This window comes from Agelaius phoeniceus, chromosome 18 (assembly GCF_051311805.1).
Source record: "Agelaius phoeniceus isolate bAgePho1 chromosome 18, bAgePho1.hap1, whole genome shotgun sequence".
NCBI classification, from domain to species: Eukaryota; Metazoa; Chordata; class Aves; order Passeriformes; family Icteridae; genus Agelaius; species Agelaius phoeniceus.
In genome coordinates this window covers 1691857-1830826 of record NC_135282.1, presented here as the reverse complement: position 1 = coordinate 1830826, position 138970 = coordinate 1691857, and the positions used below count along the sequence as shown (strand labels likewise).

The window sequence follows — 138970 nt, the reverse complement described above, 5'->3', positions numbered from 1 at the left end:
CTCACGTAAGCCTTACAGAAAATGTCTGTCTCCTGCCTTGATAGCCATAACAAAAATGATTAATAATCTGCTGCAGACACTTATAATTGCCATAGCTTCCTCTTGTGAATTTAAATAGCTTTCTTGAATTACTGCCTTTGACATAATCAATAAAGCTGAGTTATTGCTTTATCAGCCAGGTCTCTGTGGCAGGGGAGGAGCAGAAACCTGGGGAGACAAAATCCCTCCAAAAATCCAAAGCCAGGGGGTTTGTCCCCAGCAGGGCTGGGCCACAGTGGCCCCAAAGCCCCTCCAGGTTTATTTATATCCCTTTAGACAGACCTGACAGCGAGCTGGAGGCAGAATGGGAACCCCTCACAGCCCAGCAGCAAACATTTAATGACTGCTGTAAACCCAACAACATGTTTAACTTCTCCCATTCCCTGTAAAAGGGCTCCTACTTAGCCTGAGAGGACTCTGAAGTTAAACACAGGGTTTCCTGACATGCCAGGGGGACACAGGGACAGTTTCCAGGCCAGGATTTCCATCCCCTTGGTGTGGAATAGGGTGTGAGTCTGTCCCAGGGTGACCCACGCCAGCAGCACAGGGAGGTGACTTTTCCCTGCCACCCAAATTCAACTTTTCACCACAGCTAGGTAAGGACAAATATTGTCTTTTCAAGTTCCAGATAAAACTCAGAAATTTATAGATTCCCCCCTCCCCTAAAGAAAAAAATTATTATTATTATTATTATTATTATTATTATTATTTCTAACAAGCAGAAAAAAAGCAAGAACGCTTTTTGAGCTCTCGGGAAATTGATTTGGCAAAACCCTGCTTTAATTCAATACCTGTCACAGACGTATTTTCTGAAAACTCTTTTGCTAGGATTTTTTCTCCTGAGAAGCCTCAGAGGAAAAGAAAGACAATAATTATCTGCTGCTGGGGAATGCAACAGGTGCATCTTTGATTGGGCTCGTGTGGTTGTTTCTAATTAATGGCCAATCACAGCCCAGCTGTGTTGGGACTCTGGTCAGTCACAAGATTTTATTATCATTCCTTTCCTTTCAAGCCTTCTGATGAAATTCTTCTATTCTTTTAGTATAGTTTTAGTATATAATTTTCTTTTAATATAATATATATTATAAATAATAAATTATTTACTATAAAATAATATAATAAATTAATATAATAAATTAATATAACATAATAAATTAATATAATGTAATGTAATATAATAAATTAATATAACGTAACCTAATATAGTATGTAAATAATATAATAATATTTATTATAAAATAATAAATCAGCCTCCTGAAACATGGAGTCAAGATTCTCATCTCTTCCTTCATCCTGGGACCCTCAAACACCACCACAAATACCCTTCCACAAGAGCTTCAAAGACTAAAGAGAAGCATTCCAAAGCCACCAGTTCAATCACTCTGGGGCAGAGCAGGCAGCCCCAAGGAGATGCTTCCCCCTGTCCCATCCCTGTCCCTGTCCCAGCCCTGCTCCTCCCCTGCCTGCAGAGGGGCTCAGGATGGGGGGAGCAGCCCCAACGCTGCTTTCTGCTGGGCAAGATCCATAAAAATGAGCTCAGAGTCACCTCCCTGAGGCCAGCAGTGCCTGGGGAGAAGTGGTCTCACAGAAGAGAGAGGTTTCTGTTTTTCAGGCCAAACTAAATGTTGGCTTTTCATTAATTGGGTGTTTTTTTAGAGCTCTTATCTCTTTCCTTGACTGGAGATGGAAACATCCATGCTGGTGAGAACCCAGTTTCAAATTTGGCTGCCCATCACACACAGATAATGCATTGACAAGATTTTCTTGGTCAGATAAAGGGATTTTGCTTGTTTTCAAATTCATGCCTTTGATAGATTCTTTGAAGTGCAAAATATTTCCTTTCAATAAACGCTGCACCATATTAACATTAAACTATTTTTTTCCCTCTATGAGAATTCCCTGCTAGGTCTGCCCAGAAAGCAAAAAAACACCCCCAAAATTAGGGGAAAAAAAAAAAATCCCCTGAGGTTAACAAGGACTTCCCATAACTCACAGTGAGGCTGTGCCCTAATGGAGATGGATGAGTCACAGGTGGGGCTGCTCTGAGAAAATCCCATTTTTCATCTTGATAGCACCTTTTAACAGGAGCTCTCCAAGTGCTTGAAAACCCTTTAGTGCTGCTTCCCAGGCTGGGGCATGGAGGGAAATTCCCCTGGAGGGGATGGATCAGGGCAAGCCTTGGGGTTTTGTTTTCCCTCTGGTGCCACAACAGGAGCTCACACCGTGCTCTAACATCAGCGTCCTGGACCTGCCTTGCCCTGCCCGTGAGTAAAGAAATCCCCAGGCTTTCCTGGGATACCAAAAAACCCACCAAAAAAAAAAAAAAAACAAAACCAAAACCACAAAAAAAACCCCAAACAAACAAAAAAACCCCAAACCAAACCAAAAAAAAAAAAAAAAAAAAAACCAAAAAATCCACAAACATCAACACCCACAAAACAAACCAAAAAAAGAGAAAACAAACAAAACCCCCCAAAACAAACAAAAAACCCCACAAACAACCCCTCCTCAAAAACAAACAAAAAACTCCAAAAAAACCAAACCAAAAAAACCCCCCAAAAAGTCAAACCAAAACAAAAAAAATCCAAACAAAAAGCCCCCACCAAGTAATAAAGCAAAACAAAAAAAAAGCAAAAAAACCCCCAAAAATAAAAAAAAATCCACAAAAAATCAATCAAACAAAACAAAACAAAAAAAAAACAAAACCCCCCAAAAATAAAAAAATTCTGCAAAAAATAAATCAAAACAAAAAAAACCCCAAACAAACAAAAAAAAACCAACCCCCAAAAAAACCCCAAAAAACAAACAAAAACCCCCAAAATATAAAAAAATCCTCAACCAAAAATACACACAAAAAAAATCCTAAACAAAACAAAACCAAAAGCCCCCACAACAAAATAAAAACACCTCACTACTGTTTTGCTTCATCTGTGCTCTCAGCACCGTGGAGGAGCCAGCACAACAAATATTTCCCACTGGATCATTTCTTTCTGAAGAGATAAATGAGCAAAATCTTGTTAAATTGAAGACCAGATACAAGCATAAAGTAGGATTTTCCTGTCTAGGAAAAAAAAGAAATGTTCCTTTTTCTTGACTAACCAAAGTGTGCAGCATCTTTTCTTGTCACCTTAATTCCCCAGTGGCTCCCAGCACACTCCTTGCACAGCAGGAGAGCACCCACCACATCTCTGGGGGAGAAAAGGGGATTAACACAGGTAATTAAACCCCAGTTTTAGTGGAAACCTTGCCTTAATTTAATCAGCAGCAGGGATGTGGCACCAGTGACACGTTAAGGTAATGTAGGGGCACAGCTCTGCTGGAAATTGGGGGGATTGAAACGAGGGGTGAGCAGTGGGATTGCTGGGGAGAGGCTCAGCAGCTGCCCGGGGGTTTGGGAGTGCCCATGGATGGAACACGAGGCTGAATTTAGGAGCATCAATTGGGGGAAAAGTGGATTTATTCTCTCACACAGGGGGGGTTAAGGAGTGGCACAAAAATGGGGCGTGAAAGGGACATCAAATGCCAGCTCCTGTGAGATTTGGGCTCCATCAGAGGCAGATGTCATAGAATTATTGAGTGGTTTGTGTTGGAAGGGACCTTAAAATTCTTTTTGTCTCACCCATCTATGGCAGGGACACCTCCCACTGTCCCAGGTGCTCCCAGCCCTGTCCAGCCTGGCCTGGGCACTGCCAGGGATCCAGGGCCTGCCCACCCTCTGAATAAGGAATTCCTTCTTAACATCTGATATAAATCTTCCCTCTTAGTTTAAAACCACTTCCCATTACCCAGCCATACAAAAAGCTGCTCTCCCTGTTCCCTTTTACACACAGAGAGGAGATGACCAGACTGCAGAGCTGCCAAACCCCAAACACAGCCTTGGTTTGGTGAGCACGACTGCAAGCAGCTCCTGCGTTCCCAACACAGCCTCAGAAAATCTCAGGAAATTAAGAAAAATAAAGATTCTCTTGCAGCAGCAGCAGGAGGACACGTTCCTGCACTGGCCCTGCAGCTCTGACACCTTCCCCAAGGGATAAAACAGAGATGAAGTTCCCATGCCCAGCCCAAATGATGGTGTGCTTCTGGGGACAGGGAGAAAAGCAACCTGGAGATGCCTGGCAAGGGGAGATGCTCTCAGAGCTGCTGTGCAGAGCTGGGCTGGACCCTGCTCCTGAACCCCCTCATCCAGGTAAGGCTCACCCTCACCCTGGGCACTCTTCCTACCCCCACACCATAACCTTGTGGGTTTTCCTTTCCACACTAAAATGATTTAAAAAGCAGAGGGGCCAGCTCCTGCTCTCCCCTGCACAAAGGAAATTCCTGTCTGTCTCTCTGGGGCTTTGCTTTATCCCTGCATCCGTGCTGGAGCTGCTCCCACCACCACTCTTTAATAGTTTTTGACTCTTACTTCCTCCAGCTCCTCATTCAGCTGCTTCAATCACCAAATTTCACCATTTCCTGAGAGCAGCAACAACAGCAAACAATCAAAAACTCCATTAATGCTGGAAAGAATCCTATGGAAGGGCTGCAGCTCTGGGACTCGGCTGTGGGACAGAGCAGAAGCAGCTCCTGCCTGGTGACTGCCACCTCCCAAGGGCTCATCTGCAATGGGGCAGCTCCTCCAGCAAATACCCACAGAACTATTGATTTATTTATATTTAAAGGAATCCACTTAAAGGCAGCATCTAGTAGAACCAAGAGATTTTTGACAAGAACCAGTTTCTGTTTCTTGGCTCTTGTGTGAAGCTTGTGGAGAAACTGAAGATGTTACCTGCTATATTAGGCATGATATGCAGCTTTAAGGGCCAAAACCCACATATCTGCCCTTCAGCTGCCTCACCCACCCATGCTCCCAGCTCTTAAATTATTTGCTCCCTTTAATGCTTTTATGTGAGCAGGTTTTCAGGCATGGCAGAAATCCACCACGAGCAAAGAGAAGGAGGCAGGGTGAACAGACACGTTTTCTAAACCCAGCAGAACCTTGCTTGCAGGTCAAGATAAACAGGCACCACACACAGAGAGAGCCAAGAGATGAATCCCTGGCTTCCCACAGCTTTGGGATCTGCCCTGCTGCAGGGGCATGACTGACACCCCAAATCCATGCCAATGCTGGGGAGCACACTAACCCGCAGATCTCTGCAGGAACAGCTCTCATGATACACCAAAAGCCAGCCACCCAAAACAAAGGCAATAAAAGCTTTTTGATTCCCACAGAAAAGAAAAATTCAGCATTTGGATGAGCCTCCCTCAGGCCACCCTGTCCCAGGAGGGAGGAGCAGCCCCTGCCAGGGCTTGCACCGATTAATGGGGAGTGGAAATACAAATTGTTGAAGCAGCAGCCGAGGGAACGCCGTCCATCTCCCCCAGCACCCGGGGCTCCAGGCTGACAAGAGCTTAATTGCAGCTGTGGGGAGAGAGGAGCCTGTGAGCTGAGCATCCCTGGGGCATCTTCCCCTGCTTGTTTAACAATCTGCACGTTCCCAGGCCCAGGGAACACCTCTGCATCCAGGGGAAGGAAAGGAGGAGCTCTCCCAGCTCCAGCAGGGCTCCCCCAAAGCCCCTGTGCCATGCAGAAGGGTTTTCCCACCCTGAGCATCTCTACTTTGCAGCACTTCCCTGTCACAGACATCTTTTATGAAAAATCCTCTCCTTAGGATTCTTCCTCCCGAGAAGCCGAGAGGCCTCAGGAACAAAAACAAACAATGGTTATCTGCTGCTGTGGAATGCAACAGGTGCATCTGGGATTGGGCTCATGTGGTTGTTTCTAATTAATGGCCAATCACAGTCCAGCTGGCTCAGACTTTCTGTCCGAGCCACAAGCCTTTGTTATCATTCTTTCTTTTTCTACTCTTAGCCAGCCTTCTGATGAAATCCTTTCTTCTATTCTTTTAGTATAGTTTTAATATAATGTATATCATAAAATAATAAATCAGCCTTCTGAAACATGGAGTCAGATCCTTGTCTCTTCCCTCATCCTGGGACCTCTGTGAACACTGTCACACTTCCCTGTGGTGTTTTTGGCAGGCATTGAGCCAAGAGCATCACTGCTGTGTCCCACCAGCAGTTTGGTACTTTGGGTCATCCCCCAAGAGCCCTGGAATGCTCCAGGCTGGGCTGGACAGGGCTTTGAACACCCTGGTCCAGCAGGTGCCATCCCTGCCCATGCCAGGGGGGTGGAACTCGATTTTTAGGGTCCATTCCAGTCCAGACTGTCTGGATCCCACCATCCCATCCCAGCCCTGCTCCCATCCCCGTGGGCATCCCTCCCTCCCAGCTGCACAGCCAAGGAGGGGAATTAAACCATGCAAGATGCATCAGTGATTTAACAGGGGGAAGGAAAGGGCTGCAGATAAACCTTAATGACAGAAATGTAACCTATAATTAACAGCTAACATGCAGGGAAGATGGCCCTCAGATGGAGCCCTTGCTAGCAAGGAGAAATGTGGTCATTTATATTCCATGTGGGTCCAGGAGCAGGCAAGGCAGCTCCCACCCACACTGCATGTGTAAATAAGGGCTCCTTCAAATGAGGGGAGGAATTTACAGCAAACAACACTCTGTGTGCTTGCTCAAGTATCTTATGTTTAAATAATAGGAGCTAAGTGATGCATTTCTGCCCAGGCACTAATCACTTCCAGGGGCCTGCAGCTCTGTTTGGGAAATTGCCTTCTTCAATCATTCAGGACCATCCATGGCTTCTCTGGACTCAGAGCTGCTCATTATTTGCCTCAGTGCTCTGCTTATTCCCACATGGATTTTTGGGGTAAAAAAAAAATCAGGATTGGGGGTTTAAGAGCCCCACAGATCTGGGCAGCTCTCAGCATTCCCTGCCACAGCACTGTCAGAGCCCAGGACATCCCTCTGGCTGCCCTGGAGGGCTCAGAGACCCTGGCACAGAGCCCATGACCCCTGTGCCTTTGATTTTGACCCATGGAAAAAATTACCAACCTTATATGAGGATTTACAAGCCACGGAAGTTTGAGTAGAATGATAGCTAGTTTGTCACAGGGTGAAAAGCAGAATTTTGGGGGTCCTTAGAATGGGGGATCAGGGTCACAAGATGGACAGATTTGGGCATGCCTTGTCCTTCTTTCTCCTCCTTCCTAGCCTCCATCTTCTGGGTGATGGTGGCACTTTTGGATTGGTTTAGGGTAGAAATAGACTGTCTAACATAGGTGATAGGTACTGGAAAATTGTAAATAAAAAGACACCACCACCCTGAGGATGGGCAGTGTGCCACTGGACAGACCTCAGCAGGCCAGGGAAAGAACGATAGAGATAACAGCAAATAAACAACTTGAAAAGCAGAAGAGAAGAATCCTGACTCCTTCTTGGGTTGCCAGGCTGGGAAATGAGACTCTGACACATCTCGGGGTCAGCCAGGAGCACAGAGACCCCCGAGAGAACTCTGGGAGGGAGGAGAGCCAGGAGACCCCAAAATGAACCAAACCAAGCCAGGAGACCCCAAAACAAACCAAACCAGCCCAGTGCCACCTGCTGCCACCCCTGCCAGCCTGGCACAGCCCCCAGCCCGGGCAGGAACAAAGAGCAGAGCAGTTTCCAGCAGGTGCAGCAGGGTCTGTGCCCTGCCAGCACCCCCAGGGCTGCCCCTGCCAACCCAAACATGATTTTAACTGCAAACCCCAGCCTGTAATCCGTGCCACGGCTGGAGACCAGCGGGGTTTTACAACCAAAGCTGGAAAATAAAAGCCCAACACTTGGTTTTAATGCAGCACAGCTCCACCCTAGCCAGGTGAGAGGGGAAGTCCTTCCCTGGGGATCACCTGGAGGTGGCAGGTCCTGGAGCCACCAGCCAGGGGGTGGAGAGGACACCAAACCCACACAAGCTGTTAAGGCTGTTGTGCTTTTCCAGCTGCTAAAATTTCAAGTAGGCATTAAATATCTTATTGAGACTATCAGCACATACAATTTGTGGTCATTAAATGCATTTCCTTTATGTTTCCCCGAGGCTAGAACAAACCTTATTTTCAGCTCATTTGCAAGAAAACCCTCTGAAGACTATAATTTACCTGCTACCAACACCATAAATCTTTAAAATTAGTTACTTAACTGTTTGCTAATGATCATGGATGTGTTCACTAATACAGCTACTTTTCAATTAGCTCTTGAGAAGAAATTTGAGCAGAGAGGAATGCTTGGATTTTTTAAATGTGGGTTAATGCTATCCCAAGATAACTGAGACTAAAGGTCTCATACTCCTTGCCACTCCAAACCCAGCAGTTTGGGGACAATGACCCCATCCAGGCTTGGGCAGAGCTGGATTCAGGCTCATTTCAGCACACACAGCTGCACCAGAGCAGCAAATAACCCCAGGAATTCAGGAAAAAGCAGGATACCCCACTCTGGGCAGGCAGATGGGAGTGCAAACAGCAGCTGGGGCCAGCAGCAGGAGGACATGGAAACAGCAGTGGGACCAACAGAGCTCCCCTGAGCTGTAATTTCCCTGCATCCCTCCCTTCCCTCATCCCCTCCAGAGCTGGCTCCACATTGTTAAGCTCCCCTCCTGCACAGGGCACCAGTTCTGCCTGAATTCCCACATTCATTCTTAATTACCTCATGAAGAAGTCAGATATATTGACTGCCACCTGTTCAATACATAATTCATGTGCCAGGAGAAGCAATTTCCCAAAGTTCACCTTGCTGGATCCTTGCAGGGGAAGGCAGGGCAGGTTTTTTCCTGGGTGTCAGCACTCGGATGCTGCTGGCAGAGATGGATCCCTGCACATGCCACAGGGGCAGTGGATTTCCAATCCCTGCTGCAAAACACGGGGGCTACAAATATCAGCACTGGGAGGCATTTTGCAAGGCAGACATTTTAATTTAAATCAATGAGTTATTGATTCATTTTTCATGCAGGAAGGAGAGCTCAGTGTGTATTTCTGCCACTCGATCTGTGCTTCTGATGACCTCAGGCATACAGTATAAACCTGATGTAAAATATTTCCTTTCCTAATAGGGAAGCTTTTATGGCCTTGGACCTGAGTGAGCAGAAAGTCATCTGGGAAAGGATGCCTGACTAGGAAACCATGGCAAGGAAAGTAATTAATGTTTAGCACATACTCTCAAATTAGCCTATCCCTGAATAGGAAGGAAATGAATCACGAGCTGAACTTTTATATAGCCTCAGGGTCTTCTCAGACACTTACAAAATTTCCTGGTGCACAGGAGCTGATAAGGGGCTCAGATCCCCACACCTACAGCCTTGGGAGGGAGCAGAATGCAGCCAGGAGGGAGAGACCTGTCTGCTTTTGGGAAGCTGCCCTATGCCCAGGGTCTGCTTTTGGGAATAGGGAAGCTGGATGGGGATTTTTTAGGGGAATATCTTCATTAGGAAGTTAAGCACCACAAGGAAAGCTGGCTTTCCTGTGACACTTGAGAGCACAATCCCTCTGCAATTAAAAAAATTACCATGATTTCATTGATCCTGGACACTTCCTGATGGGAACCAGCCCCACACCCACCAGAGGCAGTGTCTGTGTTCCAGGCAGGGTCCCCTGGCATGTCCAGCTGCACAGGGCAGGATGGGGAGCTGGCACCTTGCCCTGGCAATGCAGAGAGGGAGAGAGCTCTGCCTGCAACACTGTCTGCCTGCAGCAGGAGCACTGCAGGTTAAAACATCCCCTTTCCAGCCATTTTGCTCTCTTCTGAGATGATTCCCCAGCAATGGCTCTTTGGTCTCCACAAGCTCATGCTAAAGCCATCACCCAGCACTGGCACCCAGCTGAAATGTCACAGGGGTGAGGATGTCCAGCCAAGGAACAATTCACCACAGCCTCCAAAGACCTTGTCTGCCTGCCAGTGTTGTGAGGGCTCCCAGGATGAGGTGAGAGATGAGAATTTGACTCCAAGTTCTCAGAAGGCTTATATTATATATATTATATAATACATATTATAGAATAAATATTATATTTTATATATTGTATATATTATAATATATAGTATATAACATATATTTTATATATAATATATAATATACAATATATATTATATATTATATTGTTTTTATTATTTTTATTATTTTCATTATATTATATGAAAATTATATACTAAAACTATACTAAAGAAAGAGAAAGGAGACATCATAAGGCTTAAACAAGAGTGGTAATAAAAACTCATGACTGACCAGAGAGTCTGACACAGCTGGACTGGGATTGGAGATTAACTAAAAAACAATTCACATGGAACCAATCAAAGATGCACCTGCCACATTCCAAAGCAGCAAACACAGGGAGAAGTGATCAGATAATTATTGTTTACATTTCTTTTCTGAGACTTCTCAGGAGAAAAAATTCTGGTGAAGGGATTTTTCAGAAAATATCATGGTATCAGAATATCAGAAACCTGCACATGCACTGGGAAGAGCAGCAGGGCAGCCTGGCTGTGCAGTGAGCTCTGCAGGGAAGTGGTTTTCCACAGATTTCCAGGAGATACCAGCAGCTCCTGCCCTCTCTGTGTAATTGCATTCTTTGAAGTCTGGCTCATAAAGCAGCAACAACAAAAATCACTTTCATGTCTCCAATAAAGCAGAACTATAAAATCACGAGCCAGCTCGCAGGGAAAGCTGACCTGGGCGAGTCAGGAGCAGCAGGGATGGGGATGGGGGCTGAGCCCAGGACAGGCAGGACATGGAGAGAGCAGCAGCCAAAAGAGCCTGAGGGCAGGGCTGAGCTGGGCCAGCACCAACCCTGCCCTAGGGACGTGGCAGTGGCAATTTTTGCAACGCCCCTTTTGAGAAATACCTTGGTTTAGCCCCAAAAGAGGCACCCACATCCCACCTTTGGGGGTGTGCAGCTCAGCTGCCTCCTACCACAGCCCATGTGGTGCATCTGGGAGCACCAGGATCAGCCCTTCCTGCTGCACCAGAGGGGTCTGAACCAGCCCAGCAACCCTTCTGCCCTCTCTGTTCCAGCCTTTGGGGACAGGATTGCTTTCCCCCAGGTGTTGAGCATCACCTCAGCACCCCTCTGCAGGAGCAGGCTGCCACCACTGTGACAGAAATGCAGAAAATTCTCTATTCCTCAGCACAGCATCCCAGAACCAGCCCCCTCACACCACCCAGGACACTGCCTGTCCTTTATTCACCCCCAAATCCTTTTTCCACAGAGAGGAATAAGGTCTGGGGAAATATTTTCCCCAGCTGCCTGATGAGAGATATCAACAATGCAGTCCTGAAAGAATCCCTAATGCAAAATCTGTGCTCTTCCAGGGAGCTGCTGCTGCCAGGTGTTAATCAAGGCTTTTTGGGGAAGGAGACACCACATCAAGGGCAGTTTTCTCCCCAGAGCAGAGCAGCAAACAGACACCAGGAGGTTTTTGCAGGTGGAAAGGAAGAGCTCCCAAACATGATCTGGGTAATCATTTCTGGGATGTTTGTAGAGGAAACCCTTCTGGTAATATGAAATGATAAATTATGTGCCAATAAGTGGCTCAGCACCCAGGCAGCCCCAGCCAGGTGTTAATCAAGGCTTTTTGGGGAAGCACACATCACATCAAGGGCAGTTTTCCCCCCCAGCACCAGGGCAGAGCAGCAAACAGACACCAGGTGGTTTTTTGCTGGTGAAGCTCCCAAACATTACCCGGGCAATCATTTCTGGGATGTTTGCAGAAGAAACCCTTCTGGTAATAAGAAATGATAAATTAGGTGCCAATAAGTGTCTCAGCAGCGATCAGAAGGCATTTCAGAGACGAGCAGGAGATGGGGCCAGCCCTGACAGTGACAAATGGGAGTGCGGGCAGACGGAGCGCCCTTCCCGGGGAGGCGCTGGGGAAATGCCGAGTGTCAGCGTTTACAAATGAAACCTGCACTTCCAAACCTGCCAGGGGGGCAGCAGCACATCCCTCTGAGTCACTCGGAGGGTTCACAGCCGGCTCTCTCCGAAATTAGGCTGGCTCCGGGCTCATTTGCAGAGGAAAATGCAAGAGCCGCATTTGTCATGCACCAGTGTCCCCAGCTGGCAGCAGGGCTCTGCTTTTTAACCCTCTGATTTCCTCTTCCCACAGGGGATGCTTTGGGCAATGCTTTCTGACTCACGCCCTGACATGGAGGATTTCGGCTGCTAAAGGATATTAATAGATTTAGGGCTAAAAAAGACATTTCAAGGCCAAAGCTCAGAACACTGCTCCCACTGAAAGGCAGCCAGGGATCAGCCCCAGGTCCCATCCCTGGCAGAGAACAGGGGCACATCTCACTGTGGGAAACTTCAGCGTGGTGATTAGACAAGGGAAAGCAAGAAAAGGGAACCCAGGCTGTGCTGCTTGAGGATTGCAGGAAGCCCAAGGCTCTGAGCAGGGAACTGCAATGCTGAGCAAGGCCTGGCTTGGCTGCAGGAAGCAGAAAGGCCAAGGCCTGAGCCCAGCCTGGGCCAGCAGGGCCTGTCCCTCATCCCTCAGGCTGGCTCCAAACTGACTCCAATCACTGCTCAAGCCCTGGAGACTCGAAGACAATGGAAAGGAGACAAAGAGCTCCTGAGGGCTTTCTGTATTTTAATCGGCCCCACGGTGGACTTGGGGCTGGGTCCAGGAGCCTCAGGCACGGAGAGAAGGATGAAGAAGCTGCTCAAGGAGTCAGCAGCAAAACTCCAAGTGCCTTGGAGCATGGCTGGGCCCCAGTGAGGGCAGGGAGTGCCAAAGGCTGCTCCAAAGGCACCTGCCCTTGCCAGCAGAGCAGAAGGAGCCTTGGCAGAGGCAGAGCCACCTCGGCAGAGCACGGATCCCCCAGCAAACAATGGCCCTTTGTAGGGCTAAAACACACCAGATGGCCTGGGCTGGGAGCATCCAAGGCTGAGGATGCACCAAGATCTGCAGAGGAGGAGCAGGATGAGGAGCAGAGCAGCCCCAGGCTCAGGGAGAGCTCGGGGTGTGGAGCCACAAGGAGTCAGGGCTGAGAGATAACAGGGGTGACATCCCCTGCCTCACCCTGCAGGGAACTCTGCTCTGCCAACACATCCACAACCCCAAAAGTGCCCTCCAAAGAGGCCCAGGGGGAAAGCAGAGCCTGGAGGAGAGCTGGGTCACCAGGCTCCACAGGGAAACACACCTCTCACATCCCACAAAAATGAGATTGAGGAGGAGTAAAAACAGGAGAAAAAGCAGCCAAGGCTGATTCCTGGTGTGCTGTGAAGAAAACCCTCTCCCAGAGAAGTGTCCTGTGTGTGCTACCCCCTGCCATGGGTGCAGAAGGGGGAATTGTGCCAAAGCCAGCAGCCCAAAGGGAGGAAAGCAGTGAGTCAGAGGAAGGATTTTGCCTATAGATGGTAGAAACACAGCAGAAAGCTGTGAAGGGGGCAGAGGGGAGTGGAAAAGGCCACCAGCAGCAGCAGAGGAGGCGATGGAAGGAGCCAGGAAAGCTGAGCTGTAAATGCAGGACAGCCTGGAGAGCTCTGCATTGTGCAAGGCACTAAAATCCCAGAGCCCAGCCAAAGCTGCATTCTGCAGAGCTGCTGTCACCATCCAGAAACCACAGAGCAGCAGAGGGGGCACAGCAGGGTGCTGCAAAACCAACTATAACTCACAACCAACTGAATTCATGAATCAAGTGAGCCCAAAACCAAAGCCAGTGGTTCCTACAAGGGGAAAAAAACTAAAACTTTGTGCTCACAGCTGTTAAAACCCAGGGAGATGTGCCCTCAGGTTAGCAGGGCATGGCTGGGAGGGATGGAGCATCTTCTGAACACAAGTTTGGGCTGGAAAATGTGAAACTGCAGCATCAGCTCTGAAGATGAGCAGGGTGAACCCTCTGGGGACACCTGGCACTGGAAGGGAGGGGACAGGAGCAGGAGGAGAGAACCAGCCTCTCCAAGCACTGCAGCAGGACACAAACACACTGTTTCCAACCCAAAAACACCCCCAGAGCTGCACACAGGCACATGGCCAGGCCAGGGGGAGGTGCTGGCCAGGGTGGGGGGCACAGGAGGGTCCCCAGCAGTGGGGTCTGGGGCTATTTCCATTCCCTCACATCTGGCACCAGCTGAGCTCACCCAAAGCAGCCCCCAAGGAGTTTCACACTTCCCTCAGCTGCCAAAAACCACACACCAGCCTGCACCCTCCCAGCCCCAGCTGTTCAGCCCCCCAAGGACAGCAGCACCCCTTTTAACCAACCCCAAGTTGTTCTAAGCAGCAAAACCTCGGTTTCCTGTGAATTTGCACAATTTATCCTGGCAGCCCATCCTGCCCACAGCCCAGGGCAGGAGCACCGAGGCTCCCACACTGCCAGAGCTGCTGGATGGTCATGGGGCAGCACAATAAATCTGCAAACCCTGATTTCCTCCTGTGCCTCACTTCCCACCCCCCAAATCACACATGCTGTGGCTTTGGCCAAGCTGGACTGTCAGGATAGAAGGGGAAAAAAACATCTGGGGATTTATGTCTTGACCCAAAGCTATCCCTTTTGGAGGAGGCCTTCCATGCCAAGTCCTAACTAAAATAAATAAATAAATAAAAAGAAAATAATAAAATCACATTCATTAGTCAGCTCACTTGGCTGGCTCTGCAATAAGAATGTAATAAACTTTCCATATGTCTCTGATAAACTAGACAGCTTAAGTTATGAGCAGAAAAAGGCATCAATTTTTAAAATGTCAAAATTTGCCATGAGGCTGGGGCCAAGCACTTGTTCCTAACGAGATGGTGGAAAGAGTCAGCTCCAAGTTTAGAGACAAAAGAGCTGGGGGAGGCCAGGCCAGCTCAGTACTCCTGGCTCCTTTTAAAGCCCTTTTTTCCCCTGGTGCTGTCAGCTGGCTGTCCCTGCTCCCAGAGCAGGATGTGTCCCCCTCCCAGCACAGAGGGGAGGCTCTGCTGCCCTCCAGGACATCCCTGACAGCACAGAGGGTGCTCCAGGCACACACAGCCCTGGCTGTGAGCAGGCATGGATGAAGGAACTTTGCACGCCCGGTGTGGGGCTCTCCACTCTGCCCTGCAGGGATTTAATGCATTTACTGTGAGGGACAATGACCTGTCCTGGCTGGGCCACTGCCCTGAGCTCAGCTCTGATGGAACCCAGCACCAAACCAGCTGCTCTCCCCTGCACAAGGCTCTTGGGAAGCTCTGATGCTCCTGCTGGTTTGATACTCATTATTTCATCTGGTCTACCATTACTTAAAAAAAAAAAAATTCAATTGAAGAATTATATAAGTGTTGGAACACAGTTTTGATCCAGGAGGAGACAAGGGGGTACATTCAGTTTTGCTCTGTGATTCTTATACTCTGTAAGAGCAATCATGCAGAAAACCATTTCACAGACATTTTAAAACAGAAAAGCAGAATAGACAAAGCTTCAAAAGAGATGTTAAATAGGGGTTGTACCATATTAAACACAGGCTTCAAAAAGTGTGAGAGCACTGCTTTTCTGTATCTTGTCCCACCCCAGTGGGTCTCCAGCCTACTCCTGAATTTGGAACAGGCTGTCTATAAATATTTTAGAATGTTTACATTCCAAATTCCCTGCTTTATGGTCTCCTAATAAGTAGATTGATGTATTGATTCTCACACAGACATTCCCTGCCACATTGCTGATGCTGAGCCCTGTGAGGGATGGGGGCAAACCTTCAGTTTGTGCCCTGAGGGTCTGACCCCACCAAGGATGGCAGCACAAGGGATGCAGTGTCACAGACAGATTTTATGGAAAATCCTTTTACCAGGATTTTTTTCTCCTGAGAAGCTGAGAGGCCTCAGAGGAAAAGAAAAACAATAATTATCTGCTGCTGTGGAATGCAACAGGTGCATCTTTGATTGGGCTCATGTGGTTGTTTTTAATCAATGGCCAATCACAGTCCAGCTGTGTTGGGACTCTGGTCAGTCACAAGATTTTATTATCATTCCTTTCCTTTCCCTTGCAAGCCTTCTGATGAAATCCTTTCTTCTATTCTTTTAGAAGAATGATACTCTTGATATTCTCAGAATCTCCATCACTTCTGAGGTATTCTCTTACTTAACTGTATTTATCACTATAAAATAAACCTGAAGCTAACATGAAACATGGCAATACAACTCCACTGCCAATTCAGCCAGATGTAACTTTCAAGGGGAAAAAATCCCAGGGCTTGACTTTAAACCACATGATATATTAAAACTGTACTTTTAGTATAGTTTTAATATATAATTTTCTTTTAATATAATATATATCCCAAAATAATAAATCAGCCTTCTGACACATGGAGTCAGGATTCTCATCTCTCCCCTCATCCTGGGGACCCTCAAACACCACCACAATTGGTGACCCCGAGTGATGAACAATTCCCCAGTGCAGGGTGGCACTGGGGGGTTTTCCAGCCCTGGGACAGCAGGAGCAGGATGGCAGCAGGCTGGCACTGATCTATAAATATTTTCCAAGCTGTCCTGCTGGCAGGTGGGCACAGAGCTGGCCCCACGCGGGGTGAGCCTGAGCAAAGCCTGGACAGTGATGGGCTTTCAGCACTTTAATTACAGAGCAGGGGGTGAGAACAGCCTGCCTGATGTTCAGCAGGAAATGGAGCTGCACCAGCACAGCAGAAATACTCCTGCACAGCTCCCCCAGCAACTCCGGGAGAGTTTCCAAATTCCTGCACCATTAACATTTAAGGAATCATCTCTGAACCCTGGCAGTGAAACAGGGAGGAGAAACAAGACACTGTAAATGGATTTGTTCAGTGGAGGTCAGGCACCGAGGGGCTGCTCCACTCTGACAGCAAAGCTCTGCCCCAGAGCCCTTCAGCATTTCAGGTTTGCCACCTGCACTCCAGCATTTCAGGCTGGCCACCTATTCTGTTCCTCTTTGACACTCTCAGGCCTTGCCAGTAACTTATGGTTGTGCCCTCCCACTGCAGAGTGAAGGTGAGGGGGGACACACAGAGCCCCAGGTGAGAGCAGCTCCTGGCTGTGCCCACCCTGAGTGATGGGCAACCCACCAGGACAAGCTGGGGGGGGGAGCCACATCCCAAATTCCTGGGGGCCACAATCCCAAATTCCCCTGGGGGGGCCACAATCCCCAAATTCCCCTGGGGGGGCCACCAGGGCTGATGGAAGGAGCTGCAAGCAGCAGTGCCTGGTGTGGGTGGCACCAGCAGCCCTCACCCAGCACAGCACAAATTCAAAATCGGTGCCTGCCCCTCCCTGGCTCCCCCTGATGCTGCTCCAGCAGACACCTTGGTGCTGTGGGCAGGACAATAATGCTGTGATTTATTTCCCCACACACAGCAGCCTGACATCTTTATTGGTGCCTGCAGCAGGCACAGCTCTGCACACACAGACCTGACAGGGAATTGTGCTCCTGCAGTGCCCAGCACAAGGGGCTGGGGCTGCCCTGAGCATCCCTCACTGGGCAGGAATCATCTCCTGAATCCCTCCTGGCCATGCTGCAGGAGCTCCCTGTGCCCAAGGCTGGGTGCAGGGCAAGGCTTTCCCCTGGTTTTGTTCTCCAGTGCCCACATTTGAGCTTAGCCTGAGTGCAAGGAGACAGAAATTGTTCCTTTTCAAACAAACTCCCTGGCCTCAGAGTTTAACACCAGCCCAGAAAATGCAGAGTTTTTCCCTCCCCTCTTTTAGTTAACATGCCCAATGCTACACAAATATAATTATATTATAATGTGTATATATATAAAAATACATATTATGCATTATATATAAAATATATAGTAAATATATATTATAATGTATATAATTTATATATATATAAAATTATAATGTAGTTATAGTTACAGCTCCTGATTCATTGTCCTCAGTCCCAGATAGAGAACCAGTTCTGCCTCCACTACCCTCTTGCAAACACATGGATTTGGGGCTCTCAGTTGAAAAATCTAATTACAAATGTTTTTTTTTTCCTAAGCCTGCATCTATCCTGTACAAGCTGGGCAGCACAACCCAGTCACACTCCAAACGTTCCACCTCTTAAAAGAAAGAGAGTTTTCCATGGCCCTGCCCCTTCCTACAGGCAGCAAATGAGAGAAAACAGTAAAAACCTGACCAAGAAGTGCCCCAGTCCTGGCTGAGCTGCCCCAGCAGGATGCACCGGCCCTGCCCAGCCCCTCTGGGGTGGTCAGACACATCTGGGAGTCATTGGGGGGGACCCAGAGCTTCAAAAAGCAGGATCTGCACCCAAAAACCCACGTGCATGCCAGTCCTTGTCCTGAGCCTCAGTCCTCAGTGCAGAATGCTGCACTGGAACACTCACAGGACCAATAAATTGCAAATTGCTCATCTGGACACAGCCTTCTGCCACAGGGCTTGGAGCTCTGCAGTACTGCAAGGAGCCCATGGGTTAAGAGTATATAATTTTCAAGTTTACAGTAAGTTTAAGAGCATATAATGAGTCAAAATCACCTCCAATTAGTTCTTCTGGGACCACCCTGTGTGTGGGAGAGTTTTGCTGCAGCCTGATGACTCTGCCTCTGCTGCAAAAGGCATGGAATTGTCAGAGCATGCTGGCAGAGGGGACTGTCCCCTCTCAGGCGTCACAGACCTGGCCAGGCAGCAGCAGGAGGTGCCAGGGCAGCCTCAGAAAAACAGATTTGGCATTTGGAGGCAGCACAAAGCACTCGTGTTCCTCTGCAGCCCAAACGTTTGCTGCATGCGCAATTCTCTCCACTAACAAACCCAGGAGGGGGAAAAAAATAAATCCTGAAAGAGTTTATGTGCACCCTCCTGGGGCTTGGTTTCACATCTAATTGCCACTCACACACATTCAATTCCAAGTGTTGACCTCACAATTTCTCCCAGTGCAAACTGAGCACGGGAGGCAGAGGCTGCTCCTCTCCCCAGCCCAGACAGCAGCAACTCCTGGGTCACACAGGAATGGTTCTCCCAGCCCTTTTTGGTGCTGGGTCAGTCAGGAATGGTTCTCCCAGCCCTTTTTGCTCCTGGGTCAGTCAGGAATGGTTCTCCCAGCCCTTTTTGCTCCTGGGTCACACAGGAATGGTTCTCCCAGCCCTTTTTGCTGCTGGGTCACACAGGAATGGTTCTCCCAGCCCTTTTTGCTCCTGGGTCACACAGGAATGGTTCTCCCAGCCCTTTTTGCTCCTGGGTCACACAGGAATGGTTCTCCCAGCCCTTTTTGGTGCTGGGTCAGTCAGGAATGGTTCTCCCAGCCCTTTTTGCTCCTGGGTCACACAGGAATGGTTCTCCCAGCCCTTTTTGCTCCTGGGTCACACAGGAATGGTTCTCCCAGCCCTTTTTGGTGCTGGGTCAGTCAGGAATGGTTCTCCCAGCCCTTTTTGCTCCTGGGTCAGTCAGGAATGGTTCTCCCAGCCCTTTTTGGTGCTGAGTCACACAGGAATGGTTCTCCCAGCCCTTTTTGGTGCTGTGTCACACAGGAATGGTTCTCCCAGCCCTTTTTGGTGCTGTGTCAGTCAGGAATGGTTCTCCCAGCCCTTTTTGCTCCTGAGTCACACAGGAATGGTTCTCCCAGCCCTTTTTGGTGCTGGGTCACACAGGAATGGTTCTCCCAGCCCTTTTTGGGTGCCAGGGATGGGGCTGAGGCTGCCCCTGCTGCAGGAGCTGGATCCACTCCCCACATCTGTAAGGAGGGTGTGAGTATTTATACTCAGCATTATTTCAATAAATGGATAAAGCCAGCGAGCTGCTCAGCCCCACTGCTCAGAGGGGACCCCAAAACCCTTAAAGCAGTGTGAAACAGGGCAGGGAGCAGGAGCCCTGCACGGTAAATGAACAAGCAGCTCTCCCACAGCTGCAGCCAGGCAAGCACAGCCCCAAAACACCCCCAAAACACCCCCTGGCCAGGCAGGGCCAGCCCACACAGAGCCCTGATCACCTGTGCAGGGAAAATTCCCATTTCTGATGCACATCTAGCACTGCTGGATTTCCTGTTATCTGCTCCAACAAGGCAAACCCCCCTGGTCAGCCCAGCTGGCAGCAGAGCCCACAGCTCAGCCGCCCTGGCTCTCAGTGATGCTGATGCCCTGGCATCAATCACCAGGCACAGGAGCAATAACAGCCCTGGAATATTGTTGTTCCAGGATTGATGCCTCTTGCTGTGAAAACAAACGTCCCAGACTTGCCTCAACATTCATTTTTGATCAATGATTTGACTTCACCTTGACGCTCCTGCAGCAGCAGGAGACCATTACCCTGAGACAATGTTTTATTCCATTGACATTATCTCTTAATTATAATGTGAGGGATATCAGAGAGAGCAGGAGCCCACCAATCCCTCAGGCTGAGTTCCTGTAGTTTCTCCTGTCAGGATCTCTGGGGGAGGTTTATCCAATGATCTATCTGCCCAAGCCCAGCCTGCAAAGGGGACCCTGCCCCACCTCTGTTAAGAAAATCTGGTTTTATCCAGCAGCAAGAGATTGCAGCTCTGGTTTCTTCCTTTTTCCTTTCCTTTTTTTTTTTTTTTACATTTCCAGAAGCAAAGAGCTTTTCAGAAAGACAGAAAGGTCGCTTGCATATTTTAAACTGAGATTTTAAGCAAGATTCAAAAGGGATTTGGCATTTTACTGTACGTCACTTAACATTCAGATGCGATTTTTGGAAGGGATCACAAACCTTATGCTTCAGGCGTTCTGCCAGTTGCTAACTGCTGGCAGGAGAGTGACGAGGTGAGTTCTGTGCTCACCTGTGCTATTTTGGGGGTATTTTTCCCCCCCAGAGCCTGCGGAGCGCAGCCCATGCCCGGGGGCTGGGCTGTCAGCGAGTCTGATTGGCATTAATTGTTTGAGAGGCTTTGTTTTGCAAAAAAAAAAAAAAAAAAAACAAAAAACCTTTCCCAACGCAGTGAATAAACAAGAAGGAGGGGAACCAAAGCGCTGCCCTGAATCCCTGAAGCACAGCAAGCATCCCTGCTCCTGTCCCAAAGCCCTGCAGAGCGCAGGGAAATAAAATGAAATTTAAAAAAAAATAAAATCCCAGAAACAAACAAGAAACTCCTAAAAACAAACAAAAAAAAAACCAAACAAAAAACCCCCAAACAAATAAAAAACAAAACAAAAAAACCCTAAACAAGACCCCAAAAAACCCCAAAAAACAACAAAAAACACAAAACCCCCAAACCAAAACAACAAAAATAAAAAACCCCACCAAAAAAAAAAAACCACCAAAAAAAAACCCCACAAACAAAAAAAAAACCAAACAAAAAACCCCAAAAAACCTGACCCAGCAAAGAGCGTTTTTAGTATTTAAAGCCAGCCAAATTAATCAACTTGCAAGAGAAAATAGCTCGGCCTTTTTTTCGGGATGAGGTTTCTCCCCAACAGGAAAGGTGCAGGTGCCAGCTCTGGCTGCCACCGCACCTGCGGGGCTGGGAGGTGCCAGGAGGGCCAGGCCGCCAAAAAATCCACCAAAAAAAAAAAAATCCACAAAAAAAAAATCCACAAAAAAAAAATCCACCAAAAAAAAAAAAATCCACCAAAAAAAAAAAATCCACAAAAAAAAAAAATCCACCAAAAAAAAAATAAAATCCACCAAAAAAAAATAAAATCCACCAAAAAAAAAATAAAATCCACCAAAAAAAAAAAAATCCACCAAAAAATAAAATAAAATCCACCAAAAAATAAAATAAAATCCACCAAAAAATAAAATAAAATCCACCAAAAAATAAAATAAAATCCACCAAAAAATAAAATAAAATCCACCAAAAAATAAAATAAAATCCACCAAAAAATAAAATAAAATCCACAAAATGGGGCTCCCCCCAACATCTTCACTCCCACCCCCCAGCGCTGGAGCCCCGGGCAGAACAATTAGCGGCTCCAATTAGCGGTGCCCTAATGACAGGGCAGGGAGGGGACACCCCGGGCTGGCAGTGGGGACATCTCAGGGGCTCCGTGACGGGACAGAGCCCTGTCCCAGCCCGCAGCAGCTCTCCCAATCCAGCTGTGCCCTCCAGCAGCTGGAAAGCAAACCGTGGAGCTCTCCACAGGGAGCACGTGTTGATTTGTTTCACGATTTCCATTAATTAGCAGGTAAATGAGATCCCTGCACGCTCCTCGGGCACCTGGCCTCATCTGCCTGGGCTCTGACAGCTGCTGGAGCAGTGAGTGTGTCTGCAGCACACCATGCCTGGCAGAGCATCCCCTCCTCTCTGACCTCCCCAGCCAGCCCATTCCACCATCCTCCCCTGGAATTTGTCCTCAGCAGCTGAAAATCCATCCCAGGGCATCCCTGAGGCTTCAATTAGCAGGGGAAAAGACCTTGGAGGTTGGATGGGGTTTTGGGGCAAATGACAGCCAGAGGGCTGAATTTGGGATCTGGCTCAGGGCTGAGCTGCTGCACACAAGGAACCAAGCAGAGCAACCACTGGTGCTTCAGCTTCCCCCTGAAACCTCTCCTGGAAAGCCAATTAACAGCACCCAGTGCCCTCCCAGCTGCTCTTCATTTGTAATTAAAGTCAGGCCACAGCTGAGCACTAGCAGCCTTTGAGGGGAGGTGATGGGAAAAGGGGAATAATGTTTGATTAATGACGAGGGAGAGAGCCCAGCCTGGCTGCAGGAGGGACTGGTGGGATCACACAGGTTCCATGGCTTACAGCAGGGCTGGGGGGAGCCAGAGCTCCTGCTCTGTCCCAGGAAATTCCAGGGATGGGAAAGCAAACTGAGCAGGGCAGGAGATGCCAGAGGGCAGCCCCAGTTAATGAGGGAGGTTCTGGGGACACAAGCAGGGGTGACCTCAGACCAAGGCATGCACAGGCACCTGGAAAACACCAAACCCATCCCCAAAGTGCACCAAATCATCTCTTTCATCACGTACCTATTCAGCACCATAGCTTCAGTGAAATTATTGCACACTATTCTCTAGGACAAGGCACATCTCTCTCTCAGGACATTCATCTCCAGGAGAAAACATAATGCCTTAGAGATCCACATCCTGTTTTCACAAGCTCTGCTTCCCTCCTTGTGCAGGATTACAGCTTTACCATCCACATGGCTTTTCATGGCTGTAGAATTCCTGCTCAAGTTTTGCAGTTGTGTTTATAGCTGCCCTCCCAGAAAGAAATCGAGAAAGGAATTTCTCTCTCCAAAGAAAGTGAGACTTTTCCATGAATAAGAATCCCTCTTCCCCTCCTGACCCTGCAACTCCTGCATGAGAGATGACAGGAGTAAAGACTCAGATCTCAGCTTCCAGTGCCCCTGGAGGAGAGCATCCTGCTGCAGCCCCTCATGGGGCCAGGCACCCTCCCACCCCACACAGCCAGCTGCAGCTCTCAGTTAACCAGGATGATTTTTTTTGATTTTTTGGGAGCATCCCATTTTTTTTTGGACATCCTGCTCCAGCCCCACACGAACACACCCATGGGGCCAGCACACTCCCACCCCAAGGAGCAAACTGCAGCTCTGATTTAACCAGGATTATTTTTTTTTGGGGAGCAGAGGGAGGTTTTGGATCACAGGGAGGGGTGGGACATGGTGTCACCCCCCTCATTTACAGCCTGTGACATGCCCCAGTGATTTACAGGCACCAAGAGGGCCTGCAGCCCACTGGGCTCTCAAGGATTGCTTAACACAGGATGAAGGAGATCAAATGCAAATGGGTGCATGGTATGTGAGCCTCTCCAGCCAGCCAGGGCTGCTAAACCCTCTGCTTTCTTTCACAAGGCTTTGAAATGGGGAAATGTAGCTTCAGATAATTTATTTGCTAGGGGCACTGAGGAGGGCAGGGGAGTATTTATGAGCTGAAGAAAATCCCCAAGGTATGTCTGCAGGAGTGCTGCTCAGGTGGGGAGGGGGAATGTGATCCCTGCCCTCAGCCCTGGCTGCCAGGGACAGGGGTCACTGCTGCAGAGCCCCCAGCCCATTCCCTGTTCCCATCAGGGCATGGGAATGAACCCTGTGAGCACAGCATCACCAGGGAGGGGGGGAAACACCACCAGGAGCTGTCTGGCAGCTCTCTGCAGGCAGGCAGGGACTGTCCCTGGTCTCTGTTTGCTCACCCTCGTGTGTCTCAGGACATTCATCTCCAGGAGAAAACATAATGCCTTAGATACCCATAAAGTGTTTTCGCAAGCTCTGCTTCCTCCCTCCTTGTGCAGGATTACAGCTTTACCATCCACATGGTTTTTCATGGCTGCGGAATTCCTGCTCAACTTTTGCAGTTGTGTTTGTAGCTCTCCCTCCCAGTCTTTCCTCCAAAGAAATTGAGACTTTTCCATGAATAAGAATCCCTCTTCCCCTCTGTTTGGTCACCCTCAGGGCATCCCCCTGCACCCCCTCCAGCACATCAGGACCCAGAGCAGCCCTGCCATGAGGGGGGGACCGAGTTACCAACACAGCAACTGCTGATTGCTAAAGCAGAGCTCAAAAATCCCCGATCATTAATTATTTTTGTCACCACTGAAGGTGCTTTTCCTGCTCCTCGTGGCATCCAGAGCTCTGGAAGCACAGCACTCCCAAGGGAGACAGCTGAGAGAGGCTCAGTGCTAGAGCTGGGGACATGAATGCAGAGAAGAGCCCCGGGCTGGGAACCTGGGAAACACCAATTCCAGCCCCGGATGTTCCCATGGCTCTGCCCTGCTCGGGTTACTGCAGCCCTGGCCCCCAGCCAGAGAATTACTTGGAAAAGCAGAGGAAGTCTGCAGCAGGGGGAGAGGGTAATTCCTTGAAATGCTGTCTTTGGGGAGGGATCTGCAGTGGCTGGAAATTCCTTCCCTGGAAGCTCAGCTGCACAGCTCAGCTCTCTCCCCCTGATGGCCCCAGGCTGGCAGTGCCCTGTGCTCAGCCCTGGCAGTGGTGGCACTCTGTGACACACTGTGACCTCCATCCCCAGCTCCTGGGCACCAGGGGAACCCTCTGTGTGTGCTCAGGAGGCAATTTCCTGCAGGAACTGCTCTGGGAGCCAGAACAGATGGAGGAGACAAAGCAGCTGGGTCACCTCAGGAGATGGGGATTTTACAGTGCTGCAAACAGGGCCAGTGAGGCCAGAAATGCAGCTGGACACCCCCAGGAACACACAGGGGGATGGGAGGGATCGCCAGGCTGGGAACCAGGCAGGCAGCCCTTGGGGGGTGCCCGATGGAGATTGTGTCCTCCTGAGGAGAACCCTGTGGGGCAAAGCCCCTGAGCTGCTGTCAGCTGCTGGGGATGGCCCTTGGTCCTACAGAACCCAAAAAGCAGCTGGGGAAGGGCTGGGCACAGCTCTCAGACCTGGGTACAGCTCCCAGACCCTCCTCATCCCCAGACACCACACATCCCCACAGCAGCAGCTCAGACCATCAGCGCCAAACCTGAATGCAGTTTGTATCTGGGAAAATCAGGAACTTACAAAAGGAGGGAAATAATAAACTTTATAAAAGGAAATGTCTCTAAAATAGCGTTGTGTGCCTCTGTCCCAACCCCCAGGAACCGCAGGCTGAGGCATCAAACCTTGCTCCTCCAGGGACTGAGAGCACCATTTGGTATCAATTTTCCATCTGACTGCTCCTTTTTAGGAATTGTTTGTGGTGCTCCCAGGGAGCCCCCAAGCACAGGGAACGTGGATCTGAGCTGGCTGCACACCCCGAGCCCCACGGGCCTGGGGTCAGTGGGACCCCCCTGCTGCAATGGGGGCATTTCCACACCCCCATTGGCTGGGGAAGGGAAACAGGGGCTCCACGTGGTGCTGCACTCTGGATTTGGGACACAAACAGCCACGAGGAGGTGGCACTGGGGTGGCTTGGGAAGCCCTGTGCCCACAGCAGCAAGGATGGGGCACCCCAAAGGGATGGGCTGAGCCCCCCGCTCTCACTGCCAGGGCACCTCAGTAAAAACAACAGCACAAAGCAACAAGTCCAGGGGGTTTTGTTTCCCTTTTTGAAGGGCAGGAGAGTTTCTGGCAGCCCGGGGTGGAGGAACTTGTGCACAGCCAGGCTGATTCCCAGAAATGGCCCAGCCCTGACTCCGGTGACTGGCAAGGCAGTAAAATGAAGCTCCTGCGTCCTCAAGAGCAGGAGGAGGAAGGACATTCACTCACACTCCTTCAATGAGGCACTAAGCACCGTGACACGCAGCACACCCCTGAGAGCCCCTATCTGCTCTCTGCCACACAAACACACCCGGACTCAACCCATTCCCACCAGGGGAGGGGATGCCCGGAGCAGGGCTCACCCCGCGGTGATGCTGGGGTCACCCCAGGCTGTGCTGGCAGGGGAGGGACAGGGCAGGGACCCCTGGCACCTCCTGGGTGACAGCAGAGGCTACACAGAGCTGGCCAAGCACAGAGGGCACTGCAGCACCTCCAGCTCTGGGCCACGCTGGGAAGGAGCTTAAATATCAGCACAGAGCCCCTCAGAGAGCCTGGGAGCAGGGCCCAGGCTGCTGCACACAGGAGGGGATGGTTTGAGCTGGATCCTGCACCACAGAGCCCTGCCCAAGGGTTCCAGCACAGGAGCACAAACCCTGCAGTGCCCAGGCACAGCCCAGGCTCTGCTCCAAAACCACAGGAGCTGCTTCTCCTCCCTCCAGCAACTCTCTCCCATGCAGAGAGGTTCATCGTGGCCAAACACAGGAGAAACCAGGTGCCATAAGTCACTTCAACTCCTCCAGGCATCTCTTGTCTGGGTTTTGGGTCCTGCAGTCCCACAAAGCTGGATAGCCTACAGCATCCAGGAAGGAAAACACTTGTCCATCAAACACCACCAATAACTGCAACAGCTCCACGTTGCTGTTTGGTTGCTTTTTGAGGTTTTTTTAAAGCAAGAAGAGCCCAAACCCTGCCCCAAGAGACCCACATGCCCACAACCACCCCAGCACCAGCCCCACTCACCATCCTGCAGTGCTGGAGGACTCAGTCACTGCTGGAGGAGCCTGTGCAGGAGAGCAGAGCCAGAGCTCAGGAACAGCCCTGGCTGCCATGAGGAGCAGCAGGGCAAGCACACACCAGGGACTCACAGAACCCAAAACTGAGCCCTGGCTGCCCAGCAGGGTTTAACCCAGAACAGGTAACGATGAACACCTGGCAGTGATGGGCACAGGTCAAGGGGATAACACAGAGATTGTTCCTGCTGTAGATGGGGTACAGATGAAGGGGATAACACAGAGATTGTTCCTGGTGTAGGTGGGCACAGGTGAAGGGGATAACACAGAGATTACTGAAGCTCTGCCCTGTCCCCCCACCCCTGCCATCCTCTGAGGCTTCAGGAAAGGTGAGGTAGAGATGGGTACAGGGAATGGGAAATCCTCTATGCTGCGTTAATAAAAGCGCCCCAGTGTGGATGGAGGGGGCTGTGTTATCTCTTTCCTCTCTTCCAGAGGGGACAGTGGAGCCTCTGTCACACGGTGGGGGAAGTGACACCAAGCCCTGACAGCTCCCCCTCGGTGATGAAGTGCCTGGAGGATGGAGATGACTCGTTCATTTCCCATGGCTGTGCCAGGCCGGGTGAAAGGCGGCTCCCACAGTAAATCGAGATTGTTGTGATGATAACTGAGCCTGTGGGGGCCAATTAAAATCCTCGGGAGAGGGTGAATGACTCCAACCTAGCCTGGCCTGGCACAGGGAGGGTGCTGCACCAGGGGCAGCCCTGCACGCCCTGTACAGAGGGAATTGGCAAGGGACAGTGACTCAGAGCCAGGGACAGACTCGGCGTGTGAGAAGCATTTTAAAACGAGCTGGAGAATTCACAAGCAGCCAACAAGGTGACTGAAGTACAGGGGGAAAACAACTTGAGTGCTGTGTGCCCATGGACAGACACACGGCGGGGTTTGGGGCAGGGGATCAGTGCTGAGGATCTCTGACCGTGCCCGGGGTCCTCTGTCCCCCAGGATCAGACCCTCTGTGCCCCCTGTGTCCGAGTCCCCCTGTCCCCCAGGATCAGACCCCGTGTCCATGTCTCTCTGTCCCCCAAGATCAGACGCCGTGTCCCCCCATGTCCGGGTCCCCCTGACCCTAGGATCAGACCCTCTGTCTCCCAGAATCAGATCCCCTGTCCTCCCCTTGTTCAGGTCCCCCCTGTCCCCCAGGATCAGACCCTCTGTCCCCCCTGTTCCCGGGTCCTTCTGTCCCCCAGGATCAGAACTCCTGTCCCCCCCATTCCCGGGTCCCGCTGTCCCCCATGATCAGACCCTCTGTCCTCCTCTGTCCCCCAGGGTCAGACCCCTGTGTCCCTCTGTCCCCCCATCCCCCGTCCCCCTGTCCCCGCAGTGTCCGTGGCCCCACAGCGCCCTCCGGCGGCTCCCGGCGGTGCTGCAGCGCTCCCGAGCCGCGGCCGCAGCGCGCTCAGAGTGAGGAGCTCCGGTCCCGCTCCTGTCCCGCTCCTGTCCCGTAATCTTCTGCAGAACCCCCCAAAAGACACCCGCCAGGGCTGCTGCTCAGAGCGCTGTTCCTGTGCTTTATTCGTGTCTGGCTGCAATTCGCACCGTAATGCTGTCACAGCCTCTCACAGGAACCCACGCGTGGTTATTGCTGCTGCACCCTCTGATGTTCCCACTCCCGGCTCCTTTCCCCATGGATACACCCGGATTCAAGGCCAGAGCGAGCTCACAGCTGCAGTTTAAGGATCGCTCTCAGTGGGGATTTGTGACAGAGATAACCCAGCAGCAGTGGCCACGGGTTCCTCCCCACCAAAGTGTGGCCCAAGACCACCCAGCCCCAGGTGAGATCCAGCCCCAGGTCACCCAACACACCAGTTCAGAAATCTGCAATACTTTATTCAAACCCCACTTAAGGCCATTGTTACTTCCATGATTGCACATATTCCTGCTTCTCAAAAGCACAAATATCTTCATTAACACACCAGGACAGGGCCAAGCCTCCCCCTCCCCATGGCCAGCCAGGGTGACCAGTGCCCCCCAGTGCCCCCCAGTGCCTCCCAGTGCCCACGGCCAGAGGAGCTGATCCCAGATGGCTGAGCAGGCAGCAGGGACAGCTGCCAGGAGCTGAGTGACAGCTCAGATGTACCCCCAGCTCCTGCCAAGGCTCATCTCACACAGGCACCCAGAGCCAGGAGAGATGAAGCAGCAGGGCTGAGAGCTGGGATGGCTGTGGAGCACAAGGTCAGGGCACAGAGCTGGGGCTCTCAAAGGCACCACTGCTCCCCAACACGTGCAGAGGCTGCAGCAACCCCAGGCAGGCTCCAGGTACTGTGGGAAGAGACATCACTGGAGTGACAGCCCCCAGAAATTATTTGCAGCACAGTCCAGTGACATCAAGTGGCAATAAAACTGTGAGTGGCTCCAGGACAGCGTGCCCCATTTGGTGAGATGAACAGTGGCTTTTAAAAAGATCACTAAATCCCATCAGTGCTACCTATACAAACTTCATTTATTTTAAAGGCTGCCATTAAAGTGCCTTTTATCCCTAGCAGTAGGCAGTTTTAAATTGCAAATAACTTCTCAGATCAGTCAGCAATGATCTTCATTCCTTCATTCTACCGATCTTCATTCCTTCATTCCACCGGAGAGAAGGGCAGTGGCTCAGGCTGGCCCTTGAGGACAAAAGGGTTCTTGAACACTGTGTTGAGGTTTCTGGATGAGCAGGAATGGTGAGCAGCAGGACCATCCCACGCTTTTGCTGTGCTGTGCTGTGCAGGATCTCTGCTGAGCTGTCCAGAACTTCACCTTCCAGAGGGCTCTGGGGATCTGATGTGGTGTCACTTGCAGCATGGCTGTGTCACAGAGGGAGCTGTCCCAGTGGGAGCTACCCCCATGGGATTCATGTCCCAGTGGGAGCTGTTCCCATGGGATCCATGTCCCTGTGGGGAGCTGTCCCAGTGGGACGTGTGTCCCAGTGGGATCCATGTCCCCATGGGAAGGTGTCCCACCAGGAGCTGTCCCAGCAGGAGCTATCTCAGGCTGGCTCAGGCCTGGGCTCTGTGCTGGCCAGGGCTGTCCCAGCAGGAGGGTGTCCCAGGCTGGTTCAGCTCCATGCTGCCCAGGGCTGTCCTGGTTCATGCCTGGGCTCCGTGCTGCCCAGGGCTGTCGCTGTCCCAGCAGGAAGGTGTCCCAGTGGGAGCTGTCCCAGCAGGAAGGTGTCCCAGTGGGAGCTGTCCCCATGGGAGCTGTCCCAGCAGGAGCTGTCCCAGCAGGAGGAGGTCCCAGTGGGAGCTGTCCCAGCAGGAAGGTGTCCCAGTGGGAGCTGTCCCAGGCTGGTTCATGCCTGGGCTCCGTGCTGCCCGGGGCTGTCGCTGTCCTGCAGCAGTGGGGTGGTCTCAGAGGAGGGGGTGGCTCTGCTCGGCCTGACGGGGGCTCGGGGGCTCTTCTGGGCAACTCCTCTCTGCAGGGGAGGGACAGAGGTCACAGCCTGGCCACACACAGCAGTGCCACACATCCCCACCCAGGCCATGCACACCCCAAGCCTCTTGCAGCGGCCAAGGACCCGTTTCTTCCACTGAACGTTTTTGTGCCTCCTTTCTGTCCCTCTCACCTCAGCAAAACCAGATTATTTCCATTCCTGCCCACCTGTACCACCACCCGAGCACCCAGCCTGAAGAGCTGTGTGGAGGAGCTGTGGGACAGTCATCCAGGATGGAAGGGACAGGGACATTCTGCTGAGGGACACAAGAGCCTGGAGAGCCCAGGCAGGAGCTGCAGCACACACAGGCACCGCTCCTTCCTGGGATAACGCAGGTGCAGCCTCTGGGGAAGTGGGAAGGTGGTGCCTTCCGGCACCAGGATGGCTCCTCCTCACCCAAACACACCTACAGAACAGGTTCACCACCCTCAGAGCTGAGCAGGAGCCAGATACACCCTCCAACAGACCACGTGGGCCCTGACCCTAAATCCCATGGGCCCTGACCCTAATTAATGCAAGAACCTCAGGAGGAGGCAGCAGGTGACAGGACTGGGTCACTTCCTGCTGCTGGGGACAGGGACACCAACCTGGCCCTCACCCAGAGCCTTTTGCTGGCTGGGGACGTGGATTGGGTGTTGTGGAGGGACTGTGAGGCTTCTCTAACCCTCCAACCTCCAACCATTGCCCATTGCTGCTCCACCAGTGATACCACCAGCAACACCTGGAGACTCTTTGGGCATGGTGGCATTTGGCTGAAGTTTGGATTTGAGGATCTTGGGGGAATTTTCAACCTTAATGAGTCTAAAAGTGTCTACAGACCTCTGGGTGAGGGGATGCAGTCAGGGCAAAAAGGATGGTTAATGTTCAAGAGTCACCTCCTCCAAGCTGAAGAACACTCCACCCTAACAAGCATCCTGAGCCAGCAGGGCAACATGGATGAACCAGGAGCTCCAAAGACAAATGCAGAAAGGAGACATGTGGAAGGTGGGAGCAGGGACAGGTAACCTGGCAGGAACACAGGGAAACTCTCCCAGCATGCAGGGATGAAGAGAGGAAAGCCAAAACCCAACTGGAACTGAATCCAGCCAAGGATGTCAGACAAGAAAGGCTTCTCTGAGTACCCAGGTGACCAAGGAAAGAGGAGGGAACCATGAGGGCCTGAATGAGGCAGGGGACCCCAGAAACCAGGGGAAAGTCCAGAACAAGGAATTTGCACCCTTGGTGGAAGAGGATGAGGTCAGAGAACATGAAGGAACCTAGACATGCACAAATCCATGGAGCAAGATGGGATGAGGGGGCTCATGTCACAGCAGGGCCATTCCCTGCTGTCTTTGACCAGTCCTGGCTCAAAGACTGAAGGAAAGCAGATCTTGAAAAGGATCAAGAAGGATCTCAGGAGCTACAGACCAGCCAGCCTCCCTTCATCCTCCAGAAAGTGATGCAGCAGGTAATTCTAGGAACCACTCCCAGCACATGAAGGACATGAAGGACAATTAAATCATCAAGTGCAGTCCCTGGGCTTCAGCAAGGGGCAGCTGTGCTTGATCAACTGTGATGGAATGAGTGGCTTGGCAGACCAGGGGAGAACAGTGGGTGTTGTCCAGGCTTTGGGCATCATCTCCCTTAAAAACCTTCCAAGGAAGCTGATGGGGTTGGGATTGTTTGAGCAGGCAGTGAGGTGGACTGAGAACTGGACACCATCTCCCATCAAAACCTTCCATGGAAGCTGATGGGGTTGGGATTGTTTGAGGAGGCAGTGAGGTGGACTGAGAACTGGCTGAACAGCCAGGCCCAGAGAGCTGAGTTGGAGGCCAGCAACCATCAGTGTACACCAGGGGTCAATCTGGGTCCAGGCCTGTTTAACATCTTTATTAATGATCTGCAAAACCTGGGGGAGTGGCTGGTACACCAGAGGGCCCTCAGCAGGCTGAGAAAGGGCCTGGAAGGAGCCTCATGAAGTCCAACAAGAGGATGTACAAGGATTTCACTCAGGATGAAGAGCCCCACCCAGCAGTGCACCCTAAAGGTCACCAGCTCTGCAGCAGCCTGGCAGAAAAGGACCTGAGGGTCTTGGGGACAGTGAGCTGAGGGTGAGCTGGGTGGCAAAGGCAGGCAGCTGAGTCCTGGGCTGCACTGGGAGTGTTGCCAGCAGCTCCTGCAGTGATCCTGGCCCCCTGCTCATCACTGGAGGGGCCACACATGGAGCGCTGTGTGCAGCTCTGGGCTTCCCAGCACAAGAGAGAGATGGAGCTACTGGGAAGAGTCCAGCAAAGGAGCACTGGAGTGATTTTGGGACTGGAGACTCTCATGTGAGCAGAGGCTGAGAACTGGGCCTGTCCAGCCTCCAGAAGAGAAGGCTCAGGGGGATCTCAGCACTGGAAACAAGGTTCTGAAGGCAGGCTGTAAGTACAGAGCCAGGCTCTTCTTGGTGGTGTCCAGGGACAGGACAAGAGCAAAGGGACACCTAAAGGGGATTCCATCTGCACATTAAGAAATAATTTTTTTTTTCTTTTTTCTTTTCTTTTTTTCCTGTGAAAACTGTAAAAACAGGAAGAGGTTGCCCTGGGGAATCTCCACTCCTGAAGACCTTAAGAGACATCTGGAGATGGTGCTGAGCTAGGTGACTCTGCCTGAGCAGAGGGATTGGGGATGACCTCCAGAGGCCCCTTCAACCTCAACGACTCAGTGACTTTGTGTTCCTGTAATACAAACCCAGATATTTTACACATCAGAAATTCCCTCCTCTGGGGAGGGGAGGGGTGACACCCACCAGTGGACTGACCTCTGTTACCCCATTCAAATTAACTTACCTCTGGAGCTCAAAGATGGGGGGAAAACAGGCAAGAAAAGTATTTCCTCACACCAATCCTACTTTTCCCCTGATCCCTGCTGACATTATTAGGGCTGCAGATCAGGTACACCAGGAGAAACAATAAGAGCATGTGCTTGCAACCTGGTTAAATGCCAGTATTAAGACATCTAAATTGCCCCAAATAAAGCCATGAGACAACATTGCTCCATCAGAGCTCGCCAAGAGGGCATGGCTGGGAGATGTGAACAGCAGAAGGCATCATTTGATTGGTTTTGAGTGAAGTTTAATCAAATCAGGAGGAGAGAAAAGTGTGTTACCTTGACTGAGTACCCACCTACAGTCTGGCTTCCTGCAACACCGTCCCCTTAACTGGAGGCAGCTTTGTGGCAGAGGTGGCCTGGTTTGCCTTATTACTGTCTGAGCTCTTTTTATTGCTACTCCAAAATAAAGAGCATTTTTCCTAGAAGACAATCAGTCTGGTTTATGGTGCACTCAGACATGGGTTTCATGAGGGTTCCAATTTTCGAAGGAGATTTGAGAAATCACTGATTCAACTAGAATCTAGTTATTATTGAAGATTTCAAAATTTAGATTAAGCTAAGTCCTATTTAAGATTTTGTTCAGTGTCAAGCCAGTTTTAAAATGGTCTGTTTGCCTTTTGAAGGGGTCAGCACACATTATGCCACAGTGGCAGGGGGCTACAACACCTGGGGGTATTTTACACCCAGATCATGCATTTTTAGAGCTGTGAGTCCAACAGATGCATTTCAAACTGGCTCCACTATAAACTAGACTAAGATTTAAGTGTTTCACAGCACCTCATCTGCACTGGCCTCAGAGCACACTGCTCCCTCCAGAAGCCAGAGGGAGACAGGACAGCCAGGGAGGAGCTGGGTTCAGGGAGCCCTTCACGCTGGCAGACACGTGAAGGTGGGGACAATGTCCCTGCTCAGTGTCCCCTCTGACATCGCCTGTGGCTTCGGGAGGCAGAACTGTGCACGATTAAGCAATCAGAGCTAGATCAGCAACACTTCAATCAAATGAGGAACACACCTTGGCTGCAAATCGCTGGCTTCCAGTTTACAACCCCTTATCTACTCTTTAGGTGGAGACGTTCATGTGTTGTGCAGCTTTCTAAGATATTTGGGAAGTCATTGAGGCTTTTTAGTCACTTTCCAGGTAGCCAGGCACTTCCTGCTGTTGATTTTTAGTTCTAACACTGCATGACTCTTTTGGCTGAGCACAGAAATACAGCTGGCTTATGCCTGGGTTTGGGATATTTCACAAGCAGATATTCAGCTGGCTTCAGCGAGTAAAAATCCAGCTTTTCTCCCTGACCCTTTCTAGCATGGCTAAACCTCTTTGATAGCAGGAATTAAGACTTGCACAAAGCAGGGTGAGGAAATGCCAGCTCAGGGCTGCACAAGGTGTTAGAAAGAGCTGCCCAGCCCTTGTTCAGAGCCCCTGGGCTCATCAGCAGAGTGCAGCCTGTCTGCCAGCCAGCAGCCACTGACACGTGCTGAAGGGGAGCAGCTCACCCCAGACCACCTTGGCAGCACAGAGAGGGCCTGGTGCTGAGCTCTGGGCTCCTCCTGGGCCCTAGCATCACTCCCACCTGCAGGGAAGTGTGTGGAGGAACAAGGGGATTTGGGATCATGTGCTTAAGTCACTTAAGTAATTGCAGACTTGATTAAAATCCAATTAGGTGGTACTCCGAGAACCCTGGCACTGTGTAAGGTGGGTTTGCATCAGTGTTCCAGGGAGGGCAAGAAGCAGCTGGGCAGAGGCAGCCCCTCACACAGGCTGCCCTCATCCCCTCACACAGGCTGCTCTCATCCTGCTCTCAGCCCCTCACACAGGCTCCCCCTCATCCTGCTTTGATCCTGCTCTCAGCCCCTCACACAGGCTGCCCTCATCCTGCTCTCATCCCAAGAGCTGCCTTTTATCCCCACAACAGCCTCTCCACCTCTGCAGCTTTAGAGCCAGCCTAAGCCACCTGCAGTGCAGAGCTACATCAGCTCCCTTTGATACAGGGTTAGGGTAGAAGTTAGACCCCTCCTGGCAGAACTAAAGCTGGCAGAGAGCTCAGTGTCACCAGATCACTGTGGAGCCAGAGGCACAGACCTGCACTGAGTGTTTTGGCTGTTCCACATTCAGTGCTGACAGCTCAGCTCAGCCTCACCCCACTGCCTGCCCCACAGCCCAGCTCCCAGCAGGCTTCCAAGAGCTTCACTTCTCAGCAAGCCCAGACCCACAAAGGCTCTGAGGGTTTCACTTCCAGAGCTCTGTCACAAACATCTTTTATGAAAAATCCCTTCCTTAGGATTCTTCCTCCTGAAAAGCTGAGAGGCCTCAGGAACAAAATGTAACCAATGGTTATCTGCTGCTGTGGAATGCAACAGGTGCATCTGGGATTGGGCTCATGTGGTTGTTTCTAATTAATGGCCAATCACAGCCCAGCTGGCTCAGACAGAGTCTGAGACAGAAGCCTTTGTTATCATTCTTTCTCTTCTATTCTTAGCTAGCTTTCTGAGGAAATCCTTTCTTCTATTCTTTTAGTATAGTTTTAATATAATATATATCATAAAGTAATAAATCAGCCTTCTGAAACATGGAGTCAGCTTTTCCCTCATCCTGGGATCCCTGTGAGCACGGTCACAGAGCTCTTTGGAGCAGTTTGCACAGCAAGGGTGTTCCAAGGAAACACAGAATCTGTGCTGGGCTGAGGAGCAGCCACAGTGGCTGTGTCCCCTCTGCAAGAACACAGCAACTGCATTTCATTTACAGGCTGTGTTCAAACAGCTCCATCCTCTGGAGAAGGCTCTGCTCTGACTGGAAAAACGCTGGGAGCCTGCAGGGATGCAGATCTGTGCAACAGCACAGACCTGCTGCTGCCTTCTAGGGAGGCTGGCTTGATAAACTAGGATTGCTCCTCCATTAGCTGGGTGAGCTGAGAAATACCTCCACCTCCTCCTCCTCCTCCAGGCAGCCACTTCCATCACTGCTGTGCACCAAAAACACCAGAAGTGCTTCGTGTTACCTATTTGCAGCCCAGTTTCTAGATGGCTCTGCTGCTATCTGCTGGCACCAGCAGGAGATTGTTGGTGGCATCAGCCAGTGTTTCCTCAGACAGGTTAGATTGGCAGCCCAAACTACAGCCTCTGATTGAGTGTGATTTGACTGACAGCACTTCCACAGGCACCTGCAGGGTCTTACCTTCCTCCTTGCCATCAGGAAAGCTGCTGAGACAATGAGAGGGACACTGAGGCCAAGGAGGATGTACTGCAGGTACTCCAGCACCGAGGGCAGCAGCACCAGGTTGGTGTAAAACTGCTTCAGCACTGAGCCTTCAATGGATCCACTCTGCCCAAAAAAGCAACCTGTCAGTGGCATCTCCCTCCATCCAGGCTGAGACCAGCTGAATGGTTCCTCTCCCACCACCTCCCAGCATAAATTAGGGAATTTATGCAAGGTTCAGCCAGGCTAAAAGCTTTTACTGAATAGCAGGAGTCACCTGGGAGTCAGGCTGCACTCCCAGGCCCACAGGAGGACAGGGATGCTGGCAGCTCTGTCCAGGGCCCCACTTAACCCCACATCTAGGGCAGAGCCAGAGATTTACCAAGTATAGAGCAGGGTTTGTTCAGCTCAGAGGGATTAATGGCATAGCCAAGTATTGAAAAGCCTTCTGTTGGTGCTTAATTAGTCTGGCTGGCTTAAAGCTTTATGCAAAGTGGAGTTTCCCCAGCACTGGGTGATGGGGAAGCAGGAGAGGCCCTGCAGAACCAGGCTGAGGAAGGCAGCTCACCTCTGCAAACCACAGCAGCGGCAGGACCACGGGCTTAATCTGCCCTGTTTGACTGGGGGGGGAAGAAAATGAAAAAAGAAACACAAGCTTAGGTTTATGGTTGATCAGGTGACAATTAGCAGCACAATTCTTCCTGAGGGGACACGTGTGACAGACTGACAGAGGCCAGGAAACCATGAGGGGGTGGCAATCCCTGCTGCTCCAGTGAGCTGCTCCCACCTTGGGGACCAGGTGCTTTCCATGCAGGAGCAGAGCTTGTGCTTCCATGGGGGTTTAACTGCCTGGGAAGTGCCATCCCAAAGCTGGGCTCCAGGGAGATGGAACTCGGGGAAGCAGAATGCTCAAGTTCTAAAGCTCCTGTCTCAGTCACTTGGGGGGCACCATGGGGGCTCTCTGCAGGGCTTTGCCCCTCAGCCCAAGCAGCAAGAGCACACTCTCACCCTTGCTGGTATTTAACATCTGGCACCACATAGTCTGGTCCTGTTGGCTTTCACAGAGCTGGAAGTGCCTGGTGGACACAGGTTTCACTCTCTACCCCACAGACAGAGTGGGTTTGCCTCTCCTGAGAGGCAGCACATGGAGGAGAACAGCTCCTGCCCCTGCAGGAGGAACAGTCCCTCCCTCAGCTGTCTGGTGAGGAGGGACAGGGACACTGCCCCAGCTGAGCAAACAGGCAGCCACTCTCTGCACTGCTAAGGGATGGAATTTGTGGTCACTGCAATGGCTGATGTTTCAACAGGAGCCAGCTGGCTCCAGCAATGGCACAACTGCCCATGGTAAAGCTCTGCAGAGAGTAAACTCTGCAGCAAGCTCAGCACCAGCAGAACTCCCTGCTCAGGGAAGGCAGATGGACATTTCTGGGAGGTGAGCACTTACATGATACCAGACACGTGCTTTATGTACAGGTTCAGCTGCAGCTTGATGGAGCAGTTCATGGGGATGCCTGTCATCTGCAGAGGAAGGGAACACTTCATCAGTGACTTCTTGGGACCAACAGACCCTGTCCAACATTCCAAGCCCATGAAAAACATCACACTGCAAAGCTGGTCATGTTGACACCCATTAAGACATTGGTTTCTCATGACTCTGCAGTTTTGCAACACATTTTTACAAGCAGAGAATTTTTGTTGGACCGTCCCTGTTTGTAGTCAGCAGCCTGCAGCTAGATAAAAACACAGTTAACTGTACTGTTATCAGGAGATGTTTGATACTGTAATAAACTTAATTAGATTTTCATAACTGCGATAAGAAAAGCAGTCAGAACCCAATGTCGAGATAACACACACAGTTTACCTCACCTCAAGAGGGAAACAGGTTTTTTTTTGCTTGAGCAAGTATCACTGAACATTTAGAAAAACTGACCTCACACAACACAGGCTGTGGGTGGAAAATCTCAAAGTCCCTTTGCCATCAGCAGCTGGGACAGGGATACCTCAGGACAGCCCAAATCACCTCTCTGGAGTGGCGACTTCACCCTCACATTGGGGTACAGGAGGGGTGTAACAGCAGCAGCCCAGTGCAAAAGCAGTTCCAGATGGGCAGGCTGAGAGAGGGGAAGAAGCCAGCCCAAAAATGGAGGTGCCAGCCCAGAAATGGAGGTGCCAGCTTGAGGCACAGCGTGGTCCTCAGGCTCTGCCAGCCATTTCTCATGGCAATGTGCACTGGCAGAGTTGGGGCAGAGCTGGGCTGCTGCCAGATACACCTCCTGGTGTTATAGGCCTGAGTCAGTAGAAAGAGTTTCACTGTGCTTATCGAAACAATTATGTTTATAATTAGTTCCGCAATTCTCTAGAAGCCAGGCTAATTATTCAATTAGTTTATGGCTTTGACATTTTTATCTGCACATGCCCTCGCCAGTCTTTGCACTCTGGAACCTGCTGGGATCAGCGCCACGAGAGCAGAGTGGTGCCAGCACTCGGCTGATGGCAGGGTCCCCCCCCGGGCTGGGCAGGTCCCTGGGGTCAGGGGGGACCCTGGGGGGGCTCACTCACGGGGTGCACATCCAGGAAAAGCCCGTGCTGCTCCTTGGTGGGGTGCAGGCCTTCCACTGCATTCACCAGGGACGGGTCGGCGTTGTAGAAGTGAGGGTGGGAAATGAACATCGGTGCATCTGGGGGAGATTAAAGGCATCTTAAGCTGCTCCACACCCAACTAAAAGCTTTTTCTGAGGTCTTTAAGGCCTTGCAGTACTTGTTCTGGACAGGATTTTATAACTTCTCCTCCCAGCCAGTAATCTCCACCCCCTCCCTCCCTGCAGGTTGTTCCACTGACCTGGGAGGGTTCAGGACCCCCTACCCTGTCCCACCACCATGCCAAGGTACCTCCTGTGCCCAGACACCAGCTAGGGACACCCAGTCTGGCCTGTCACACACACTCTCCATGTCCAAAGCTAACATTTGATCTGGGAGCTGTGTGGGCTGCCTCCTCCTTGCTCCCCCCAGCCGCCCAGGGGATGCAATGCTCCCACTGTACCCCGTGGGTATTTGTATTCCCACAGATGCCAGGCTCTCACAGGGCTGGGCACTGAAGATCAGGCACAAGGGCTTTCCCTCACTGCTGAGAGACCTGTGGGAGTGCAGAGAGCCCACCAGTACTTCTCAGCAGCCCAGGAGGCACTAGAGCTGTTTTTCCAGACAATCAAGCTTCTGTTGCATCTCAAATTTAATTTTGGACCATTAAGGAGAGCCAGGATGGGGGAAAGGACTTACTGAACCTGCAGGTGCTGACGTTCTGGATGCCAGACTGCAGGCAGGGGCAGAAGCCCTCGTTGGGTGGGTAGTCTGTGCCGTTGGCAAAGAGGGTTTTGGGTGCCACGAAGCGAAAGGTGGGCACACCCTGGAACTGCCCAGCCTGCTCGTACACCAGCGTCAAGGATCTGCAATGGTTCAGGGGAGAGGGATCAGCATTGGCCAACAGGCTCCCAGCACAGCTGTGGGTTCTTATCTTGCCTGGATAAGATGCAGTTGCAATGTAACTTAGACTTTGAGATCAAGATAAAGCCTCGGCAGTGCTTCGGGGAATGAGGATTTAAACCTTTTGCTTTCCATGTTTTAAGCACATCTAAAGGGTTGGTCAGGACTAGTCAGGGAGAGAAACCACAGGCTTTTAAGTTGTCTGTTTGTTCTATCCAGGTGAGATTTGTTTAAAGGCATGCAGTAATCCCCAGGGCTGCTCTCCAAGAGATAATACCCACTTTATGCAAGCCCTGGCTCTGAGGTGCTCCGTTACAGGGCAGGGACACTGGATAAATCTCTTTTGCAGGCCCACTCCAGCAGCAGACTTCCAGGGCAGTGGAAAATTTCCCTACATGACACAGCAAGATTTTTTTTCATCCTACTAGAGGCTGTTGATTTTGTGCTGCAATATTGCTGGCCAGGTTTGGTGCAAGTTTCCAGGACAAAAATTTGCTCCCTTCACACTTGAGTGAGGCTTGCAGGGATCAGAGAATCACAGAATGGGTGACAGTGGGCTGCCAGGACAGCCTGGGCAGGCCAAGGGGATGCTCATTCCCACAGAGGAATGGTCCCTCCTCGTGCTGGGAGCAAGGATGGGGGGTTCAGGGCATGTTCAGCAGTTTCAGATGGGCCTCTTGGCTCTGCTCACCTCCCAGTGAGGAGGCAGAGCTTGCTGCAGCCCAGCAGCAGGACAAAACCTTGGTGGCTGCCTCTCAGCATCAGCTGCACTTCATGTGCACAGAGCAGAGGCAGGAATGCTCTGAGCCCAGCTCTTGGGTGTGACTGGCAGCAGAGGCTGAGGCAGAGGGCTGGGGAGGACACACAGCACTGTGTGAGAAGCTGAGCCACTTCCCCACAGCTCTGTGTGACAGGAAACTCCTGTGCCAACAAGAAACCAGGCTGGGTTTCCTCCCCTTCACTGGAACATGCCCTGTTCCAGAGGTCCCCAAACAGGAACAGGTATGTGTTTAAACTCCAGCTACAGGTAAACTTCCCTGTAGATTCCTGTCTCCAGGTCACTCTGGTGTTTGCTGATGTCCCTTGTGCAGAGAAACCCTTGTGCTGTTCCCAGCTCAGCTGTTTGTTCACTGCTCATTGTTCTCTGTTCAACATGAGCACTTGCTTGTTTTGCAGCACTATCTACAAAGCTGGAATTACACCGTCTTCCCAGGCCAGGGACAGGGGTTTTGTGCCTGCTTCCCTCCTTCCAGCCTCAGGCACAGGGACACAGGCTGGCTCTGAGGGGTACTTTAACCCCTGGGTGATCAGCTAAGGTCAGGGTGTCTTACACAAGCAAAAGGGAAAAAAAAAAAAAAAAGAAAAAAAAAAAAGAAGAAGAAAGAGCCTGGAAATGGCAGCATGAATTTCCTCCCAGCCATAATTTCTCCAAGTGTCCAGTCAGCTGAAAGTTCTGCAGTTACAGTTCCATTTCCCTCTGACAACCCTTACTTCTCCTTCTAACTGCTCACATCTTATCCACATCAGATAACCACATCTGGCTCTTTTGTGCTGATTAAACTGGGCAAGCTGGACATGTCCAGTGATCTGGAAGGTATTTATGGACACCACAAGATGCTGACAATGAGACAACTACTCTGTTTGCAAAGCTCAGAGATAACTCAGACCCCAACTGCAGCTGATCTTCAGCTACAGGAACAATTCCTGAGCCCTGTGTGTGTGCAGGGCGGGTGCAGCCTGTCCTGCCACCTGCATGGGGACAGGCTGGCAGCTGTGGCCTCACCTGCAGGCATCAGGGCTGTAGAACTGCAGGGAGGTTGGGGACATGAAGGGTGGCCACATCTCCCCTGCTGTCCCGTTGATCATGTTGCACTGGCTGCTCCTCCAGTAGTTCACCTGTGGGACAGGTGGAGAGAGGAGAACTCAGAAGGATGAGCTGCATGGAACGTCCACCACCCCACGCTGCTTCCACAGCAGCACCAATGTTCTCTCCTATCTTAAGCATGTATTCCACCCTCCATGATTCTGTGAGCCAACAATTGATGGACAAGATCCCCCTGCCCTGATCCTACATTCAGCTGATTTTAGTTTGGAGCAGAATTCCACAAGGGAAGAGTAAAGCATCCTTTAAAACAAGAGCTTTTAACACCTTCAACAGAGGCCACAGGAGCCTGAGACTCCAACCATTAGAGGCAACCAGCCCCAACAGCACTTCAAGGGAGTGCAAGTGAAAAACCCATGAGGAGATGAATTTACTGCTTCCTGAAAAGCCCCTTGCCACATGGCTGCCTCCTGGCAACTTGCTGAAACAGAAATTGCAGCACTTGAAGTCCTGTAGAAACTTTTCTTCACACCAGAGCTTTCAGCTGACCCTGCTTTAATCAGGCACTCCCCATTATTCAAGCTTGGCTGCCAGACTCTCACCTTCTTGAGCCCATTCCATGAATCCACCATGTGAACCTGGCTGATGTTGTTCATGCCTGTGTTTACTGTGAACAGCCCCGAGTTGGAGTTGTTGAACTGCAGAGAGAAGGAAGGAATGATTGTTTAATCTCCTGCACACCACACGTGCCTGACTCTGGCTGCCCCATCAGCTTCTGCTCAGCTCAGTGTCTGAGCTACCCCAAGATCAATATTGCTGGGATTTTAGCATTCCCAACCAACACTTACATCCATGAATAATCCAAACTTCCCCTTGAAAGGGAGCAGGCCAGGAATAATCATATTTATTGCATCTATCAGGGGGTCTTCGTAGCCCCACATGATCTCGCCCACGGTGCGGTTCATGAACGCCTGCTGCTTCAGGCTAGCCAGGGCTCCACTCAGCAAAAGCTTCACAAAATCTGGCAGTTTTTCCACCATCACAGCTGCTCCCTGAGAAAGGAAACAAATGTCTGCGATGAGAGGCCCATCTTTAGCAAAGATGAAGCATTTTTGGTGTTAACCCAAATCGTTCTGCTGCTCCCATCCATAGCCCCAGAGGAATGCTCTGGGCAGACTGAGGTTCTTCATTTGTTCCTTGTTGGGGAAGAAAGCAGTTGAGGGCTCCCAGGCTTGATTTCCCCACAGGATGCTCAGATGAGGCCGCAGACTCAAGACCAGCTGCTCTGCACACTCTGGTTTTGGAACAGCAGCAGCCTAACAGAACAATTAACACCCACAAAGCAGAAAATTGCATTATATAAGCTTAACCACCTCATTGCTTGATCAGCCCCAAGCCCTACAAGAAAGTGATTCAGTAATTCAATGCTGGCTATCACCACCCTCCCTGCAAGCTAGGAAGGTGGAACCCATCCAGGCAAGAAGCACTTACCATCAACATGATGTTTGGCACAACAATGTACTCATCCTCTGTGCCATTGGACAGGTCTGGCTGGAAAAAAAGGTGCCGGTACTCCAGGTAGGAAACAGTGTCGTTGTCATGGAAGGTGATGTTTGTTTTAACCCTGTACTCCCTGCAAAGAGATGGCAGATCATGGCAACCACCCCCAGGCAGAGCCCCTCGAGCCAGAATGGGCTGCACTGGCCTGGGCTTGCTGCTGGGGGAGACCAAAGCCCAGTGAGGAGCCATGGGGCAGCTGGGGAGGCAGTGTGGGAACAGATATAAAGCAGATATAAACCCCCCACCCCAAGCAGGGTTAGGCTCTGGCAGGAGGAGAGGGCAGCCCAGGAGCCAGGCACCCCTGACAGGTTGGATCTTGCAGACACAAAGTGCTCTTTCCCAACTCATTACCCAAGAAATTGAAGACAAAACTGTGAACCCCCTCTGTTGCTTCACCCAGAGCCACTGTGAAGCCCAGGCACACCAGAGAGGTGTCCAGGCATGCAGAGCCACAGAACCCACACACCAAAAGAAGCTGCACGCAGGAGAGGAGCGGCCAAGACGCCCCTTGTGCCACCAGGGGTTTGCTCCCAAGCAGAGGGGATGGCTCCTGGCTTCAGGGCAGCCTCCACACAGCATCATGGCCCTGCTGCTCCTCAGGGCTTCAGGCCATCCATGTCCTGCACGCTGCCTGATGCCTCTCAGCTTTCATCTTTTCCAGATTCTGTACTGTGTCAGTGTGCATTTCTGAACGCCATATAAAGTGTCAGCAGCTCTCCTCACAGATCAGTCCCACAGAACAATCCTTTTCCAGCCCCAGAACCAAGGACAGCTGCAGCTCCAGCCCCAAAAAGTGCAATCAACAGGGAATGGAGGGGAGCAAACTGGGAGGATGAGACTGCACAACCTGGAGCTGGAATCGGCCAATTAAACCAATATGGAAATGGACCAAAACTCATAAAAGTGTGAAAACTCCAGACAATGCTGTCCAGCTTGGGTGTAGCCCTGGCTGAGCTCCTGCACTGCCCAAGGTGCATCCTTTGAAGGCCTTTTAATAAATCCCTGCTTTATTAATTTAACTCTGCCCAGCCTCTGTTCTAGGAAGCCTCTCAAGGCACCAGCCCAGTGCTGTGGAGTTGAGAGCTCACCCCACAGGGGGGCTGCAGGGCTCTGTCCCCAGCATCACAGCCCTGCTACTGCTCCTGGAGCAGCTGGAGCTCAGCTCACCAGCAAAAACAAAGTCCTCCACTGTGGAGCCTCTGTTTTACAGCCCACATTAGGGAAGGGCACTAATCTTGCTCAGCAGGAACACAAGGACACTAATAAGCTTTGCCCCTTTGTTTATTCTTATTTACAGCAAGTGAAGCTTTTCCCAAGCCAGGAGAGCGATGCAATGGCAACATACAGAACCACAGGGGGGGGACCTGGCAAGGCCAGGGCAAACAAGGGCACATACATACTGCAGGTGTCCCCCCACACCGCTCAAACAGCTTTGGATTAACCAGTAAGCTTCCCACATGAGCTTGCTTAGGCTGCTGTTCAACCTCACCCGGCTGCTGTAGGTACTAATAAACTGAAGATCACTGCTCATGGCAGCGTTCACACACTCAACTCAACATCAATCACTTTCAGGTGCTGAGAAGCACCTGGGGCTTTGGGCAGCATCCTCAAACAGGCCCAGTCCTGCTGTGTGTGGGCCTGACCCAGTGGTAGTGCTCCATGCTGGCTCCCATGAGCAGAGCACTCAAGCTGGGCATGTTCAGGTATCATGTTAGATAAGGACTTAGGCTGGCCCATAAATTTGATATTGAGGCGACTCCAGCTCAAGAGCTGGGCTCTTAAATGCACAGTGAAGATAAAAGAAGAGCACTCTGAAGACAGGGTCACCCACCACAACACCAACACCCCTCACACCCATGTTTGGACTCTATCAGCCCAGGTCTGCTTGCCCAACAAGCCCCAGAAAAAGGCTGAGCTCCACAACTCAGTGGAGCACCTACCAACCTCCCTGTCTCAGTGGCCAGAGGTCCTGCCTGTGCCTTTAGCAAGATCAGAGCAACTAGAGCACATCTGGGTCCCTTCAAAACCCCGAGCACATCCGGGTCCCTTCAAAACCCCGAGCACATCCGGGTCCCTTCAAAACCCCGAGCACATCCGGGTCCCTTCCAAACCCCGAGCCCCTGGGCTCTCAGTGAGCCTGCTGATGCCATGTCCTCCTGCCAGGGGAGCCAGGCAGCACAGGTCAGGCTCATGCCAGGCTGGGGCACGGGTGGCATCTGACCTGTACACGTAGGGCCCACGCTGGCTCAGCACTGGCTTCTGTCCCCGCAGGACCTGCTTGGGGTTCAGCACCTCGAAGAAATGCACAGACAAGTAGAAAGGGACAGGGATTTCTTTCCACATCTGGAAGGAGATGCTGCTGGGGTCGATCCTGACGTTCTGTAAGGCAAAAAAAAATAATCAAGGGACACAACATTTGGGCTCTGTGGCTGCAGGTGAACACATCCACCCCCAGCCCAGTGTGAGGCACAGCTGAAGTTGGCAGGTACAGATGCTCTCCAGAGGATCCAGGTGTTTTTGGCAGACAAACCCAGCTAGATATACAGTGAGAAATCCTGTGTGTGCAGAAGCATCAGGTTTATGCTTAGAAGCCAGGATGTCTGCTGGCTTATTTATTCAGGCTTAACTCTCCTAATCCTGCCCACAGGGTTTCCGAGTGTTTGATGTGCTGCAAGCTTGGCTCTGAATTATTCACTACTCTGCACGTTTTACTTGTCTGTCCCAAAGGCCTTTGCTTGGGGGTTTGGCAGCTCCACACAGCTAAAAGCAAGCAAGAATTGGCACAGCTATCCTCACAACTGCTTGGGTACCAGCAGGGAGAGCCCACCAGATTCCCAGAAAGAAGATGGAGAACTGGGATGGCAAGGCAGTACAGTCCAGGACACCCCTGCCTGCTCTCAGCTGCCAGCCTGCATTGACTCACAGCTGATCATGAGGCAGGTCAAAGGCAAGGCACAGTCCTGTTCCCATATCACTGTCCTGAGTTCTGGGAAATGCCTGCAGGAGTTCAGAGATACCCTAAGCCCTCCCCAGCTCAGAGCTGGTACAAGGGCACATCTGCCTCCACTCCCTCCTTGCCTCCAGGGTGCTGCAGGAGGGCAGGAGCCTGTTCCTTCTTGAACACCCACTTTGGATGTGTTCCATCACAATCTTTTCTCCTGGGAGCACAGATCCTTGTCCCTGCTTAGGTAACCCAGGCAGATTATGAAAGTGGGGCTGATCCATGAACAGGAGAAGGGATGTGGGCTTTGTGCTGGTGCAGCTCAGCAGCTCCACAGCCCCTGCTCTGGAGCAGCTCCCCCTCACTGGGCACATATTTGCTGACACAGGGGGTTGAGGTGCCAGAGGTTTTCCCATACCACCTGTTCTCTCTTGAGGAATTTTATGGCAAGGCTGAGCTACCTGTGAGCAGCAGGCCCCTGCAAGCCACTCATCCACCCCAATCCCTGGGAACACATCTCCAGAATGCTGTTTAACCCATCTAACCTAGCAAACCCTTCCCACCACCACTTGCCAGCCTCAAGGATTTCATGGCAAAGGAACAGTAATAGGGCGGATCTTTATTGAGTCTGCTTTACAACTGATTCCCTCAAATGGTTTACAATCAAGAACATCTCCTTTCCTTTAGCTGCTTGCTCTGTCTTGCACTCCCTTGACCACTTGTTGCATATGTATTTACTTTTATAAGAAGCACCCAGTGAGATGGAGCTACATCCCAGCTCCCTGCTGCCTTTCCCAGCTCCCTCCCCACCTGGGCTCACCAGCTCCTAAGATCCCCACAACGGGGTAAAAGAGCTTTAAATTAAGCTATTTTTAGGTCAAAACAAACACGGTCATATGTCTGAAATAAAAGCACACTATTTGTCAACTAGATGGCTTGCAAAGGGTCACTGAGTTGTTTGACCCCTCCTGACCAGGCTGATCTTTGTTCCTGAGGAACTGAAAGGAACTGGTTACTGCCCATCAGCTCCAGACGGGGCCAGGAGAGCAGCAGCTCCAGCACAGCATCCGAATCCTGCTTCTCCAGGAGGCAGGGAGGCACCCTGCTCAGTAAAACCGAGCTGAGGTTTGCCCTGCAGACTGGGAGGAGCAGCTCAGACCTCACCTTCCACATCCTCTCAGCACCCTCCTACCTCGGCGAGGACCGTGCTGCTCCTGCTGCCAGGGCAGCATCCGAGCCCCCAAGGGGAGCAGAGGGATGAGCTGGTGCAGCCTCACCGTGTGCAGGTCTGTGCCATTCCAGATGCTCCCAGAAAAGCAAAATTCCCCAGGTTTTGCAGGGCCAACCCCACAGGCAGCCCAGTGCAGATGGGGCAGGCTCCCAGCTCCCTGCTTTCCCTGCAGACTTCACCCAAAGATATCCTGGTAACAACCACCTGTCCATAAGTAAGTGCTTTTCCATCGGGATACACCATCCTGACAGAGCTCAGGAGGCCAGGACGGGCAAACCAGCCTTTACCTGCCCAACCCCAGCCCTTCTAGCTCCTCTTACCCACACTGAAGGCCAGCCCAGGAGTTTCAGTAAGGACCTGAATGTTTCTCATCACCTGTCATCACTCAGTTATTAGGCTTAATGTGAAATAGAAAAAAAAAGGAGCTCAGGGTAATTTTGTGCCATGTTGAAGATGGGGAGACCAAGGGCTTGAGATGAAGGGAGGAGAAACAAGGGTTGATCTTTTCTTCATCTTCTGTTCTCATGGCAAATTATCAGAACTTAGCTAATTAGGTTGAAAAAAATCAGGATTAGCTAAAAAGAGGGCAGAGAAGCTTTTGCACAAGAAGTGTCATTTCTGCCCTGCAGGGGCCATTCAGCCTTTTATTTGCAGGTACCAGTTCCTGATGTCCTGAAGCTGAACAAAGGCTTTCTGCTGTTTGATGCACAGGGCTGTGTGGCTCTGCCCTTGCAAGGAGTGAGTTTAAGTAGGTCATTTTCGGCAGAGCCTTTGCACCACGCGTGGCGCCAGCCATTGGCTATGAGGTGTTTGTTCACCTCTTTCATCAGAAGCAGATTTTCAGGGGCTGGCCTGGGTAGGTGGAAGCTTGGAGAAACGCCAAGGCAGGGAGCGCATCCCTGCCTTGGACAGGGAGAAAAACGTTTGGCTAAATGTGGGGATGAGCTCTACATTACAGCAGGTATCCCAGCAGCAGGGACAGGAGTGCCGGCTCATAAAACTGCAGAGTTACTGAACACAGCAACAACCCCATACACAGCCCCACATTTTGGGGACAAACCCTCTCCAGCCTCAGGACCTATCCTGTGGATAAAACAGGTCCTCAGAGAAGCAACTCTTCAGGCTTTCAGTCTGAAGGACTTATTTCTGAAGGAGAGAGGATAACTTGGAGGCTGCTCCGTGCACAGGGCTCCTCTGGAGAGCTCCTGTTTCCAGCTGGGAAAGCATCTCACGTGTAGCCCGGCAGCATGCTCATCTACTTATGAAAGGAATAACTGGCGCTGCAGGTGGAGGCAGGAGGCAAGGGAGGAAGTGTCGGTGCTGAGGGTGATGCTCTGCCAAGCACGGCATCCCCAGCTAATCTCAGCGATGCAAAGAGCCCAGGGCTGCTTCACCTGCTCACTCCGGGCACATTTACTGTCACCAAGGGTGGAACACCCCAAACCCGCATTTTGTCCAGAGGAAGAGCCTGAGGCTGCTCGGAGCTGCAGCAGCGACGCTGCCTCTTCCAGCGCTCGGCTCTCCGGACCGCACTGCACAAGGGAAAGGCGCATCAGCCCCAGCCCGCACCGCACCGGCTCCGGCCACCGGCCGCACCACACCGAGCCCCGCACCGAGCCCCGCAGCGCACACGGCCTCCAGCGCATCCCCCTGGGCCCCTGCACCGACCCCGCTCCGCACCACATCCCGCACCGAGCCGAGCCTCGCACCGCTCCGAGCTCCGCACCGAGCCTCGCCTCGCACCGCTCCGAGCTCCGCACCGAGCCTCGCCCCGCACCGCACCGCACACGGCCTCCAGCGCACCCTCCAGCGCACCCTCCAGCGCACCCTCCAGCTCCACTGTCAGCGACCCCGCACCGCATCCCGCTCCGCACCGCGCTCCGCGCCGCACCCCGCACCGAGCGGAGCCCCCGCCGCGCCCCGCTGACCTTGATGACCTGCTGCCGGATGATGAGCGGCCCCAGGAGCAGCAGGCAGCCCCCCAGGAGCGCGCAGGCCAGCCCGGCCAGCCCCAGCCCCACGGACAGCCTGCGGTGGGCCACGGCCATGGCGGGGCGGAGTCGGGAGCCGGGAGCGGAGCGGAGCCGGGAGCGGAGCGGGCCCCGCCGCTTTATGGAGGGCCCCGCGGCCCGGCCCGGCCCGGCCCGGCCCGGCTGAGGGGGCGGGGCCGTGCCGGACGGGGCGGGGCCGGTGGCTGGATGCCACGCCCACAGCTACGCCACGCCCCCCCGCGCGGGAGGCGCGACGAGAAAGGGAAAGCGAGCGTCAATGGAAACGCGTGTGTGAGCACGGAAAAACGGGCAAAACGGTAAAATACCGAGAGGAAATATATAAATAAATGCATAGATAGATAAAATATCCCTCAGTCATGCAATTGTAGGATAGAATGGTTTGCGTTGGAGGGGACTTTAAAGATTATCTCGATCCACCTGCCATGGGCAGGGACACCTCCAGTGTCCCAGGCTGCTCCCAGCCCGCCCAGCCTGGGCTTGGGCACTGCCAGGGATCCAGGGGCAGCCACAGCTGCTCTGGGAAATATGTCCCTGTGCCTCACCATTGCCACAGTAAAGATTTTTTCCTAGTATCTGATCTAAACCTATTTTTCCAGTTTGAAGCCATTCCTTCTTGTTCTCTCACTAGACAAAAAAAAATACATAAACGTGTTTGTATTCATGTGTATATGTATATATATGTATGTCTTGCCTGAGGAGGAAACATCCATCACCCATTAACCTGCCTCTGTTTTAACATTTAACCCAACTCTGCTTTTCCAAAAAACTGAGTTTTTTATCCATCTTGTGCATCTGAACATGGCCCTGAATAAAAGCCTCGCTGAGACTCATCCCCAGATACATCTAGAAGGCAGCAGAAAATAAAGAGTCCAGTTTGTGACAGGCTGTTTTAAATCAATCATGTGCAACATCCCATTGTTCCAGCTGAGCTAACATATCTGGCAGCTGGAGTGCTTCCACCTGCCACACACTGACCTGCCTGAAGAGAGGGGACAATCTCATGGCTGCCACCAGGCAGGGCCCAGCACAGCACAGGACCTGCCTCCTGCCATGGCCCCCACCTCAGTGGAACATTTGCATTTGTATCTTTACCCTTAACTGGGTCTTTTTTTTCCACTTCTAAACCTTTTACCCTGACAGTTGCCTCTGTTTAATTACCAGATCAATTAACCAATGTCTCTGTTCAATCCTGGCTGGTCTCCACTGTGGGATGGGCCCCTCTCCCAGCAGCAATGCCTTCAGAACAGCACAAAGTAGGCACTGGATTTGCTTTTATAAAGACATTCTTTTACAAAGAAACGCCGTGAAAGGAATTCAAATCCAAAATGTCCCAATAAAATCCAGGAGATTCCCTGAGGCAATGCAGAACAACACGACCTGAGAAGATCTCTGGGAACAGCGTGTTCTGCCACGGTTAGAACAACACTCCCTTAAAGCTGACAAGCAGCTTTGCTGTTCTCATCAGATTTTGCTGTTGCATGGCTGATCCCACCCCAGCTGTGGTCTCTGCTCACGGGTGCTGCCTCTGAAGCATTGGCACTGCCACACTGAGCCTTGAGGTTCCTCAAACCCTGCAGAGGTCACAGAACTGTAGAATGTGCTGGGCTGGAAGGGACCCACAAGGATCCAGTCAAAAACGTGCACAGAACAGCTCCAAAATCCCACCATGTGCCTGAGAGTGTTGTCCAAACTCACCTTGGAGTGTGGCAGGCTCGTTGCTGTGGCCAGCCCCAGGATGTCTGTCCAGCCCACCCTTTGTGGGAGAACTTATTCCCTAACACCCATTCCAACCCTCCTGGCACAACTTCACACTGTTCCTGTGTGGTCAACAGAGGCTGACCCTGCTCATGAGGCCACAGCACAGGTTTCTCCTCCAGGCTTGCTGCTCTGCCTGGCTGCAGCCTGCTCCAGGCCATTACAGCATCGTGGTTTTTAAACAGGACATTGAAAAGGGTTTTTACTGAGACGTTGAAAATAAAAGGATTTCTTAAAGCATGGCTATGTAGTCATTTGTGGAGGCTTTGACATTCATCAAACACCCTGTGTCCTCCTGCAGCTCTCCCCAATGGCAGTCAGGTGCCTTCAAATCAGAACCACTGCAGTTATGCTCCCTGCATTCCAGAGACAGCATCCCCTGCACTTGTGTTTAAGGAGCTGTGCTCAGTTTGGGAATTGTGCTGTCCCAGAGGACAGAAAGCTCACACAATGGCCAGCTGCTCCCTGCAGTTGTTGGGGCTCAGCTCAGGAGCCGGGGCAGCGTGGGCAGAGCCCGGGGCACTCCTGTGGGGGAGGACAGGATGTCCAGGATGGCACAGCCCCAGCTCCCACCCACACAGCATTTAGCTCTTTAGCATTCAAATGTTTCCTCTGGCACATCACAGATCTTGGTGCTCTGAACTTGCTCTGTACAGGGCAGACCAGCGAAAGGAACTGGTGTTACCGGAGCCACACCCTGCTTCCCCACCCAGGCAGTGTAAGATCCCTTTGTGCCCCCTGAAGCAGCCACCAGCTGAGACCATTATTGAGCTCCCACCACATCCCCTTCCACAGCTGAGTCCATGTCCCCACTCCTGGAAAGAGCATTTCTGTGTCACTCTCCCTTTTCCTCTCCACACACCCAGCACAGACACGGTTAACTCCTCATCAGCCCTGCCTGCAACCCCCACGAATACTGCAGAAGCAACTTCCCTTTTGCCAGGGCTTCTGCAGCACACAGGAACTGCTCTGTGACAGCTCAGCTCAGCAGCATTTCCATTTGGGACACAGCTGGAATGAAGCACATTCACGTTTCCAATAAGTACATCTGAAACTACTGCTTGCTTCATGCCATTAAGCTTGACAAAAAAACAAGTCCAGCCCATAACTGATGAGATCTACACTTCCCAAGCCCAAGGGCTGCAGGACCATCCTGTTACCCCATCCTGTGACCGAGCTGCAGGATCACCCTTTCGATGTTCCTCCACTAATCCCAAAATAAGGGCAGTTGCTGGGCAACCAAGAGCTATCTCAAAGCCCTTGGACTGGGGAGCATCCACTGCTCCCCGTTGCACATCCCTGCTTACACAACACCACAGCTGCACAACATCTGCAGGCGGGCACTGAGCTGCAGCCAGGTATCAGAGCACTTATACAACCCAGGAAAAGCCCAGCTGAGGGATTAGTTACAACCACCAGGAATGTGGAAGCCTTGCTTGCATAAGGCAGTTTTGCAACTCCTTTGTCTGTGGAAAGCTACGTAATTATTGTTTATTAGAAACCTGGGGTTGGGCAATGTCACGAACGGCTGCTCGTGTAACATGGGACACAGACTTTTACAGATGCAACAGCTTTATTGGAATGAACAAGTGCAGGGAACCTTTATTTGGAAGCAACAGCTGCTGGTTCAGTTACCACCGCGCAGGCGCAGGACAAGGTGCAGAGTTGACTCCTTCTGGATGTTGTAGTCGGACAGGGTGCGGCCATCTTCCAGCTGCTTGCCAGCAAAGATCAGCCTCTGCTGGTCAGGAGGGATGCCTTCCTTGTCCTGGATCTTGGCTTTGACATTTTCAATGGTGTCACTGGGCTCGACCTCAAGGGTGATGGTCTTGCCAGTCAGGGTCTTGACGAAGATCTGCATGCCCCCTCTGAGGCGCAGGACGAGGTGCAGAGTGGATTCTTTCTGGATATTGTAATCGGACAGGGTGCGGCCATCTTCCAGCTGCTTCCCTGCGAAGATCAGCCTCTGCTGGTCAGGAGGGATGCCTTCCTTGTCCTGGATCTTGGCTTTGACATTCTCAATGGTGTCACTGGGCTCCACCTCAAGGGTGATGGTCTTGCCAGTCAGGGTCTTGACAAAGATCTGCATTCCACCCCGCAGGCGCAGCACCAGGTGCAGAGTGGATTCTTTCTGGATGTTGTAGTCGGATAGGGTGCGGCCATCTTCCAGCTGCTTGCCAGCAAAGATCAGCCTCTGCTGGTCAGGGGGAATGCCTTCCTTGTCTTGGATCTTAGCTTTGACATTCTCAATGGTGTCACTGGGCTCGACCTCAAGGGTGATGGTCTTGCCAGTCAGGGTCTTGACGAAGATCTGCATTTTTCCCTAGAAAAGGGAAAACCCGCCGTGCTTTAGGAAATGCTCCCCGTATCCGGGGCTACGCCCCGTCCGTGTCACCGCATAAGCCCCGCCCACAACCACAGAGGGGCGGGGTCTCCATCCACTTGCCCTTCCCGCCCGGGGCGCGCGCTCGCCACCATCTTGCAGCACCGCTGCGCCTGCGCGGCCGCCATTTTGCCAGTTGCCGCTCGGCCCGGCCCTCGCCCGCCACCGCCTCGCGGTGCAGCCGTTAAAGGGGAAGGCAACGTCCCAGCCCTCCCCCCGCCATCACTGTCCGCCATCGCCCCCAGCCGCAGTTCCTCAGCGCACACTCAGCGCACACACCCCTCTATTCCGCCCGGACGCCCAGCCCGTATCTAGGCCCTCTCCCGCCCAGTTCTCACCGCGGCGCCGCTCGGCCAAGCCGACAGCACAAACCTCACCCAGCACCAACTGCGCCACGCATCCCTCCGCTAGGTGCTTATATGGCCCCCGGCGCCCCGCCCCCGCCTTCGGATCACTCCGCTGCGCACTATTTTCCTCGCGCCGCACGCCTCCACTCTCCTGCGTTGGGTGAGGGGGCAGCGCGGCCGAGCGGCGCGGAGGGATCGGCGCCTCGCGCGGGTGCTCTGTGGCTGCCGCGCGCGGGACGCGGAGCGGCGGGAAAACCCGGCCTGGAGTTGCCGGAGCGGGGCCACGGCTGGGCCATCTCAGTGACCCCAATTGGGAGACACAGCCGCACGTTAAAAGTAGAAAACATAAAAAGTTTCATTATCTTCAGGGGATTAAACCCTGCAATTGCGCCCCTGGTTGATAAACACCTCCTTGGCTTCTGCCCCTAGGGCAAGGTGAGGGTCGACTCTGCCCGCGGCCACACCATGAGGGGGTCCCTGAAGGAAGGAGTTCGTGGCTTTATGCCGATAGACGCCTCGAGTATTATTTATATAAAACATAAAAAGTTTCATTATGTTCAGGGGATTAAACCCTGCAATTGTGCCCCTGGTTGATAAACACCCCTTTGGCTTCTGCCCCTAGGGCAAGGTGAGGGCCGGCTCTGCCTGCGGCCACACCATGAGGGATTTCCTGAGGGAAGGAATTCCCTTTACCCCGAGGGACGCCTCGAGTGTTATTTCTGTGTGAGAGAACCCAAACTGCACAGCAACTCCAAACAACAGCTGGGAACAGAATGGAGCTTTGTCTGCAAGATTCAGGCAGTGCCATTCGGTTCGATTTGCCCACAAAATCCTTCATTTGGCAGCGCCCAAGGAAAATGGGAGGGACACTGATAACACCCAGGGCTGCTTACCAGCAGGAAAGGAGCAGACGTCCAGCAAAAGCTTTGTGGTTTGAGGAAAAGTGTCTGTGTCTGCTTGACACATGGAGGGGAATGCTCTGTGGAGCTCTTTGGCCTCTGCTGCTTTGTGTTTGTATTAATGCTCACCACAGCTGTAGTATGATAATAATCTCAAACACTCGGTCATTTAGATGGAAAAAAAAAACAAACACAGAAGTCTTTTGGTTACTTCTCAGTGCTCCGTGGCTGATGCTGTGCATTGAGAGTGTACAAACATCAAAAATTGGAGAATCCTTCCAGGTTTAGGTCTTTCCTCAGTGGAAAATGAATAATAATGTTAAGCTTAATAATGTTAAGCTTGTTCTTTTAGTTACAAGGTGAGTACTTAGGACTGGTCAGAAAATCATCAAAAAGGCACATGGGAAAGTGTTTTGTGACAAAAAGTCTATTACTGCATGCCTCTTACTACAAACTGTCTCTTACATTGACATGCAGGGCACATTCCAGAAGTGTAGCTGCCAGGGAGTAATTTACAACAGGGATCTTCACACTTAGCAGCGCTGTAGCCAAACACTGGCTCAAAATAACAACTGGAAGTAAGATGAGTAAATAAACAGCACAAGGAGCTTTCCAGCCACTATGGCAGGAAATGTCACTTTGTATTTGTCAGCGGGCAGCTCCCGCTGCTGCTGGTAACCAGGCAGTGAGAGGGAGCAGCTGCCACTGATCTGTGTCCATCAAAGCTGTCTCAAGCTGGCTCTGCATGGGCTTTGGTCTCTCTGGACCAAACCTCTCAGCTGTGCTATGGTTCCCAGCTTTACCAGCCTCACAGAGTTTCCCCACGAGCCCGAGGAGTTCGAAGCAGGGCGGTTGTTTCCCTGAGAGCTCAGGGCTGACAGGATAACAGAGGGAGTGGGCACTGCAGAGCCAGGAGAAGCTCCTGAGTGCTCAGGAGTGCAGCCAGCTGTGGTGTCCTGGCCTCTGTCCTTCCCCTCTGCCTCTGGGAATGTGGAGCAGAGCCCCTGAGCTGAGTGTGGCTGCAGGGCTGCACCTCTGCCAGGCTCTGGAGTGTGGCAGTGTCAGCCTGGCACGAGTGGCCACTGTCCCCCTGCATTTTGGGGTTTGATGATTTGTGCTTCTTTTTGTCCTCCTCTGTGCATTAATGCACAAATGGGACGCCAGTGAGACACAAAGCTGTGTGTGTTCGCACAGGCCTGAGGAGAACCAAATGGGAAAAAAAAGCCAAAAAACATCATTTTATGCCGCTGGGAAGTGCCTCTGTGGGGCCATTTCGGCCGCATTGTTAGTTTGCTGCTTCTTAGCGGGACGCAGTGACTTTGACTGGATAAAACATCAGTAAAAAACGGAAAAAAAAGCAATAACCACGTGGAGATGCCGGGGATTGAACCCGGGACCTCATACATGCAAAGCATGCGCTCTACCGCTGAGCTACATCCCCCTGCTTGCACTGCATTTCCTGCCCGCTGGCCAGGTCTGTGCTGAGCCGGCCCCGGTGCGGGGAGCGGCAGCACCGAGCTCCGGCAGCGCTGCGGTGCACAGAGCCTGGTGCCATCCGCAGGTAGCCCTCAAAAAGACAGGAACGTGCTGGTTCGCACACAGAAAACCGAATGGTTTTGCTCCGCCGAAAATCAGAGAAATCCGTGAGAAAAAAAAAAAAAAATAAACTAAAGGAACAAAATTATCGCTTACCTCCCCGTCGGGGAATCGAACCCCGGTCTCCCGCGTGACAGGCGGGGATACTCACCACTATACTAACGAGGACGGCGACAAGCGCTCTTTCCGCAGACCAGATCATACCCAAGCGGCGGCCGCAGGACACGCTCCATCACCGCCGCCCTTCGGGAACCGGCGCCTGACACAAAAATCCCGCACGTGGAGCGCCTACGATGGCACCGGCTGAGCCGCCCGACGCAGGGACAGCATCCCCTGCTACCTCCACTCAGCAGCAAAAGGAACCGTTTGTGATGATAAGAAGGAAAAAAAAAAAAAAAAACAAACCAACAAAACCCAAAAGATTCTGCCGAAACCCGGGATCGAACCAGGGACCTTTAGATCTTCAGTCTAACGCTCTCCCAACTGAGCTATTTCGGCGGGCAAGAGCGCCCTCGCTGGCCGTGGATACGACTCCGCCCCGCGCCCCCCATGGGCGCCGCTGCCTGGTTGGTGCCCGCCCTCCCGCGCGGGTCCCGCCGCCCGGTACCGGGACTGTCCGGGGATTTGCACCTTCCCACTGGCATTTCCACTCCGAGGATACCGGGGAGCCCCCAGGTATCGACAGCAGCGGGGTGTTCCGCACGCACCCCAGGGCACTCCGCTCCCTTCCCCTGGCACAAAACGCGGCTCTGCCGGCTTTGTCCGGCCCCTCCGGCGTGGATTCCACGGCGGCGTCGCAAACAAACCCCGTCGCGGTACCACCCACAAAAAATGGCATCCGGGGGCAAAATACTCTGCACCTCCCCGTCGGGGAATCGAACCCCGGTCTCCCGCGTGACAGGCGGGGATACTCACCACTATACTAACGAGGACGGGTACAAACACATTTTTTTGTGCTCACTATATAAAGGTACAATCCCGCCTCAGGCGGAGCTGCCGCTGTTCCGCTCCGTTCTCGCGGCCGGAGCTCAGCGCGGGGCTCGGGGGACGCGGGATGACAGCGCTGTCACCGCGGTGTCACCACCAGGCTCGGCCTGCGGCTCTCGCTATCGCTGTATATACTGCGAGCATAGACGATTCCATCGAGGGGATGTAGCTCAGTGGTAGAGCGCATGCTTTGCATGTATGAGGCCCCGGGTTCAATCCCCGGCATCTCCAGTTTTTGCCCTTGCCCTGCAAGGCCGGTAGTTTTTGCTTTTTTCTGCCCCATTTTCAAGAGCCGAAATTTCCCAATACACTCCATAACTGTTGATTTTCTTCCCTCCCCGCAGCAGAATCTGCAGACTTGTGCTGCAATTCCTGCTAAAAAAAGGTGCCCTGTCAGGAGCCCCCAGCATCCTCCTGCCTGGGGACATCCCAAACCCACTGGTGCTGAAAAAACCCCAAAACCCAGTGTTTGACTGAAAACACACCAACGGGCTGCTTTCCTTGTGGCTGCAGATCTAAAGTTGCTGTTTCTTCAGCTTTAGATGTTTTTAATGCTTGCCTGTGCTCTGGCCTCTCCCCTGAAGTACGTTGGAATTATGGACACACATCCAGCCAGTTTCTTGCGCCAGTTCCCTTCAGAACACAGGGACAGGAGGGTCCCTGTCCACACTTTCTCCTGCAGCAGTGTCACAAGCAGCAGCCCACAAGCAGCACAGTGAGCACTGGGTTTACCAAGACCCAAAAGATTCAGGTGAAGGGGAAGGTAAACTCAATCTTCCCTTCACTAATTAAACCATTCCTATCCCAACCCAAGAGTTTCCTCATTTTTGTGCTTCCTGTCCTGAGCTGCTGCCCAGGCTCTGACACCTGTGAAGAGGCGCCTGCACAGCTCTGATATTCTGCTCACTGCAGCATCCCACACAGAAAACATTTCTCCCATCCAGACCAAGAATTTTACATATTTATTACAGCTCATACGACTAATATAGTCCAAAGACAAACTTCAGGTTAAAAAAAAGAAAAATCTCCACAAAATACAATGGATAAAATTATCCAAACATTAATATTATGAAAAACCAGCCCAACAGCTGGCAGGGCTTCTGGGAAAGCTTACAAAAAGGTATTCCTACAGTTGGTGAGTCCATCTGTTTCAGATTTCCAAGGAGACCCTTGAAAAGCTCTCCAGACACCCTGGAGCAAAGGAGTCCATCAGCAGCAAGGGTCACAGGGCCACTGGTGGCCACTTCAGGGCCAGCTCCTGGTGCAGGGCCTCGGGCACCCACTGGCAATAGGCTGTGAGCAGATCTGCAGGGGGAGAGGAGCAGACGCTGAGTTGGGCTGGAAAAATCCCCTGAGGGAGCACCAGACCCACTGGAGCCAGGACCAGCACCCACTGCTGGGCAGGCACGGGTGGCAGCATCCACAGGAATCTGTGTGAGCCATCCCTGCAGCACCTTGCTGCTGCTGGGAAGAATTCCTATCATCTGGCACCCCAATATTGAAGAAATTCCATTTTACCAGGAAGAAAAAACCTCAATATTCATGGACAGTCATACCATAGTCTGTACATTTTAACTGTGGTTACAACTACAGAAAAAAAAAATAAATCTTAGAATACAAATAAATGTTGCTTTCTGAAGTGGTTTCTGTCATTTTTCACAAGAATCAAGCACAGGGTACTACTGCTTCTGGTAAGAAAATAGGAAATATTTGGAGCTTAACAAGTGAAATAGTCCATTTTTTGAAATTATAATTCAATAGTGCTCAAGGTACCCCACTGACATGACTGATAATTAGGCAAGCAGAACACTCACATTTAGGATTTTTCTTCCATGCAGCCACCAAAGCATCACGATTATCACAGTTTTCTTTAACCAGAGCCTGCAGGAGGGCTTCTGTCCTGGGCTGAAGTCTGAATCAGAGAAATGGAGCAATAAACCAATGTTCATTATCCCAGCAGAGCTCAGCAGAGCTCAGCGTGTCCTGCACGGCCCTCACCACCACCAGCTCTCCTGGGACACAGCTTTTCCTGGTGAGGAAACCCATTCTGCCAAGATCACAATCTCCACCACCCTTCTCAGCATTGAATTTTTTAAAATTTAGAAAGGCATTGAAAAGTGTTTGGTGGAGACAAGGGCCTGAGGTTTGTTTTTAACCACTTACTTGGACCACGTCTTCAGCATAATGAGGGGACTGGACAGCAGGCACTGGCTGTAAGAACTCAGCTTTTTAATGACCTGGAAGATTGGTTACAACAATTAGATAATGAATAAAGTAAATTAATTGTGATATGATAACAACCATCAATGAACTTGTGCTACTACAGATTTCCATGTCATATTCTCCATCACCATCTCCTCCCATCCCCGTGTCCATAATCTTGTCCTGACTTGTTGGACAATTCTTCTGTCCCAGGCTGGACAAAGACATGGGCTATTGGCTTTTTTTACTTTGCAAAACCAGGACTTAAATTTGGGAGTGTCTTTCACTGAAATACTGATTTTCCTGCCTTTTTTTTGTGTTTTAAAGATCCCTTTCCCACCTCATCAACCACAACAAACTCTTCCATCCACCAGCAAGTGATGAGCAACGGGGAGGCACAAAAGAATGAAGCCATAAGGTTCATCTCCTCCAAAAACTGGGCTAAAAAATGAATGGTAACATGAGGAAAATGGTGTGGCTGGAGCACACTCACCTTCCCTTCCAGCAGGAACCTGGCAAAGTGTTTGTAGCGATCGATTCCTGGGGGATAATCAACCTCCACAGCAGGGAGCTGCCAGCCCACCCGGTCTGCAAACAACACAAAACAGCCCAGGTCCCCTCCCTGCTCCCCCAGGAGGGCACCTTGCCAGGCAGGGGGACAGCACAGGGGCCACGACAAGTGGGGAGGGCACTGCCAGCCTTCCCAGTGCCCATCCCAGTGAGATGTGCCAATATTTCAATGGTGCAAACCCCGTGGAGGTGCCCATCTCGGTGGGAAATCCAATATTTGAATGGTGCAAACCCCGTGGAGGTGCCCATCTCAGTGGGAAATCCAATATTTGAATGGTGCAAACCCCGTGGAGGTGCCCATCTCAGTGGGAAATCCAATATTTGAATGGTGCAAACCCCATGAAGGTGCCCATCTCGGTGGGAAATCCAATATTTAAATGCTGCAAACCCCGTGGAGGTGCCCAAAGCCCCTCTTTGGGCCTTCCTGGCAGAGGCAGGAGCTCCTGGGGACACTTACAGAAGACGCTGGGTCTGTGGCAGCGCACCCGGCCTGTGCCAGGGCAGTAGGAGGGAGGGGGATTCTCCAGAGGCTTCCCAAAGTGGCAGTAGGGGGGCAGCAGGGCAGGGATCCACTCAGGCTCCACTGCAGACACACCTGAGGAGGGAAAACACACCTGCATGCAGGTTTGCTGCCAAGGGCCACAGCTCACTGGCAGCCCCAGGGGTGCAGGGCATGGTCAGGGTCTCATCTCCACAGATTTACTTGTCCTCGATTCTTTTCAAACTTTTTATGTTGTAAAAAATCTGTTCAGAGATCAGCAGCAGGCAGCTGTGGTTGGCAGGGCTAGGGCAAAGCAGATATTTCAGAAGCTGAGCTTTGCTCCAGCTAATTCTGCCAGATAAATTAAAAAAAAAGGCCGATTTATCTCCTGATCCAGATGAAGGAAGCCTTAAGGATCCAAATGCCAGGAGTCACACAGAAAGCACAGCACAGGGGAAAACACTCTGCCAAGGCAGTGTGAGCTGCTCAGCACACAGCACTCACCTTTCATGTACAGCTTGGTGGTCTCCACAATCTCCTGGTACACCACAAACTCTGGCAGCTCTTTGAAGAGGACTGAGCTGGGGTGGATGAACACTGGGTCCTCCAGGAGTGCAGTCTGAAAGAGGCACAAAGATTGAAGCACAGTAAGTTACTAACAATCCAGTGTCCTCACTGCACCTCATTTCAGCCTCTCTCAGGTGTACATCTGTAAGATTTCTTGAAGTGATGGAGGTTTTTAATAACCCCATCATTTTCTGCTTCACCTTCTCTGCAGACACCAAGCAAGATGTCTCATGGTACACAGGATGAACTCATGGTACTTCTCAGCTCTTTTATAACATTTCCTACGTGAACACCAGGAAATGGCAACACTGCAAACTCAGTTCCACAGAGAGGAAGCCAGCACAGACATCCCAGAGCTGCACCCAGCCAGACACCTGGGCTTGGCACAGGTTTCTGCCACACAGGGAGGAGGAACCGAGGCCAGGCAAGCTGCTCACCTTGTAGGCATTTTTCCACTTGTCATCCAGCAGCTCCTCTGCCTGCACCCTTCTGGCCAGGTGATCCCCCAGCCCTGCCAGCACAATCTGCCTCAGGTAGGTGACCTGAGCTTCTGTTGGGGGCTCCATCTTGGGGTCCACGTAGAGCCCAGCATCCCTGCAGACCGAGTTCACTGCGGGCAAAGCCAGGGGACAGGGGGTGCAGCAGGACAGGACTCAGCTCCCTGTGGCTGTGCCAGCCCCCAGAGGAGACCCAGCACAGCATTTCCCCCCAGCCCCTCACCTGCAGTGGTGAGCTGCCCTCGCAGGCGCCGGATCTCCAGCATGGCCTTGTGCCTCAGCCCGTTCTGCTCACAGAACTGCTGGGTGCAGCCAGAGTACTCACAGGCCCCCACTGCTCCTGGGGGGACACAGGGGGTCACTGTCAGCTCCTCATGAAACCCACAGGCAGAGGGACAGCACTGTCCCAGGCTATGAGTCATTTCAGGGTTGCTATTGTATTTGTGGGGTGCCCAGACAAAGGGAGGAATGATGACTTCATGTTCTCAGAAGGCTAATTTATTACTTTAAGGTAATATATATTAAAGAACGATATTACATTGTATTACATTACATTACATTATATTATTCTAAACTATACTAAAGAATACAGAAAGGATACTTACAGAAGGCTGGAAGGAATGATGAATCTGGCTCCATGCTCTCAGAAGGCTAATTTATTATTTTAAGATACTATATGATATTAAAGAATACTACACTAAAATATACTAAAGAATACAGAAAGGATACTTACAGATACTTACCTAACATCACCATGAGGTCCCCCAGCTTCTGCATGGGCCCCTGCCCAGCCCAGACCTTCTGCATCTGCAAGAACCTGGCTCTCCTCCTCTTCAGCTGGGCTGCCTCCTCCTCACTGCCTGCTGGCCTGCAAGGAACACAGAGCAGCAGCTGTGAGAGCTGTGCCTGCAGGGCACAGGGTGACAGGGACACGGGGTGACACAGGGTGACACTGGGACACGGGGTGACACAGGGACACTGCTGTGACACTGTGACACTGCTGTGACACTGGGACACAGGCAGGCTCAGCCACTCACCTGTCCAGCTCCTCAAAGAGCTCCCTGACAGTCATGGCAGACACGATGGTGATGGTGTAGGGCAGGCACTGGTGCTGCCTGCTCAGGGCCAGCATCTTGGCATAGCGGGGAGCCACGGGGAAAGTGGCCATCACCCTGCCCAGGGCACTGATGGGGCAGCTCAGCTTTGCTGCCAGCTGCTGTTTCAGCCTGGGCAGGGAAAAGAGAGCTCATGTCACGAGGTAACTTTGATTGAGAACAGGTTAGTGCTCCCCGTTCTGTAATTAATAACCCAATAAATTTGAGGTGTTTTCTCAGGTTTTGTTGTGTGCTGGTCCCCAAGGTCAGGGGGAAGGTTCCTCTTCCTCCCACAGCTCCCAGCAGCCCTGCTGGGGCTCCCAGCAGGTGTTTCCCTGCCCACACAAACAGAGGGCACCAGAGACTGAGCTGGTGGCAGTTTGTGAGCCAAAGGACATCCCTGGGTGTGGGATGAGAGCAGAGCAGAGCCCAGAGTGCAGGACATCACAGGCATTACCTTCCTGTCATGGGGGGCTCCTTCAGGGCACCCAGGGCTATCAGCAGCTCCTCAGCTGCTGCCAGAGCTTCCGTGGGAGGAGGGGTTGGGAATGGGAAGTTGATGACCTAGGGAAACAAGAGCACAGCCCCTCAGTCCACACTGACAGCACCCACTGGGAAACAGTCTGAGCACAGCGAGGAGCCCTGCAAGGGAGTGAAATCCTCCCCTCTGGTTACGTGGGACAAAGAAAAACACTCAGGATGTTTGCCAGGAGCGAAAGGAAAGGACACAGAATGGCAGGAAATGCTTGGAACAAGAACAGGAGGAAACAGGAACAGCAGAATCACCTCCAGCAGCCACTGACTGCGGGCACCGCCCAGGGCAGGCTGCTGAAGGTCTGATTTAAATGTTGTGCTCTCTGAAAGTGCTCCAGTATCTCCAGAACGCAGACCCTGTTTAGACAGGGTTTTTTTAACCTCTAAGAATACAAGAAAGCATTTACAGCTCTAACAAACATGTCTGTTAAGGCCTAGTGGAATTCAGAGCAGTTTCTGCAATGTGCAGAACCAAAATGGACTCTCAGGATCTGAATTTCTGCCACAAGGCACAGCTTCAAGCAATGACCATAAAATACATTTCTGTTTGTTTCTGGCTCCTAAGGGCAACCACTTTAATGGGTGCTGTGGTACAAAGCCCTTTCCAACTCACCTTTTCTATATTTAATGCCTTCATTTGCAGAATCAAGTCTTCCACTGGTCGCTTCGTTATTTCTGGAGCAGAAAATTTCTCAAAGTCCATGAAAACTGCTGAAGAGTATAACCTGGTGGACCAGAAGTATTATTAGATACTTAATTTTTAACTCAAAAGATATGCAGGAAAAAACTAGCAAAGGATTAAAAAAAGAAAAAGGCAGCTGTGGATAGTATTTACATCATCATATCATTATTTACAGGTTGGGGCATTTGCCTTATTCACAAGTTAACTTGGCTCAGAGTTAAATCCACCTGGCCATGGTGAAATCTGACCTGACCATGAAAATAAGAGTTTACAGCAAGAGAAATGCAGGAGGGCTGCAGCCACATCTCCAGTTAGACTGCTACCAACACCCTGACCCACAGGCTGTGTTCTGACTCTGTCAGTGTTGTTTTAATTCACTGCATTGTTTATCTTTCTTTATTTTCTTCCCTATTGAAGAACTGTTATTCCCTGCTCCCATATTTTTTTGCCTGAGAGTTTCAAAGACATATTTTATGAAAAATCCTTTTGTTAGGATCTTTTCTCCTGAGAAGCTGAGAGGCCTCAGAAACGAAATGTAACCAATGGTTATCGGCTTCTGTGGAATGCAACAGGTGCATCTGGGATTGGGCTCATGTGGTTGTTTCTAATTAATGGCCAATCACAGTCCAGCTGTCTCAGACTCTCTGGTCAGTCACAAGATTTTGTTATCATTCCTTTCTATTCCTTGCAAGCCTTCTAATGAAACCTTTTCTTCTATTCTTTTATGCCAGAACCCAGGAAATTCCTCTGGCTGCCCTGGAGGGGTCGAGCCCCTGCCCAGAGGGCTCAGAGACCTTGGCACAGAGCACAAGACCCCTGTGCCTTTGATTCAGCCCTTGCAAAAAACAATTACCAACCTTTATATGAAGATCTGCAAGCCACGAAAGTTTAAGTAGAATGATAATGAATTTATCACAGGGTGAAAAAATTGATTTTGGGGGTTTTTAGAATGAGGGTTCAGGGGACAAGATGGAGGAATATGGCCATGTCCAGCCTTTCTCCTTCTTCTTCTTGGCCTCCATCTTCTGCTGTGATGGTGGCACTTTTAGGTTGGTTTAGAGTAGAAGCTCACTGTCTAACATAGGTGACAGGTGTTGGGAAGTAATTGTAAATATTGTACAGGTAGATTTTAGTATAAAAAGATAACACCACCCCAGAGAGGCAGAGTGCTTCTGAGTGTCCTGCTGAGAGGACCTCGGCTGGACAGGAGAAAGAATTTTACAGATAAAGAACAATGAACAACCCTGAGACAGAAATGAAGAGTTCTGAATCCTCCTTTGAGTGCCAGGCTGGGAAAAGAGACTTTCTAATGCATCTCGGGTCACTCTGAGCAGCAGAGACCCTGAGACTTTTAGTATAGTTTTAATATATAATTCTAATATAATATATATATCATAAAATAATAAATCAGCCTCCTGAAACACGGAGCCAAGATTCTCATCTCTTCCCTCATCCTGGGGCCCTCAAACACCGCCACATGAGAGCCCCTTAATTTAAAACCTGTAACAACTTGGAAAAGGGGGGGGTTAGGGGTTTACATTTTCCATTCCAGGGGAGGCAGGCACACCCCTGCTGCTGAGGCAGGGCACTGTGCTGGCAGCAGGGCTGACCTGTAGCAGTGGCCGGGCTCGGTGCGGCCGGCGCGGCCGGCGCGCTGCTCGGCCGAGGCCTGGCACACCCAGGACACCCTGAAGGACGAGACCCCCGTGATCCTGTCGTAGCAGCGCCGCTTCTCCCGGCCACTGTCCACCACGTACTTGATGCCAGGGATGGTCAGGGACGTCTCTGCCACGTTGGTGGCCACCACACAGAGCCTGGTGCCCGGAGGAGGAGGGCGGAACACCTGCGAGAGAGGGGTGGGCATGGGAGGGCAGTGCCAGCAGGGGACGGGCAGGAAAGGGGCAGGAAAAGGGGGCAGGGGAAAAGGGGGCAAGGAAAAAGGGGGCAGGGAAAAGGGGGCAAGGAAAAAGGGGGCAAGGAAAAAGGGGGCAAGGAAAAAGGGGGCAAGGAAAAGGGGGCAAGGAAAAGGGGCAGGGAAAAGGGGGCAGGGAAAAGGGGGGCAGGGAAAAGGGGGGCAGGGAAAAGGGGGGCAGGGAAAAGGGCAAGGAAAGGGGCAGGCAGTGGTCTTGGATGGGCTGCAAAGGCATGGCAGTGTATATGGCACTGCAAGGGGAAGGCAGGAGTCAGAGCAGAGCCCTAACTCCCTGTCTCCAGCTCTTTGTCCAGCTGGGTTAAGCCTCAGAAACGACCCCAGGGGCTGCAGGTGGGGCACAAAGCAGCACTGAGTCACTGAGTGGTGCTCAGACATGCTGGTGCCCCCAGAGACAGCAGGGAACACAGCAATCTGCTCAAGCTGCCTGCTGGCAGCAGCATCTCCACCTGCCCAGGGCCAGGATGGACTCAGAGACCCTGCAGGGCTGTGGCTGATCACCTGTCCCACCCTGCTGGAGTGGCACATCAGGGACACCCCAGCCCAACCTGCCCACTGGGCCATTCCAGCTGACAGAACAGTCCAAGATGGGAATTTCATCTCAGGTGTGATTTCAGACAATGATCACTGTTATCTGTAAGATCTCCAGCTCACTGTGACAATAAATCACTTTACCTTTGCCTGTTTCTCTGGTGCCAGCAAGGAGTAGAGTGGGAGCACATACAGGGGCAGGGATGAGTCAGATTTCTCATCTGTGGGGAAACAAACCAACACTGCTCAGTCCCAGCAACATCTGAACCAACACCATTTCACCAAAACCAGGAAAGCAACTGGTACAAACTGGTACCAGTAACTGGGACTGGAAAACCTGAACAGCTTTGCCATAACACTGCTGCTCTGGTGCCACAGCTCAGCACAGGACAAACAACTCAAGTCACTCCTTTCACAGGGGACAGGGATTCCTTCTTTCACATGTGCCAAACCTTCTTCTGAGTCTCCATCTCCTAAGTCCAGGTCAAGATCAGAGCCTGCAGCATCATCATCGCTGTCAAAGTCTCTGTCCTCATCTCCTTCATCTGGTGGCACCACAGAGTAATTGTTCAGATCAATTTTGGGGAGTGTCTGAGAAAGAGAGGGAAGATGAAAACAGCACATTAACAGGGGGACACAAGCAGCACCTTGCATTGCTTTAAAAGCAAAGCTGAGACTCACATTTCTTAGGCCTTCTCAGGTGCAAAATAAAGTATTTCCAAATGAGACATTTTTTAAATTGGAGGCATTGCAAAAGCATACAATGCCAAATCCCATTCCACCTCTACGTATTGTCATTTATTGTAACATGCTGAGAAAGAAGAGAACTGGCCTCCTAATCCAGATGTGCCTAACAAACGTTCAAAAGTTTCTGTCAAGATCGGTCAGTCTTAGAATTTCATCTCTCTGCCAAACCCAGTCCAAATTTTGGGTAACAAATGGTGAGATGAGGAGCAGCCAGCAAGTCTGGAGCTCCTTGCATTCAAGTTTTAGTGGTCAGTGCTCAACCTGAATCAATCTCCTGCCCATGACATTCAGAGCTTCAGCAGGACCCTGCAGCAGTGAGAGCAGCACTGAGGGGGCCCCTGTGGGCTTCAGGCAGGTCTGGAGGAGCTGGTGAGAGGCACAGCCACAGAGCAGAGCTGCCTGCAGGGAGGCACCCGCTGCCTCTTGGAGGAACTCTACCCCTCACACGTTACCAGGACTCTCCTCCGCTTCCTCGAGTTCTTGAATTTCCTGATTTCTTCCACTGAGTCTTCTTTGTCATCCTCTCCTCCTGAAAAACAGCAGTGGGACACTCTCAGGAAAGGTGGAGGAGTCTGGGGACACTCCCACCTTTCTGGGATGCACAGTGTGGAAAAAGCAAACTGAAGGCAGAGGGGAACTGGAAAGGATTTTTTCCCAAACTCAAACCAGCACAAAATTTAACATCAGTCATGACAATCACCCACAACTTTCCCCAAACCTTGTCTTTGGTGGTTTTAAAACAAAACTTCACATTTTTGGATGCAAAACAAGCTCACTTCTCAGCAGGATAATTTGAAGTTTAACAGTTTCTACAGCATTACCTGCAGTGTTGTTTTTTTGGTATGGGAATGCTTTCCTTAATCTCCTACACAGAGAGTGAACTTCTGCCTGGCCTGTTAAAAACACCAAAATGCCACCTGCAAGAGAAAAAAAAACAAAAGAAAAAGGAAAAAACACAACAATAACAACAACAAACTTTAGTCATGTTCAGTATGAGCAATGTGAGAGGTTCTGAGCAGTGAAGCTCTCCTACCTGCAGGCAGCATCCGATGGATTTTGCACACCTTCCTGAAGCACTCCCCACTGTAATCATCCAGGGGGGTTTTCTTGTTAAAATGAACAGTTACAGGGAACTGCCTTGCATCTACCTGGAGAGCAAACACCAAATTAAGGTATTTATATAATAAAGGGTTTGTGTGCTGTCATAACTCCACACAATGATTGCATGGGACAGCCAGAAAAGCTCACCCTGTATTTCTGTTCACATCCAGGGTTTGGTATCCTACAAAACACCAAGCCCACAGAAATCACTGGTGTTGTCTGCTCCACCATAAAACCATGCTAGAAACCAAAGCTTTTCCCCCTTTCCCACCATCAACTCAGATTGAGGCTTTCTAGTTCCCCTGAACCATAACTTAAGAGTTTCTCAAGATAATCAGATTCTGCCAGGGCGGTTTTCTGATAAAGGTAGAAAGAAAAACACCAAGCCCCAAAAGAAACAATAGCCTAAACAAAATGACTGTTTTTAAATTGGTTCTCTGAAAGATTTCAGCACCAACTGGAAAGATTAGAGTGCCCCTGTTTTGTCACTGGTTTCATGGAGGCTCCCAGGGAGGGGACAGTACCTGGATGACAGGAGGTTGAACAGAGAACAGCCTGGTGTTGGCAGTGAAATCCTCCACACGCAGAGTTGCAGACATGATGATCAGCTTCAGGGGCAGCCCCTTCTGCAGGGACACACATCTGTCACCCTGTGCCCAACCAGCAACAAGCACCCTGCTTTCCCCCAGGCTGCTGGAATTCAATTCTCTACACTGTAAGTCTCAGATGAACTGGATTTGGCCTGAAAAGTCACCACTTGGTACTGATCTGTACTATTTCCCCCTTGGTGCGGGCTCTGTGCCTCTTCAACCATACAGAAAGAGAAATGTGTTAACTGAGTGTTATTTCTGTCAGATTTCCTTGGAATTCCACATCACAGAGCCTCTTCACGTGGAAAATCCCCTCCCCTGCACATCCATGTCCAGAGCAGGAGCCCTGCCCATCCTGATGCCCTGAGGCTGACCCAGAGCAGAGGCTGGACAGAGTTAAAGAATAAAGCAGGGATTTATTAGAAGGCTTGAATGGATCCACCTTGGGCAGCACAAGAGCCCAGCCAGGGCTGCACCCAAGATGAACCAAAATGGTCCCAAAATGCCCCACTGGTCACGGGGTCTCTCAGTTTGATCAGTTCTGCCCCATTTGCATCTTGCAGTTCATTGTCCAATTATTCATAATTCATTCATAATTAATTACTAGTTCATAATCTTTAGCCCATGCAGTCCCACCCTTGTTTTTCTCTCTCCAGCCCACGGGGTTTGTGCTCTTGGTCTGAGATTTGGATCATTTGTCCTTGGTCCCCAGCTGGAGCAGGAATTGTTTTGTCTCCCTGCTCTGTGCACAGAGCTCAGCATCCCCTGACGTGAAGCCCAGACTCACACACCAAAGCAGCCCAGAATGTGAAGAACAGAATTAACCCTGAGGGATCACAGCACCTTGTGGCGGAGGGGCACGATGCGGGACAGGAGGCCTATCAGGATGTCTGTGTACATGCTCCTCTCGTGGGCTTCATCAATGATGATCACTCTGTACTTGGACAGCAGAAAGTCCTGAGGGGAGAGATGGATTTCAGCACAGGAGGCCCCAGCAAGGATATGTGAGCCAGGACACCCCACAAGCACTGAGCCCATCCCCAGCTCTATTTCTCACTCATTTTAATGCACTCACCCTACACAAGGCAGCCTGGTTCCCAAGCCTCTTCTCACTCCCATTTTCCCCAGCAAGATAAGCTAATGTTTAGGGGCTTGGGCAGGAATATCAAGGGTAGAGATGAAATAAATCCCTGGTGCTGAGAGGGATTCTGATTGAAAGACTGGCAACAAGTCCACATTGGCCTCCCTTCCCAGCTATACAAAAAACATTCCCTTTTTTGTAACCCTGAGGACAGCAAGTTACCTTCTGAATCTCCTTGAGCAGCACACCATCTGTCATGAACTTGATCTGTGTTTCATCCGTGACGTTCCCCTCATAGCGGATTTGATAGGAAACCACCCTGTGGGGAAACACCCAGGAACAAGCACAGAGTCCTTGTCACCCCCAGAGCACCTCAGTGCCACCCCCCAGCGAGGCCCCAAGGCTTTCTGAGGCTCACCTGTGTGACAGGTTCATCTCCTTGGCCACCCTCTGGGACATGGACACGGCAGCCACGCGCCGAGGCTCCGTGATCCCGATGATGCCACCAGAACTAAAGGGGTGAGGGCAGGAAAAGGAGGAATTGTTTTCATTAAACAGAGCAGCAGCCCCAAAAAGGACAACAGGATTTCTCACTGAAGGCTCTAGATTAATGGCATCAGTCACACAGCCTCAGTCTTAGCTGTAGTTGGAATGAAAACACAGACAGGGAGCTTTGGGATTCCCGTCTGTTGTATCTGTACTCATCTGAAGATGAATGGATTCCAGACAAGTTTTTCCCAAAATGCTGTCCCTGCAATTCCTTTTGCTGCATATAAAATCCAACTCCTACCTGGCATATCCAGCTTCATAGAGGAACTGAGGCACCTGGGTGGTTTTGCCACTCCCTGTCTCTCCACATATGATCACAATGGGATTGTCATTAATGGCTTCCATGACCACTTGTTCTTCAGCAAGGATGGGGAGCTTTAGTCTTGCCTCCTAAACAGTGCAAAACACACATTTTAGTTGCATTGTTTCTCGCTCCGTTTTTGTTTTCCTCGGGATTGAAACCTGTTCCCTTCCTCAGACCATAAAACCCACAAAAGGAATTCTGCAAGCCTGTGACTCAGAAATCTCTACACCAGTCCATTCCACACGAGCATGGCTGAGAACCAGAGTCATCAGAGCAGCTTCCCAGCAAGCAGAGGGCAAGCCCTGCACTGTAATTTGTGAAACTTCAGAGTCCCTTGAGTTTCTTAATACGGCACTTCAAGGAAAAACTCATTTCACAACTGCCTTGTCTGCTGAGACTTGTGCAGAGCTTTTCCTGTTCTTGTACGATGCCCTGCCCACAACAAATGGGACAAAACCACCCAGCATAAGGTACAGAACAGCAGAGAGCTGAAAGGGACTTCAGAAGACTCTCCAGCAAAGGACAATAAAGGACTGTTAACAGATTCTGTACGTGAAACTAAAGATAAATGCTAATACCCTAAAACAAGCTGAGTTTTCCTGCTGCTGGAGCCCACCATCCTCCCCAGCCCCTGTTACAAGCACTGTGCTGCTCCCAGAGCCTCACCTGGATCTCAGGAGTCCTGTGCACAGGGATGAACACTGCAGGCTTGCAGGGAGCCCTGCTGGGGGCTGCCTGGGGCTCTGGGGCTCTGGGACCAGCCAGAGGCTGCTCAGCCCCTGCCCTCCCCACTCCTGCCTCTGCCTCTTCAGCAGCATTCACAGCACTGCCTGAGGACTTCTCAGCCTCTTCTTTCTGCTCTTCCTCCTCCTCATCCTCCTCCTCAGAGCTGCTGGGCTCTTCCTCAAGCTCTGGTTCTGACCCTGAGCTGTGCCTTCTCTTGTTGGCACCGCTGATGCTCCTGATCCTTTCAGGGACATCAGTCCTTGGCTCCTGTGTCACCCTGGAAACAAAACATCCACCTGTGAACTGTGTTCTGGCACCTCAAACCAGACATGACTTCCCCAAAAAACAGATCTCCACTCCTGGAGGTTTTAACAACTCTGCCAGGTAAAGCCTTGGCTTTGATGGATGGATTTGTATCTAAGCCCTTTCTATCCTGGGGTTCATCCATTTCTTCTGAGGGCATCTTTGCAGTTTAATCTGTGAATGCAGCTCTTGATAAATCTAGCAGCTATGGTCAACATCAGTAGATGTCTTCCAGCACAAGAAAATAAGTGTTTATCCACCAATTTTGCAGTTTAGCACAACTGCTAAAAGCCTGCAGATTGTGTCACCCTCCTCATCCTCATCCTGCAGGAAAGACCAAGAAAATAACTATCCCATTATCAGATAAAAATAAAAATAAATATAGCAAATTATAGCAAATAAAAAAGAAAAATAGCAAATTATTTAACTCCATCCATTCTGAAGAACCTGTTTGCACCAAGAAAAAAAACCTCAAGGGAAAGCTCAGGATGTTGCTGTTCAGAGTGATCAATTGCAAGGGTTCCACCCCAAAATCCCTTTACCTTTTAGCCTGAAACATGCGCCCCCCAGTCCCCAGTTTGGAAGTTGTGTACAGGAGTTTCATTTCTGCCTCAGAAGCCTGGACCTCGTTCAGCTTGCTCAGCAGCTCAGCTCTCTGTTTGGGGAAAACAACCAAAGTCAGTGCTTGCTTTGACCAGGAAAGGATTTCATTGCAAGATTTGAGCATTCCAAGGTGTGCTCTGTGCTCTGGCAAATCCTGCTGTGCAGCTGGAAAAGCTTCCTGCTGCTCCAGGGTGAAGATTTCAGCCCTGTACCAGAGCAAAAATAGAAATGGGGACTTGACATCAGAGCAGCGAGCAGCTCAGCTGCACCCTAGAAACAGCAGCAAGGAAAAGAGATTGGAACTGAACCACTGGAATGAGGCCTGGAGCAATGGGAGCCTCAGATCCCTGCCCTGGGACATGGCATGGCAGGAGGTGTGAGCCACAGGGTGAACCTGCCTCAAAACCAGAGCTCCTCTGTGAAAGCCATTGTCCAGGCACTGACAGGACCAGGAATTCTGCCTGGAAAGGTTTTACAAAGACAGAAAAGCTGTTACCTGCACACTGAAAATACACAACAAGCATTTCAGAAGCACTGACAGCTCTTGGGGTGCAGAGAGGTTTGCAGGTGCTCACAGCACCCATTTCACAGAGTGCTTTAAAAATGCAAAACCAGCATTTACTGCCAGTGATGCATCACAGCACTGGGACACCTGGGCAGAACAGAACCTGGGCCCACAAAGGATGTGTTCCTGCAGCCCCTGAACCAGAACCTGGGCCCACAAAGGTTCCTGCAGCCCCTGAGAGGGCAGGGAGTGCCTTCCTCCCCTGGAGCTGCCCTCAGCAGCCCCTGGGTGCTGTATCTCTGCCCCAATGCCCAGCAAAGGGGCAGCTGCTGCTGCTGCAGCATCACCCCCAGCACCTGCACACCCCTGAGAGTTCACCCACGAGATTTCACACCTCAGACACCCCCTGACAGCTCACACCCCTCACCATCCTCATCATCACCCACCCGCCCCACTCACCAATACCAAACCCTCATTTTAAGAGAAGAGAATTTAAGAATTTAAGATTTGAGAAGCTGCTGCTGCCAGAAACAGCAACATACCTGTTTTTTCTTCTCCTTCTGCTCCAAAATCTTCTGCAGGTTTTTCTTCTGTTTCTTGCTCAGGGGTTTCTTCTGCTGCTGCACAACACAAGAGACTTTTTTCTTCTTGGCTTTTTTTGCTGGCAGGACCAGGGCATTGCTTTGGTCAATTCCCTTCAGCATTGCTCCATCTGAAGGAAAGGTTGCATTATTCACTCGTGCCAGGTGGATTATTTTTAGCACACTGCTTAGCAGGCTTATCAAGCACCAGGCCAGATTTAGCTGCTTCTAACAAACACAACCCTCATGCCCAGCCAAAAGAAAATCCTGCAACATCAGCAAGGGCAAAAGACCTCAAAACTGGGCATTCAATAACCCTGAGCTTTCTATAGTCCTGAGGGTGATTCTCCAAGATTTATGTAACAATATTATGCAATTTTTGCCTTTTTGCTCAATCCCCCAGGGTCAGGACACAGTGTGCCCTGGGGTGACTCCCCAGCGTCCTGCCTCACCTGGGCACCAGTGGATTTTAATACTAAAAAACTGCATTAATAGAATAATAAAAATAGAATAATCGAATAGAATAATAAACGTCATTTTTTGAAGTAATGCCTTTTTTTTTTTGAAGTTTGAGAAAGCGAATGTTTAACATAGGAAATATGTTTAGTAGCCGTTTTAATAAATAAAGGAGCCACTGAGTGATTCGGGAGGGACCCAAGCAGAACTCCTGAGCTCCCTGGAGGCAGCCGCTGCTGTAACAGAGCTTATCCGAGATCACGGAGCCAGGGAATGAATTCGGCTGGAAAAGAGCTCTGAGATCACCGAGCCCAGCCTGGGACCCGACCCCAGGGTGGGGTGAGAGCCACAGGCAGGGACGGGAACCCACCGCCTCCAGGGAGGGTTAAAACAACAACAACGCTTCCGATTAAAATGTAATAAAAACACAGCAGAGGCAGGGCAGCAGCTCCGGTCCCTTTCAGTGCGGGTGGGAACCGCAGTGAGCCCGGCCCGGCCCGGCCGCACCTCCCAGCTCCAGCGGCAGCTCCAGCGGCAGCTCCGGCTCGGCGGCGGGCGGGGCCGCGGGACCCTGCGCCTGCCGCGCCTTCCAGTTGTGCCGCCGGCGCGCTCGGCCCATGGCGATGGCGGGGACACGGCACGGCCTGACAGGGCACGGCCTGACAGAGCCCGGCACGGCCCGGTACGGGCCCACGTGCGGCCCGCGGCGCCGCCACTTCCGGGACACATGGGTCTCGCGAGAAGGGCGGAAAGGGGCGGGAAGGGGGCGGGAATGGGCGGGGGAAAGGCGGGAAAGGGACGGAGAAGGGCCGGGAGCGGACGGGATCATGCGCGGGGCGGCCCCACGGGATCGAGACCCACCCCCTCCCCAACCCATACTGGGGACTCCCGATCCCACCTCATTCTATTCCATTCCACCCCACCCCACCCCATCTCATCCCACTTGTTCCCTCCCACCCCATCCCATCCCATTCCACCCCAATCCACCCCACCCCATCCCATGGATCCCATCCCATCCCACCCATTCCCTCCCACCCCACCTCATCCTCTCCCATGGATCCCATCCCTTCCCATCCCATCCCATCCCACCCCACCCCTCAGAGCCTCATCAGGCACTCGAGCTCAGTGCAAAGTCTCAGTAAACATTTATTCGAAGCTTTGCCACAATACCTTAAGTTGATTTGTGAAACTGGTCTACAAATACTGAACTATGGAGTACATGGTTTGGATGGTCCGATAAAGGAATAAATAAAGGCATGTAAAGCTCTGTAAAAAATAAGTCTGGTACAGTTGTAACTACTAACAGTATTACCAGTAGGATCTCGTATGTGTCTAGGATCAGAAGTGAACACACTGCATCTCTTCAGACCAAATCGTTTTTACATAAACAATTGTACAAACTGAAACACTGTAATCATGAAACCTGATGCACAAAACAGGATGTGAAATCACTACCATCAGTGCCAACAACAAGTGCTACCACAGCAAATAGAACTTCTGAATAAAAGGAAAAGATCGGTTTTTACATGTGCTGTCATCACAGGTCGATGGAATTATCCAAAAAGTTTAAAATACATGCGGATACAATAAAACCTTTTATTTTCCAACCCAGACAAAAAGAACTCATGGTCACTTAACGCCATTAGCTGCCAAATACGGATCAGTATGTGAGGCAAACCACACTTAAACACTTCCACACCACCGAAGAGCTAAGGTTGATACTGGTCTATTTCCACACCGACGATGCAACGAGCCTTGAGAAGCAAACCACGACGTGAAGGACGCGCTAGAAGCACAGCACTGAGCCACACCAGGTTTGTACACTGCACTCTGACACCCAAAAACCACTGGGAAAGCGTCACATCCCACAGGACACATCGGGTATCTACAGCTGTGTGCGTCCAGAGGAGCCGCCCTGCCTGAGCGGGAAGAGCACTGCAGGATTGCAAAGGCTGGGTCCTAAAACAGGCAGGTAAAAACCTTCAGGAATGGGAAAAGCACTGCAGGATTGCCAAGGCTGAGTCCCAGAGCAGGCAGGTGAAAACCCTCCAGAGAGGGAAGAGAACTGCAGGATTCCAAAAGCTGGGTCCTAAAGCAGGCAGATGAAAACCTTCAGGAATGGGAAGAGCACTGCAGGATTCCAAGGGCAGGGTCCCACAGCAGGCAGGTGAAGCCTTCAGGAATGGGAAAAGCACTGCAGGATTGCAAAGGCTGGGTCCCAGAGCAGGCAGGTGAAAATCCTCCAGAGAGGGAAGAGAACTGCAGGATTGCAAAGGCTGAGTCCCAGAGCAGGCAGGTAAAACCCTTCAGAACAGGAAGAACCCTGCAGGATTGCAAAAGCTGGGTCCCAGAGCAGGCAGGTGAAAGCCCCTGGAACCCCAGGGAGTTCCCAATCCCAGCAGCCAGAGCCCATCCTGGGCGCTTGTGCCCGCTGCTCACACAGGGCTGGGTTCTCCAGTGGCCGCAGGAAGGTCCAGGAGCAGGAGCAGGAGCAGGTCCTGTCCTGCAGGAGCAGCCAGCTGGGGCTGTCCCTGTGTCACCTGTGCCCCAGCAGCAGCTCCCAGCAGGGCACCATGGGCAGGGCTGTGGCAGAGCTCTGGGAAGTCACGGCAAAAAGCCAAAGCCACCAGGGTTGTCCCGTGCCATCCTTGCCCTGCGCAGATGTCACCTGTCAAGGGCTGCCCCAGTGCCACCCCTGCAGGTGTCACCTGTCAAGGGCTGCCCCAGTGCCACCCCTGCAGGTGTCACCTGTCAAGGGCTGCCCCAGTGCCACCCTGCAGGTGTCACCTGCTGAAGGCTCCTCCAGTGCCACCCTACAGGTGTCACTAGCCAGGGTTTGCCCACAGGTGACACAGAGCCCTGCCTGTCTCTGAGATGCTCTGTGGGATACAAAAGCAGTGCAGCCACTGGCACGGGTTTCTAAAAAACAGCAAAAACCTCCATGGATAAACTAGATGGCCCAGTATGGAAAATACTTGTAAAAGGTATTTACAAAAGTTGAAAGAGATTAAATACAATACCACATTCATGTTCCCCAAAAGCGCTTTCACTACAGTGCATGTTTAAAAATACAGAGCATTTTTAAAGTATATATTTATATATGTATATATATATATATATTGAAGATTAGATTGTGCTTTAAAAAAATCATTACTTCTGAATTTGACTAACGTGAAAACTGAGTGCTGGGAAAAATACTGATTAAAAATACCCAATTTTATATATACTGCTTTTCACATAACATTTTGCTATACATGGGATGCAAGTAAATATAAAAATACCATTTTTCAAGCAGCAGGGTGATCGAAATAAAGAGTATTAATATATAGAAGGGCTGATTTTACAAAAGTAAGATAAATGATTAGACAGGGAGAAACTATTATCCAAATTAACTTTCATATAATACTTTCAAAGAAATCTTTATCATAGACAACTCTTAATATATAAATGTTCAGTATTTTTAACTTTAACGTTAAATATGGATTACACAAAATACAATCTATGCAAACTGACCCATGCACATTGTCCTAAGAAGGCAATGGAGCCACTGACACGAGCAAGGTTTGCAAACTTTGGTCCTCAGGTCTCACATTTGGCAAAACACATCAAGACCTGACAAGCTTTACTAGTCAATTCCTAATTTCCAGGTTGGCATTTTAGCCCAGACCTCTGTGCACAACAGTAGGGAGAACTGAGTCTACAGGGTAGACTCTGTAATACTATGGAAAATGAGCTGAAAAAAGGAATTTACTGTCATTTACATTTTCAGCTTGACAAAATGGACTATTTGCTGCCATAGTCCCTATCTGATCACAGGAATGATTTTAAGTTGTGATAACCAGTTATTTAACAACTCTAAACCCATGTACTTGTTAATAAATGGGGTGCAGGGGGATTTACAGGTGACATAAAAAATTAAAATGCATTCCAACCGTGCCGAGTGCATATGAACTTCAACCGTGTTGAACCGAAGTGATCACCAGGAGTAAAGGCCATTAACATGGATTTATAAAAATAACCCCCATGGAAATGCCACACACAGACCCAAAGAGGTTTAGGCAAGTAACACACACATTTCAAGAAGAACATTAAAACTTCAGCATAAAGAGAAAAATAAATTCGCCCCACAGTTACATTCAGTTAAGCATCACATCCAGAAGCTTTGCCCAGTGGAAGAACAAGCTGTGCTCAGCCTGTCCCACTGGAGCTGGCACTGGCAGGCACATCTGGGAACCTCCTCCTCCTCCTCCTGGTTCCCTTGCTTTGCAGCCAGGCCCCATCCCAGACCAATTTTTGTTGCGTTTTTTGATGCAGCTGTTCGTTTGGACCCTATGGAATATGGAACGCTCCAGCTGTGCTCCATCCTACCCCTGGTGCTATCAGAACTGTGCTCATCACTAGGGGTAGGTGCTTCCCCTCCCTCCTCACATCTGTGTCCTTGCATGCTGCTGTTTCCAGGTGAAACCACATTCCAGGCTTCCTTCCCTGAGGTTCCCTTTGTTTCAGTAAACCAGCACAGCCAGTGATGCCCTACCAAGTAAGAAACACAGAAATCCTGCAAAATAAAATTGCTCCAAAGCTCCACTGCTTTGAACGAGAACCGTTTCCTACACCCTCCTCCTAAAGGTGACTCGCTTTTCCCAAAACCTAATGAGGACATAGACTTCAAGCAAAAAGCTCCTATAAAACTATTGTAATTTTAGAAAAAAATCCAGATCTTCCTGAAGATAATTTATTGCCGCTGATTGGTCCTGAGAAAGCTTTAAGCAACAATACATTTGCACGTGTTTTAACTGCTGCCTTTTCTGAGAAGGTACGTGGGTCCTGAGATTAAAAACCATGTTTTACTCTATGCACTTAAGCTTGGAAAATGCTTCATTGTGCAGATCAAATATGAATTACAATTTGTCACGCTACATCTTCCTTCTGTGCCAATTTATTAAAGCAGATTTCCTTCCAGACACTAACAAATTAAAGTTCTCGGGATGAAATGCAATGATCAAATGCCACACGTGTGCTTCCTCACATTGGACTGGCATTTAAGGACTTCAGATCTTCCTCCTCCCTCATTCCCCACCTCCTGTTAAAAGCTATGGTGTGAATTTTTTGGCCTGGATACCAGAAAATTCCTCATCTGATACTCTATGAAAGGCAACTTCAAGGCAATGAAATAAGCCAACAAAAACACAAAAACATTCACAACTCTGAAGAAAAAATATGGACCCACAGCAGTTACTTCTCAATGGAAGTGCTTGGTAGCTTGAGATTTTTTTTTTCTTTTTAACTGTTAAAGTGTCAAATTTGCATATGTTTAACTCAATTTCAATATCTGAAAGACTACTCAATTTGCTTTTATAAAAACCTTACAAAAGATGTTTTTAAATGCTTGTAAAAGTAAGCGTTTATCTACTGAGAAAATTCTAGTACTGGATAAAACTCTGAATATACAGCTGAATTTTGTAAATGTTTTTTCTTTCTCCTAGAAGTCTAACGGCTGAGTGTTTAACCTAGATAAATTAGTCTTAGACATGATGAAAAGTTATAACTTTGCACACTTTTTACCATGTGATGTTTTGTTGCTTTGTAACTTCGGCTGAGACAGTGCTTAGGATTTTTCCAGAGCTGGTGTTCAGTGGTCAGCGGGGGCTGGCTCATTGCTCACTGCCCCTATCCAGGTTCTCAATCACTCTGGAGAGGCGGATGTTCAGCAGTCTGATCTGGCTGTCCAGGTGGTCCATCTTCTCCTCCAGGCTGCTGTTGCTGTTTCTCCTCCAGTAAAACCCAACGGGCCCCGTCATGAAGTAGACGGCCACGACGAAGCAGAGGGGCAGCACGGCGTGCTCCGGGTCCCCCTCGTACTTCTGCAGGATGTACACACAGGACAGGGTGAACAGGGCCACCCTGGCGATCCAGAAGAAGCGGCCAAACAGCATGTGCAGGAGATAGAAGAAGAATCCAAGGAACAGAGATAAAAACCAGTAGGCCAGTAAAATGGCACCGATCAGCAGGAGGGCGCGGGTCGGGTTGTTGGCAATGGCTGCTGGGCTGAAATAATGAGTCAGGTTGGAGGCTGAAAAACAAAGGGAAATGTACAGGATGTTAATGAGAGTGGGCTGAAGGTGCAAAGGGCAAAAACACACAGAGCACAGCTCCAAAGGGCCAAACCCCACAGCAGTGGGGCAAAAACAGGCACAAATCCAAAGGGCCAAACCCCACAGCAGTGGGGCAAAAACAGGCACAAATCCAAAGGGTCAAACCCCCCCAGCAGTGGGGCAAAAACAGAAAAACAGGAGCACAGCTCCAAAGGGCCAAACCCCCACAGCAGTGGGGCAAAAACAGGAGCACAGCTCCAAAGGGTCAAACCCCACAGCAGTGGGGCAAAACCAGGCACAAATCCATCCCCATAGCAATGGGGCAAAAACACAGAGCACAGTTCCAAAGGGTCAAACCCCCACAGCAGTGGGGCAAAAACAGGAGCACAGCTCCAAAGGGTCAAACCCGCCCAGCAATGGGGTCACAGCATTGCTTTCTAAAGTAAAGGGTAAAGCTGGTTCACCTATTTCAGGATGAACCTTCTTCAAATCACTGGCTCAGCTCCAAGGATTGAACTGAATTCATTCCAGGAAAGGTGCTAAAGGCTCTTTAAAGACAAACCACTGTAGAGCCTGAGGTCAAAACTCATACTGGGGCTACAGATCCTGCTTTGTAAAAGCGACATTCTAAAGGCTCTCAACTGCATCTTTCCTTTCTCTAGTCCTCATTGATTTCCCTGCACTGCTCCTGGCTGTGTGAATCCATTTAATGATGACACCAAGGAACCAACCGTGCCTGGTAATTCATTCTATACACATCCTGTAGATACACAGACAGAAATGGAATGGTGGGGTTCAGTCTCCTTGTTAGAGGATACGAATAGGAAAATCAAAGCCATGTGAAGCAGAGAGACACACCACTGATGGATGTTTAAGCAGCATGATAAAATGTAACTGTTTTCCCATTTGCTTGTAAGCACTGATACAGGCTGAGACAGTTTAAGGGTGAGCAGGTGTCACACTTACCATCAATTCCAAGAACATCTAACAAATCAGTCCATATTCTCCAGAATGTGTCCATTAATACATCCACCCCATTCACAAACCTCTCTGTCAACCTTGAGAAAAACTGAGAAATAAAATTGAAAATTAAAAAAATCCTCAATTCCTAAAGTAACACTTTGAGACTTATTTGTCAGGAGTAGAATTATAATTCATTAAGCAAGAATTGCAGATTATTTTGTAGTCCCCATGGGAAAATTTGTAAATCTGATTTTTTTTTAAACTGTGAATCATGAATTTATGCGTTGCAATTATCGTTATTGTAGGTATTTTGGCATGTAAATGCATATGTTGGCAGGATTTAAAAATGCACTTTATTGGCTTTACTATCATTTTGAAGATTAGAGAAAACACTATTACCAACAACTGGCAAAGCAAACCGAAGAATTCCTTTTATCGAGCAACTGAGAGATGTCCCCAGCATCACACGCAAATGCCTCAGGTGTACTCAGAGGTCAATCCAACAGAATTTATTACAGCCTGAGGACAGCAGGCACAGAGGAATGCTCGCCTGCTTCCCTGCCAGTTCCGCTGGCCCCACGAGCACAGGATGCTCTGCCCTGCAGCCAGAGCGGGTTTCAGCCGAGGGCTCCTCACCCAGCGGCACCGGCCGCCTCCCCACCTCACACCACCTTTATTTAAGCCTTTAGCTGCTATTTCCCCCCGGTTTCCTGCAAGCCTTGGCCTCCCGTTTTCTCCCCACAGCAGCGCTCCTGAGGTCGCTGACGAGGCCACGGCCGGTCCCGCACCGAGCCGGGCGATGGGGACGCAGGGCTGCGGCCTCAGAGCCGCCCGCTCCCCACCGGAGCACCGAGGCGAAGGAGCCGGAGGGGAGAGGGGGGGCGGCGAGCGGCACCTCACCTTCTGCAGGGCCCGCACGTTGTCCTCGCCGAAGAGGCCGCTGACGCCCTGGTAGAGGCCGCTGGCGGCGCGGCGCAGGCTGTTCTGGCGGTCGGCCCCGCGGCTCCGTGCGGCCTGAGCGCCGGGCCCCGCCGCGCCGAGCAGCAGCAGCAGCAGCACCAGCAGCGGCCCCCGGAGCTGCACCCGCCGCGCCGCCGCCATGGCCGCCCCGCCGCGCCCGCCGCCGCCGCAGCGCCCCCCGCCGGCCCCGCGCCGCAACTGCGGCCGCGCGGGCGGGGCTGCCGCGGGCGGGAGGAAATCACGGGGACGAACGGCCCTGAGGGGAGAGAGCGGAGAGCGGCACGGCGGGGCTGTGGAAAAACGCGTGTTTTATAAATGGCTTTTCGCAAATAATCAAATAAATATTATACGTGTCGTGTTAGAAGGTAATGCTGTATTGATTCTCTTAAGTAGTGTGTTAAATAGAGTTTTAGGTTATAACAAAATGTTAAAATAGAAGTTATGCCATGTAGGATACTTGTTTTTCTAAAGAAAGGGCTCGCAGTGAGATGGCAGTCACAGGATACCTAAATTTTTCAGAGAAAGAGAATTTATTGCTCCATTATCAGGAGAAATGAACTTCTTCCCACCTCACTGGGGCAGGACGACGCCGTCAGGATTCAGAGGAAGAAGTTGACAGTGACCAGACAGAATCCTGTGTTTGAGTGGAATTTATGCATCATGTATGAGATGTATGAATATGCAACAGGTTATTGTTTTTAATCCTCTGTTAACGTGCATCCTTCTTTGGGCTTGTTTTGCCCAGAAAAAGGTACCCGGACGTCCATAACTCTTTGTTTCTATTGTCTCATATTGTCCTAATTCAAATTGTCCAAATTATTGTTACTCTAATTAAATATTCTCTAATACTCTAATAAATAGTAATTGTATTACTATTTTTGTAACCATTTTATCACTATTAAACTTTTAAAATTTTAAAAACAAGGGATTGGCGTTTTTCACAGGGTCCCACCCCGCTGCTCCACCACACACACGCAGCCGGAGTGCTGTGCCAGGTGCCACAGGGTTAGATTTTATAGTTTTCAGGTTTTGTGTTGCTTTAGGGTGTAGGTCTGGGCTTTATATTAGTAAGGTCTCTTCACAGAGTAGGGAGACAAAGCAATTCCTTCTCTATCTGGGGACCAAGGACAACTGATCCAAAGCTCAGGCCCAAGAGCATAAACAATGTGGACTGAAGTGAGAAAAACAAGCAGCATGGGGCTTCATAATCTAAAGCTATAACTGGAGAATTAACTCCAATATGTAAATGGAGCAGACCTTACAAAACTGTGAGACCCCCTGACCAGTCCTATTTTCTGTGATCCTTTTTGGGTGTATAGCCCTGGCTGGGCTCTCGTGCTGCCCAAGGTGGATCCATGGAGGCCTTCTAATAAATCCCTGCTTTATTCTGTAACTCTGCCTGGCCTCTGTTCTAGGTCAGCCTCCACAGGGCACTGTGCCCAGCTCGGGGCTGCTGAGCACAGGAGAGATAAGGAGCTGCTGGACAGGGTCCAGCAGAGGCCATAAAGATGATTTGGGGTTTGGAGCATCTCTTATGAGGAGAGACTGCAGGACCTGATTTTATACGCCATGTTCTTGGAGTTTCTGAATGTTTAAACCGTGTAGCTCAGCCTAGGGCTGCTAGCTGAGTAGACATTTAGAATATAGACATCTCTGCCATGGCCTTTTTCCCAGTTTTAGTCTGGCTAAAGCACTTATTTTCACATTTAGCAGAACAGCCTGGACATCTCAGCATTGTTTTCTATTTGGCCCTGGAAGGGGTTGGGCCCCCATCCAGGAAGGTACTTAGGATTCGATTTCAGCAGGATATAGATGTTTTATATATTTATAAATTTTGCTTTCATTTAAGATTTGCTGATCTGTTGATACCTGTGTACAGTCTGAAGCCTCATGCTCTCCCAGAACAGGTTGGTAACTGATGATATTTTGGAAGTTTTTAGGAGGTTTCTGTCAATTCCACGTTGTACTCTGAGCACACACTAAATGTCAGCTTCTGGGGCATTTCTTGCAAGTTACACAATACAAAAAAACCTTGATGATAATCAGTGCTGTTTTCTGTGCCTGGTATATTTCTTTGCTTTGTTTCCAGTTGTCATGGCCTTCCCTTGTGCTGTTTATGATCCAGTGGGTCTTGTTTGTGCAAATTTGGGAACGTTCCTATTTCTCTGTGTGAATTTCTGTGGAGGAATCCCCTCAACATCCCTTCTCCAAAGTGCCTCTTGTGCCTTCCCATCTGTTCTCCACAGACTTCCAGAGGCCTGTGGTAGTGGCTGCCCTTTGCACGAGGTCAGGACAATTTGGGAAAATTCCTGGTATTTTATTGATACCCTGGCCTGTCTCAACGAGCCCATTTCAGGTGAGTTTATCTCTACAAATGCCCAGCTCTTATGAAATTATGTGCTATTTCACCCTCCTCGTTTAAATAAACGAAACAGTGTCTGCTCAAAGAATACATTGCATCATGGCATGAAACATAGATCTCAGCCACACTCAGCTTCTCAGTGAGGAGAGCTGGGAGCTTTCTGGAAAGGTGCTCTGGTGAGGGTCTCTCTGCACAGAAGGAGGCATGAGTGTGCTTCTCCATTTCCTCACCTGCACCAAAAACTCTCTAAGTTGTTTTACTCAGAGATAGGGATTTAACAACAATCTGAACAGTTTTTAGATAAAATTGAGGGCTTCTAGGAGTCTGAGTTTTAGCAGATCACAGGGTTCTCTCTTTTAAAATTGTCATTATGCTCAAAAAAGTGGCATAGCCTTAAAGAAAGCCAGCTGATGTTACAGCTCTTAACCTCCCTGACCCTCATGTTTCTGTCTTTGCTTCATCTCACAGCCTCAAGCTGTCATAGCTGATCTCTTTATGGCCATTTGTCACTTTAGGCCTTTTTTCCTTAATGTCCTCCCCATGAGATTTTTCTTGCAATGTGTCAACGTTTCATTTCTTCTTTTTCTTTTCTTCCTCTTCTTTTTTTCCTTTTCCTTTCCCTTTTATTTCTTTTTCTCCTTCTCCAAACACCTTTGATTTTGATTCTGGTTGCTTGTACTCCTGACACCATATAGAGGCTGCAGATATGAAAAAAGCCAGGAATTTCTTATTCCTATCCAGACTCATTAACCAGCTGGCTGATGCTCTGAATATAGGATTTTTTTTTTAATTTCCAAAATCTTTAGATGTCTTAATCCAGCTGTTGGTTCAAGGGATCATGGTCAGGTCTTGGCATATTGCAGAGATTGCCCTGAGGTATTATTACAAAACTTTTATCTCATAGATTCTGGCATTTCATCAATTTAGTCTTGCAGGTGACTCCAGGTTACCTCAGAGCCCTCAGTGGGGTAATGCCATCAACAGCATAATTCTTTAGAATGGCCCCTAATCTAATCTGAGGCAGAAAACATTATTTCATTTCTACCCTATTATTACTATTAGCAGGCATAAAGCAAGGCTTAAAAAGATTTGGAAATGGGCAACTCCAGTTAATCTCATTCAGGCTATTTTCCTCCTCCTAATCTAGTCTCCAAACTTAGTTACAATAGTCACCGCAGTCCTGTTAATGCCCATTTTCTCATTAAAAGTTTGTTTAATTTTCCTTCTTTTACTTCTGATTTTTCCAAAGTCACTTTTGAAAGAGGGAAAAACTCGTTTGGATAAGGGAAAATTGGAATGGAGGAACGGAACATGGATGCACAACCCCCTCTTAAGTAAGGATACAAGAGTAAAACTGCTGCTAATAAGGGAGAAAGTGCTATCAGGCTTTCCCAAAAGCCCAGTTTTATCAGCAAATCCATCATTCCCCTTCGTCGCTGAGCTGTAACCGGGTCAGTCCTTTATAGATTACACCTTTTTCAGCTCAGCGAGAGGATTTTTGGGTCCCTTCTCAGGTGATTTAGCTGCTCATTTTCCTTTTAGAAGTACAGGTTACTTTGGGTGGGAGAAAGCGGCAGTTTTGCCGCTGCTATTAGGAGGAAATATTTAGCAGAAAGGGTATTTTAGACATTAGAGTGTCTGCTCGGGAAGGAAGGTGGGTGAATGACCGGCCCTGGAGACGTTTCAGGAAAGGTTGCATGAGGCGCTCACTGCCGTGGTCGGGTTGACAGGGTGGTGTTGAGTCATAGGCTGGAATCGATGGCCTCAGGCGGCTTTGCCAGCCGAATCGATTTTTTGATGCTAAAACGGGCAATTTCAGCACCGCCCCGGCGCTGAGGGGACCCGAGGGACCGCGCCCCTCCCGCCGAGCCGCATGAGAGCGCTCCTCTGATTGGGCACACCTCCCCCTGATCCGGCCGCTCATTGGTCGGTGGGGAGAAGGGCTTGAGAAACCTCTGCTCTGATTGGTCTCTGCTGGCGTCGGCTCTTCCCCCGTCGGGCCAGCCGCGAGGAGAGCGCGCTCTGGGCTGATGTGGGGCCAGGCGCGCTGCAGCCAATCAGGTGCGGCGGCGTGCGGGCCGCGGTGCGCCGCGCGGGATCCGTCCGCAGCGTGGGCCCGCCCGGCGGCGGCGGCGGGCGGGGCGGGGAGTCACGGCATGGGTGGGTGGGGAACGCTGCTGCGAGCATCGGGGCCCGTCTGCCACCCAAACACCGCCTTGTCATCCAAACCAGAGCCCTCAGTGCCATGATGTCAGATGTGTCCTTAAGCACCGTGATTCCACCACCTCCCTGGGAAATGCATTCCAGTATCTAAGTACTCTTTGTGGGAAAAAATTCTTAATGTCCAACCTAAACCTCTCTCCTGGTGCAGCTTAAGGCTCTGTGCTATCACTTGTTCCATGGGAGCAGAGCCCGATCCCCCTCGGGTGTCCCCTCCTGTCAGGAGTTGTGCAGAGTCACAAGGGCCCCCCTGAGCCTCCTTTTCTCCAGGCTCAGCCCGTTCACAGCTCCCTCAGGAATTCCTCATCTCCTTCCCAGCTCCCTCAGTCCCTCTTGGGGCTCCAGACCCTTTCTAGCTCCCTCAGCCTCTCCTGGGGCTCCAGACCCTTCCCCAGCTCCATTCCCTTCCCTGGATTCCCTCCAGCCCCTCAATGTCCTCCCTGACCGGAGAGGCCCAGCCTGGGCACAGGACTCGTGTGTGGCCTCACCAAAGCACTGGAGTCAGTAGGCAGCCCCACACTCCTGAGGTGAGACCCCCTCAGTAAAAATGGCAAATTACAGCTCTGCTTCCAGTCCTGGCAAGGAGCGCCTCAACCATAGAGGGCATCCAGCAGGTGTTTGCTGAGGTGTCATTCTCCACCTGTCCCACCCCTGGCCTTAAGCTCACCCCAGAGCAGGCCAGGCTGTTTGTTCATTGTTATAACATTCATCACTGGGGTAAATGGTGCAGAGGGGCTGCCCGGGGGTCTGAGGCAAAACCCCACTGCCCCTTTTGGGTTCTGAAGTGCTTATGGCACTAACAGAGCGTTAAGCTGTGTGGGTGCATCCACTGCTACACGACATGCAGGCAAACAATATAAGTTCTCTCTTCCTCAGATTGCAGGAAGATGGATTCTCCAGGCAGTTTCCCCACCACGGGCTGTGGATCCCCAGGCCATTGAACCCTCTGGGACCTGGACACTGCAGCTCCTGTGCTGCCTTCTCCCTTATCTCTGTGCTTGGCAGGTGTCCGGCCACGGATTTCACACTTCCACTGACCTCTGGGTGCTGCCAAGGCGAGGGAGGCACGTTGGGCAGATAACGTGTTCCCATTTCGCCTCCCTGAGTCCTGTAGGCTCTGGGGAGAGTTATTTAAAAATACACCAGATGTAAGGTCTGTCTCGATGCAAATAAAAATTGTGGATTGTTTAAATCACATTTCCACGGCCTTCAGATTTAATAAAGGAGTTGTATTCTGGTAGCACAAAAATCTAAAGGACATGTAGAGCAAGTATACAATCTACTACACCTATTTTACTTTCATATACCGTATGCCCGCATAATTTCCCATCAAATTCCCCTTTCTGAGGTTTCCATGAATTAGAAGCAAACCATGACCTTGAAAATAAGTTACATAAGCAGCATGGGTACACCGTGAATCGTGGACTCGTTTAGATTCTAAAAGACCCTTAAAGATTACGGATTGGCAGTGAATTGCACATGAAGTGCTTTATTACCACCGATTCCCGGCTGAAATTTGTTGCTGCAAAATCTCAATGGTCACCAGCAAAGTGCACATTTAGAAAGCAGAGCAGCAACATTAAGTTTTAATCCAAGGCGCAAGCTGTGTAGGCTGGGAGCATTACACAAGCCCAGCCAGGATGGCGAGGCCACGGAGAAACGCTTTTCTTGCCTCATTTTTGGCTCAAAGACACTTGTTGGTACTTCTTCAGGCCTCCTTGGGGAAAAAATAAACAATCAGAGCGGCGGTGTTTTTGCGGCGATGCGGTGAGGAGCGCGGAGCGATGGTTCCTCCCGGGGCCGTCTGGTGACCTTTAGAGGTGACAGGGACCGCGCGGCGGCTCTCGGCTCTCCGGGCGGCCGCTCCCCATTCATCCCGCACCGCCCGCTCCTCCCGGTGCCCCGGCGCTGCCCGGGCCGTCCCCGCCCGCCCATCCCGCTGTCCCCATGTCCCTCTGTCCCTGCTGTCCCTCTGTCCCCACCGCCCCTCGGCGGGGCGGGGCGCACCGCCCCGCACTTTTCTCCGCGGCGGAAGGTTACGGAGTGATGCGATCGGCGCCGCCTTTAAAGCGTGCGCAGGGAGGAGGGGCGGCGGTCAGCGCCGGGGCGCGGTGGGAGCGGTGTGGTTGGGGCCGTGAGGGTGCCTGTGGGACAGACGGTGCTCGCCTCGCTCCGCTGCCGCCGCCATGTCCCGGGAGCCCGAGATCATGGAGTCGCAGGTGATGTGGGAGCCCGACACGAAGCGCAACACCCACATGGACCGGTTCCGTGCCGCCGTGGCCAGCAGCTGTGGGCTCCGCCTGGGTGAGCGCTGGGCGGGGGCGGGCGGGCGCTTCCCGGGGCCGTGCTCGGGCTGTGGGGGCCGGCAGGCGCTGCCGCCCCGGGGTGGCCTCACCGTGAGGCCCATCCGTGTGCCGCTCCGATCTCGGTCCCCGTGGGCACAGACCTGCGGGAGGGATGCTCTGTTTGAGCCTCAGCCAGAGGCCTCCGGGCCAGCATCCGCTGGAGTGCAGGTATGTACGGATGGGAAAGGCAAACAGCCTTATCTGTGCCTGCTCTGCGGCTGGATGGCGGCCCGGGCAGCGCTGCCTGCGGAGCCGCCCGGGTGCGGGCAGCTCTGCGGCCGGCAGCGGCACCGAAGTCACTTTGTGTTTTAAAGGGATGTGGGAAGGCGGGATCACTGTCGCCATGGCTGAGGTGAGTGTGAGCCTTAGCGCGATACTTCAGCAACACAGGCGTGTGAGAGTGCAATTATGGTCATTTCAGTGTGGAGAGTGTGTGTCTTATACTAGTCAGGTATACTGGCAGGTCAATGGTGATGCACAAGCTTGTTCAGTGGTGGAAGTTGCTATGAATCTTCTGTGGCTCTCGAGCTGCCATCCTTACTTTGTGCTTGATCAGAAATACCTGTGTGGCTCTTTGACTTGGAAACAACCTGTTGCCTCTGAAATGAGGCCTGCTTTGGGCAGGGGTTTGATGTCCAGAGGTGTTTCCAGCTCAGTGTTGTTTTTTTCCATAAGTGCTGGCCGTAGGTTTCCATGTCTCTGGGCTCTCTGGGCTCAGTGGTGCTGGCTCTGGGGGCTCAGCTGCATCATGGGCTGGGTCAACTTCAGTGCATGTGCAAGTCAAACCCTTCAGTTCTGACTAGTTAGTTTTATATCGTTCTCTCTATGTATTTGGGACCTGTGTAAGTTTCTTGTGTAGCTCTCCTGTAATCATTTGTCTGATGGTGGGAGAAAGGAGTAGTTTTGGCAAGTGGCTTGGAAGTTTGTGAGTCTATGATGGTGTCAGTGGTGTGGGCAGGTGCGTTCTGGAGTGGGAGCAGTGTCAATAGTGCTTCTGGCAGTTTGTGTCTAGGAAACATTTCCTTACCTTCTTTACTGTGTGGGTAAGCCAGGTCTTTATTTTGGATGTGGTGATTTCTAATTGGAATCCAGGTGGGTAGTGTCTTAACTCTTCTTCTGGATGGGAAGCAAGTTATTCCAGAGTTTTAGGCAACTCCTGAATGGAATGGTGTAACTGGTGCATGGACAATAAAGAGCAAGTGTAGTTTCAGATGGGCTGCCTGTGTTTATGGCTGAAACAACCAGAACTCTTTTCATCCCACTTGGAAGTGGCTTTCTCTATTGGAAGGTAGATTCCTGTGTATATTTAGAAACCTTTGTCAGCTTCCATTAGGCTTGCACTGGTGCTCATTGGCATGAGTGCTATTCACAACAAAGAATGGATGCTCTCCAGCATTAAGATGTGGACTCAGAGGAGAGCTGAGGGCAATGTAGTCCCTTAGACAGTGCCTCTGCTGGGCCTTGGAAATGCAGTAACAAAATGCAGTCACAAAAATCAGTTTGATTGCTGAGTAATAGGCCTGTACCCTGAAGGACTTGCATGCTGAAGCTTATTTGGAACAAACTGTATAGACAAACCAGAACAAACTGTTTGTGCTGTAAGAAACCAAATTAGTAGTGACCTGTAGCTCCTTGCATGTACCAAATGATTTGGAGCAGGTGGTGCAATTGGGTTTTGAAGGGAGGAGATGGAAATTTGAATTCCTCTTGTGTCAAATCTTGTCTCTGTGCAGCTGAAGTGTGGAGTAGAGGATAGTGATGGGTAACTTTGGGGTGTAAAAAGGGTGTGTAGAGGCTGGGATTTGGGCAATGTGTGGATAAAATCTGCATTACATAGAAGAGCCTTTGCCTTGTCTATCAATAATAGCATGGGGATAATCTCACTTTGATGGAAAGGATTGATGTGGGAATAAGATATAGAAAGGACAGACTGTAGGGAAACAGATAAACAGTGGCTAAGTGTGAGTAACAGTGCAGAGATGGGTTTGAATATTTTTCTTTTAAAAAGCTGGAAGATGGTCTCCTTCTAGGAAAGGGATTGCCAAGATGACTTTTGCAGCAATTGGCTGGTTAACAGGCTGAAAAACCAGAGATAATTGGTGAAAATGCCTTTGAGTGGTTTAGCTGAAAGCATCAAATAGGGAACAGTTGGCAGAGCAGGAAACTTACTGTCACTGATGGCAGAAACATTTAATTGGTTGCTGGCATAGCTTCAGATACTGTGGACATGATGAGGAAGTGTCACTTCCAAGCTTGCAGTGAGAATTGGCTTCAGTTATTCATACCTAGAAGTGCTTTGCACAATTTTCAGCATTCACTTTGAATTGTGGGGTTTGCTCTGCATGCCTCAGCTTACTTCATGTGTCTCACTATCAGGGAAGACTGAAACTGCTGATTTGCACGTTTTTAATGGCAGGCCATGGTCTTAATATCTAGCTAGTGAACATCTTGTTTGACTTCATCCATGCTGTTTCAGCATGAAAAGGAGAGCTGCAGTCTGTCAGACCCCATATTCACTGAAAATCAGCTGTGCTTCCTGTGGCAGTGGTGTTGATGCCACAGCTGGATAAAGAGTGCCTCTATCTCTGTGCCCCTGAGCTGTCAGAGTGCTTTGGCCCCAGACTGGCACCTCAGAGCAAATGTCCCTTGTCAGGAAGCCTCGTTTATCTCTTGCTGTGTGAAAGGGTCCTGTTGATAGATAGCAAGTGTCAACAAGCAGGACTTGTTTAATCTTCAGTTGCACTGATGGGAGGGCAGTGTGCAGGTATTGCAGGGAGTTCTTAGGAAAGGTCACTGTCTCTGTGGTGGCCAAGGGCTCATAGCAGTCAGCTGAAGTGCTGCCATCTGTTCAGGTGTCCAGGCAGACTCTGTTGGTTCTGTAGTCACTTGCTTTGGGCAGAGGTGATCCACTCTGGGGTCAGATTTATCTTTCTAATTGTTTTAGCCACACATTTTCTTTATCTGGGCTTTCCCTAACTGTGCTTTGTGTAGACCCCTGTCATTCTCTCACAATGCTGACACATATCTATTGCTTCCAGCCAACTATGATGAATTGTACCAGTGGTCAGTGGAGTCCTACTCAGACTTCTGGGCAGAATTCTGGAAGTTCAGTAACATCCTCTGCTCTCGCCTCTACGATGAGGTAAGTTCAGTGCTTATCTTGCAGCAAGTGCAACTCAAAGGGAAATAACCTGATGTTACAATCAACCTTTTGACCTCTTCTTAGAACTCTGGGAAGTGATACAAGGAATTGGCCTAGTCCTGCATTTCCTGGTGTGGTGGATGGTGCTGTTCTGTTGCTGGCACACTTTAGGGCAGTGAAACCCTTGAGTTTTGCTGTCCTGAACAGTTCTGCTGTAGTGTCCTCGTGCTCTTGCACACCTTGTCATTCCTGGCTGCTCATGGGGAGTCTGCCAGTGCACTGCCTTCTGCCTTAGGGAGCATCATCCTGGTTTTGTACCTGCTGGCATTCTGTCAAGTCCATGTTTGCCTTCCCTGAGTCAGTTTACCTGATAAACGCAAGTGTTGCCCTCTGGCTTTGTAGGACTGGTTGTGGAAGCTCTGCAGTCAGGTGCAGGCTTGAAATATCTCTGAGGAAATGGTGGTGGTTGAACAGAGGCACAGGTGGAACACCAGGCAGTGCCACAGAGTTCCTGTGGAAGAAAGGTGACTCTGCAGATCTTGCCAGTGGAGCCCTTGCATAGTCCTGGTGTAGGATATCAACATCCCCCTGTGCTTTTCCATCTGAGGGCTAATTACTAGAACAGCTTGATGCACTGGAACCTTCCTGGGATTTAGCAGGGAGGACTGGACTTGCCTTAATGCCTGGAGTCCATCTGTTCCAGACCCCTCAGAGTGCTGACAGTCCTGCAGAGGGGACTGCTAAGCTTCTTCTGCCTTTTCCTGTTTCACTGATTTCTGTACTGATAAGGTAGATCAAGTGGTTCTTCCTGCCATGGCACTGTGTGCTCAGGTGTCTCATTTACTGTGACCCACCCTTCAGAGGAGAGGATGCAGCAGGAGTGTAAGAGCTAGCCTGCTTTGAGGTGTGTGGTCTGAGCACTGCCAACACTTGGCATCTACAGAAAATGTAAAGTTTAACTCAAACTCTGGGAACTGTCAGAGTAACTGAGCTAGGACCTAGAAGGATGAAAAGTTTGATTTGAAGTCTTACAGCTTGATCCTGGCTGTCTGCTGGAAGTAAACATTGTTTTGAGGTGACTAAAATTTTTAATGAAAAATTAAAAATTTTGAGTTGACTCTTTTGTTCTCAAGCAGTGAAACAGCTTCTACTTCCACAGGTCATTCTAAGAAAAACAATAAAACCTTGTGTGCACAGAATAAAAGCAGCCAGGATTTTATTTAATCCTGGTAAAGGTTCTGAGTGCAGGATGTAGATGTGCTGATGTTGCTCTGTGGCAGTGACATCTGTGTCACCTGTGACACGGACAGAGGAATTCAGGGTGCAGAGCTGTGCTGGCAGGGCAGCACTGGCACTGCAAAGCAGCTGCTTTTGAACGAGGGATGTGTCTGAATGAGCAGCCCCTGACAGCTGTTGGTGCTGTGCAGGGGCCTCTCAGGTTGTTCATCTCACAAAGCACCAAAGACTGAGCTTAACTGGGAGTCCCAAGTGTTACCTGTGGGAATACTGGGGTGTGACTCCAGCTCCTTGGGCTAGTGCAGCTCTTGGAAACTCTGAAGGATTGTTTCCTCTTCAGAAAAAAACCCAGTTATTTTGGAACTTGTCCTGGAAAATGTTGAAAACATTCTGCTCACTTTTCTTCAAGCTGAGGAAGTCAGAAATGAGTCAGTTTTAAGAGCAGCTTCTAAATTGCTGCAGTAATGTGTGGTTGTATAAAAATCATTTGTGCAGCCTGAGTGGATATAGATGTTATAACTCAGTTCTTGCCAATTGTTAGGTGCAAAGAAATCTGAGCTCCCTTTTTTAGAAAATACATTTGAAATAAAATAATGCAGTAGTGCACTTCAACATGAGTTTTAACTTAAAAGCTAATTTTAAGATTGCCTCCAGTAATACATACACTGCTCTGAAAGCAAAAACCTTTGGGTTTTTTGGAATGGGATGCATTTTGGGGCTTGCTGGGCTTTCAGAAGAGCCTTTCACTTGGGCTGAAGGAATGCTGTTCCTGTAATGTATGTGCAATCCATGAGAGAGAACCTGTGGGTATCAACTGAAGCTTTCAAAAACACAGCTGTAAAATAAAGTTTCTATTTAAAGATCTCCAAAGAAATGTGCTGCTGAGCAGCTGAATCACTAAGCAGAGGGACATTCTGGAAAGAATTTAGACCTTGGGCTAATGCTGAGGGGCTCTTTACCTATCAGTGTTATTAAAGTTAGTCTTACCTGTGGTTTATGAAGGGGTTTAATACTTTGAGGCTTAATTAGTTCAGGATGGGAGAAGTTATTTCAGCTGGCTATATTTTTGATTATTTTTCAATGCATTTTTCAATTCCTTGCATGTCTTAGTCCTAAGTGGGGAGTTACTTAATACAGGTTTATTAGGTTGTTGGGCCCTGCTAATCCTCAAAAAAAGAGAAGTTGAATAAAGAGCTGGAACTCTTCAGTTAGATTTGACTCTACAATGAATTCTTTTGGATTACCATTGTGTGAGCTCCTGCTGTTGGTTTCTGTGCCCTGTGACTGGTGGTGGGGCAGGGTGGATGCTCACACCCCCGAAGGGGGAGCTGGGCTGGGGGGTCTGGCACAGAGTTCACGTGTGCTGTAGTTAAATTGGGTGTTCCCAGGGGCAAACCCCCAGTGTCCCTGAGGTCTGTGTGCATCTCCTGCTCTGGGTGTAGTCCCCATAGTTTGTTTTACTTGTGTATTAAAGGCTGGTCCAAAGGTAGAACTGTCAGCAGGGAACTTTCCCTGGTTTTCTTGTAATGATGTGTTTGCATGTGACAGTTGACAAATAATTAAACTTTCCAGGCCACTAATTACAGGATCAGTGTCTGTTTGCCATCTGTGAGCTGGGAGAAGTGATTCTTGCCTAACAGGGTCTGCAGAGAGCTTGGAGCTGCTGAGCTGACTCCTGTAGAGTGCTGTGAAAAAGCAGTTTTGTTGGAGTGGCCCAGCAGTGATGGTGTGTGTTCCTTTCAGGTGGTGGATACGTCCAAAAGCATCGCAGAGATCCCCGAGTGGTTCAAGGGCAGCCGCCTCAACTATGCAGAGAATCTCCTGAAGCACAAGGACAATGACAAGATTGCACTGTATGCTGCAAGTAAGAACATCAATGCCTTGAGTTTCTCTGCTGCTCACAGGGCTAGGCCTGATGAAACAGCTCTGATGAAACATGGAAATAAACTGGTTTGGATGAGGAGAGAAAACAGGGTGATAAAGTCAGTGACACTGCACAGTCTGTGATACAGCTCTGCAAAAAAAACCCAGCAAAGCATGCTCTGGAAATACAGATCTGGAAAATCCCTTGCAAGCTAAATGAAGTTTTATTAGAATGTGCTCAGCTGCATTAAGGTAGTGGAGGTCATGCTGTGTTCAACATCACTCAGTATTTGAAGTGTTATTTCACATTTGTCATAATTGCTTGGTTTGACATGTGATTATTGTTCTGTAGTTCTTTTTGTTAGGAAGTCATGAGGTGTATCAGAAACTGCTTTGTCACATAATCAAAGGTGGTGACAGCAAAAGGAGCAAAACTGTGTCCTAGTTGATCATTGTATGAATGCTGGAATGAGCAGTTGGCTCCTCTGGTGAGCAGACTTCCACCTGCATCTCTTTTGTGACCTTCTGCTGTGTTTAATCTTCTTAAGACCTCTTAAGTCAGAGTATTTCTTGGTAACTCCCTGCTGCTGGGTCAGAGTGGTGGCTGGGGGACCTGGCTCAGGTTTGTGTTCACTGGGGATGGCACAGGGCATAGGAGTGAAAATGTAACTTCCCTAAACAGTTTCACTTGTCCCTGGCTCCCATGGTGAGTCTTTTTTTGTGATTCCCTTCTCCTGGGGCTTTAATCATGGAGCAGGATCAGTTTTCATTTCCTGTTGCTCTGTGGGAGCCCAGGCTCTGCTGGCAGTCCCTGCTCACTTTAGGAACCACATGGAACAGGGACTTGGCCTGTTCTGCATCATGGCCTGCTCCCTTGCTTTGTGCCAGCCCAGATTTACTGCTGTGAAGGTCTGAGAAGGAAAAAGAGTGAAAAATGCCATTCCCTGCTGAAGGCAATGAGCTGAGGGCAGCTGCTCTGAGAGGAGCAGGGTGTGCAGCTCACCTGTGCTGTCCTTGGTGTGTGTGTGTGTTCTTCATGGCAAGTTGTGGCTGGTGGAAATAGGACAGCAGTCACACTGAGGAGGTGCAGGAAGGGCCTTCAAGGTGACAGATTTTTACTTTCATAACATTTAGGGTTGTTTGTTTCATTTCACGAGTGATTTATTAAGGGCTTATGTAACACCTGGCATTCAGTACAATAGGGAAAACGCCCTGCAGATCCTTTCAGAGGGGAGCTGAGTCCAGTTTGGTTTGTTTGCTTTGTGCTACATTGGCAAAGGCAGATGTTCCAAAAGCACATCAAAATTCATGGCCTGGGATGTGCATGATTTTCTAGTCACTGACTTGCTGTAATAAAACCTGAACTTGTGCTGCTTCTTAGACCTGATGAGAAACTGAGCAAAAAGGGAAAATGAGGTTCTTCCCATGTTGAAATTAGCCTTGGTGAGTGCAATCTATTCACCATGAATCCTCCTTGAGAGCACACCTTTCTCCATGAATAGTTTGTGTTTCTGCAGAGGTGTTTATCTTTAGAAATGCCCTCAGACCTACTGAACAAATACCACTGATTAATACTTGATTCCCATTAAAAAGAAGAGGTTTTGGTGCAGCATAAGAGCAACTTCTTAAGCAAAAATATAAATATTAGTGGCAGCTGTTCTCTTAGAATTGCTTTCTCCTAGGATTGGTTGTTTGTACTAGACTCACGTTGCAATGCCTGATTTCTGAGTGATTGCTTTAATTTTCTTTCCTCAGGGGAGGGCAAAGAAGAAATCCTCAAAGTTACTTTTGAAGAACTGAGACAAGCTGTAGCTTTGTATGCTGCAGCCATGAGGAAGATGGGAGTAAAAGTAGGAGACAGAGTTGTGGGTGAGTAATTTTCTTAAGGGACAGGAGGTGGAATTTTTTTGAAATGTGCAAGTGAGTAGTCAGTTACAGAAACATGCCTGTGAAATAGTGTTTCACAGAAAATTTCAATAAACATTGTAAAGAAAAGGCTCTTGTGCTGCTGTATTTACATTTGTAGGAAATGCATTTCTAGAGGGAAGGAACCTGGATTAGCCTGTGGGTTCTCTAGCACTGAAGGGGGAAGGGAAATGCTTCATTCACCAAGGTCTGCTCCAGAAACACTCAGTGGAAGCAGAGGAGATGGAAGCTGTGCCTCTGGCTGAGCCCTGACCACAAGCTCTGGCAGATGGATGCGGGGGCACTCAGGGCAATGCTGCTCTAAGGTTGGCTGTGCTGGTGCCACTGGCAGTTCCTGCCCCTGTGGCCTGGGTGAGCCAGTGCTCAGGGAGCTGCAGGTCTGGAGAGCCTGTCCTGCCCCCAGGGAGGTGACAGTGAGCAGCTGCTGGGCAGGGACTGCTCGAGCCACCAGTGCAGAGATGAGTTGAACCCTGTGATCCTTGCAGCAGCTCTCCACACCTTTGGCAGCAATGTTTCCTGTCAAGAGACACTCATGTGTGTTTTTCTATATAAAAAGGTTTTTGTCCTGTGAACAGCTTGTCCAGTGTGCAGTCCAGGCTTGGAAAGGAGTTACATTGATTTCTCAATTGCTGTGTTTGATCTCCCAGCTGAGCTGCTTCACCTCTATTTTGTGTGCTCTGATACTCTTAAATTTGTCAGTGTAGTGCAAGTCAGAACTGCAATATCCTTGAAGCTCCTTGGCTCCTACCTGGCAGTTCTGGTGTTTGTGTCACTGTGCTGCTGCAGTCCCATATTGTTTGAGCAACACTTGGCCATTATCCTAAAGAAGTGTGTGTAAATCCTTACATGATGCAAACCCACAGTGATGAAACTCTTGATTTGTTTTCTGCATGCTGCAAACTTGAACGTGTCTTGAAAACTGAGTTTTAAACCCACAATTATGACCTGGAAATGTAAATCTACTCAGAGCTCATTTCTTGCATATGGTTTGAGTATGCTCTGGAACTGGAAACATGAAATTATCACAGCTGGTGGCTTGGTTTTTAACATGGAATTAGAGCTAAATCCTTAATTAGGTATGAACCATACAGTGAAGTTGAGGAGGTTTGTCTGAATCAAGGTGGAGATGCTTGGACTTTATCTCAATTTTCAACTTTAATGCTGTCATATCTGTTCATTTCTTCAGCAGCAGCAGGGAAAATGTACTCTGCAGCTGGAGAAAACATGGTCTTGAAATATAGCTGTAGCCTGTGCTGCTAATAATGCTATTATAATTTTATTAACAGTTCCTTTTAGTTAATGACTGTTGTGTTTAGCACTGCAGGCTGGTTAAGTTTTGAATTTTTCTTGTTTTGGTGGCTGGCTTAGCTCTAATTTAAATTAAAAAGCATAGTTGATACTTTTTTTAAAGTATAAATCAAGTCCCTTTAGATACTTCTATGGGGGGGGTCTCAATTTCTTTCTTCTGTTTCTCTGCTATTCCAGAGGGTATTGGCAGTCCCTGGAAGAGCTCCAGTGTAACATTTCAGTCAGAGGCTGAAGCTTCCCAAACTGAGTTGGGCAAGGGACATTAAGTGTTGGCTGGGGAAGCTGGAGTCCTACACCCACTTGTACCAAAAATCAGCCTCTCCAGAGCTTGCCAGAATCCAAAGGGATGTAATTTGTCCCAAGATTTCGAGCAGATGGCAGAGGGAAAGGCAATTCTTGCTGTTTCATAGTAGTAACACAGGGCATGCTTCTGCTGCTTCTGAAAAAAAGGTTTTAAATGGAAAGGAGATACTCTATGAGCTTCATTACAGCTGCCTAACATGTAGTCAGCCTGTCAGGTTCTGACACCCTTTGTTGACACTTTCTCTTAAAATCTGAGCTGTTAGAATTGCACGTGACTCTTACTGTTGTTTTCCTGAGAGTTTCATCTCCACGCTTTGCTGCCTCCAAGACAAGGCTGCTTTAACTTCTCATTACACTTAACATCCCCCCTGGTTTGTGCAGTGCAGTTTATGGCTGCATCCTGACAGTAATAGTATGTTGGAGCTGGAGGTGGGTGAGTGTGGGTGGACAGGCACTGGTGTCAGCACTTTTCTTCAGCTTGATTTCACTCCAGTCTTCCCTTTCCTTCACTGAGAGCACTTAACAGTGAGCATAATTGAAGCAGATGTGTTGTGAAACATATTTCTTCCTCTGAAGATGTCTTGCAGTGCTGTCAGTGATGCTTGAACAGTTGGAAGAGGCATGGAATACCTACTGCAAGCTCCCAGATCCACGTGTGAGGTGCTCCTGGTCCTCCAGTGGCCATCTGGCAAATGACAATGACTAAAATAGAACAAAACACAACTGGGAGGATGATTCTCCTCTTTGGATGGCTTCTACTCTATCCCTGTAGCCAGCTTTGCTCTGTTACAAATCAGCAGTTACAAACAATCTGATCTTCCCCACCCAAAAACATCCTCAACAAATATCAGTGAATTCCATTGTCTGAGCTGCTGTTTTATCTATAGCAGCTGCCTTAGCCCTGCTGCTTACGTGGGTTTTAAAGCTTTGTAAGGCGATTACAGGGGTGCTCATGGTTTCAGACCACTCTCCTGTGGGGCAGGGTGGCCACTTGCAAGTCCTGCATGAGCAGGAAATGCTGAAAAGGGAAAATAGGAGTCTGGTCTCTGAATTCTGCTCATTTTGACCTGGTGTAGTTCAGTAATAGAAGACATTGAGAAGATATTTTAGTTGCTGCTCCTTATTTTCCTTCTTCCTGATGTATTCTTTCAAGGCTCAGATAAAACCTTTGATACAGGGTCACAGTTCAATTGTTGATACTTTTTTTTTTTTATCCATGCACATAAGTGAATGTTTGGGTGCCTGTTTTTCCAAGAGGAAACCTTTATGAAACTTCATGAAGGCATTAGGTGCTTGCACAGAATATGTTCTCAGCCCTCTGAGAAATCAGACTTTTGCCATAGTTTGAAGCATCATTATATCCAATTTTTGGACTACAGTTTTTACCTATTTTGTTGGTGAGGTGCTGCAGTGTGGATGAACACATGTAAGTGTAATCTTGGTGTGTGCTAGATTAAGCAAATAGCAGCTGACAGAAAATGCTGAGGCACTTAGTCCTGAGCAGATCAGGCTGTAAGTGCCTCTTAAAAAAAATCCAGACAGTGTTTTTAAAATGCTGCTTGTCCTGCTTAGACATTTCACAGGTTTTATGTCAGGTAAAGCTTTCATTTCTCTGTTTTTATAGAGACTATACATTTTTCTCAGTCAGGAGGGGTGCTGCTGGGACCCCTGTGTGTGATACTCTGATATTCCTGCTTGATGAGTTCCCAGCTCCTGAGTTTGGAGCCCTTTATTCAGTTGCTTTCCAGTTCACCCAAAGGAGGCAGATCCTTTTCTTTCTGGTAACAGAAGGTAGTTTCTACCTTTCTTACCACCTTCAAGAAAGGGGTAAGGAAAGATTCAGAGATAGAGAAATACTTTCTGTAGCCTTCCCCATGCTGACAAATCCTAGTTTTGATCCTTAACTGAAATATTTTATCAAGGAACACAGAGGCCCTAGTTAAATATATGAGCAAACATGACAAATAATTAAATCAGCAGTACCATTATTCTTCTGTAATACAGAGCTTTGCACAGTGGTCACTGCTCTGATGCTAATGCAGCTGAAGAAGTTCCCTTTTTCATCCTCTTTGTCTGCAGTGTTCCTGTTGGTTCAAATTCAGAGCCTGGGTGGCTGTGTCAGCCCCCTGAGTGCCCTGAGGGGTGTGCTGGAATCTCCAGGGGCACAGACAAATGCAGGGAGCTTTCCATGCATGATGGAGCTGTGATCAGCTGGAGCATCTCAGATGTGGCAGCAAGAAGAAATTAACTTTACTTCTAAATGAGACTCTAGTATGAATCTGGAAGACTGGCAGGAGAAGTAGTTTGTGTCATTTAGCTGTTAAGAGAAAAGGAGCATGAGTTCTTCCTCTGCTGTGTTTGGAGCATCTCCAGCCAGAACAGACTCACATTTTTATCTGTGGTGGAGTTGGGACAAATCTGTGAGAGCCCAGAGAGCAGCAAGGCTCTGGGATCAGGTGAGGGCACAGAAATGCAGAGGCAGTTGCTGAGCATGGTTTGTACCTTTGGGCACTTCTGGCTGGCATCCTCCAAAACTCAACCACCACTCAAAGGCAGCTGACAGATGAAAGCAATGATTTCATTGTCTGCCTCACAATAATCAGCAGAGAGCTGTGATCTTGCCCTGAGGGCTTTTGTGTGGAAAGGTGAAAAGGAGAATTGCTTAGAACAGAACTGAAGCTTGTGGCAAAGTAACAACTGCTCCAAAGCACAGGGAGAGCTCTGTTTTCCTTGCACTCTGGCCCCCTGATGATCCCATCCAAGAAATGCTCAGTGGAAATATTTGGCATCGATTAAAGAACTGCTTTCGTCACACCAAATGACATTTTGGTCTGTTCTGGTTCATAAATTTCAAATTATTTAGGGAGGAATATTTGTCTTACAAGAGCAATCACTGAGATTTTGGGATACTGTGCCTTGTATAAACCTTGACCCCCAAGGGGAAAATAGCAAAATAAATAATGCTTTTATGGGCATGAGCTTTTGCTGTACTTTATGTGCTTAAGAACTTCACTGAACAAACCACTATAAGCTGTAGGCAGTTCTAGGGAGCAATTTATATCTTAGCATGGCATGGAGCTTTTATTCACAGTTGTGTGTTTTCCAGAAATTGTTGGGCTTAAGTCATAATACTGTTTTAAAAGTTACTGCTCCCAAAAGCACAGCAGCTCTCAGTAACTGCAGTGACACTGCTGGTTAAGAAACTGATTTTTCAATGAGGAGGAATCTCAGTTTAAGACTTATAGTTCACTTTTTACAAAGTTGAAAAAAAAAATCCATCCTTTTTCAAGCAATGTAGAAAAACCTCACAAAAATCCATCTTGGCACCCTCCTAACTGTAATATTAACATAGCAGGAATTGCTATTAAGATCTGAGTTCCTGTCCTGAAATGTACATCCATAAATATTATTCTTTGAGGAGTTTGCACTGTTGAATGTTTGCTGGCTGTAGATCCTTGTGGTGCACCTGCAGTCCAAGATCTCAGTGCCCACCCCTGCTGCTGAACAGGCTGGAAAGCTTTTTTATTTCCATTTAAATTTTGCTTTCACATGTGACATTATAATTAGATGTCAGAGTACTGCAATTAGGCCCATCCTGTGCTTTTTTAAAGTACTTGGATGTCTTTTTGGTTGCTTGAGAAAGGTGATCTGAAGCTCCAGGTCTTTGATCCATCTCAGTGTAGTTTGTGAATTCCAGTTGCACTTTTTAATTTGTGGGCTGAATTCTGAGCAGTGCAGAGTCAGACTCAGGCACCCAGCCCCTTCTGGAGAGTTGCTCAAATTGAGCTCACTGAAACTAAAATCTGACTTTCTTGACATTAATTTATTCTCTATGCTGTGATAAATTGAATTTAAATCTTGAAATCTTGCTGCAAGCTAATGAGAGAAACCTGAAGGGCCACATTTGTGTGGGAATGTTGCAGGGCTTGTCCCACTCTGTTACTCCCTTATCAGCTGAGACACTGGTTTTGCTTGTTTGTGTTAAGGATTCTGGCAGTGTCTACCAGCCAACATTTAGCTTGGTGAAGCTGAATCTCTGCTCTTGAGCTATTTATAATCTTTCCTTACAGATACTGGTTCTTTCTCTGGTGGCTGTTCCTGCAGGCTTGTTCTGTGCCCCTGCATGCTGCTGTGTTCTCAGTCCCTGTGTACCCTCATCAATGCACTAATTTTCTCTCCCAGTTACTCTTTTCCCTATGCTACCCTCTTATCCTGAAAGGCTTATTAATTAAGCAGGATTATTTGTAAATTTGGAGTAATATTGTAGATAAAAGCCCTGATACAAATAGTTCTATAAATGAATTTATTACTAATTCCTTGTGTAACTGATTTGGCTTCAAGGTACGACATTGATTGTGTGGAAAGCTTCAAAGGGTGCTTCAGCCTAGGATTTTGCATTTTTAAAACCTGTTCACTGTAGCTATTATATCTATTTTAGTGCTGTTCCATCTCTAACCATTCCCCTCTGCCCTAGGTTACTTGCCCAACAGCATCCACGCAGTGGAGGCAATGCTGGCAGCTGCAAGCATTGGTGCCATCTGGAGCTCCACCTCCCCAGACTTTGGCATTAACGTGAGTAGCCCGGTGCCTGTGCAGAGCAGCCCTTGCTGAGGGTGGTGAGTTCAGGAGGCAGAGATGGCTTCTGTCCCTTCAGCCTTGCTGCCACCTCCTGGCACAGCCCAGCACTCTGCAGCTTTTCCTGCTGCTGTCAGTGTCGCTGCTGATCTGCACCTGGGGGATTGGAGAGGCTTTAGCTGCTCACTGTTGGGATATCTTCACATGCACTCCATTGTCTTGGTGAGCTTTTATCATATTAAATGTGCAAATGAGCAGCAGTGCAGTCTGAGCTTGGCTCTTCTTCCCAAACCCTGCCCCAGGCTTAGCCACACTCCAGTTTCCACACTCCCAGTTTCTTTGCCCAAGTAGTCCCATCCTTTGCCTCCTGTCAGGGTGAACTCAGCACCACCCAGGTTGGTCTGTTCCACCAGGCTTTATTTGCCAACAGTGAGGAATTTCATGCTAATATCACTAACCTGATTTGACTCTTGGTAGTGTAGAAATCAATGCTGTGTTTCATACACAATGCTGTGTGGGAAATTATGACATCCAAACAGATGTGCCCTGGAAACTTGGGGAATGTGTTCTGCTTCTTTTGGAAAGTTTTTAGCACACATCAGCAATGGATCTAAATTTCTAAGGGGGATGTTAAACCTTTCTTCTATCTAAAAGTTTACATGTGAAAAATGCAGTGGTTTTGAATTGCACAGTGCAAAGAACAATGTTTTTAGATAAACCCCTCAATTTCAGTGTTTAACCCCAGTGTCTGGGAAATGTATGGATTAATCATTCCTGGATTAGCACTAGAGGGCAGCAGCATTCCATGTTCTTACACTTGGGGGTGTATCACTGGGAAAAAAATGATTAAAAAAATCATTACAGCATGTAATGATCAATCTGTTCTACAAATATTTTCTGCTTGCTCAGAAAATGATGGTATGGAGTGTTTTGTGCAATGTGATTCGATCTCTTATGTGGGGGAAGATTGCTCACTTTACTTGCATTACAAAGGGCTGGTATGTTTTCTGTCCATGTTGGTGTGCTGTTGTTTTCAGTGCCCAGCTTTTTGTTTTTTTTGTGATAGCTTTTTAATGGAACCTGGCCTTGGAACTGCAGTGCCATCAATATCATTTATTTTCCTTTGGCAGCGTGTGTTGGCATGAATTCAAATCCTAAAATCATGAAGGAGATCAGCAGAGGCCCTCAGGGACACTGGCTTCCACCCTGAGCAAAAGCTATTCCTCTTTTTGTGAAGTTGCATCAGTCGTGCTAATATACACAAAGATTTTTGTGCTTGGGGGAATAGTGTAGCATTTTCAACATCTGAGGTCCAATTGTGTGTATGTGTTTTGTGAAGCTCAGAAATGTCACTCCTCAGAGCTGCCTACACACTGCAGCTCTGAATGCCATCCCTCCAAAGGCTTCAAGCCTTGAGGAAGTTGCTGTCAGAGCACCACTGAGCTGCCTCCCACGCACCTCACCACTCTTGGCAGCTGCTGCTTCATCTCTCTGCTCCCTGTTACCCATTCCCATCAATTAATGGCAAAGTGCTGGCCTGGGCATGAGCAATGCTTGGATTTGTAAGTTCATGAAGAAGCTCTGCTCCCAGAACTGGCTGAGGAGCCTTTGGTGAGCTCAGTTCAGCTCCATTTGGGGGGCCCTGCACGATTTTTTGGACTGAACTGGAATAGAATGAGCCATGTCTGCTACACCTGAGCTTTTTGTGGAAGGAATTCCTTGCTGAGCCATCTGGTTGGGTTGGAGTTGCAGTGTAGCAATTGCACACGTTCCATCTGTTTGTGTTGCCTTTGTGTCAGAGCAGGCTGCCCTGTGGGATTTGGTGCTGCCAGTGCTAATGAATCTGACTGGGTGTGCTAGCAGGTTTGGTAGGACCCTGAGAGCTGGAGCCATCTCTCTTCTGATTCACACTTCTCTTCAGATTTGATTCTTCTCTTTACAGTCCCCTTAGTGCTCATTGCTCTTCATTTTTAAACATAGGCACGATGGAATGAGATGTGTGTGCCCCGTGCTCAGCGTGGGGCTGTGCACACATGTACAAATGCACACCAGTGTGGCTGCTTGCTCTGTTCCTGGGAATGGAGCAAAGGAGGAGGCAGAGAATTTACCAAAGAAGCAGCAAATCTGACTGCATGCTCCCTTAGAGAGTAACTGTAATGTATTAATTATAAATCTCCATTTCTGAGTTTGTTAGGTAACACACCAGGGGCTTCTTGAAAACTTCTTCTGTCACCAGAACAGATTCTGGTGATTTCTTGTTTTAAAATAATTGATAAATTTGCATGTCAGTGCATTGTCACTGTATTTTCTTATAATGTGAACAAGGAAAAGGAAATACATGTTTGATAGGAGGGAAAGCTGTTAGTGACATTCTCAGCTAATACATTTATATTTAGCCATATCCCTTTCCTGTGCTTTCCTGTGGCATGGAGGCATTGTCAGGACAGAACTCCTGTCCTTCTGCAGCAGATTTTTTTTTTTGCAATGCTGAGCAGCTCAGCTTGGAAAGGAGTTTAACAGAGATGAGTTGATCGTGATGTTTTTGCTTTCATCTTCAGATTTGGTAATAATTTGTTTCTCATTTTCGCTGCAATGTAGAGGGCAAAATAGAAAACAGAAAAATAAAGAATGCTGGGAAGAATAAGCAGATGACTCAAGTCTGATTTCTGCAACATGATTTAGGAGATTGTTCTTGAAGACTTAGCTGACAATTTTACAGTATTGTGTAATCTTGTACTTCTTAATGCTTCAAGTAATGGAGCTAGAGAGGTTGGAACATCAGTGTGTGAGAGCTTTTATTGAAAGGATTTGCTTCTTGCTGTTGAATACAAAAAGATCCATTTCTGGTAGGCTGCTGCATGCAGTGTACATGGAAAACAGTAAATGCCAGAGGGGTTTTAATCTCAAATAGGATGATAGCTGTGGTAAATTACTGAACACTGTGTAAGCTGGAGGAGACACCTGAAAATTTAGCATTTGAATGTGTTGTGCTGCAGAGATACTAAAGGAGCTGTGGTATCTTTTGTTGGTAGTCTGTGTGTGTTCAACATCAATTTGTTTTGCTCAAACTCCAGTGGTGAGGTTGCCTGTGTTAATGGTGGCAGAACAAAGCTGCCAGCTCATGTGGGAGCCCCTGGCCCCATCAGTGCCTCTCCCCAGGGTGGTGTTTGTCCCCCAGCCCTGGTGCTCTGTCAGAGCAGCTGGGGGCACATGGGCTCCTCCTGCAGGTGCAGCAGGAATCCTGGGCACCTCCATGGGCACCAGGTGCCCAATTCTGCTCACATCACAGCTCCTTCTCCTCCTCACATGAGTCTAATCTGACCTGCAAGGTGATTTTTTAGCTGTTTAGGACTATATGAGCTTGGCCCTTCCCTAAGTGATCCATGGAGGTTTTGTCATTGTGATCTGGTTGGGGGTCATGAAATAGATTGTTACAAACCTGTTGTGTTTCAGAGCTCTTGTGTGAGTGAAGGACAAGCAGGCAGTCTTTTAACAACTCTGCTGTTAATTCTAGTCCTTATTGCTTGCTTGTTTTGAAATGTGTATTTAGCACCCACTGAAGTTTCCTACTGTAGCAGTTAATTTCATTTTTTAACACATTTTTCCTACTGTAGCAGTTAATTTCATTTTTTAACACATTTTTCTCTTTATCCCTAGGGTGTACTGGACAGATTTTCCCAAATTCAGCCCAAGCTCATCTTCTCTGTTGAAGCTGTTATATACAATGGCAAAGAGCACAACCACTTGGAGAAGCTGCTGAGGGTGGTAAAAGGTATTTCACTGCATCCCACCTGCTCTGTGGCTCTGTGAGCACTTAGAGTCTGCCCTGCCACTGCTTGTTGCTGTCCTTTCTTCTTTACAGTGTCACAGTGGCCACTGAGGCTTTCAGAACAGATTTGGGTAAAAGCTGAATGGTCTTCTCTGGTAATTTTGTCAGTCTTCTGCTTGCTTAACTTTAATAGATCATCAGAAATTAGCCAGCAGTGGGAGCAGGGGCTGATGATGGTGTTTTTAAGCTCAAGCAAAGTGCTGCTGAAGACAAATGGGGAGGTATTACAGCACTAAGGCTTGCAGCTTTACACATAAAAGGCTGGCAGCATTGAGGAAATTACATCTTGGGTAACAATTCAGTCCTCTGGGATTTCAATACCCAGTGCATCAGAATTATTTCTGTTACTTGGTGCATTACACTGTATGATTCAATCAGGCAGAACAGACCTTTGCTTATGTAACTGAATGTAGGAAATCATTTTCTTCCCTCTTCCAGGGCTTCCAGACCTAAAGAAAGTGGTGGTGATTCCATATGTATCTTCAAGAGAAACCATAGATATTTCTAAGATTCCAAACAGGTAATGGGAGCACTGCTGGGTACAGAGGTGATCTTACACATGGGCTGGGGTAATGCTTTCAGAAAGTTTTGAAATGTTCCTTTTTTTCCCCCTCCTTCTTATGCAGTGTCTTTTTAGAAGACTTCCTTGCCACTGGGAAAGGAGACCAGGCTCCCCAGCTGGAGTTTGAGCAGCTGCCTTTCAGCCATCCTCTCTTTATCATGTATTCCTCAGGCACCACAGGGGCACCAAAATGCATGGTTCACTCAGCAGGGGTATGTCCTCCCTCCTGGGGCTGCACTGCCTGGGCTTTGCTGCTTGCCTTACATTTTGCCTTTAACAGCATCACTCTGTGATGGATTTTCAGGAAGAATTGATTGCTGTTGGTTTCTCAGTAACTTGACAGTGAAGATTTTTATTTGTTAGTGGCTATTTGAAAGCAAGTGTGGATGGGAAAGGACAGTAAATACTTTGGTTTAGAAATCAGTGTGGAGACCTTTCAGATTCCAGGTGTTTCCTGAGAGCAAGTGTCATTCACAGAAGCACCAGTAGAAGTGGCCTGACTGATATTTGAGATGGACAGATGTGAACTGAATCTCAGGTATTTGAGGATCTCAGAGATTTGAAGAAGAAAAGCCAAAGAACTTCAATTGGGTGTTTGCAACTGATTTTTGGACATGGTTAGCTTGAGGCCCATAGGGAGCTTGCAGTTTTTATTACCTGGATCATTTTTTACCTTGAACATTACTTCATGTTTAAGGGTTTAGAGTATGTCATCCTCACCAGTCCTTTAAGGAAGGAAGCTAAAGAGTTGGAATCTCCTTGAGTGTAGGTTTTGCACTGCATGGAAGCTGCCTGAGGCAGTGTCTGGTTGTGGCTGAAGATAATATCTGATTTTGGTGCCAGAATGACCCTTGCTCATGTGCTTTCCACTTGCTATTGATGTTCCAAAGCTCTTAAAACAGAGGAAGTGATTGCAGCAATTGTTGAAACTTGAATTCTGCTATAATCTTTAATAAAAGGCAGGTTTTTCCCATTTAGGGCAGGCAGGATGTGTGTAAATGGAACTGCAGAGCTTTTAGCCAGTCCCTCATCTCTGCTGTTTGCTCTGCCAGTCAGGGTGAGCATCCTGCAGGGCTGGGTGGCCTGAGGGCAGCATCCTTTGATGCTGTGCCCCCAGTGTGGGTGTTCTTGCCTCCCTTTGATGGCAGGGACTGGAGGATTTGCCCCCAGACAAATCCCCTGCTGCTGTAAGCACTCTGCTTTGTGTTATCAATCAGCAGGAGATCATAGCAGGCAGTACCAAATGGTCCCTTTGGGACACAAATCCAGTGCTTGGCAAGAAGAAAGGAGGTGGGTTTTGAAGTCTGACAGCTGTTTTGAAGCTGTGCTGGCTTTAGACTGGGTAAATACTTGCAGAGGTGGATTAGCTAAAACAGGACAGGTGTTTTGTTCAGTGATGGGTGATAAACAGTAGAGATGAAAAATAGCTGTAGACCAGAAAATGGGAGTTTTCTCTTGCAAAGTTCTTTCTTTTCCCATGTTACCTGTTAGCTTGCCCTGAATCATGGCTCTGCTCTCCAGCTGAATCATGTGCAGAGCTCCCTTAGAGTTTAAGTCCAGACTACTCATCCTTGCTGGGTGGATGGATGAGTAAGATCTATTGTTTGTGATGATTCTGTTTCCACTGAGCAGCTCTGTAGTTGTGGTGCAGAATGATTTTTTGTTTCTTTTGTGCTGCTAGCACCTCTGGCTGAAAAGCAAATTGTTGAGTTAGGGACCTCAGTGTTTGAATAGGGCCTACACAAAGTCCATGCAAATCAATTCTTAGATGTCTTTTACATACTTGATTGGCTTTGTCTGTTTGTTCTAGGCTTAATCTTGTTTCCACTGGAATTAATAGGACGATTTGCATTAATTTAATTTTAAAAAAGCAGAATTAGCCTACTGTCTTTGTTTTATTTTCCAGCTTTAGTTTAAACCAAATGTGTTTCTGGTAGTGAAAACAGCAAGAAGAGATGACATTTTGGTGAAGACATTTCAATTATTGCTTATTTATAGTGTGCTCCAATGCTGGTTTGTTACTGTACTGATTTTAGATGCCAACAGGCAGCTTACTTTAAGTTCACAACCCAGTTTATCTAATTCTGCAGTAAGTTTCTGGTCTGTTATTTTGCTACACAGTGAAATGACATCCATAAGTAAAGAAAATGAAGCCAGGGCATGGGAGATGATTTTAAAAATGGTGGCTCAGAGGAGTAGGATTTCTTTTTGATCCTGGAAGAAAAGCTGTGTGGTTTTGACCAGTTGGGTGTGCTGCAGGACAACGTTAGTAATTGTTCTTCTTTAGTCCTAAAATCATTGGTGGCTCTTGCCTCATTCCTACCAGGCCCCTTTGCAGTTATTCCCTGCTCCCAGCTATCCAAGGAGAGAATTTGGAGCTCAAATCCTCTTCAGTTCCCATCTGTCCATCTCAAGGACTTGCAAGGCCTGTGTTTCAAGCTCTGCAGGGCTGCAGATCCCTCAGGGGCTGTTTGCTGCCCTGGCCCTGCTCCTCCTGCCCTGCTGGGGCTCTGCACAGCTGGGCTCACTCTCCAGATGTTCAGCACTGCTCCAGCCTGGCCTGGCCCCCAGGAGGAGCAGCAGACCAGGGGGTTTTATCAGCTGCCAGATCTGCTGTGAGGTGATAAATGCTCAGGGTTGTAAAAGTCCTATAAATAAATGAATCCTATAAATTAACTCAGGAGAGGGTTTTGGGCTGTGGGTTTAGAGCAGCTCTGCCTTCTCCCAAGTCCTTTTGTTTCCAGCCTGAGAGGTACCAGGTTTTGCAGGGAAATTGTTCATAGCCTATACCTAAAACCATTCTCAGAAATCCCCTTTTGGTTCCAAGCTGTGAAGTAGCAAAAACTAAATGAAGGAAAAAGAAAACCAGTGTTTATCTGAATTGAATGTAACTTTTAATTTTGATATTTTGTGTGGCTCTTTCAGAATCTCCTGCAGGAACAATGGGCTTTCCTTTATAAATGCAGTAATTATGTAAACACCTGCAATTCTTTTGGCAACCTTACCGATTCAGTTTGACACAGTGTTGCTAAATCCCCATTTTCGGGTGGTTTTCAGCTGTAGGAGATGGCAGCTGTAGCTAGATGGCAGCGTTGTGACAGCTGAGGGTGTTCAAACAGCAGTAGGTGAATTCAAACCTGCTTCCTTTGAGCAGCGAAGTGAAAATAAGATTTACTCCTTTATTTTTATTTAATGTTTTCTGCTTTTTCTCCCGAAGCATGTGCCAGTTTTATGACTCTCCTTTTTCATTTTGAATGTTTATCTGTAATCTGTTTTCTTTCGGTGTAAATCTTGTTTCATGCTTATGAGGCTCTTAATAGTTTCACTATGACTCCTTGCATAAATGCAAAAACCATTTTTTATTTTAACATTGGCTACATTAATTTGTCACTGCAGTGAAGTGACTTAATGAAGTAGTCTGTAAATTTATTTACCCTAGCAAGTTGTGCTTTAATGATGATCAGGGAAGTGGTTTAGCAGCATTTCCAACAAAAGGAAATAATACATTTCAGGAGATTATTAATATTGATGCTCTGAGCAGTGAGACATTTCACATTTCTAGTCACTCCAGTGTTTACAAGAGATCTGTGCTGTCAGGTCTTTTGTCTCCTAGATGTTAATAGATAAGATAATTTGGCCACATGGTGCTAATGTTCAGCAGCTGCTGCAGTTTATGGCAGCTCTCAGTCCTTCACTCCTCCCATTGCCCAAATTCACTGAAAATGAAACTGTCCAAGGGCTTCTCTTGCAAAGCCTGGCTGCTGAAAGCCTGCTGTTAAAATGAGGGTCTGCATGGAGCACTCTGCAACTGATGGCTGTGTGCACTGGGAAGGGAAGGGAGTTATTTATTCCATGGATTAAAAGTGATGTGCAGTGGGAATTGCTGAGGTCTAATGAGAGAGGCTGAAAAGTTATGTGAGAAAATGGAGAATGCAATTGCTGCTGCTGTTAGATAGGCCCTGGGATTTGCTTCAGTTGCAGTTGAAGGGGGAATACTTGCTTTAATCCTGGAGTACATCCTGCAAGCTATTGACTGTTAGTGTTAAGTCTTAATGTGCTGTCAGAGTTTTGCTTTTTCATTGATGTGATCTTGTATTTTCCTTTCTTTTTGCAGGGTACCCTCATCCAGCACCTGAAGGAGCACATTCTTCATGGCAACATGAGCAGCAGTGATGTGATTATGTACTACACAACGGCAAGTGGGGCTTAAGGCATTTTTAGAAACACTGTAACATATTTTTCCTATAAAGATGGGACAACTTGTCATACAAATCCACAAGTACACTTCTTCGTGTGTTAAATTTTTTTTTACTGCAAGAGATTGTCTCATCTGAGTTTATAAAAAAAATAAAGCAGGTGAAATAATAAAATGCAGCAGGGACCTTTCTGATGAAAGGTCAAACCTATGTTAAATGTTTCTGACCTAACTGCTGAGGAAAATGGATTGATTTTTAGTCTCTTAGGTTTATTGATCAAGCTGCCTCATCAATATCACCTGCAAATCAGATTCCACCTTCCTGCAGGGCTAGGTCATACTCAAGATGAGAATTTATCTCTCTGTATTGTTTGTGAGGAAAGAAGCTGCCCAGCTCCACGTTTGATAAAGGAAAGGGGGTAAACCTCACCTGTGTGGAGTTCAGTTCTATGGTGGGAGGTGTTTTTTCTAATGCTGTGATCAAGAAAAATGATTGCTAAGCCTTGTGTGAGTGGAGCAGTTTGAGAAGGCTGATGTCTTTCCTCATGAGTTCCCCTGTGAACTTTAACATGACTAGTCAGCTTGCAGTGTCTCCATGGAGGGATCATGGTAGCTGCCTTGTCTCTGCCTTGTCCTGGCTCTGCTGTAAAGCTGTGTGTGCAGGGAGCCAGGGAATCCCCAGCTCATTAGGTGTTGGGAGGGATCACTTGGATCAACATCCATCAGAACATGCAGCTGGGGCAGCCTGGGACAGGTGAGAGGATGAGCAGAGCTTCAGCCTGGTGCTGCTAGGATCTGACAGAATCACTGCTGTGGGTTCAACAGCAGGAGGAATCCAGGCAGGGAGAGTGGAGGGGAAGGGTGGCACCTCTTGTGTGAGGGCAGGGATCATGCTTGGGTCCAGCTTCTGCCAACATCTGCATCCTTGTGGAGCTGGCTGCAGCTCCTGTGCCACTGACAGCCCTGCTGGGGCTGCAGGCAGGGACCAACTCATGGAGGTTTCTTTTCTCCTCCAGACTGGCTGGATGATGTGGAATTGGCTGGTGTCTGCACTTGCTACAGGAGCCTCAGTGGTCCTGTATGATGGATCTCCTCTAATTCCTTCCCCAAATGTGCTCTGGGACCTGACTGACAGACTAGGGTACGTATCCAGGCTTAAATACAGGCTGGTGGCACTGTCACCCTGTCACCCTGCCCCAAGCAGCCTCCCTGAAGGTGCTGCTCCCTTGGGCAGGAGCTGATGCACAGCATGACACAGTTTATCTTTTGGCTCAGCCCTGTGTGGAGCTGCTTTTAAAAATTTGTACTAAAACATTTTCTGGGAGAGGAGGAGAGACAAAGAGCTGATTGTTTCAAATTGGAGTCAGGTATTAGAATTCCAGGCAAACAAAGACTTTTGGTTCAATAGTTTTCAAGTGCAGCCTTTTCAAAAGGCAGTAATTGGGAGCAATCTGAAGAGTAATTTCTCAGCACACTCAGAACTTAGTAAATAAGAACTCTTTTTTCAAGCAGCTCAACTGAAGATTTTAATATAGAACTTTGACTTAAAGACATAAATTGACTGGAAAGGCTCAGCAGGGCTGCTTATATTTTCATATTTTGCTTTTTAACCTATAATGCCTAATTCATACTGATAAGCTGTTCAGTAATTGTTTTATGCCATTTTTTGTGCCTGAAAATGCTCACAGCACCCTTTCTTGAAGCTTAGAGAAATGGCAGGTAGCAGATAAACACCTCTAAAACCCTGTGATTGCATTTAGCTTTGTACCCGTTGTTAAACTTGGATTTTAAAAAAATTTTATTTTGTAACTTTGCTATTTTGCCAGCTGCATGTAAGGAGTAAATTTGAATTTTATTACCAGTAAAACGAGTGTCATTTTTAATTGATAATTAAAATTGTTTGTGGTGGAAAGTGGATGACAAAAGATTCACTTTCTGACTCTGCATCATTAATAATTCAAACTTCACTGTCTTTTGTGACATGTTATATTTAAAGACTGACATTTTGTCTCTGGCCATTATAACTGAAGCTTAATGCCGAGTCCAAATGCTTCCAGTAAAAAGCACAAAAGAAACCCCCAAACTTCATGCTTCACCCCCAAAGAAACCCTGGTGGAACAACAGGCAAAAAGATGAGAACTGAGAAAGAGCCCAGCTTATTTTTAAGCATTGTCTCCACATGCCAAGAGCAAGTGAAGATAAATGTGTCTGCATGTCTCGCTTTTGTAATCTGGCGCTAAGAGCGGTGGCCATCTGGGTGCTACTTCATCATGCAGTCTGTTCCCAGCTCACTCATATGTTAAATATGTTAAAAAAAAAGGCTCCAACATGTGAAGATTACCTTCTTCTCTGAAGAGGCACCACACTTTCCCTCAGGGAGCATATTCTGAGGGGATCATCGGGAGAGCTCATCCTGCTGGCAGGAATGACTCAAGTGGACAGCCATTAGTGAGCTGGGAATTTGGGGATGGTGACTAAATGCAGTCATGTAGCATTTGGGAGGAAATAAAGGGAGATTTGGCTCTACATGTGCTGTAGAGGAAGTGTCAAAGAGCTTAAAATAGAGAAGCATTTTGTATTCTAATGTAAAATAAGCACTGGTTTGAGGCATGGAAGGAAAGTGAGATGTTACACAAGAGTAAAAATAGTTCATAGGATTGGCACAGAGGGGAGCTGAGGAGCACTGGGCTGGGGCTCTCATGCTGGAAGGTTCCCTGCCCATGGCAGGGGCTGGAACTAGATGATCTCTAAGGTTCCTTCCAGTCAAAGCATTCTGTGTGCCCTTCCCATGTGCCAGGTAAATTGCTCTGTGCCCTGATGTGTTTGTGCAAGGAGCCTGTTCCTACCTGAGGGGAGTCTTCCACCAGCATTGGCAAGGGGAGACATCCCCTTTTGACAGTGTTGAAATATCCCCTTCTCCTTGCCTGGGACAGTGTCCTGCCTTTGGAGGAAAACACAGCCTAGCAGGATCTTATTCCAGCTCTGCTGGTGTTGATCTTGCCCATGCTCTGTGCTGTGTCCCTCATCCTCATCTAGCTCTGCGTTTTCTTGAGTGAGTTTATGGCTGTAATGTAAAAGGCAGCAGAAACCAGGTTTTAATTCTACTGAGGAACTCTAAATACCCTTTGCAAGGGCAGGAGGGAATTGTTCAGTTGGGCCAAGTTTCCTGTTCATTTAGGCATGGGCAGCTCAGGCTTTCACCCCTGGAAACTGAACAGGAATCATCAGAAAATCACTGATTGCTATTCCAGAGTAATTTTTTGTCAAACTGTGCCCTGAAATGGCAAAGTTTCACTGTACCAAGGCACTCTTGGAAAATTATGGCCCATTAATAAAGTAAACATGATAACATTTTGTGATGTCTTTGGAGTGTTCTGCAATTACAAATTCCTGTAAATGTAAGTGAATGTCTCTGGGAGATGGGAAAGCTTTGCTTAATATTTAAAGGTAGAGTTAAAAGTTTCAAAGCTGCAGAGATGACATTTGATCTGACTGATTTTGATGGTTCAAAAAGATGTGCCTTGCACTTGGAAAGCTCTGAGAGGCTGCATTGTTTGTCTAATCCACGTACAGAGTGTGTAACAGCCTCTGCTCACTGCAGTGGGAATTGCAGGTCTTTAGAATCTTAGCATATTTAAATATGCAAAACATGTAAACTTCTTTTCCCTCTAGGATCACCATCCTTGGAACGGGTGCAAAGTGGCTGGCTGTGCTAGAAGAGAAAAATTTAAAACCATGTAAGCCTCAAAAAGCTGGTGAATCCCTTCTGTCCTCCCTCCTACCTTTCCTCTCCTGGTTCTGGCTCCCTGGCTTGTCACAGCCCTTTATGTAATTACTCTGGATTGTAGTGACAAACAGTTCCAAACACTTGGAGAAATTCTGCCTTAACCTGTGCTGCTTTTCTCCTTTTTAAGGTGAAACACACAATCTCCAAACACTCCACACTATCCTGTCTACAGGATCACCTCTCAAATCTCAAAGCTATGAGTATGTCTACAAACACATAAAAAGCAGTGTCCTCCTGGGATCCATTTCAGGTGAGGCTTTTATGCTGCAGCATCTCAGGAATGCTCTGAGTGCCTGTGCAGCTCCCTCCTGCTTGCTTGGGAGGCTTTGGATCATTTGGGATTGGTTATAGTTAAAGTGGAATGAGCTGTCTCTTTAGTGCTGAGGTTTTCTGCATAATTCACTGTGCCATAATGAAACTCAGGCACTCCAAAGTGGTTTTGGTGGATGTTTTGGATTTTAAGTATGATCATTTATTTTGACTGGCTGTCCTTAGGGGTGGCAGGGTGAGATCAAGCAAAGAGTCTATTAACCTACAGAACATACTGTTCTGCATATAGCTGACTTTAGCAGAAAATACCTCTTGGAGAGTTCCCATTTCAGTTCTTTTGTGCCAAGTAATTGGCACTGCAGATGGATTTTTTTTTTGTGGATTATATAATTAGAGAAATATCAAGCCCCCATGCTATGCAGTTTGTTGTGAGCAGTGCTGGCTGAGGCAACTTCTGTTCACATAAGGTCCACCACAGCACTCCTCATTTTGCTTTGTAACAAGGACTGACTTTTTCAAAGAGCTTTTTAACTCAGTTTGATTTTTAAAATGTGACTATTCTGCTACTGAAGTTATCTCAGGCTCTGGGCTCAGTAAGAATAGTGCTGAATCTAGAACTTGCTACTACAGACATTAATAGACTCAAATGCAGAAGCCTATTTTTGAGAAGAGATAGCATGATTGATTTGTGTCTTAATTTTCTTCCATAAAGTCCTGGGAAGACTATAAATATTCCAGTTAAGTAAGCACTTTGACAGTATCTATTTTCTTAAGATAACTGTTCATCCTCAAGGCCTGGCTCCCCCCTTCCCATGATAAAGGTATAAAAGCTAAGTAAATGTAGCTTGACTGGTTATTTAAACTAATGAAAACAAACAAGAAAACATTTCCAAGTAATTCTGTAAATATCTGAAGTCTGTAAAGCAGGCCCTGTTTGTTTTCTCTCTCCTATAAATGGAAATTTCCTTAAATGAGATTAAAGAGACTGTTGGAAGGAGAAAAGTTATGCCTTAAGGGATAGCTCTGCATGAAAGGCATACACATATAACAAGATATATAAAGTAAGGAAGAAAACCTTTTAATAAAAGCTACAACATGCTAGATAATGCTGTTTGTTCTGTGCTGCTTAGTGTGGATCAGAAGCCTTTGGCAAAGGTTGGCAGTTGGCTGTTCCTGTTCCTATGTAGTTATCAGGTTGGCTTTTCCCAAAAAAATATTGTATATTCTAAATGGGTTTCTTTTATTGTAGGTGGAACAGATATAATTTCATGTTTCATGGGTCACAATGTTACAGTTCCTGTTTACAAAGGAGAAATTCAGGCCAGAAATCTTGGCATGGCTGTGGAAGCGTGGAATGATGAAGGTAACTATGATCCAGAATACTGTGCACACTTAGAAAATACAGTAGCAAGGTGATCTTAATTTTAACAAGTAGTAAGTGTAGGTGCTCTTTGCTTTGTTACTCTGCCATTTACAGAAAGGAAATGTGGAAAACACCTCTTTTGGTTTTTTTTTTGTCAACAGGAAAACCAGTTTGGGGTGAAAGTGGAGAGCTGGTTTGCACCAAACCTATTCCCTGCCAGCCCACACACTTCTGGAACGATGAGAATGGCAGCAAATACAGAAAAGCTTATTTTTCCAAGTTCCCAGGTATGTCCTGAAGGCCTTTGGAGGGTGCAGGCTGTAAGGGAAGGCACAGGTTCATTTGCTGCTGCCCAGTGCCAGCCACAGGTGGTGCAGCTTTGAGTCCCAATTTCCAGGGTGAGCTATTACATTTCAGAACACCTCACTATTTTTTTTTTTTTTTTTGTGCTTTGTTGTGACTAGAGATCCAAATAAAAACTGTAAGGGTCTCTGCAAAGCTCCAGTCTGTCCAAATCTCCCAGGCACAGAGTGCTTGGCACAGGTGTGGGCTGGAAGTGCAGGGAGCAATCAGTGAGTGCTGCTGCACCTCTGCCAGGCTGCTCCTGCCTGCCTGGAGGAGCCAATCCCAAGGGAATGCATGAGGATTAAATAGATATTAAATACATGCTGCCTCAGACATGCAGCCTTGGCCTTCTACAGGACAAAGTGGACCAGGGGCTTTTCTTAGTAATTGTGGAGGACTCTGCTCATCCAGGGCCCTTCCTGCTGTGGCACAGCAATGCCAACACCCCTGGTGCCTCTGGGGCAGGGATTTTTGAAGAGCAGGATCTCCAGCTGCTGTTTTTTGGATGTGGAAACTTTTTTTTTTTTGTAATAAATAGCAACAGTTCAGAGAGTTCAGAGTGGGTTCACAAGAAAAGCCAGGATGTGCAGCAGGAGATAATCACACAGGAAAACTGAGGAATGTGAAAGTTGCAGTCTGCATGTGAGCCTGACAGCAGTAAACAGAAAAGAAAATAATCAGTGTGGCAGTTTTAAGACTGAAATCACTGAGGTTCTGTCTGGACCCCTTTTCTGTCTTTCCTTGAAAATGGGTTTGAGATGGTAAAATTAAGTTGGAAAATGGTCTTATGTGCAAATAATTGCACGTAAGAGGTTGGTGGTTTTCCTCAGAAAAACTTGAATAGAATTGGGTTTTACTTCTGGTCTTGGCAGGCTGCTGTGGCAGTATCAAGCTTAAATAATACTGAAAAGTCAAACCTGAATTTGCATTAAGACAAATAAAGAACAGTAAGCACAAAAGCTCCCTAGGGAATTGTTGATACCTATTACACAAGCCCAGAAAGCTTCTTGTACAGAATTGTGCATAATAAAAAATGGATCAAGAAAGACAATGAAAGGAGGTGGCAATGTTGTTACTTCTGTGGAAAATGCTTCCAGTAATTCAGAATGAGGTGTCCAGAGCAGCTGGTTGTGTAAGGAATGCTGTGTAGTCCTGCAAAAAAGCCATCAGATGATAACCTGGGGCCTGATCCTGATTTCTGAGCTGCTCCTGGGTGTGCTGCTTCTTACAGTAACTCTGGTGTGGATTGTTGGTGTAGCTCAGTACTGTGACCCTGGCTGGGGCAGAATATCAGCTCTATTTCTGTGTACTTCACTCGATATCAGCTGCATTTCTGTGCACTTCCCTCGGTATCAGCTGCATTTCTGTGCACTTCCCTCGATATCAGCTGCATTTCTGTGCACTTCCCTCGGTATCAGCTGCATTTCCTGCATTTCTGTGCATTTCCCTCGGTATCAGCTGCATTTCTGTGCACTTCCCTCGGTATCAGCTGCATTTCTGTGCACTTCACTCGATATCAGCTGCATTTCTGTGCACTTCACTCTGTATCAGCTGCATTTCTGTGCATTTCCCTCGATATCAGCTGCATTTCTGTGCACTTCACTCTGTATCAGCTGCATTTCTGTGCACTTCACTCGGTATCAGCTGCATTTCTGTGCACTTCACTCGGTATCAGCTGCATTTCTGTGTCTTTCACTCGGTATCAGCTGCATTTCTGTGCACTTCACTCTGTATCAGCTGCATTTCTGTGCACTTCCCTCGGTATCAGCTGCATTTCTGTGCACTTCACTCGGTATCAGCTGCATTTCTGTGCACTTCACTCAGTATCAGCTGCATTTCTGTGCATTTCACTCACTATCAGCTGCATTTCTGTGCACTTCACTCAGTTAATGCCAGCTGAGTTACACAATGTGACTGGATGAGGAAATCCTGCTTAACCTTTGCTATTCCCCACCAGGTGTCTGGGCCCACGGTGATTACTGCAAAATTAACCCCAAGACTGGAGGAATTGTCATGCTGGGTCGCAGGTACAGGGTTCTGGTGGGAGTGCTGGGAGGAAACAATTGTTACAATTTGCAGTTTTCACCTAGGAGTCAAATGCACATGATTTTACCACTTTTGTTAGCTTTATACTCATTTTATTGAATCTCACATTGTGGGTTTCAACCCTTAAATTAATCAGAGCAGCTGGGTTTGAGGATGGGAGCTCATTTCAAGGTTCACTTTTGTATTTATGATCACAAGACTGTACTGGACTTGGTTTTGTGTTCCATGGTTCACAATGGTCCCAGGAGTTTGGATTGAGAGTGCAGCACATTCAAGGGGGTGAACTGGGGAACTTTTGTGGTCTTGGCTTTGCCACCACCTTGTTTTACAGCAAAACTTCCTTAGAGAAGGTCAGGTATGAAGTTGTGCCTGTGTCAGTGATCACAGACATTCAGGATCACAACTGAGACTTAATTTACTGTTTGCATTTCAACAAAATGTTTGATGTTTGAAACAAAGTTGAGTGAATTAATGTTGCTGTTCTCTGTACAGATTCATTCTAATGAGTAAAATGCCTTTTTGACACAAATTCTCTTCAAATTCCGTTTCTAATGTGGTTTTGCTTTCACTAGAGAGACTTGCTTAATTGCATCAATTTTTCCTCTTGATCAAGCTGCAATCACACTTTAATGTTTCTTTGTTTTCTTTGTGATTTTTTTCAGTGATGGTACATTAAATCCAAATGGAGTAAGATTTGGAAGTTCTGAAATCTATAATATAGGTATGAAATCAACTTTCCACCTCTTCCAACTATGACATTGTTGCCTCAAATCTGAAATACAAGCATTACAAAGCTGTTTAGAAGGATTAAGAAAGAAAAAACTTACTGGTTTTCAAATGAGACAGTACAGAGTACGTTAGTATCAGTAAAATTTGATTTTGTGAACTTGAAACTGGTTGCTTTCCTCAAGTATCTGTAGGGTGGGGGGTGACTCACTGGGATATATACAAAATATACAAAAGCAACATTTTATGAAGCAGGTTTTTTCTTTTTCCCTTAACCTGTCAGGCTTTTCTTCTTCCCCTCAAGGCAAGCTCTTGACAGTGTTTTTATTGCACCTTTCCCAATAATTAGAAATAGTTCTTGAGCTTGTGCTTTGTATTTCAAGGAGTGTGTTGTGATGAGGGGGGAGCTGTCCCTGCAGAGGTGCTGATCTGAGACTCAGGGAGCTGCTGCCTTGTTGTTCTTGTGCCACCAGGACTTTGTCTCCTGTGTGTGCTGCAGTGGGGAAAGCCAGAGCCAACAGCTTTGTGTAAAACCTTATCTGCCCCAAAAGTAACAGTAAACTTTGTTATGGACCTCAATGGGCCTTAAACCTGGATTTTCACATCAGAGCTAAAACTAGGCAGGCAGAGGGTGCCAGTTTCCCTTTGCCCACGCAGGGGAGGTGATGTTTTGGTTTGAGCATCCAGAACTCTCCACAAAGCCCAGCTGTGGCAGTCACATTTTCTGGAAAAATCCCTTGGCCCAGAATTTTCTCCTGGGAAGCTGAGAAGCCTCAGAGAAAAAGGAAAACGGATTCTTACCTCATTTGCTTCTCCTGTGTTGTGCTCACACGTGGAATGTGTTTGGAGATTGTTTGGTTGGTTTCATGTGAATTGTTTTGGCTCAATGGCCAATCGAGGTCAGTTTGGAGATGGTTTGGTTGGTTTCATGTGAATTGTTTTGGCTCAATGGCCAATCGAGGTCAGTTTGGAGATGGTTTGGTTGGTTTCATGTGAATTGTTTTGACTCAATGGCCAATCAAGGTCAAGCTGTGTCAGGACTCTGGCGAGAGTAATGAGTTTCCATTATGATCTTTTTAGCCTTCTGTAAGTATCTTTTCTATATTCTTTAGTTTAGTATTCTTTAATATCATACAGTATCATAAAATAATAAATTAGCCTTCTGAGAACATGGGGTCAGATTCAGCATTCCTCCCTTCACCGGGACACGCATCATCAGATTCATCATTGCTCCCTTCGCAATAACTCAACAACACCCCACAAACACAACATCCAGCTCTAACCAAGGTTCCTTTTGCAGTGGAAGCCTTCGAGGAGGTGTCTGACAGCCTGTGTGTCCCCCAGTACAACAAGGACGGCGAGGAGAGGGTGATCCTGTTCCTGAAGATGGCCTCCAGCCACGCCTTCAGCCGCAGCCTGGTGCGGCGCATCCAGGACGCCATCCGCGCCGCGCTCTCCGCCCGCCACGTCCCCAGCCTCATCCTGGAAACCAAAGGCATCCCGGTATGTCAGGGAAAAGGCTGCCTGCTGTTTTCTTTGTCACCTTGAATAGTAATTAAGGAGCAGTTGTCACTGCTCTTCAAACCCACATACGTGGAAATTTTAGCATCTCAAAAGTGTATTCGGGCTTTATAAATAGTTTGTCTATGTTGCCTAGCAACATCTTTTCATCTCCTCTTCAGCTAAGTGTGGTTTTTGTTTTTTAAATGGGTTGCTTTTTCTCAATAGTGTGTTCTTAAACCTCTTGAGGAAAAAATGCTAAAAAGGTCATTTAACTTCAGCTTTTCTGGCTATCCATAAGCATATTTTGTTTTTGTTTTCCTGTTAGGAGTGACTTTCTTAGGAGAGCTGAGAGCACTTGGTAAATTCAGAAGATCATCTTGTAAACCATTTCACTTTTACATCTGTTTAGCCACTTAAATGGAGCTCTATCACTGTCTTAACTGTAACAGTAATTAAAATGAAATTGTTGTGCTTGTTCAGGAGGAGAAATTGGTGCAGCTGAAGGTTCTTCATGCTCAGTCTGTTGAAGCTGTTTTGCTGGAGCTCTTTGTGTGAACTCCTCAGTTGGAATATCTGTTTTGCAGCCCTCTCTGATGTTACAGGGTCTCTGAGCAGCAGAATGGGGATGCAGAGTGTGGTTTTCCCCACTCCATTTGCACATAGACTTGAGTGTGTCCAGACAGGAGAGTTGAGACTTCAGAAGCATCATTTGAACCTGGTTCCCCTTTCCTGCAGGGTGACTTTCAATGTTGGAAGTGCTGTAGGGCTCAGCAACACTGTGTGGCCCACAGAGGGATCTGGTCCTGATCTCTTGAGTTAATTTTGTTTCAGGATGCTGTTGGCAGATTTTCAGTCCTTGGCTCAAAATGTCTTTGCACGAGTCTAAAATTCCCTGAAGTTCCCATTTTCTGGGCTGCAGCTCAGCTTCTGTGTGGAGTGTTGAACTTGTGAACTGTGTGGATCACCTGAGTGTACAGCAGGGAGGTGCTGGGGATGGGCAGCCCCTCTGGAGAGCCTGCCTAGATCATTAATTAGCTCACACATTGACTGAGTTGAGTGAATTTTAATTACCTTTCAGGTAAATCTGCCAGTGGTGAAGTGATCAAAGCTGTCTCTCATCTTTCTTTAAAAGTTTTGCTTGGAAAGAAGGGAAACTGCCTATTTTCTGCTACTTTTGGAAAAATGTGCTTGACTCCTCATCTGCAAACACAATCTGATCCTGACCCTGTGTTCTGGTAGAAACAGTGCAGCTGTGCTGAGGTGATTTAGCAGCACAAAACATGCTTTTAGTGGGGTATTTATATTTAAAACATAAGTGTGAATCTGTCTAGTTCTGTCCAGACCAGATAAACATTCTGGTCATCATCCACAGGATTTACTGATTAAAGTGAACTAATTTACTTGGAACAGCCTTATCTGTTTTTAAAGAGGGCAGTTCCCTTGCAGGCCACTGAGCTGTTGTGGTTTCTGGGCATGTGTGAGAATTGGGTTGCTGATTGTTGAGGAGAGAGATGAAGGTGGCTCAGGATGGGGTAGGGTTACCCATGACTTCAGCAGATCTAATAAGGAAATTTGGATTTTTTGTATGGATACAATATTGTAAGGGTGTGCTGAGGATTATTCCACCTGTTCTGAATGATCTCCAGTGATCAGTGGGGGTGCCTGGAGCTCACTCAGGAGGTTCAGTGGCTTTGGAGCCAGGCCCAGCCTGGGTTCCTCCCCCAGCACATGGAGCAGGGGGGGTCCTGTTCCCAGAGCAGGCAGGAACACTGGGGAGGGGTTTCTGTGTCACCTTTCCCAGCTGCCACCCCCAAAACCCCAGTGGCACCAGCCCCAGGAAGGGGCTCAGCAAACCTTGGTGCCTCTCAAAGCAGAGATCCCCCAAGGCAGGCCCAGGCTGCTCCTGCCCACCCTGGAGCACATCCTCCTTGTGGGTCAGGAATCACAGCTCTGATCCTAAGAGAAGAACTTGGGGTTTTTCTGCAGGGTTATTACTTGGAGTCACACAATGTAATAGAATTTGTGTGATTCACCAGTGGAGGTGAAGCCTCTGTTGGTTCCAGTTTATTTTATTTGCTGTGGTTTGTTTTGAAATGTTTAACTGTAAAGGACCATTTAAGCTCAGTTTCACTTCACTCTTTTAGAAAAACTATCCAATTCAGATAAGAAAATCCTGGTTTTCTTCTTCCAGTGCAGTTGGGCTTTGTTTTTTGAGTCCACCCTTAAAAAATTGAAAACTGTTTGAACACTGAATGTGTCAGAACATAAAAACCAAATATTTTTAGTGTTTATACCGTGGTTTTGTTGTTTTATATTGGAGCTTGATCATGTTCTCACAGAATTGCCAGTAGGAGTAATAAACTGACACAAACTCTTTGAATTCTACCTACTCTTCAAGTGATTTTTCAGAAGAAAGTGCTTCAAGTCTAACAAAAGAGAAGGCATTCTGCTATATTTTGATAGAGTTCTGGAGTTGGTGGGGAGTTTCATGAATATTTTCATAAAACCACTACATGAAAAAAAACCTAATTTAATCTTTGCTGGTTTTGTTTTTCAGTATACAGTAAATGGGAAGAAAGTGGAAGTAGCTGTGAAGCAAATAATTGCAGGGAAAGAAGTTGAGCAGCGGGGAGCTTTCTCAAACCCAGAGGCTTTGGACCTCTACCAAAATATTCCTGAGCTTCAAGACTATTAAAGTCACTGTTTTGGGTTTGGTTTTTTTTTTTGTGTCTGTCTTTGTTCTGTATTTGTTTTGTATATACCAATACTGTATGTAAAGAAAAAGCTCTATTTAATACCAGTGGTTCTTTTAAAAGGAAAAACTATTTCATGAAGTGCATTATGAAAGGCTTGGGTAAAGCTTAGCTCCCTTTTATTGGTTAAATATGCCATATATTTTGGAGTTTTTTCCAGCCTGGAAGGAGAAACCTGCCTGTTTTGATTTTTATATGTACGAGTGCATCTTTTCTGCTTAGATTTACATCAGCAGCCCATCAAATGGAAGCACCAATAGTTGCAGATAGAATATTTCTTTCATAAAATATTTGCTTTTTTTTTTTTTACTGGATTTTTAGCAACACTTTTCAATCCCTGTGTTTGTCCCCTGTAAGGGAGTGCACAGTGATTTTAACCCCCTGTCCCTGAACCATGCAAGTGTTCTCAGTGTAGTGTGCATTAAGATGTTTTTATAAAGCCAGATCATAATGCACTGAACCCATTTGACTCAGAATCATTTCTTGAGATACCTGATGGTACCTTGGAGGGGAATTGCTGCTTCATTTTGTGCTGTAGCCTTCTCATTGTTTGAAGCTGTTGGCTGAGAGACTTCTGGGGGCTCAGAAGGTGAAGGGAGCATTTCCTCCCCCTCATTCCTGGGCTATTCCAGGTTATTTCCATGGAATCTGCTGACATTGCTGTGCATTAACAGAATTACATTTGAAGAAGACATTTTGCTTCCTTGCTTGAAGTCCTTCATTGGCTCGAAGCTTGGCTGAGGAGTTCCAGGGTGTTTCTTTATTATAAGCTGATGGGTTTTGTAACTTTTTTTACTAAATGTCATGTTGGAAGTGAGAGACCCCTTTTCTAGGTCTGTAACCCTCCAGTTTATAAAGGGAAAAATACTGTCATTAAAAACCTGAGCTTACTGAAACAGTGGAATGGAAGCACTAAAGTGTTTTGTTTATCATAAAATACAGTTGCAGTAGCTGTACCAACCCTCTGGCATTCAGTGTCTCCTGCACTATTTGAATTTTGTGGGTGAAATATTATTGTACTTAACAATTGTGTTGAATGCATTCAGCGTTGATAAAGAATTAATTAAAAGGAATCAATTCTTTATATATAATAATTATATATTACATCTCTCATCTCTTGCTGTCTTTATTTCCCTTTTGACTGGTTGTCTTGAAATAATTTTTAGCTTAGTTTGTTTCTGATTTTAATGGGTTTAATCTAAGTCCACCTTAGTCCAAAACTTTCTGTGCTGTACCAAGTCAGGCCATGCTGGTGTGATAATAAAAATACCAAGCACCCGTTGGATAGCTCCTTTTTATACTTTTCTAAGCTGCCAATAACCTATGATTTAAAGTACTTTTAAATTCCTTCCCCTTCTGGCTTGCTATATATAAATTTTACATTAACTGTGACTTTGTATTCATTAAAACTTCATTATATTGTTCTTTAATTCATGCAAAATGTCTGAGGTTTACAAAGCCCACAGAACCTTATTAATAAGTAATTTTGGGTTCTTTCATTAATTAAAGATAGTTTAGAAGCACAGATACATTAAGAACATATACAATGCCTAGAGGCTGCTTTTTCTAATCCTTTATAATGCTGGAAACACTGGAGAAAGTTTAATTAATGGATATAATTTGCTCTCTTGTAATTGTCAGATGTTGCAAAGCTTTTCCCAGACATCCCTTACAAACAAAAACATGGATTTTCTTCTGTCTTGCCCTGAAAATTACAGTTTTACCCAGAAGCACTGGATGGATGCCTTGGGGCTGCCAGGATGTAGCTGCTCTACCTTGAGTGCATAACCCTCTTCTTTTTTTATTTTTTTTTTCCTGTTGCCTATTTATAATTTGAGGTTCACAGTGTTTTGCCTGGAAAGCTCCAAGTGCAGATTTCAGTGGGATGTGTGGCATGCAAATAGAGCTGGCTCTGGAAATGGCTTTAAGCTCTGACTTAAATGTTCAACAGCAGAGCAATTAGAGCAGAGGAGCTCCAGGCTGGCTTCAGATTTGAGAGTGGCTCCTGAATTCTGCGATGGAATCAGCCCATTTGCCCTTGGGGGATGTGGTTTTATCACTCCCCTCTCAGAAATGTGCTTTTGTCAGCTCCTGGTAGAGCAGGTACTTCCCCTTCCCACTGCCTTATGATTTCAATTAATTTCCCTGGTTAGTGGTGGTTCTCTAGGAAATAAAATGAGCTGGTACACAGCAGCCCAGGCAGGGCACAGCTGATAAAATTGTTTATTGTTATGTGCAGGAGCAGTGGGTTGTGTGGATTACTTGCACAGTGATTTTAAAAACACAGGTAATTGCCTGATGGAATGCAACTTCCCTGGGGCCATTATTGTCTTTCACTTTAGTGCATACATATTTAAAAGGATTTCATTTATGAGCTGAGCAGTCACTCACACAGGTAAATGGGCATTAAAATTAGGTTTAAAATGCAGGAGGAAGGAGTGCTAGGGTAGAGTTTTGGGCTGGGGGAAACTGGAGTGTGTGGGGAATGCTCTGGGCCACCTTTGAGAGCCTGAGCACAGAGGTTTCAGTAGAAAAAGGCTTTGGGATTCCTACAGGTGCCCTCTGGAGTTCTGCACTGACAATTCCTGCACTGGCATTGTTCAGCCTGTTGGCTGCCAGTCTGCTGCCTGCATCTTGCAAACCTGAGGATAAATTTGAGATTTCTTGGTTCATCCTTCTCCTTTCCAGGGAAGGGCATTTTTAGCTCATTTATAACCAGGTCTTGGAGAGTAACAAGCTGTAGCTTCATTTCCTTTTACATTTTTTGTAGAAAGGGGAAGCTCCATGTCCTGAGCTGTGTTCTCCCAGGAATAAAAGCAGGGTGGGAGTTGCTGTGAGGTGTGGCCACAATCCAGGGTGGGAGCTGAGGGGAGCACACACAATTCCCTTGCTGGGAATCCGGGGCCTCTTTATGTTCCAGTAATGAGATAATCAGCATCAGGCTGAGCATTCTGCTCTGCGTGCTCTGTGCCACCCCCAGGAGAGGGAAGCAGCTCTGGGATGCTCTCAGAGAATCCAGAACAATTCCAGCTGCAGAGCAGGGAGATGTCCCAAAGTGTAAATGCAGGGCTCCAGCTGCCCACACCATTTCTCACCGAGAAATTCTCCCAAACCAGCAGCTGGAGGGGAACTCAAGTGAGGAACCAGCCCTGGTGGGGGTGAGAAAATCCTCAGCACAACTGTGCTGGGCAGCACCTTAGTGAGAGCTTAATTGGGCCTTGTACTTCTTAATTAGAAGAACTTAACGAATTCTAGTCCTGCTACTTTTGTCAAGTGGTTTTGCAAAGTTCAAGAGGCTTATCAGCATTCAGCCTGAGATCCCAGCTGAAAGGATCACGTCCCTTGGAAAAAAACATCATCTCCAGGACTGCTAATTAGTTTACAATAGCATATTAAGGTATACATCACTAATGTGAGGAGGTTCACGTTGCTAATGAGGAATCTACTAAAAAAAATCCCTTTTCCAGTTTTGTTCCCTTTTCTGTAGATTCAAAGGGAGTTAAGTTTTGGCTGCTGCAGGGTAACAGTGCCATTGGTGGGAATATTTGTAAAATCAGGGAATGGTTTGGGTTGGAAGGGACCTTTCAAGATCACCCAGTTCCATCCCCTATTCTGTTTTTGTTTTACAAAGGCACTGGTTGATTCCAGCATTCCCAGTCTATTGATCTGTGTTTTGACAAGGATCAGGAGAGTATTTATCTTCACCTTCTATTAGCCACAAAGATGTTAAAGCTGAATGGAAATAAATTGTGAAGAAAATGGAAGAAAACGTTGAGAGTTAGTTTGGTTTAACTGACTTGGTTTGGAAGGTGAGCTGAGTTTAAAGCAGTGTCACTTCAACCCTCAGCAGAGCTCAGGGAGGCAGCCTGGAGTGTACAAATGTGATACTCAGCTGAGAATTTTAATTTGTCTGGTTCTCATGTATAATAAAATATGCCAGAAACATGACACTTCATGAATTAATGCAGGAGCAGAAAGCATAGGAGAGATTCCTGTTCAGGATTTGTTCTTATGATGCAAATGCCAAGCAAGGCTTTAAATGGCCCTGGCTAGCTGGAGCCATGGAGCCCATTTCATGCTTCACTTCAGGGTTTGTTCCCATTTCCTCAACCTTTTTGTAATTAGAGGGTGTGTGCATGCAAGAGGGGAGGGAAATGAGGCAGGAAATGCCCAAACCAGCACAAGCCCATGGGAATCCCTGGGTGTGTGATGTTTTAGGGATATTGCAGCCCCTGCCCTCCGTCCTCAGCAATTTTTCCCCATGAAAAATTTCCCCTTTTCATGGGGAAAGGCATTTTTAAACCCTGCAAGGGCTGGCCATGGTCTCTGCACCCTCGTTGCCAAAACCCTCCTGCCCCTGCTGAAATGGTGGCTGGCAGGTGAACAAACACCTGCAAAAAACCCCAAAGCAAGGCTGATGGAAAGGTGATGGAACATGGAGAGCCTCAGACAGCCTCAGCCTCCCACTGCTACCAGGATCTGATCACTCCCCTGGTGAAAGCTGTAATTACATTAAGAGGACAGCTGGTTCTAATGGCATAAAAATATTGAGACATGACTGCAGAAACAGAGGTTTTCTCCTAATGCAGCTCAAATTAAAACAGGGGAGGGGAATAGAGATTTTGATAGCTCATAAAAATGATTTTTTTTTCCCTGAGTCAGTGTATTATCCTAATCCTTGTGAAAGTAAAGCAGCTCTGTGAATGGGAAGAAGAACATTCCTCTCCCTGGGATTACAGTGGTTACAGGCAGAGAGTGGGATCAGTGCTGAGCTGTTTCACATCTCCAGGGCTCAATCTCCTCCTCTCCCACCCTTTGCTCCTCCAGGGCCACGTGTGCTTCATCCCTGCCCTGTGCATGTGGCCCTTGGCACCACGGGCTCCTGCTGAAATCCAGAATTTGCTTCCAGAGTGCCAGAAGCACTGGGAACCCCCAGACATCCAGGAGAAAAGGCTGAACACATTTCCTCCCTAGCTGAAGAGTTTCTGCCTTTATTCCCTGATGCAAAACCTCAGTTACCACTCAGTTCTAGAGGAACTAATTACTTTCATGTACAAACAGGAGGAAGAGGAGTTTTTAAGCAATGCAGAGCCTGGTGTGACAATTCTATTAGGTTTTGGTGGGTACCTGCCTGACCTGTAAATTGAAACTCCAGAAAGTCTTATCATGGTATTTAATTTTCTGTGCTTCAACAGCAGGGGGTGAAAGGGGGCTGGAATGGCTTTATTCAGATATGAGACAAAAATAACTATTTTTTAAAAATGGCTCTAATCAGGCAGAGAGCATTTTTCTTTCTGTTCTTCCCCCTTCAGCCTCCCTGGCTCCTGGACCAGGTTTCTGTGCTGATAGGACAGAGCAGCTTGCTGGGGTTTGTGAGCTCCTCTGCCTGCTCCACATGCTTGGTTTTCGCTTTTAGGATTACAAACCCATCCTTAATGGAGCCCTGGAATTGTAAAGGCGGAGCTGGGGGTGTCACAGGATGGCCACTCTGAGCTGCCTCACCAACAGGCTGATTCCTGCCTTTAGGATCCCTGGAAATGCCATCTATGGACATTAAAGGCATTCAGGTAATTAATAATAAAAAAAATGCCCCGTTGACATGGTTTGGGACTAGGTAATGCACCAAGAACCTGGGAAGAAGGGTTTTGGTGGGAGAGAGTGACATAATTTACTGCCCCCCTCCCAAACCTCCCACACATTCATTATGCTTAAATATTCTCACGCTGAGTTTTTTCCAATGGTCTAATTATAAACTTCATTATAATTGTTCATTAGTTTTATTTTGTTCAATTAGCTTAACAAGTTGCCAAATGAAATACAAGGCTGGCAATTAGCTTGATCTAATCGTAATGAGCCACTCAAACTGGGTCACCAAACATCTTCCTTTATAGCGCTTCTCTTTCTTTTTCTTTTCCAATTGGTGAACAATAACATAAATATTCAGAGCATCTCCTGATCCAAGGAGTGGAAATTTCCCACTCATTTATTAGAATAGAAAAAAAAAAAATCAATTGTGTGAAGCTGTGCTGCCTGAGCAGGGGAAGGTTCAGGTGAGCTGAGCTGTCCTGCCCTGCTGAGGGCTCACGGGAGGCTTTGGGCAGCCCAGGAGCCCAGTCTGAGCCACCCTGATGGCAGAGGCTGTTGGCCAAGCTCAGCCCTGCCCAGCCCTGGTTTTGCTGTGACTTTTGGATAACCCTGAGCTGCTTTTTTTATTTTTTTATTTTTTTTTGCCAGATTTCCCTTTTGCCGCTCAGGCCTCGGATCTGCTCCTGTTAAGCAGCTGCTCAGTAGCAGCTCCTGGCTCACACGGTCCAGTGGATTCACAGCCACCTTTTTCAGAAGCTAATTTGGGCAGGAGTGATTATTTGCTATGAATAATTCCTCCTGCACGTCATGTGCATCACATCCAAATCTCAGGGACGAGCAGCACCGGGGCAGCTCCGTAGCAAATTCAGTGGTGGCATTAACAGACCCAGCCCTGATCTGGATTTCTCTGGGATCTTATCCTGCATCTGGACGGAAACACAATAAAATATTAAACCAGCACACAGGCTACAAGCACCTGTAAGTGATTCATAAAACCCCACTGCGAGGGCAAGCTGGTGAAGCCAGTCCCAACCCGAATTTCCCTGCAGCAGGACACCCCCAAACCCATCCCTGCCCCGAGCTTGTTAATACAACAACCCCGTAAAATTCCAGCCAGGCACTTTGTTCCGTGCAGGAAGGGGGGAGGAAGGGCTGGCACATCCCGCAGCTCCTGGCTCGGCTCAGCCCCTGGTGCTGGCTCCGGGCTCTGGCGCTCCCCAGCTCCGCTCGCTCCGGTTGAAGCCGCCGCCGGCGCAGAACGGGGGAAAATTCACACCTCAGCTTTTCACAGACGGCTCCATCAGCTCCTCAAACACCATCCACAGGCATTGTTGGGCTCAATGAAGGCACCCGGCGGCAGCTGGAGGTGCTGCGCCAAGGTGTTTGCGCTTCCAGCGCACAGAATTCCGCGTTATACTGGAATAATTCCCCGCTGGCGTTTTCCACTCCAGTCTCCACGCCCTGACCTGACCCTGCGCTGCCTGAGGGACCCGCTGGGCCATGGGGTGTCCCCTGCCCGCGTGTGACAGTGGCAGCAGGCACAAAGGAGCGATTCCAGGCGCTGGGATGTGCCTGGTACCCTGCGGGCTGTGCCCCATCCTGGGCCAGCAGGACCCGCCTGCCCGGGGCAAGCACTTGAATAAATCCTGCTAAGAGCATCGCTGCTCCTCATTCGCTCTGCCCACTCCCGATTAGCTTTATTCCTGCTGGGCTTAAATCAGGCAGGGGCAGACGTAAACAGGCTTGTAATAAGCTGCGAAAATCGCAAAAGGGCTGCGTGACACATGGCTTTGCATTTGATTCAAGTAGTTACAGTCATAATATCCATTAATTTTTGTAGCGCTCCTGGGAGCAAAAGTCCCTCCTTTTCATTAGAGACACCCGGGTTTCTAAAGATCCCGGTGCTCGGCACAGCCTGCTTGAAATAAAAAAAATCCCTTTGTTTACACAGCTGATGGCCTGGGTGGGGACAGTCCGGGCACCGGGGCCACCTCCCCTGCGTTTTATTTACGGTTCTGTGGCGCTCCTGCTCCGACACCCCAGAGCTGAGAGGCGAAGGGTGGGCGGAGTGGCTAAAAAAAAAAAAAAAAAAAGAAAAAGAAAAGAAAAGAATATATATTCCAGGCAAAAAGCTCTCAGTTTAAACGCTGAGGGAGCGGCGACACGGATGACAGGTCTTCTTCAAAGCCGAAGCTCGGGGAGGGAGGAGGGAGCCGGGCCGATCCCTGTGCCTTGATTAGCGCGGCTCCCAGCGCTCCCCTTCTGTCTCCGGGCTGCCTTTGAACCAGCCCCTTTGACGGCTGCAGGCATTTCTGAGCTGAGCTGAGAGTGAGCGAACATGAGAGGAGGAATCCGTGCGAGTGGCAGGGCCCGTGCGCGTCTGCGGTGCGCGTTTCTGGAGCACAAAGGCTGTTTTAATGAGCAGACAGGCACGGAGCTCGCTGTGACTCCCGCTTTTAGCAGCTCTGCGCTGGTGGAGCTGCCTGGGAAGCCTCCCGGCTGTGACCTGCATGGAGAACGCTCGGTGGTTTGGGCTGGTTCCGATTTCCATGGAGAACCAGTCTGAGGAGTGCGGGCACGGGAGCATCGGCTGCTCCCAAGGGCAGGAGGTGCCCGGGCTGAGCTTTCCTCACCCTCCTCCCTCCCGAGCCTGTGTCCCTCCCATCCCGTGCCCGCATTTTATCTCTGGGCAGCCGAGTGCAGCGCTGGGGGCTGGTTTTTGGCACTTTTGGAAGGATGGGAGGCGAGCGGGCTGTGAACCCGGCCGAGGGTGGAACCCCCGGCTCAGAGCTCCGGGCTGCTGGGGAAGCACCTGCCCGTCCTTCTCCTGCTCGGTTTTCAGGGGGTTTTGTTCTGTTTCTCCCCAGGGCTGAGTGGCTCCCGGAGCTCTCCGTGGCTCGGTGGAAGCGGAGTTTTCATGAGCCATCCTTTGAGCCTTTCTGGGAGGATGAGGATGGACACACTTCCCCCAGCACTTCTGTATGTCCCACTGCCTGGCTGTGTGTCCCGCGGCCCGGCTGTGCGTCCTGCTCCCCCAGCGCCCTCCTGCGCTCCCTCCGAGCTCACAGAACCACAGGAGCAAAGCCCTGTCCTTTCCACAAGCACAGAACCCATTTCTCTGACTCTGAGCCCCTCTTCTCCCTCTCTGGTGCGTCCCAGCCGGAGGAAGGGAGGAGAAATCTCCAGCGGGGCGTGGATCAGGCGCACAAACCCCTGTCTGTCCTTTGCAGGTGGCTCACGGTGGTGGCCAGGGCAGGGGCTGGGCTGGTTGCCCACAGCTGTGGGCATTGCCAGGCCCTGGGCATTTCCAGCTGGCCCCAGCACACGGATCCTGCCGGGCATCCCTCACCTACCCCATACAGGTGTTTCAAATTACTCAGGGAGAAACCAGCCAGTCTCCTCGCAGCCCTGTCTTAAACCAATTTAATTAAGTACAGGTGAAGAAGGAAGCAGAAATTACGGCAATTCATCACCTTTTAGTCTCTGCAGGCGCTCGGCGGCAGCGGGGCACCGCAATTCCCCCCTGCTCTGCGCTTTTCCTCCCGGGGGTGATTAACCCGCTCCCTCCCGGCCAGCGAAGCCCTCTCATCCATCCCCTGGGAAGAGGCTTTGAGGATAATGAGCGAGAGGATGATTAAAAGGAAGAAAGCCCTCACCAAATGTTGTATTGCGCTCACAACCGAAGCAGCGCTGTGATTCAGCTCCTGCCTGGCTCGCAGGTTCCCGGGCCGGGTGAATCACGGAATTGCTCACCTGTGATTCACCCCGGGCTCCTCCCCGCTGCTCCTTCCCTTCCTCCCTCTGGGGATGCCCCGGGCAGGGACAAAGCCCCGAGGATCCCGATTTTTGGATCGGGGAACGATGTTCCAAGGCCGTGGGTAACTTCCATCTCAGCAGCCACCAGCCTCCATCCAACAGCCCAAGGATTCATTACCCCAGTGTTTTTCAACATTGTGAAGCGGATGCAGTGAATTTTTGGTGAAATCTGAGCTTTCTCCAGCGCTTTGTTGCAGCCTGGAAGCAAGCAGACGTGGTCAGTGGGACAGCACAGCTCACTAAGTGGGGCAGGGTTTCCTCACATGGTTTCCTCACTGGCAGAGTTTCTGCCTCTCTGCGCACACAAGACTTAAATCTCAAGCTCCACATCCGTTATAGGACAAGGAAATGTCATTTGTGCAAAGCTCTGATCAATATCTCCTGCTGTGCAGAGCTCCAGGGTTACTGGAGCTCCTTATTCCCCCCAGGAAACCAGGATCTAAACACAGCTCAGGGTCTGGCCCCCATCCTTGCCTCCCCTTAACTCCCAGCTGGGGTTTTTGCCTCCGAATACCTCAAGACATCTTTGAAATTCCCATTCTTTCTGTTCTCCTAGGGGCATTCCCAAAGCCTCCCATCTTTTGACATCTGAGTGATGTGAAAATCAACAGCTTTCTGTAATGCTGCAAAGTCTTTCAAGTCTCTCATAACACAGGTTGCCTCTGTGTGCAAAGTCACGCCAGCACAAAGGAAGTGTGGCAACATCCCACCAGAATAACTTAAAAAGAAAATCTCCTTTGGGAAAAGAATTATTGTGAGGATCACATATGGGAGACCCAGATGATGGCACCGTGGGTGGCTCTGCTGTCCTGGCTGTCTCCTCAGAACCTTTTGATGCTCTCACACCAGAAGAAGACAGAGAGTGACAAGCCATGCTGTAAGCCAGCTCAGGAGCTTGGGAATGGCTCAGCAGTGCTCTGGAAAGCAGAAACTCCCATCATGAACTGTGGAAATTCACTCAAGGAGCACCCATTGTCCTGCTGCTCCCATGAGGAAGCTGTGCTCCATCAGCTGCCTGTGATGTGGATGATTTGTCTGCAATTCATCCTCATGCTTTCTGTATCTCCCAATAATCCTCTTCTGCTTTTTCAGGCCTCCTCTTTTAACCTCAGTGAGGCAAATCAATGCTGGTTGTCCCTGTGGCTGGTGATCAGCTGGGTCTCCAAGGGCTTTGCCCCCCCTGCTCCCCAAAACACCTCCCTGTTACTCCAGGACATGAAACAACACGAGGGCACACACCACTGCTCTCAAGGTGAAAAAAGGGAAGTTTATTTTCTGACTCCAACATTTATAGTTTTCTAAAAATGACAGTGGATTGGAGGTGACAGTGCCACCTCTCCAACGACACTGGACAAACCAACAGTCCATCAAATTTCTCTTCTTCCATAAAAGAATGCAAACCAATAAGTTATTTACTTATTGTTTTTGCATTTTACTTATTGAAAGCCTGTGAGAAAGTTCATTACAAAAAATGTAAACATCAGAAGGCTTAGAAAACCTTAAAAAATAGAGTGACACCTCCCCAAAGCACCCCCAGCAGTCTCTGTCATGGGAGCAGCTGCTGTGCCATGGGCTCACCCCACAAGGTGCTTTCTGGCCTGGAAAATCCCCAATTCTGGTGCATTTTTCCTGTGAGATCTTCCCCTTTACCTGTTAGTTTGCACACAGTCCCTCGTGTTCAGCCCAAAGCTCTCAAAGGAGTTTATTGCTGTTTGTATTTGGGGTTGTTTTGGTTTGTTTCTTGCAACACAAACAAAGCAAAGCTGTGGGAAGGAGAGAGGGCACTGCCAAGCAACCTTCCCACAGTCTGCAGACACCACTTAATTCATGTTTCCACTTCATTCTTACCAGAATATTACCTTTCATTAAAAGGCAGTAAAAGCATTAAAGCATTTTGTAGTGGTCGGAGAAGATCTTGGAGCTCTATTAGGCTGAGAGCACATCATGGATCACTGCAGCTTTCCTGTCCCCCTCAAGCACCAGCTTGGGAGGTAAGTTTTGGAAGAAGCAGACTGGTCCTGCATGGGACAAATGGGATGGGGGATGAGCAGCTCCCAGCCAATGCACCTGGATCTCTCTGCAAGCGGGATCACTTCCCTGTCAGCACTTTGTCAGCCTGCAAGGTTTCTCACTTTGGCTTTTCTTTAAATCCCACTTAAAAATGTGCAGCAGGGATGGAGTACAGTCTAAATGCTTCCCAGTGCTGCCCTAAAGGTGAGGCGAGGCCCTTGGCTGTGTGCAGGGCTGGGGCTGGTGAGGAGACTGGGTCCTGTGTACCCCAGCTGAGGGTCAGCTCTGGGTCTGAGCTGCACAAGGGAATTGTTTCCTCCTTCCCTGTGCCCCCATAACTCCTGCTGCTGTCCCCAGGGCATGCAGCTGAGCCACACGCAGCTCTGAATGCCCCTTGCACACACACCTTTGCACGTTTCTTTCACACAGTGACCTCCCCTGTACCTCCAGCTGGAAATCCCACATCCCCCACACTCCCAGAAACAAGTGGGATCTCTAAAGCAGCTGATTCCCTTATTTTAGACCACCAGATCTCCACGAGCAGCTGAACATTCCAGTTGTATTTTATTAGATCAGGTACTGAGGGCAGGCAGCAAGATGCTCCTCATTACTGAAGAGCATTACATTCATTTTACTCCTTTTATATACTTATTTATTAGTTTGATCTTCTTTGAGGAACCCAAATCTTTGGGTTCCCCTGGGTTTTGTTTTCTCCCCAGCTCTGTGGGTCGGGTTCCTCCAGCCTGAGGTTGATTCCCATGTGCTCTCACGCTGCTGCACATTTCCCTACACGGGAGATAAGCATTTATTCACGTTCATGTTTGTGTGGAGTGGTAAAATATTAGAGCTAAATTTTTTATGACATTCCTAAGAGTGGTTATGGAGCAAACAAGATTACAGCAAGTACTACAGAAAAGCTTGTTTATGCAGGGAGGGGAAAAAAAAATCAAAGTCGGAGACGCGTTTGCAAAGCTGCGGGAGAGCCCAGGGGCGGGGTTCCGAGTTCCCTCTCCCTTTCCTTCCCTGTCTCCATCACAGCAACAGCTCCCGGCAATTAGGGCTGAGCGGGTTTGGAGCGGAATCCCAGCTCCAGCAGCGGGGTACGGGGGCACTGCAAGGGACAGGGCACAGGCAGGGCCGGGCTGCGCTGGCACAGGGCCCCGCAGGGCGATGCCGCGGGGACGGGGCTCCTCTGCCCTGGGCTCGCTCCTGTCCCCGCTGCGCAGCCCTTGGGATGCCCTTTGCACATCCTCCAACTCCCGAGGCTGCCTCTGCGGAGCCCTCTGCACGGCCCCGTGCTCCTCGGGACACCCTCACACTCCTCGGGGTGCCCTCTGCGCACCCCTTTGGACACTCGCACACTCTGTGAAGAGCAACGTCCTTTGCACAACCTTTAGAACGTTCTGACACCGTTCGGGATGCTCTAACACTGTTCGGGATGCTCTGACACTGTTTGGGATGCTCTGACACTGTTCGGGATGCTCTCACACCGTTCGGGATGCCCCCACATCCTGCGGGATGCCCTTTAGAATGCTCTCACCCTGTTTAGGATGCTCTGACACCCTTTGGGATACTCTGACACTGTTCAGGATGCTCTCACACCATTCGGGATGCTCTCACACGGTTTGGGATGCTCTCACACCATTCGGGACGCTCTGACACCGTTCAGGATGCCCCCACATCCCGTGGGATGCCCTTTAGAATGCTCTCACCCCGTTTAGGATGCTCTCACACCGTTCGGGATGCTCTCACCCTGTTTAGGATGCTCTGACACCCTTTGGGATACTCTGACACCGTTCAGGATGCTCTCACACTGTTCAGGATGCTCTCACACGGTTTGGGAAGCCCCCACATCCCGTGGGATGCCCTTTAGAATGCTCTCGCCCTGTTTAGGATGCTCTGACACCCTTTGGGATGCTCTGACATTGTTCAGGATGCTCTCACACCGTTCGGGATGCCCCCACATCCTGCGGGATGCCCTTTAGAATGCTCTCGCCCTGTTTAGGATGCTCTCACACCGTTCGGGATGCTCTGACACCCTTTGGGATGCTCTGACACTGTTCAGGATGCTCTCACACCGTTCGGGATACCCCCACATCCCGAGGGATGCTCTTTGCCCAGCCCCGGGATACTCCCATACCATTCGGGATGCTCTGACACTGGCCGGGATGCCCTCACAGATTTTGGGATACCCTGGCAGATATCGGGATGCTCTCACACATTTTGGGGTGCTCTCACACATTTTGGGATGTTCTTACACATTTTGGGGTGTCCTCATTGTTTTGGGGGTGCCCTCGCAGTTTTTGGGGTTCTCTCACACATTTTGGGGTTCTCTCACACATTTTGGGGGTGCCCTCGCAGTTTTCGGGATGCCCTCGCACATTTCGGGATGCTCTCACTGTTTTCGGGATGTCCTCACAGTTTCTGGGGTGCCCTCATTGTTTTGGGGGTGCCCTCGCAGTTTTTGGGGTTCTCTCACACATTTTGGGGTTCCCTCGTTGATTTGGGGGTTCTCTCGCAGTTTTCGGGATGCCCTCGCACATTTCTGGGTGCTCTCACGGTTTCTGGGGTGCTCTGCCCGTTTTTGGGGTGCCCTGGCGGTTTTTGGGGTTCCCTCTCTCCCGTCCCGTCCCCCCTGCAGTTGCGGCCGGCGGCCGCCAGGGCGCGCGCGCGCTCTTTGCGCCTCTCGCGGCCGCCGCGCGCCCCCCCCCACTCAGGGCCCCCCCAGGCCGGGGCAGCGGGACCGGCCCCGGGGCTCTGCGGGCCCGGCACCGAAACCGGCCCCGAAACCGGCCCCGAAACCGGCACCGCGGGCAGCCGGGCCCAGCCAGGCCACGCGGGGCTGCCCCGCTCGCCGGCCCCGCGGGCATCGCGCAGCCCCGGGGCGCTGAGCCGCACCTGCGGGCCCGCCCCGACCGCGCTCAGGTGAGCCCGGCCCGGCCCGGCCGCGCCGCCGCAGCCCCGGCACAGCCCCGGCACAGCCCCGGCACGGCGCCCGCTGCCCCGGG

The 138970-nt window shown here is 49.0% G+C and overlaps 5 protein-coding genes and 5 non-coding genes across 23 annotated transcripts; 2 read left to right on the top strand and 8 right to left on the bottom strand.

Annotated features, from left to right (window-relative positions):
* Nucleotides 1-28577: 28577 nt before the first annotated feature.
* On the bottom strand, nucleotides 28578-49456 carry SCARB1 (scavenger receptor class B member 1). 7 transcript variants are annotated; one of them, XR_013184632.1, is made up of 13 exons: nucleotides 49192-49453; nucleotides 45313-45470; nucleotides 43023-43164; nucleotides 42380-42583; nucleotides 42134-42229; nucleotides 41493-41605; nucleotides 39506-39672; nucleotides 38789-38907; nucleotides 37674-37747; nucleotides 36798-36849; nucleotides 36209-36355; nucleotides 29981-30162; nucleotides 28578-29934 (listed from the first exon to the last, which is right to left on the bottom strand). XR_013184632.1 is itself a non-coding variant. In XM_054645682.2 (13 exons), exons 1-12 carry the CDS (start codon nucleotides 49309-49311, stop codon nucleotides 30040-30042), a joined length of 1515 nt encoding a protein of 504 aa, XP_054501657.2. In that variant the 5' UTR covers nucleotides 49312-49453; the 3' UTR covers nucleotides 28578-29917; nucleotides 30010-30039. The 7 variants fall into 7 exon arrangements, 3 of the variants coding, with proteins under 3 accessions (XP_054501657.2, XP_077043874.1, XP_054501658.2); XR_013184633.1 differs by having other exon boundaries at nucleotides 28578-29919; XR_013184634.1 differs by having other exon boundaries at nucleotides 28578-29903.
* Nucleotides 49457-52584: 3128 nt separating this feature from the next.
* UBC (ubiquitin C) lies at nucleotides 52585-53998 on the bottom strand. Of its 3 annotated transcripts, none has more exons than XM_054645687.2 (2): nucleotides 53786-53998; nucleotides 52585-53353 (listed from the first exon to the last, which is right to left on the bottom strand). In XM_054645687.2, the coding sequence occupies exon 2, from the start codon at nucleotides 53345-53347 to the stop codon at nucleotides 52658-52660; it is 690 nt and encodes a 229-aa protein (XP_054501662.1). In that variant the 5' UTR covers nucleotides 53348-53353; nucleotides 53786-53998; the 3' UTR covers nucleotides 52585-52657. The 3 variants fall into 3 exon arrangements, with proteins under 3 accessions (XP_054501662.1, XP_054501660.1, XP_054501659.1); XM_054645685.2 differs by having other exon boundaries at nucleotides 53791-53961; XM_054645684.2 differs by having other exon boundaries at nucleotides 53752-53957.
* A 2030-nt stretch (nucleotides 53999-56028) lies between these two features.
* On the bottom strand, nucleotides 56029-56100 carry TRNAA-UGC (transfer RNA alanine (anticodon UGC)). The gene has a single exon. It is a non-coding gene; the product is annotated as a tRNA-Ala (tRNA).
* A 251-nt stretch (nucleotides 56101-56351) lies between these two features.
* Nucleotides 56352-56423, bottom strand: TRNAD-GUC (transfer RNA aspartic acid (anticodon GUC)). The gene has a single exon. It is a non-coding gene; the product is annotated as a tRNA-Asp (tRNA).
* A 257-nt stretch (nucleotides 56424-56680) lies between these two features.
* Nucleotides 56681-56753, bottom strand: TRNAF-GAA (transfer RNA phenylalanine (anticodon GAA)). Its single transcript has one exon. It is a non-coding gene; the product is annotated as a tRNA-Phe (tRNA).
* A 362-nt stretch (nucleotides 56754-57115) lies between these two features.
* TRNAD-GUC (transfer RNA aspartic acid (anticodon GUC)) lies at nucleotides 57116-57187 on the bottom strand. Its single transcript has one exon. It is a non-coding gene; the product is annotated as a tRNA-Asp (tRNA).
* Nucleotides 57188-57401: 214 nt separating this feature from the next.
* Nucleotides 57402-57473, top strand: TRNAA-UGC (transfer RNA alanine (anticodon UGC)). The gene has a single exon. It is a non-coding gene; the product is annotated as a tRNA-Ala (tRNA).
* A 708-nt stretch (nucleotides 57474-58181) lies between these two features.
* Nucleotides 58182-74574, bottom strand: DHX37 (DEAH-box helicase 37). Its single transcript, XM_077187816.1, has 27 exons — nucleotides 74384-74574; nucleotides 73382-73551; nucleotides 72274-72386; nucleotides 71369-71705; nucleotides 70640-70788; nucleotides 70268-70360; nucleotides 70072-70168; nucleotides 69612-69725; nucleotides 68703-68804; nucleotides 68111-68225; nucleotides 67899-67994; nucleotides 67530-67606; nucleotides 66783-66921; nucleotides 66475-66551; nucleotides 65480-65712; nucleotides 63801-63912; nucleotides 63111-63217; nucleotides 62597-62785; nucleotides 62303-62427; nucleotides 61783-61899; nucleotides 61500-61672; nucleotides 61000-61114; nucleotides 60472-60609; nucleotides 59938-60032; nucleotides 59406-59479; nucleotides 59057-59154; nucleotides 58182-58547 (listed from the first exon to the last, which is right to left on the bottom strand). The coding sequence occupies exons 1-27, from the start codon at nucleotides 74493-74495 to the stop codon at nucleotides 58465-58467; spliced, it is 3450 nt and encodes a 1149-aa protein (XP_077043931.1). The 5' UTR covers nucleotides 74496-74574; the 3' UTR covers nucleotides 58182-58464.
* Nucleotides 74575-74998: 424 nt separating this feature from the next.
* BRI3BP (BRI3 binding protein) lies at nucleotides 74999-82076 on the bottom strand. Of its 6 annotated transcripts, none has more exons than XR_013184606.1 (4): nucleotides 81832-82076; nucleotides 80935-81037; nucleotides 76664-79946; nucleotides 74999-76624 (listed from the first exon to the last, which is right to left on the bottom strand). XR_013184606.1 is itself a non-coding variant. In XM_054645850.2 (3 exons), the coding sequence occupies exons 1-3, from the start codon at nucleotides 82030-82032 to the stop codon at nucleotides 79528-79530; spliced, it is 723 nt and encodes a 240-aa protein (XP_054501825.2). In that variant the 5' UTR covers nucleotides 82033-82076; the 3' UTR covers nucleotides 74999-79527. The 6 variants fall into 6 exon arrangements, 1 of the variants encoding a protein (XP_054501825.2); XR_013184607.1 differs by having other exon boundaries at nucleotides 74999-76584; XR_013184605.1 differs by having other exon boundaries at nucleotides 74999-76650; nucleotides 76689-79946.
* A 6465-nt stretch (nucleotides 82077-88541) lies between these two features.
* On the top strand, nucleotides 88542-125663 carry AACS (acetoacetyl-CoA synthetase). Its single transcript, XM_054645699.2, has 18 exons — nucleotides 88542-88777; nucleotides 91857-91960; nucleotides 94940-95060; nucleotides 96815-96928; nucleotides 103071-103168; nucleotides 106829-106943; nucleotides 107439-107520; nucleotides 107627-107774; nucleotides 111677-111757; nucleotides 112774-112898; nucleotides 115430-115494; nucleotides 115672-115794; nucleotides 117064-117177; nucleotides 117339-117464; nucleotides 119480-119549; nucleotides 120231-120289; nucleotides 121595-121797; nucleotides 124355-125663. Exons 1-18 carry the CDS (start codon nucleotides 88660-88662, stop codon nucleotides 124490-124492), a joined length of 2004 nt encoding a protein of 667 aa, XP_054501674.1. The 5' UTR covers nucleotides 88542-88659; the 3' UTR covers nucleotides 124493-125663.
* The last annotated feature ends 13307 nt before the right edge of the window (nucleotides 125664-138970 follow it).

Coding starts and splice junctions, on each gene's coding strand:
- SCARB1 (XM_054645683.2), bottom strand. CDS start 49,311: ATGGCCGTGGCCCACCGCAGGCTGTCCGTGGGGCTGGGGCTGGCCGGG. Junction 43,165..45,312: donor CGTGGGCCCTACGTGTACAG/GTCAGATGCCAC, acceptor ATCTCTTTGCAG/GGAGTACAGGGTTAAAACAA. Junction 36,356..36,797: donor CGCTGCTGTGGTTTGCAGAG/GTGAGCTGCCTT, acceptor TTTTTTGGGCAG/AGTGGATCCATTGAAGGCTC.
- UBC (XM_054645687.2), bottom strand. CDS start 53,347: ATGCAGATCTTCGTCAAGACCCTGACTGGCAAGACCATCACCCTTGAG.
- DHX37 (XM_077187816.1), bottom strand. CDS start 74,495: ATGGGCCGAGCGCGCCGGCGGCACAACTGGAAGGCGCGGCAGGCGCAG. Junction 68,805..69,611: donor TCGTGCCCCTCCGCCACAAG/GTGCTGTGATCC, acceptor GTGTCCCTGCAG/AAGGGGCTGCCCCTGAAGCT. Junction 61,115..61,499: donor AGTGGAAAAATGCCTACAAG/GTGAGCAGCTTG, acceptor TGCCTCTTTCAG/ACTGCACTCCTGGAGGACCC.
- BRI3BP (XM_054645850.2), bottom strand. CDS start 82,032: ATGGCGGCGGCGCGGCGGGTGCAGCTCCGGGGGCCGCTGCTGGTGCTG. Junction 81,038..81,831: donor ACGTGCGGGCCCTGCAGAAG/GTGAGGTGCCGC, acceptor TTTATTTCTCAG/TTTTTCTCAAGGTTGACAGA. Junction 79,947..80,934: donor AGATGTTCTTGGAATTGATG/GTAAGTGTGACA, acceptor TTTGTTTTTCAG/CCTCCAACCTGACTCATTAT.
- AACS (XM_054645699.2), top strand. CDS start 88,660: ATGTCCCGGGAGCCCGAGATCATGGAGTCGCAGGTGATGTGGGAGCCC. Junction 106,944..107,438: donor GCTGCTGAGGGTGGTAAAAG/GTATTTCACTGC, acceptor TCCCTCTTCCAG/GGCTTCCAGACCTAAAGAAA. Junction 117,178..117,338: donor GGAAGCGTGGAATGATGAAG/GTAACTATGATC, acceptor TTTTGTCAACAG/GAAAACCAGTTTGGGGTGAA.